Below are 111,306 nucleotides of genomic sequence, written 5' to 3'. Positions count from 1 at the left end.
AGACAGAGTGTAACAAAGGAAGGCCATGTTTACACTGCAGCGTGAATTCGAATTAGCTTCATTCCACCAAACAAAAACCGCCCCTTGCTCTTCCCTGCCCAGCTCCCTGTCATTGTGAATGTGAATCCTCCTGGGCAGCGGCCAGAGCAGCAGCCAATTGTGAAGTTCAAGTTAGGGGATGGCCCACTTGACAGAAAGCTTAATGACCCTGAAATGGCTTGGGTCGGGGTTGTTTATAGTCACCTCACACTGTTTTTTCTCAGCAGTGAGCCTGTTCCCTCGTGACAAACCACTGGGCCTTCGGGCTACTACATCCCCCTGGGAACCGGATTACTGCTGCGAAAAACTGGCCGGCTACTTATTATTTGCCATGCCAACGGCAAGGTGTTGGAAAAGTGAAGGCTGCAATTTCGAAGAACAGGGATAACTGTCTGAGCAGGCTTGGTGGTTTCTGTACTCAGTCCTCTTCTGGCAACCACATCTTCTAAAGTGGATTTTTTTGTATGCTTTGAAGTAAATTAATACCTTGTGTTTGTACAGTATCCTTCGCCACAAAGGGCCCACAAAACGTTTAAAACCTGCACAAAGCCAGAACAGAAAGCAGATGGTTCCTTCCCCAAAGAGCTTACAATCTATGTAAGAGACGAGATGGATCACGACAGACAAAGGGGTACAGGTAACAAAACTGTAGTGGTCTACATGGTAGGTAGTGGTCTCAGCATGCCAGTGGCATAACCATGGCCAAGTTTTTTTGCAGGCCTCACCGCAAAGGAGAGCTTTAAGGTGAGATTTGAAGGAGATAATGTGGTTGCTTTGTGGATGTATATAGGAGCTCCCCCTAAGTGTTGAGAGAGAAAAATGTAAAGGTGTGTGTTGGAAAATTTGGATAGTGGGAGATGGAGGCTGGCATGGGCCAATCAGAGGCAGGAGTGGGCATTTTGATAGTGAATGAAAGATGATAGGTAGGGTGGAGATAGGCAGTGAAAGACCTTAAAAGAGAAGTCAAGTACTTTATATTTGATGTAATAGAGACAGGGAAGCCAGAGGAGAAATGCAAAGAAAGGGGTGACATGGTCAAAGCAATGGCTAAGAAAATATTTGCAGCAACAGTCTGAATGGGTGTGAGCAGGGCAAGAGCACATTTGTCAAAGCCAGAGAAAATGACGTTGCAGTAATTGAGATAGTGATATGAGTGCCTAGATAGGCGTTTAAGCTGTGTGGGTGGGTAGGAAAGGCTGTAGCTTAGAGATGTTATGCAGAAAGAATCTGCAAGATTTAATGTAAAGATCTAGAGATAGGTCTGAGTTGAATATAACACCCATTACAGATCTGCGTGACAGGCAGGATGGTAGTGGTGTTCACGGTGATTGAGAAAGAAGGCAGTAGAGAGGGCTTAGGGAAGGGAGCTTAAGATCTAATGGCTGGACCTCCATGAGGAGATGTCAGAGAGAGACAGGCCAAGATTTTAATATGGACAGACGAAGATAGTTCTGGAGAAGAAAGGTAGATTTGTGAGTCATCAACATAGAGCTGAAGTTGAATTTGTGCTTGCTGATGAGCTTGCCCAGAGATAAGGTGTAGAGGGAAAAGAAGGGGGAAAAGGACAGCGCTCTGTGAGACTGAAAATTGAAAGGGGAATGAGGAGGATCCAAAGGACATGCTGAAAGAGCAGTAAGGGAGGTAGGACGAGAACCAGGAGAGAACAGAGTCACAGAAGCCTAGATAGGAAAAGGTTTCAAGAAGAAAAGTATGGTCAACTGCATCAAAGGTGGCTGACAAAGTAAGTAGTATGAGAATGGAGTATTAGGTCTGAACTTTGGCTAGGAAGAGGTTGTGAGAGACTTTGGCAAGAGCATTGTGAGTTGCACGCAAGGGCAGAAGCCAGATTGGAAGAGTGTCTAGGATGGAACTGGAGAAGAGGAACTCCAGACAGTGGCTGTAAACAACAGCATGTTCAGTGAACTTAGAAACGAAAGGCAGATGGGGCAGTACGTGGAGAGGCCAGTGGAGTAAAGAGGGGTTTTTTTAAAGATGGGCAAATCTAAAGCATCCTTATACTAAGCGGGAAAGAGCCAGGGGAGGGTGAGAGGCTAAGGAGAAAAGTGAGGGAGTGGATGAGAGTGGGTGCAAGGGAGACCTGGAGGTAGGTTGGGATGGGGTCACTCGGGCAAGTGGAAGTGTTATAGAAGAGCAGATGAGAAACTGTCTGCATCTGTGACAGACATTGAAAATCCCCCAGTTTGTTTTGCAGGATAAAGGGTGTTAGCCCAGTGTTTTGGCTGTATTCCATTTGGCATGATAAAATTCTGCCTAATGAAATTCTACCAGTGGTTTAAATTGGATAGTTTTCCACATTGAGTCAAGAAGCATGCTTATGCTTTTCTCCTGTACGGCCCCATATACGTGTAAGGAGCTCCCTATAAACATCCACAAGACCACCTAATTGTCCTCCTTAAAACTCTTCTGCTGTAAACTCTACAAAAAAAGTGACTTAGAAGTCTTGTACAGAAATAGTATGTGATATAATTGAAGACTATATCATAAGAGCACAAGGGGTCCAAATTACGGTTGCATAGGCAACCTTAATTGTGGCATTTCTGAACTTTTGAATGGTTGACTTTGCAATCTTAAGTGTTCTTTTAACATACTTTCTGTGTATAACTTCTTAGGTTTTTAAAAAAGCAAACTGAAAAAAAAAATTCCATCATGTGACATCATATTAATACTCACATGAATCATCAGCAGGGCTGGAGCCTTCGGATCCACCACACAGATCTCTGCTACTAGAGCTATATCAGGTAGCAGTAGTAGGATTGTTATTGGCTACATGGACCAGCGCCAAAGGGGGATGAGATAGAAGAGGAATAGTGAGACTCAGGACTCCTTGGTTCCATTACAGGCTCTTGGTGGGGAGTGTGCTCTAGTAGTTCTTCTGCTCGTTTCCCCCAAGTGTGACCTCTTCTGCTTTGTCCTCTCCAACCTGTCCCTATCCCAGTCCTGGTTCTTCCCCATCTCTAGCTCATCATCTCAGTCCCCATTCTCCTCACCTACCCACTCCCAGTCTCCTTTCCTTAAACTTCTCATCCCAACCCATCTCTCTGTTCACGAGTCCTAGTCTCAGCCCATTGGACGCCCAGTTCCAGTCTCCTTGCCTAGCCAGTCCCAGTTCCCTACCTCTCATCTCCTCAGATCTGTCTCCCTCCCCCATCTTGGCCTCCAGTTGCCCCCTCCCTGACCCATGTTCCCCTTTCCCAATCTCCCTCCCAAGGTTTCCCTGAGATCAGCTGAGCATAAATGTGTTGGAGGTTGAAGGAGGCATGTCCTGGAGTATACTGGGTACTCTAGAACTTACGTTTATACAGCAATATCTTTTAAAATCACATAGACAGTTCTGTCTCTTCTGTGTCCAGTTATGATAAATTTTACTTTAGGAAAAGTCGTACCCTTCAAAAGTCCTTATTTTAATGATAATCACAAGCGTGAATTTAAAATAAAAGATACACGTTCTCTTTAGTGTATCTGAGATAACAAAAGAAATCGATCAGCCAATCAGTTTGATAATAAAAACAAGCTGATTTTTTGAATATCATATTACTTCTCAGAATCAGAAGCATTTCTTTGTAAAAATACTCTGTGATGTTTTTCCCTCTGGAAAGCCAGGGAAAGCCCGACTTCTTGTAAACCTGTTCCCTGCATCAAAATGTTCACTAGGTTTTCAGTGTGAAAGAATGCATTTATGTCAGCCCCCTCACAGTATATTTTCTGCGTTCACATGATCTTCTGCTAAATATATTGTGAAACATTTGCTTCAGAGACCTATGTGTGTTTTCTTCTGTGACGCTCCCCCCTGCAATCTGGGCTGGTGTGTAGCTCTGTCACCCTAATTCCTCACTCCTGGGCCACGACATACCCTGCTTTGCTGTGTGAACCACCCAGTCCTGGGTCAGCCCACGTCCAGCCTCCTGCGAGTAATCAGTCCCTAACCTAGTGAAGGAGTGCTTCTGGCTAGCCACTCATGGGATAGACCCCCAGCAAACACCCCCAGTCCCAGATGCAACCCCGGGAACTGCCGTCTTTCAGGGTTCAGTGCTGTGCACTGCATCCTGCAAGCTCATTTACACTTGTCCATCAATTTATCAAAGAAATTGATATGCACCAGCTCTGTCACTCCAAGTGAAGTCTCTACACACACTCAATCCACACGCACTGTTTTAGATAAACAAAAAAGTTTAATGATTACAGCAGGATTTTAAGTGAATCCAAGTCAGCTTAACATAAATCAAGGAGTTAATCACAATCAACTAAAAGATAACTCGCCTCCTAAACTAAGAATAATATTTCAGTCTCTTTCAATCTATGATGTTAGCTTACCACACAGGCTGGTTGCGATGCATCTTGCAATCAGGTCCCCCCCTCTCCCTGTGGGTAGGTGCCAGTCTTTGATGTTGCTTGGAAGATAGATTCCAGGGGAGTGCTCCAAGACAAAGATGCCTTTTTCTTTTTAACAAGTTTCCTTGACACCCCCTGGGATCAGGCGATTGATATCCGTGTCCAGCAATGGGCATAATTTTTCTCTCTTGAGCCAAAATGATCACAGGGGCTTAGGCCAGTCCATTGTTTCTGTATGCATGCCTCTGCTGGGTATGAAAACACAGCTTTGTGCCTGTCTGCATCCATTCAAGCCATGTGAGATACACATTTGGGGATATGTTATAGCAGGGTTTCATATCTGTACACATGTATGACATTGCAGGAAACATGCTACCACAGCAATAATGTTCAGTATGTCAAGAGCATTCAAAAAAACACCTTACATGGCATACTTTGCATCAGACCATACACATGCTGTAAGGGTGAACATGAATGATACACAAAGCACACCATAAGGGTGTACCTGGGGTACAGCGTGTCACATCTTCCCTCTAGAATCTTGCAAATGAAACAGTGGGTCAGATAGAATGCACAGCAAGATTATTTCTTTGATCACTCAAAATGTAACTGTTTAATAGTAGTGCAGTGCAAAATACATCCTACTTTACTGGATGAACTCTGGAAATCCTCCATACCACTGGCCTCTATACCTGCAATTGTCCTTTGGGAGGGAGCTAACGTGGAGATACCAGATGAACTCATGCTGGAAAGGGCATCATGAAATTTCTGCGAAGGTATCACAGTTCCAGAGGGACAAAGTTTACTTTATCTGCAGAGTCTCCTGCTCCACTGAGTTTCTAGGCTTCACTGCCTGCTCATCCCTCATTGGAGAGCTATACAGTGAGTAAGTTCTGTAGGAGTTCACTGAATAGTTTCTTCTGCATCATTTTCCACAAGAAGGAAACATTGGCAGGCATCTTGCAGAGGTACTATATCATTGGGGTCTAGAAAGTCAGACGAACCCCATGGGTTGAGTTTAGTCAACTCCTTACAGTGACTGGGAAATCAGACTCATTGGATTTCAAGTTTGTTAGCAAAATGCATAGGCTACCTTCAACATATAACATCCTTTAAGTAATTGTAAATTTCTGCAGTGGATTCTTGGGAGCACAGATGGGGAGTGCAAATAGAGCAGAGCAGTTATTCTTGCCATAGTAGATGGGGACATCTGGCAGTGCACAAATTTGTTTGAAGTCACTATATTTTTTATAAAGAAAGGAAAACAACTCTGGATTATTTTGTAAATGAGTGTGTGAGAAAGGAATGAGATAAGCTTCTTTCCCCCAAGTGAGAGGAGGCAGAGAAACCAGTAGTACTAGGTAGCCATTATAGAGAATAAATAAGATTAGGTTGCTTTTTAAGGAATAAAAACAAACAACATAGCAGGGACCAGATAGAGTCCTAGAAACCGAGACTAATGTTGGAAGGGCCTGGAACCCTGATTTTATTGTATAAATAAAGAGGAGCCAACTGTAATATGCACAACTGGGAAAGCTAGAATAAGAAGAGAACTGTGATTCTGAACCAATGCTCATTTAAGTCTGCAGAAGACCTTTCAGTGGCTTTGCAACAGGCCCTCTATGAGTATTTTTTAAAAGACAGTTGTTGAGTGATTAGACAGGTATCCATAATGGGGCTGGAACCAGGGGGGGGGTCAAACTATTCCTAGGATGTGTACATGAGTTATTGGATCATATAGAAATTATTTAACATAAATAGCGTGGTTCAGTAAGAGGACAACAATGCCAACACTGTGTGGGGTGACTTGGAGGAGAGTCTACCTGCTAGAAGCTTTGAGATGCCTATAAGAAGAGTACATGTGTAGGCGTGAACTCCCTGCAAAGGACAATATGGGCCAGAGCGTAGGCATTACAGATGTCAGAGAGCCCAGGAACACTTGCAAATGAGAGTCAGGGACAGAGGAGTTCATCTGCAAAGGGTGACAGAGAGAGCTGCATCAGCACACCCCTATAATAAAAGTGCTGTCAGTTGTATTTTTGAACTCTGATTCCCCTCTACATAGTCTCTTGTTTGCATGATTGTCCTGCTCACGTCTCAGCACAGATCTAGCAGCAGGCATTGATTATTTCAGGGCAGATTTCTGTTTCTTTGACATGCCTTAATTAAACTATGACATTTACTAAGAATAGAACAGAAAAATATTGGAGGGAAAAAAAAAAACCTCTGCACTCTCATTAGATTGCTGTATTTATAAGACTTTGGGTGCTACAAAGAGGAATGATACAAAGGGTGATTTTTAATGAGGTTTAATAGAGGTGCCATTGATTTTAGTTTGACCCTAATTGTTTATCCTTGATTTCTTGAGAATTATTAGCATGTATGTCGTTACACAAATGACAAATCCTAACAGTTTTTCTTTGATCTGAATTACAAATTCTGGGTAAATTCTTATTCAGGGAAAACTTCTACTGGTTCCAATGGGAGTTTTACTTGAGTAAAGCAGGAGTAAGGTCTTCAGGATTTGGCCCAATATCTACAATCAAGTTATGAATAATGAATAAACTATATTCAAATGAAGCCTGCCCTCTGTATCAGGACAGATGAGGTCAAATGCTAAATAGATCAAAGTATATAGTGCTTTGGTACCATGGGAAAGAGTGCTCTGGAAATACATAAGATGTGTGCAGAGGGACTGGGGAATGCTCACTTCCAGGACTCCACAGCCCAGGGTAAATGGTCTCCCCAGAAGGCATCTTTCCTTATCATTATTCTCAAACTCAGGGCAGTTCACTATGTGTCAGCACTGCCTTCCCAGCATTGAAGGCAGCTCAGTCTAGCTGATGCTGGCAACAGGATGCAGTGTTCTTTATTAACTGCCAAAGAGGAGGAAGAGTCCAGTCCTTATCCCAGAAGCATTAAGACTGTGGAACTGGTGCATATCCTGCTGCATAGACTTCTCAGTGATCTACCCATCAAGCCTGCAAAACACCATGGTAGATTCCCTGAGCAGACACTCCCACCAGGAGCACAAGTGGGAACGCAGTGACTTTGTTTGACGCTTCCCAGGAGTACCCAAGGTTGTTGGGCATCTTGCTACCACCTGCCCTTGTCTGCCTGCTGGGCTTTGGAGTGTCTGGTCCCTAGTCCACTGGACACTTGTAGTAGTCACAGATTCACTGCTTTCACAGATTCACTGCTTCCATCTTACCAGTTCCACCTCAGATCACTGCTCTGCTTAACATACAGCACTTAGATATGTGTATAGTGAAATCAAAAATACATTTATATAACCAAGCATAGAAATTAAGGTAGTAGCAAGCAGAAGTCTTGGAAACAAATGGTTACATATAAAATAAATTGATAACACACATTCTAGAGCCTAGATTTAGTTAACAAGATACTCTCATGTCTGGTAGAGTATTGCTCACATACAATTCTTGCAGTGTTTTCCAACCAGGCTGGTTGTGACCCTTCATAAGACGTGCTGTCAGCTTGCCTCCAAGGTAAAGGATCCGCTGCGTTCCTTTGCACACCAAGATAGTCCATTATCTTTATTTATAAACAGGATACCCGCCTGCTGTTTTGTTGGTTTTTTTTCTTCCTGTAGATTTCTTCTCTTGTAGCATTTTGCAATCTCTTAATTAGCACCTGGCTAGCTATGCAAACAGGCATACAGTATGAGGCCCACAATATGCAAATGGCCAGATAGGAAGAAAGGTGTCTGTTACCTTCTGCCTGCAAAGAACATTCCTGAGATATGTTACTTCCTCATGACCTGCCTTAACTCGAAGACCTTAAGAACATAATTTTCAGTACAGATAAATCATTCCTTAACTATTATCCTTACATACATCTTGCAGTGATTATGACAACCAGTGGGCACCTGGCTCTTGGTAGCTCCAGCCTGACCGTGACAAGTGTAGTTCCTGGACCTGCTTTGCCTCTCTTTGAGTGTCTCTCCATCTTCCCATGGCAGCTGATCTCCTGACTCAGAACTCTGAATCATAAGCCATGCTAACCTGGCCTATCTGCATCAGAGTTTCTAGATGGTTCTCATACATAGGATTGGACTGTTCTCCTGAAGTTCAGTCAGTACTCCTGGGCAGTAGGAAACCTGCCATGAGGAAGCCCTACTTTCAAAAGGGGAGACGTTTCCAGGTCTGGTGTGCCCAATGCGCCATACCTCCTTCAGACTCTCTCCTCTCAGATGTTCTTGATTCCCTGCTGGGCTAGAAAACACAGGATTTATCACTGAGCTCAGTCAGGGTTCACTGGACTGTCATTACGGCATTCCAACCTCCTATCTAGGGATGTTCTATTTTGGCTACCCCACCACAATCAGTTCCTTAAACGTCTGTCTAATCTGTTGCTGCAAGTCAAGGAGTGTACCCCTCATAGGGACCTCAGACTGGTTCTCAATGCTTTAAGAAACACGCTGTTTGAACCTATGGCTACCTGGTCATTCCTCCTCTTCTTATTCAAAACTTCCTTCCTGGTAGCCATAACATTAGCCAGAAGGCTGGTTGAGCGCATGGCTGACACCGCCTCTAGACTTCTCTCTACTATGATAACATGAGCCTATGACCTAATCCTTGCTTCCTGCCTAAGGTATCTTCAGAATTTCATGTCAAGCAGGACATTCAGCTTCCAGTGATTTACCTCATTTTTGGGGGGCAGAGGCTAGTCTCCACACTATGGACATAAGGTGAGAATTCTTCTTTTACCTTGACAAAAACTAAGCCTTTCTGGGTTTCTCTCCAACTCTTCATTTCCTTTGCTGAGAATATAAGGGAACTGATCTTGAGAGAGAGAGAGCTTCTAAGTGGGCTTCTGGATGCATTGTAGTTTGCTATAAAGCTTATGAGGCACAGCCTCCTCTGAGAGTGACTGTTCTTTCAACCAGGGCTCAGTCTGCCTCAATAGGCCTTCTCAAGGACATTCCTAGGGGGAGCATCTGTCCACACACTCTCCAAGCACTACACTATCATCCCTGCTTCCAAATCAGACACAGCCTTTGCTGATGCTATCCTCAGTACTGCATGGGATCCAACTCCTCAATACCTGTCTTCACATTGAGCTATTGCTTGGGGGGTGTCTCCTATCGTGGAGCACCCATAGGTACATAGATGCAAAGAAGAACGAGAAGTTACAGTAACTTGAGTTCTTTGAGATGCTTTGTCCCTCTGGATGCTCCACCTCCTGCCCTTCTTCCCCTCTGCTGCAGAGTCTCTTTGGGCTTCATGGTTGAGAAGGAACTGGGTGACACTAGATTCATGTCTCCCTTTACACCCTCGTACCAGAGTATGAGGATGTATAGTGTGCAGGCATGGACCCTGCTAGCTAAAACCTTTGATCATGAGTGCCTGGTCATATGCACCTCCTACGGTAGAGTACCCCATAAGGACAAAACATCTCAGAGACCTCAAGTTACTGTACAGGTAAGTAACTTCTCCTTCTCCCACAATTCATGGGAAAGAATCACGGAACCCCTCAGCATACTGGTCCCCCAGTAATCTTGGTGCCTTACATGGGTGAGTGCAGTACTAGTGTGGACACAGCAACTTGAGTCTGGCTTTGAGTGAGGCTGCTCACACCTGGCCAGGTGCCAATCACCCAGATTAATTCTGCCAATTCACTTAGGGCTGGTCTACATTACAAAGTTAGGTCATCTTAACTACATCGCTCAGGGCTGTGAAAAATTAAGCTGACCTAAGCCCTGGTATAGACATCTCTAAGTTGAGGGAAGTATTCTTTCATCAACCTAGCTACCACCTCTTGGGGAGACAGATTTCCTACAATAATGGAAGAACCCCTTCCCTTGCGGTACTAAGTGTCTATGCTACAGCTGTGCCACTGTAGCATGTCTAGTGTAGACATAGCCTTCGACCACTAATGACTGATCCAATGAACAGTCAACTGATGTCAACAGCTTTTAGTCGTTACTGAACTAGGATGAATTTGAATCAGTGACTTTGGAGTGTATAAAACTTACAAAACTATACCAGTCAATTTCCTGCCTTTTGTGGAGCTAGGGGCAGAAGAGAAAGAAAGAGAGAATGTTAACTTAAACTTTGGTTCTTCCATGGTAACAATTTTACAGAGCTTCAAACCATCTTGTCAATAATGTTCCAACATAGGGAAGATTTGTTACAATTCTTCCATTAGATCTGTGCATGCCATTCATTAGACATGGCTCAATGGCAGACCCCATCCTGATTAGGGTGAGCGTTATATACAGCACATGATATGGAGCAGGTCTGCTACTGATGCCATCATCCTGTTTGTAAGGTATAAACATTTAGAGCACTTAGGAAAGGGATTTAGTTCAGTTGTCTCATAGATGTTTGTTCCTTTTTCCTTAGCTTTGCTCCCTTTTCTTTAGTGGCTCATTACGCTGATTAAATTACACAGGGAATAAATCACTGCCCCATCAAAAGTACATAATCAAATAGATAAGTCTTGCATTTGACCCTTGTCTCTTTCACTCCCACGCATGACTTTGCATGTGAATGTTTAAGACCCATATGCCCTATATTTTTTATCTTGAATACTGCAATTAATCACATTATATAACCAGCCTACCGCTGATTCTAATTAAATAAAACCCCCTGCATTTAAATAACATAAAGGGTCTGTTTTGATATGACAATGCCCGGAAATTCAGAGGGAAGGCTCAGACTGCATCCTCCCTTCAGCTCCCTGTTTTTAAGGCTTGCAGCACATACAGTGTGTTATGTAACGTCGCACAATCATTTCTGATTCACACACACTTCCCTCACAATGGGACATGCTAAAAATACAGGTTCATTCTTAAATGTGCAAAACCTGGCTCTTCTTCAGTTCCAGGCAGACCCTGGATGAGATTTAAAAATATAGCAGTTTTTGTACTTTGTTTCCTCCCAAGAAATAAAAACAAAAAACCCCCTCATACAATTATTTATTTACTTATAATGTTATAGCCTCCGAGATTGTACTAGGTGCATCGAAAGACAGATAAAAAACATGATCCCTTCCCTAGGTGCTTACAGACTAATTTCAAACATGATGCTATGGGAGGAAAAACTAGACAGGAGGAAGGAAAATGGAACAACTGAAAGATATTGAACCAACCCCAGTCTGGGGGGAGAGGAGGATACCCAGCCTAGAGAAGTGACACGGGGAACTGTTCCCTTCGCATGCTACAGACCTTTACTCTGCACCATTTTACAGGTGTGATTTTGCCAACAGCTGGGAGAGGTGTGGTGTATTGGTCAGTGCACCCACCACTACACGGGGATCCACTGGCCAAAAGACTGTGAAACAAAGTGCAGAGGTCATGGATGCTAGTGCAGCTCTGAGGATGGAATCCCTCTGAATCTCAATGGCAGCTGGATCAAGTCCTCAAGCAGCCAACATTCTCTCGGTAGCCTGAACTTGGGTTCCAGCTACTGTCCCAGCCTGATCTCATCTCTGGATCTTTGTGCTGTAAGACCATGGGCCTTCTCCCACCTTCCCTTCTTGAACCCAGTATCCAGGCCTTCTGTCTGCTCTTCCTTCCACCTCATCTGTCCCCTGCTGTTCTTGGCACACATCCAAGACTGCCACCAGAACTACCCTTTGACCCTGAGTTTCTCTCTCCCATGGTTGGTGGAGTTTGCAAGGCTCCTGAATGGTCCTCTGGATGGGGCGCAGCTCCCAGTAGCCTGCTAGTGGGGTTGTGTCTAGCAGAGCACAGGGAGGAAGCAGATAAGTGATATTCCAAACTTCTCTGAGACACAGCATGTCAGTTTGCAAGAAAGAAAGCCACCACCCTCCACAACTGTAGAGAAGTTGAAATTTACATGGGTATTTCTCATCTAGTATTTGTTAATTTCAAATAGTATTTATAACGCATATATGTCCCTCTACACAACATTTGTTATACCAATTTGCCATGTCTCAGGTGAGCCTTGCAATATCTGGTGTGGGTTTTTTTTAAAGCCCTTGTTCTTAGGGTTATGTAATTACTTGACAATCTCAGCTTTCACTTGAAAATAAAGTAAGTTTCTAGCCCTCATGCTTGCTGAGAAAAGATTAAAAATGTGATCTAAGTGCACCCTAAAGTCTCAAAGGCCTATAGACAAATAAAAAGAACCCGCAGTGTATTATTTTTAAGCCGTCTTGTGATTGGGGGTGGTGGGGTCTGACCTATGATGGTATCCCCAGGGATGGTAACAGTGAAACACGGGAGTTCTCCTTTAATCTTTTCTGTCCATAAACCATAGGATGAAGAATCTTTATTCATTCATAAGGTCTACACTTTTCTTTTTGCTGATGTGATCCTAGGCAGGTTATTTAGGAGGAAAAAAATCTGATGGGTTTTGCGAGCTTTGTTTCCAGTTGCATGTTTTTTATGTAATCTAATGACATGTTTTACTATAAATTTCAGTTTAGTTTGATCTTTAGGAAAAAAATAATTGGCAGACAAAATGAACTATTTTTAAACCAAAGTGTTTGCTGCTCCTATTAAGTCAATTAGAACGTGCTCTTTGTAGTAGGTTTATCCTAATGCTATCATTTCTTAATCACAAACCCATGTGCTTCAGGAGATTTGTGACCATTCATTGATCACCGAGCTAAACTCATGGAATGTTTGTGAGGAATTTTAATCAGGTTGACGCTAACATAACCCCTTTTTCTAAGCTATGTAAAGACTTTCCATTTCAAACCAGGTGCACAGACACAAGCAGGGGAAGCTAATTTTGGACGGCTTTTTTATTTCATTATCCACCCCTTGCAACAGCCACAAACCAACCCTCATCTTGCCACTGGGAATACAGAAAACTTTCTTTGAGAAGCGCTGTGTAGTGTCACTCCAGAATAAATTATTTGCAAGGGAGTCATTAGAGCCTTTACTATTATCTGCAAAAACAGGGGTCTGGACAGAACTGTCATGTTACCCTCCATAGGAAAGTCTCCTTCTTGCATGCTCTGATTTTCTCTAGTTGCTTTCAAAGAGACTGGGCAATCCCTATGAGTTTAATGGGGTTGAGGTTTTATGGGTGGAACTGACAGCAGATGTTGGTCCTGGGTCTATCTCTGTGCTGTCTCTTGCAGCTGTTGTCAGATTGCAATCACCTGCTAGAAATGAAGCAGAAAGAAGTGCATGCTGCAGGGGCCAGAGTGCAAATAGGCCTCGCAGGGAATAAGACTTGAATGGAAGGAGAACCCAGGCTGCACTGTTGGGTAGTAGATTGGTCAAGATTCAGTGAGGAAAAAGAATGAAAGAAAAAGAAGACTGGAAAAGGGGATGAGTGAGGGGGAAAAGGGAGAAGGTTCTTTTTAAGAGATACAGAAGAAAGAAAGGTAAGAGAATAAATTAAAGGGAAAAAACAAAAGGTAAACAAAAATGGGTACAGAGGAAGAGAACAAAAGAAAGGAAAGCAAAGTGAAGACATGGAGACGGGGGAAGCAAGTAAAGAGACCCAGCCTCTAGGTTAATGGGTTGCATTTCCATGGTATGAGCCCCACATCTTTGTAAAACTGCAGGGAAGGTTGTGGCAGGATGTGCTGCTTTGGGAGTTTGATGCTTATTACTTCATCCTGTGAATTTGGGATAAGGGGCTCAAATTGATATGCTGCACTGATATGTAATTCTTCCCCCAACAAATTTCAAGTCCTGGTTTGGGGCTTCCAAATAATTTTAAAAGGAATGATGGGACCTCAGAGATGGAAATGGGAGTGGTGGTTGCTGCTGCTGTAGTCTCTCATTTCCTTAGAGATTGCTTCAGCAGTGTGTATGTGTGGGGGGAGTAAGTGGGAGGGAAGACAGCTTCCCTGGCTAGACACCTGCTCAGCAGGCTATGTAGGCTAACCAAGGAAGGCTAACGCTGCAGTGTCCCCATCCTTAGGTACCAATTCTATTACTGTAATTCACAGTGGGCAGATTCTCCAGTCTCAAGAGTTCACTGTGTTGCTTTACAATGCAGTAAAGTGAAATTAGGCCAGCTGGGGATTTCCACAGGAGAATTCCCTCGGGCAGGTAGAATCTTTGTTAGCATAAAACTGGCAGAGGTGGTGTAATGAGCTCCTGCATCATCTGCCACCAACCCCCCTGCTGTAGGGTACTCAAAGTGGAGGAGAGAGCATGTCATGGGTAGGAGGGTGTGTGAGCTCTGCTGGACCTGATCATCCACTTGTCGTGGTGCTTACATAAATGGTGGAAATGAGATTAGAGCCTTTGGTGCTGTCACTTTCACTGGGGCAGGGCAGATGAGGATTAGAGAGTGGCTACCAACTCCATGTGGCAGTCTGCTATCCACTATGGCTGAGCACAGTTTGGTCCTAGTGGAGAACCAGGCCTACTGATTCAGGCTTAATGTGCCAATATTCTGCCACTGTCACTCACAGCTGCTTTTATGTCCTCCTCCATGAGTAGCCCCCCTGAAATCAGCAGAGTTCCTTGTGGAGAAGAGTACTATTCCAAGAGAGTAAGGGCGGCAGAATCCAGCCCAATGGGGCTACTTGTGGAGTCAGGCACTATTCAACATCAGTAAGGGGAATAGAACCTGATCCTTAGTAAGGGGATTCTTCCCAAATACAGGTGCCCCATCTGGTAGGATATTACACCACTATCCATGAGGCCACAGCTTTGGCTCTGAGGCAGAATGCTCCTGTGCTAACAGAGCAGGAGACAGTCCCTGACCTGCAGGGAAAGCCTTTTATTTCTTAATTGTACAGTGGACTCTTTTTCTTATAACGTTTGTCAAAATGCCCTAGGTGTGTTCTGAAGAGCGTGCACTTGTTGAATGGTACACAGGTGTTCCATTTTTCTCCTTGGTAGCTTGCCTCCAGCCAGTACTCACAACTATTGCAGGAAGAGAGAAGCCCAGCCACAGTGACTTACCTCCACAGCAAGCACAGTGCTTGAACTCCTTGTCATCCCCTGACTCTGAGGCATATTCTGCACTTTGTCCTGCACGTGGAACTCCCATTAATATCAATCATGAATCTGCAATGCATGAGTCTGCAATATCAGCCTGCACAGCTCTTTAGGAGATTATGGCTAGAATCAGATGGGCACCAGCAGTGCCATAATGCTCAGTCTTTATGATGCATAAAAACCTGCTGCCATTTTTGTAGTTCTGACAAAAGTTTTCGGAGAACAAAAGCTTCTGCCTGCCTAGCAGTTAATCCAGGATTATGCCATTTAGATGCAGCCCATGTCGGGGCAGTGTGGAGAGCCACTACCCTATAGGGGGAGTTCTGCCACAGGAAGGTAGAGTTCCATCCTTAACCTTTCTGATGAGCAAAGGAAGTGGACCTACTCCGGTACCATTTCATGGGGGACACAGTACCCCACCCCACTGGGAAAAAATCATTTAGCATAACTCCCTAACACATCCCTGGATCTTTATGATGTATAAGAGCTTTATTTCTCCAAGACTTACTCATGTAGCATGGGATGGGTTGTAGCAATGAATCCTCCAGGCGTGAGAAAAAACACATTCCTGGAAATTGCTGAACATCTCACAGGAGATGAGTGCCCTTCCATCCAAATGACTTCACTGGGACCCATCACTTTGCAAGAAGTGCTTAGCTCCTTGCTGGATCAGGTCCTTTGTGTGCATATGGTACATGTACTGAAAACCCTAAAATGATATTATCTAATGAAAACAATAACAAAGGGCTGGCCTGGGGAGGCGCAGGGGATAAATCCTGATTGCTTACTGCAGGAAGCCAAGAATGGCATGTGACTGTAGGACTTTTATGCCTATGGCTGATCGGGACTGGGAACATCAAGGGAATGTGACAACTTCTTCTATTCTCTGGGACTCCATCGTTGTTCAGACAGCAGCTCCTCACATCTGTGGGTTTTATAGTTATGCACAGCTATAAAGAATTATTGGGAGGGGCGGGGGAGTGATACAGCGACAACAAGTCTGTACCAGCAAGCTCTATAATATAGATAGGAAAACGTGGTTGCTAAGAGGTTAACTTGTTGAAGAGGTTGTGTTTGGCTCTGTACCACCCTACTTTGTGCTCTGTGGAGTGGAAGGTTCTGGGATCGTCAGCTGATGTTTTTATTATGTGTAGTTTAGTTAAGCAGTATGATCAGACATCAGTTTCTGGCTGGATAAATAAATCTGTAACATTACTGTGACTAGAGGTCTTGTTATACTAAGAAGGGGGAAAAAAAAGCCGGAGGAGGCCTACACAGTAGAAAAGTGGCAGAAAAAAGCCCAAGAATCCCATTTAGACTGAACCCAAATCTTGACTCTAAGGAAATGAGGAATTCTTGGGAATAAATTCTCTTCTCTGATCAGTGCTATGGCTCTTGGCCACAATGCCACTTGCATAATGCTCACATATTTTACATGCGCACACACACACACACACAGAGTACCCCCCTTGATGTCAGTAGAACAAAACAATACATGCTCCTTGAGTTCAGCACGGTGGAGCAAAGGGGAGGAGTTTGTCCCAGTAGTGTCACATGGAAGATGGAAAGACCATGATCAGGTTCCTCCCCACACCTTTCCCGGCCCCCACACAAATTAAAGAAATGGAAAGGAAATTAACTATGCACGGAGTCTATCACTTCTAGTTTGTTGGGGAAGGTTTCAGTACGCCCACATTCACTCTCACCCTTCAAATAGTGCTCAAAGTGACAGGAGTAGAACCCCTGCTGACTCCTGCAATCTTGCTTCCGGACTTTCCCCTAAGACGTCTCTATCTGAAGAGTTACTACAATACAATACATTTAATCATGCTGTCAGGAATGTGCCTGAATGAACCCATAAAAGATGCACACTTCCAAGTGACAGAGTGGATTCATGGAATCTGATTTAACTCTTGCCCATAGTTAAGATAACTTTACAAAACAAATACCAAGATTTCAAAAGTAGCTGGACTGCTCATATGCATGCAGAAGATGCTTACTATAATGCAGGTCATCCAGGTTGCCTTTTTTACTGAAGGTCTCATTTATCTAACATCTTGTCTGAACACATAGTTAAATCAGGTGGGTACGAAGGTGAATTAAGTCAGTGGAATACTAAAGTCAGTGTGTTTACTCTGGATTTAAAGTGGTATAACTGGGATCAGAATTTGGTCGTAATGGAGTTGGCTGCAGTCAGGAGACTTACCCAGAGAAAATGTAGATGATTGGAATAATGAGATATCAGAATGCTGATTATTAGAGTTAGTTGAAAAATAGGATAAAATTTCCTGAAAAACTTTATCCCATTTTTTTTTCTATCACAATTTGTAATTTGGGGGGGGGGGGGGGGGAAGATGATGATTGCAAATTTGGAAAATTTTCATCTGACCTTACTGATTATATTTACTCAATCACCCCAATATTGAAGATTCTGTATATTTATGAAAGTCTGGGGAAATTGCTTTTAGTTTTCTCATTTTGAGCAACTATTTACATGACAAAGGAAGGTTTCTTCAGGTTTAAACTTTCCTCTTCATCTAATCTAATGTAATTTAATCTATGATATTTTTAGGACAACTATCACCTTGGTATATAAATGCCGAAATGACTAATGTTAAGAATATAAAGTATATATGAAGCTGTAGGAAGGCGCTGTGGCCTTCCCCAGAGTCTGGACCCGAGGAAGGGCTGCAGCGGCCTGGTTGGACTGAAGCAGGCCCAGCAGACAAGTCTGCCCGGCAACCAAAAGGCCAGGCAGTGATAGGACCGTCCGGCCAGCAAATCAGCGACAGTGGGGCGGAGCCCCTAAAGGAAGGGGCAGTATAAAAGGCAGGCCCCAGAGCTCAGTCTGGAGATGCATGCTCCCCTGTCGGCTGAGGCCTAGGCTGGATCGGAGTGGAGTCGATACCAGGGAAGCTCAACTCCTGGAGCAGAGACTCTGACCCGACCCAACCCGGGCCTGGAGACTGGGTAGGGCCTTCACAAAGCTGGACCCAGCCACCTGGCCAGAGGGACTGGACCGAGCCCCCTGAGCAACCCGGGTGGAGGATACCCCCTGAGGCTGGACGGGACCTGGAGGGGCTGCTGGACGCCGAGCCATCCCCCGAGCCCTGTGACCTAGCGGAGCTGCCCCTCGCAGAGGAGCTGCCCGCCTTGCCACCTGTGGACGAGGAGGGACTGGCGGGCCTACCCCGGACCGAGCACCTCAGCAACCCCGAGAACCCTGATGAGCCAGATACTTGGGGATACGGGCAGGAAGTGGCCCATCTCAGCCATAGTCAGTGGCTGAGACAGGGGCAAGCCCCGTCGGCGTGTTGTGGCGGGAGCCCCGCTGACTGAGTGACAACGCCTTTGCCACTAATAGGGCCCTGGGCTGGGACGCAATGGAGACGGGTGGGTCTGCGTCTCCCTCCCTGCTTCCCTAGCCACCCCAGGAGAGCCTCCTCCTCCCTATCACTCCAGAGAGCGGACCCGCTGCTTGCTTGCCCTGCCTGAGGGTCGGGGCGATAGACTGCTTGACAGTCCGCCCTGTCTGAGGGCTGGACTATGATGCAGCCAGAGATGCTATTCCCCCATGTAGGAAAGTGCTGTGGCCTTCCCCAGAGTCTGGACCTGAGGAAGGGCTGCAGCGACCGGGCCGGATCAGACGGCCATCCAACAGAAGCCTAAAAATATGAATAAAATATAATCTGAAACACGAAGTGCAAAGATGAGTTTTCCGGCCTTCTTACTGAATGCTCTAGAGAGTGTGTATGGTTATTTTATGCTTAACATTTCAATCTTTCACATGGAGTCTTCGGACTGTGGTCACACTGCTAAAAAAACTCTGTCCCCCGTGCTCTCTAATTCCGTTGACTTTTGTCCAAGAAGCAAAAAGAGGGATTTTGCATGAGGTGAGGCTTGGGTTTAGATCAGTGATTCCCAACCTTTTTTGGCTCCAGGGCCACAGATATCATTTTTACAACCCTGAAGGGCCACCGGTCTCCATCAGCAGTGCCCCCTCCTCCCTGCACGACCCACACACACACTGCAGCCAGATGGAAGGAGTTCAGCGAGAAAGCTGCCTCCCTCCTCACTGATCTCCCCTCCTCCTGGCTGCAGCAGGAAACCTGCACTCATCCACTCCGCGTGAGTCCCTAGGCAGTGGCTCCCTTCTGCAGCCAGGGGGACAGGAGATCAGCACTCCCCTCCCTCTGGCTCCAGCAGGGACACCAGCGCTTAGGGACCCAGGCAGAGCACTTTGCCATGCTCCCTGCTACAGCCAGGGTTGATCTCCAGTCCCCTTGGCAGCAGCAGAGAGCCTCCATCGGTCTTGTAGCCCCACAACAACGCGCTCTGCCTGGGTCCTTAGGCAGCGGCTCTCTATGCAGTCAGCAGGAGGACGGCAGTGGGCCACTTTGGAAACCGCCATGGGTTGGGAACCACTGGTTTAGATGATCTAAGTTAATTAGCTAGTTTTATTGCATGGAGCAGTTAATGGATGTATCCGAGAGGTTTTTATTTTAGCTAAAGCATGTGTCAGCAGATGGGCCTTGACCTGTTCATGGACTGGGTTATAAGTGGGGTTTGTACCACAGGCATTCCAGCCTTCTACCTTCATTCTTCATGCTAGATGGTTCATTAGAGAACCTAGTAATTTTGTGGTTGCAAAGTGGATAGTGCTACTTTTGGGCTGGTTTCTTGGTGATGTCGGTCAGCAGTTGTTTGTAATGTTACACCATGGCTTTAACATCTTTATTGTTCAATATACTTCAGTTCAATAAAAACGCATATGATGGAAATAATATTGGCAAAGAAAATTTCTCTTTTCCAAAAGGTAAGTTGTATATTTTTTTTAAGGGGAAACTACACACTCCCTACATCATTGGCCTCAGAAAGATGATCTCGCATCTAATTGTCATCGCCATTCAAGCCATGTATCGGGAAGGGAGCTGGCATATGTAATCTGGGTTCAGTCCATGTTTTGGAAGGAAGCTGGTATGTTGTTGTCCTTGATGTCATCTGGTAAGGGTGAAGAACATGAATCAGACTGGATTTCTCCAATGAATTACTAGCCAGAGTCTTCAAATAAATATGTACTTTTGCATCATACCAGCTGTTGCCCTTTCTGCCAGTTCCTAACACTCACTGTTACCGGCTTGGCTTTAATCCATTCTGCCACCCATTATAAACAAATCCCACCCATGTTGTTATGCTTCTGAGATGAAAGCAAAGGTCCGTGCACCAAACATCAAACAGGAACTAGAGGATGTGAGATGCTTGTTGGATAGTGTTGCTTAGCAGTATGTTTAGGGCACAGTAATTGCATATAGAGTCAATCCACACCACATGGAAATTGCACTAGTCACAATCTCTCTCACACACTCCTTAATAGGTGTGTTGCAAAAGAATTACTTGAATATTATTGTTAATTTTGAGCAATTGATGGTTAAAGTCAGATTGAAAAATAGTTTTCTAGCATAACTGTAGAAGAAAATATGTATGATTTCATTTCTTGTTTTCATGGGGAAGGACAACTGTGTCCCCCAAAGGGAAAATTATTCATTTTATTTATATATGTCTGTTCACCTACAAAGGGTAATTACCTTGCCTGAAAAGAAAGGGGTGAAAAAGAGACCCTGATTGTCATGTGACTTGTGTGGCTAACGCCCTAGATGCATGACTGAAATCTTTGTCCCTTGTTAAGAGAGAGAGGTAATTAGTGCTCTGAATAATAGCTGCTCCAAGGAGAGTGACGGGAGTGAAAAGTATAAGACACTGAAAGGTAAGAGAGTTCATAGTAATTCAGGAAGTGTCAGGGTGGCTATAGAACAAATAGCTGAACATTTCTCCTGCTGTCATGAAGAAACTGGGTCAAGGAACTGTGGTGAGAAGGAACTTGGTAGCGATTAATAATGGCCTCTCTTCTCTAGGATCAGCAGTGATGGAAGAGCTCTCTTCTCCAACTACATTTCTGTGGGCTGTTCATATTTTAATGATAGTAAAAGCATATTTGTACAGTCGTGCCTCTCTTCTTCCCCACCTACTCAGTTTTTTCACTTTAATGGACTTTTCAGTGGATTAAGTAAAAAGAGAGGAAATACCTCCAATTGGAATTCCACCTTTAGTATTATGGTGGTGCTAACAACCATATAAATTAACTGTTTGATTTCAGTATGTCTGTCTGCATTGCTCATGAAAATGACTTCACTGGAGACTGAAGTCACTTATTTATTAAGGGTCTGATTCACAAGCCTTTCCTCTTACCAGGAGAGATTCCCCTAGGGTTGGAAGGATTATTTGATCTTTGTGAAAACATCTGCATCTGAGGAAGTGAGCTGAGGCTCACGAAAGCTTATGCCTACTGAAATTAAAATTGTTAGTCTTTAAAGTGCTACAGAACTCAAGTTGTTTTTGCTGTATACAGACTAACACAGCTGCCCCTCTGGAACTTGATCTTTGTGCCCATTCAATCTTTGGCCCATCCGCTGAGACTTCCACTGGCAAAGGTTCCAATAACTGATACTCCTGATAGTATTCTATTTGTGTAGTTGCCTGTTCCCTGGCATCAGGATTGAGAGCATTTCCATTTTAACTCCCTTTCTAAAATGTCTTTGTGTCTGAAACAGAACAATCTTGAAAGTCAGAGAGTATTGCCAGCTTGCCACAACATTTAGTTGCCATGGAGAAACTTATGGTGTCACCAACAGCTGAGGCTGACCTCAGATGAGCAATGTGTAGCAGGAGCAGTGAAATCTTGACATAAAAATGACATGTTCCAGAAAGTGCCCCTAGTAATTAAAAATAAGGGACAAAGAAAAGAAAATATCAAACATACCTCCAAAAAAAGTCCTTAAATACAATTTATTTAAGGACGCTTGCATTTTAGTTCTGATTTTCAGCCCTCTGTGGACTCACCTGTGAGATTCACACTGATACATCTTAATGTTCTATTGACCTAAAGAAAAGCTGTGTTTAAAACTGTGACTGATCCAGAAGTACAATATTACTACTGCAGATTTGACACTTCGACTGCCTGACCAAGCGGTAGAGCCCATGCAGTATAAATCTCTACAGAGGCTGTCCAAATCAAATGAGTGGAAAGCTCAGATGAACCTGAAGACTTGCTCTCTTAAAACTGAGGCTGATACAGAAGTGCAGACTAGCAGCATAAGTATAACGGTTGCAAAATGGCAGGTGTGTGTGTCTGTGTGAGAGAGAGAGACACACACACACACTACAAGCCCATTCAAAGAAGAATAATAGGCTTCTAAAAATGATTTGGACCTTAAACTTTAGTTGTAATCTCTCTCCTAGTTCAACAATAGTTAGCAATAGCCAACGAGTCTGTATTGTTAAATATCGAGATGATTCAACTGGTAGCAGCATTCTCTCTGGGTCAAAAGGTTATGGATTCAAATGCAGGGCATGAGACAGTTATAGATGCTGTCCTTTGGAGAAGACCAGCGACTGGACTCCCTCCTGACCATCCTTTGTGGTTATCTAGATGGCAGCTATAGAACCCATGGAGCTCTGTGAAGGAAGTAGGAGAAACCTTGGTGTGCTGGTCAACATTCCCTTTCTGATCAAAGCTAGTTTTAATATCTGAACTTGTATGAAAGCTATGGCAGACGTGAAATGGCTGCCATGTTAGCCTACGCTATTATTGCGTTCTCTGTATTTAATTGGACTCCTTATCCTAAAGTTCTTGGAGATACCATGGATATGACAGTTACTGTAGGACACCCTTTGGGAAGGGTGGTGTTTAGTAATAATTTTATTATCGCTATGTACAAAATAAGGGTTTTTAAATGGATAGAGATTAACTTTCTTCAGTATTTATTATGGTTTAGCTTGCCCTGTAAGGGAAAACATGGACACTTCAATAAATGGATGATATTCTACACAACCACTCTCTGTTGGAAGTGCCCATTTGTAACTTCATATTGCCAGCACTACCCACTGAACCAAAAAATAATTAATTAATTAAATAAATAATCCATATTCTTTTTAGCAAAAAGCCCGGTTTCTTTACTGATACCTGCCCTTTAAAAGCTGTATCATGAAGTCCTCTTCAGGCAAATATTGTAGGGCCTCACTCTGATGCCAACTGGAGTCTTTCTATTGACATCAGTAGCAATTTCCCCTACTGAAGACAACAAAAAACCTGTAGTATCAGTGAGAGTTCTGACAATGTAATGGGTGCAGGATTAGGTCTAAAGTATAATCCAGAGTAACTCTCATGTCTAGGGCATCCTGTCTCTTTCCTCTCCCTCCAATTCTGATCCTGCAAGCTTCTGAGTGCCTCCAGAAGGGCAGCATGCCATCAACCCCCGTTGATTTCAGTGTAATTAGTACTAGTAGCAATGTATTTTAGAGAAACTAATTATAAGAAATTAAGACAATAATTGTTTAGAGTTTATGTGGAATAGTCTTTGCCTCACCTAAACACAATGTTTTATCTTTCAGAAACATATTTTGAATAGATATGTAATGAAGGAACTGGTTTTGTCATGGAGAGGGAGGATGGTCTAGTGGTTAGAGCACTAGCCTGGCACTCGAGAGCCAGCTTCATCTCTCTGCTCACAAACTTCCTGTGTGACACTGGGAAAGTGGCTTGGTCCCTCTGTGCCTCAGTTCCTCATCTGTAAAATGGGACTATAGCACTTCCCTAATTCCTAGGGGTGTTCTGTGGGGAAAATGAATTAAAAAGACTGTGAAGTGCTTAGATACTGGGGTGATGGGGGCCATTTAATTAGATTAGATATGAGGCCCTACCCTTTGCAGGCTGACTGTCAAAAAATTGTGACTGAGTTGCAAACAAGCCATGGAAAATTGCAGAAAAGTAATAATGTACCTTATTATTTGTGGTAATAAAGTCCATTATTACTTTTCTGAGAGTTTCCACTGTTGGCTGCCTGGGGCTGAGAGCAGGGGCTCCTGCTGTCAAAATTGCGGTGGAAGCCTAATATTGCAGAATCCACAATATCGCAAGTTAAGTAGGGCCTTACTTAGATGATGATGCTTCGCTCTTAGTATTTTTTTTCTTTCATCATTAGATCTCATCTAGGTTAGAGTGAACTCTGGAGCTAAACATGGATGTTCAATGAAGCCCAGACGTGTGTACTGACTGGGTCCTCTAACCAGATGGGAGGAGGGGCAGGGGCATTCAGCACAGACATCATTTAAAAAAAAAAAAATCCCTTCTGGCCCACACAGCTTCACTAAGGACATTACAGAATGTCTGAGGCGGAGACACAATCAATACCCCTAGACGCAGGAAAAATTGGACACCAGTTCTGTCTCCATATCACCACTCGAGCATCTGTTCTGCAGGCTGGGGCATTTCTTGAGGCGAAGGACCAGCCGGTGGATCAACACAGTGATAGATGCACTGAACCCACCCTCACCACTGTATGCCCCTCCCCTGCTGCTCACCCTTGTTATGCAGGGAGTGGTACGCAGATGTGCACTGTGGAAGATCCCCAGAATACCCCCCCCCCCCCCCCCCAGGCAGTCGCATGAGAGGTGAGGTGGGGAGGGGGAATTCTTTTCCAATTTTTGTTAGTTCTGCTTGGCATTGCAAAAGGTTATGTTGTTCAACTATGAGGCAGGCTCTCCACATCACCCAAAAGAGGGTGCAAGAATGATCCTATTATGAAACCTATAGAACTAACGGTACCAATAGTGACACACCGTGGTGCATTCTTGGATCTCTGCAGTCAGCCATTGAGAATTCACAGGCAGGAGGAAGCAGAATTCCAAAAAAGGTCAGTTTAATCTGATCAGCCTGGCTTTGGCACCCATTGCTGGGCTTACTTTTCATTTTGGCAGTTCCCTTGTAACAGAGTCAGAATCACAGAAAGCCCATTAATAAATATGATTGTTTGCGTGCAAATGCATACCCTCCCATGTACTGCTTCTGCTATATAGAATGGATTTAATATCCAAAAGTATTACGTTTTCTCCTATTACTTATTTTTTAACGGACGTTATGATGTACTTTTTTTGCACCTATTGAGATGTGATGTGTCTTACCTTTTTTCTCTCATATGTTTTATATTGTGCTGTCAATAACCTTTTTTTCAGCTATCCTTTCTAAACAGTTAATCTTTGAACAATGTCTGCCACTGATAGGGAGCATGAGCCTTTCAAAGAATCATTGACCTAAATTGCACTTTAATGCACATACCATGCTGTCCACACCACCTACGTGTCTCCAGGAATACTGCTAAACAACAAGCACTAAATGTTTAGTCATTTCCTGCATCACGTTTGCAGGAGTCAGTAGCTTGATGCCATAAGCATATGTAAGTGCATTGCAGTTCAAACAGTTGGTTTTCATAGCAGCAGCTGCGTGGTTTTATCTCCTTTTGGGAAAGTGCCACGGGGAGCATTTCAGTAAACCTCAGATTAATATTTCAGTTTACTTTCCTCAACTAAGGGACGCAGTGACAGTATCACTGAAAAGTCACATCTTGAAAATGTCTCTTTACTGATTCTTTGGGGTTTTTTTAAGCTTGCCGTGGGGAAATCTGACTTTAAAATCTAAGGGACTTTATCTGAAATGTTATAAGAAATATTGTCTACAACAGAACTTCTAATTAGTTTTAATATCTTTTTTTTTTTTTTTAATAAAATGCTGTAAATGTATGGATTGGATAGTAATAGCTGTAGGCAGGAATCATGAAAGCTTCCTCTAATCTATCAACACACCTTAATCCTGAGATTCATTAACCCGTGCTATTACAGTCCTGAGTTTCTATGCCAATCATATAGAACTGTCAGGTAGTTATCTCATATGCACATATGGCAGCCCAGCAGCCTCGTTCTCACTCCTTACCTAAGTTAGGACTTCAATCCCATTCTCTAGAAGTGAATGCGTAGTGCAGAGAACCAGTCTTTGCTTATTTCTCTGTGTATCCATGCCACTGGAGATGTGAACAGGAAGATGTGGAATTCTGCAACCAGTGGGCCATATTCTGCTCCCACTTACATGAGGTTATAAAAAGGGTTTGTAGCAGAAGTGTAAACCAGTAAGTACAGAATTTGGCCAGGTTTCTGTCAGGATACTGACCCCAAAATGGTGGCTGCTTCTTGTTTTACATCTTGGTAATAAATGGCTAGATTTAAGGGGAAATATATAAATTCCATAGGACATTCTTCACAATATAGTTCCGCCCCCTTCCTCCCCTCCTCCTCCCCCCCCCCCCCCAAACAAAACAAAACAAAATAAAAAACTACTGCAGATATAATAAGGGTTATATGAACATGAAGGGTTAGATTCTCCAGTCTGTTAAATCCCCTTTGTACCATGGAGGTGGCACAATGTGGACATTAAGGAGCCAGTAAAGAATGCGCCATGTGCAGTTTGGCCTGAAGGAGGTGGTGAGGAGGAGGAAGGGCAGGGGCAGAGCAGAGCTAGGACAAACCTCCACTGGTGTAATCTATTGCTGTTCCTCTGCAGCTCTAGCTTGCATCTCTGGCCCACATGGCTCAGGATCAGGGAGCACAACTGGCTCTCTACAGTTCTCCCTTTCTGGGCAGAGTGGAAAATCTGCCCTAAAGTATGTTTTATCTGGGGTATATGGGAGAATCTTGATTTTAATATATTTTCAGGACATAGCAAAGGCTTGTTGACTAGTGTGCACCTCCTATGCTCAGGCCTGGTGCAACCACTAGGCAAACTAGGTGGTTGTCTAGAGTGGCAAAATTTGGGTTGGGGCAGCAAAAAACTGAATGAACTATTCATGAAACTACATAAGTAAACAAACAGACTTCAGAAGTGGGAATGAAAGGTCAATGAGAATGTACAATCTGTATCATAATATTCTCCTTTTTCCATGTAAAATCTGTAATTATAAATGCAGAATTTTTATTCATACTAACGCATAATATTCATTTTCTGAAGTTACTTGTGGAGATGCGGAGTGCAAGGTTGAAGGTTTGCCTAGGGTGCCTAATATGCTTTCACCAGCTCTGCCTATGCTGCTCCCCACCATCTTCAATCTCAGTTAAAAGAGGGAAGAAGCTGAAATCTCAGAATTCTAGTAAGAGCATATGTTCTGGGAGACCTTGCTACATTGCACAAGCCTTCCCGTTAAAGGGATCTGGCTCTGTGAGCACAGCACATGACTCAACAGCACAGCTAGACTTCTAATGTGGGAGTCACACCTACTCTTGGCTGCAGAATTATCCAGAGAAACAGAAGGTTAATAGGAACACAATAAAGACTAAGAAACCCTTAAAGGTTAGTTACAGGATTTGATTCAGTTGGCAAGAGGGGGAATTTTTTTTTTTTTTTTTTTTTTAAAAACAGGTCAAGCCAAGCAAGAGAGAAGATGGTAATGAAAAGCTAGGATGTATGCTTCCCTCTGAAAGACAAATGTGTTCAGATCAGTCAAAACCATGATTGATTGAACACCTTTTCTTCCAAATTAGCCAGTTCATGAAAGGGGCATTGACTAGTAAATGAAAAGATCACTTGACTAACGAAAGCATTAAGCCATGTCTACAGGGCCGGATCCAGGGACAGGCAACCCACCCGACTGGTGGTGCTATTTTTGTTGTTTTTGGGGTGCTATTTTGTTGTTGGAGACAAAAGGGAAAATAATATGTTTGAAGTAAAATGTTTCAGGTATTCCATATGTGGATTAATTTTTCACTAACCTCCTAGAATGTTCTAGACCTTTCTAGAATCTCGTAGAACCTTCCAGACCTTCTGGGGACTGCATTTTCTTTGACCCTCCTAGAATGTTGTCACCCAGGCCCTTGCAGGTATATAAGGAGCGGGTCAGTGAGATATAAGAATGAAGTATAGTGAGGTGAGAGTCCAGCTGCAATATTGTGAACCTTGTTTTGTTGTATAATTGTGAAAGTGTGTGTGGGAGTGCTGAGGGGAGGGGGAATGCCATTTGGTGTAGGGCTGGCCCTGTATGTCTACGTCACAGCGGCACAGGTATGGGGCTGCAGCTGTGCCACTGTGGCACTGTAGTGTAGATGCTTCCTACATTAACAGAAGGTGTTTTCCCATCGATGTAATTAATCCTTCTCTCCCAGAGGCGGTAGCTAGGTCAATGGAAGAATTCTTCTGTCAAACTACCTGTGTCTACAATGGGAGCTAGATCAACTTAACTATAGTGCTCAGGGTGCTACATTTTTCACAGCCCTGAGCAACATAGCTAGGTCAAGCTAATTTTTAAGACCAGCACTTACTGGTGCAAGCTTCAGGATATGTGAAAAACAGTAGCTGCATATGAGTACTGTTCTCAAAGACAATCAGTCACTCCAAAAGGATACATATACAGGCAGCCCAGACAGTTGTCCAGGACAGGAGAACAGTAGGGGCAGCAAAACCCTTCATGATTGCTTCTTTGCATCTGTCTTATTTTTAACTTTTTATTTTTAAATTGAAACTTCTTCTCAAAAATAAGCATCAACAATGAGCATATCTATCCCACTACACTCATATCTGAGCTCCTTGCAAGCTTTCACTTAGTGAGCCTTACAACACCCATATGTGGAGGGAAGTGATATTATCCCACTTTACTGCTAAGGAGCCGACGCACTGAGAAGCTAAGTGACTTAACCGAAGTCACATAGAATGTCTATGACTACTCTATGCACTCAGGTCCTGATCCAAAGCTTACTGTAGTCAATTAAGTCTCCTAATGAGCTTTGGGTCAGCCTTGGAGAGCAGGAACATCACACACAGAGAAGGTCATCCTTAGGCTCCTCACTTCATAAAGACACACTCGGTTACGCATTGATACCAACACAAGGAAGGCTAAATCCAACTCCCATTTAGATCAATAGAAGGGCTCCCAGTAGCTATAAGTGGAGTTGGATCAGGTCTCTTAAGAATGTTTTTGCCTTTGAAAAAGAATGAATGCAGGAAGGTAAGTTTAGTTGCTAGGGAGTTATCCTTTCTTACTGAGCAGTCAACAAAGACTCCATATGGTCAAATAGTCTCCCAGTCTTTCTCAGTATGTAAGTTTCCTCTTTACTGTTTATTGCATGCTTGAATTCATGCTTTGGGAGGTTGGAATTATTAACACAGTGGTAAAAACCTTAGTGGGTCATGTTCTGATGAGAGTTGTTAAGAAGGTACCCCACTGGGTTTGACCTGGCTCTTACATCAGTTTTATAAGTACTTTGGCTTCACTGGAGTTACTCTTCATTGACAGTGGTGTAAGAGGAGCATGCCCGTTCTGCTAAGTGTTTGAAGACACAAGATACATTTCATCCTTCACTTTGAATGCTCTTGCACAGAGGAAAGATGGTCTTGTGATCAAGGCAAAGAGCTAGGAGTCAGATCTGGGTTGTAGTAGAACTTAATTCCCCAGTGTTAGTGAGGTATTCGGAGATCCTCAGGCAGAAGGCATTAGAGAAGTGCAAAGACTGTCTTCGGTCACACTCTTAGCATTTGCAGTGTTGCTGTAGCCATATTGGTTCCAGGATATAAGAAAGACAACATGGGTTTATTGGACCAACTTTAGGGTGCTCACCAACAGAAGTTGGGCCAATAAAAGAGATTACCTCGCCCACTTTGTCTCTCTTACACCCTAGCATGTTTTTATACAGTTTTTGTTGAATCAATAAGTTTAGTTAAATAATTTACAGGTGAAAAACTCGTATGCAGTTCTGAGAACTAACATTTAGTTGGAGTATAAAATATGGGTGTTACATTAGGGGTGATAATGCTGCCTTTCTCAATGTGTTCCTGCAGGGTGCTGATGCTAACTAAGTATCATGATGGCAGGATGGAATATGACTGGCTTTGTTTTAAGATTTAAAGAAAAGTATGGTTTTTACCGCTGGTTAACTAACTGCCCTGTGGTTTGGTAAAATTCACATTTTGCTGGTAGGTTTGGAGGTAGAGCTGGTTAGAGAACGGTATGTATGGTTCACAGAAAATAAAAATGTTTCACAAAAAATTGCATTTTGGGGGCAAATTTTCATGGAAAAAGCTTGAAATTTTCCAGTAAAAAAAACCTGATTTGGTTTCTCATTTAAAAAAAAAAAATTGACTGTTCTCGGGTTTTTTTTTTTTTTTTTTTTTAATTTTTGTTCCCTCTGTACTTTCTCTGCCTCCCCCTTCCCTTTCAGTGGCAAAAAGGAAGGAGAAGGCGGGGGGGGGGAGCGATTCAGACTGAAAAAGCATTTCCCATTTTCATTGTTTTAGTTGAAAAATTGAAACATTTGGGGGAAAAAAGCTTTTTGCAGAACACTTTTGGTTTTTAAAGAAAAGGCTATTTTTTAATCAAATAAAAATTCAAGTGGAAAAATTTCAGCCATCTTGACATGTGAGATTTGTGTAGCTGATTGCAACTGGCATACTTTTCCTTCGGTTTTAGGCATAATTTTGTATAGGCCTTTCAATACAGGGTGTTGTAGAGCCTTGTTACAATTATTTTCATTACATTAAGAAATCCTCCTCATTGCTCTGCTGACTTGTAAGTGCAGTCATTGCTTTGTACAGTATTTTTTTGCTTGAGGTCATTCTGCCCATCTGAAATGTACATGGCTGTTAAGCCCCTAGTCTCATGATTTTGATTTTTTTAATTTCAGCCCCATGATTTTCACTGTTTCTAATTCTTTTCCTGAGGAGGGATGGGCAGTTGGTGAGCCACACTGACTTTGTATTGCTATGTTGTTTAGGGTGTTACCGGCCATAATTAAACATCTAACTGATGAACCATTGCAAGCTGGTGAAAAATCAGATTTTATGATTCATGATGGGAAATATAGTCTTTCTAAAAAACCTGTATTTTCAATAAAACTAATAGCTACTTATTGCATTTTTTTTCTTTCTCTCTCGCTCTCTCCAACTACTGAACATCAATCAACAACAGTTCAACAGCAATAAAAATTACGGCATTGTATTCACTTTAGGGCAGTTGTTAAGACATTTTTGGTGGAATGCAAGAATGTACTTGAACAATGACAGGAAAATATTAAACCCTGGGCGATGATGAGCTTTCAGAATTGAAGGGATTACGTTCTCTGTTAATTTTAATATCACTGAGAGGATAATGATATTAAACTTACATTGCGTCTTTCCTCATAAAAACCCCCAGAGCACTTAACCAACTGAAGCCAATGTAAAAACCTAAATACAGGGATGAAACAAGACAGCTGATTGACAGCACCAGGCAATAGGAAATGAAGAAGAATCCCATATCCAATTGAAACATGGGGAGTCATTTAGATGGGCATAGTATAATTACCCAAACTGGAATCTGGCCAAGACATAAGTGCTAATACCCCTCCTCTTCCCACGAGGGATATGGGAACGAGATCTCATCTTTACGTCTCATCTCCGAAGCATACAGATTATGCCGCCCCACTTCTCTGACCTTATAATCACATCGTCCTCTGCCAGTTGACTCCACTTCCCTAATATGCACTTCCTCTCTTTCCCACTCCTTGCAGTTGGGGTGAAAAGTTTGCTCTTTCACTCATCCTGCCCTGATGACCAGGAACTCTCTCCCTCCACCCAAGCCACTGAGTCACTTCCTCTCATTAAACGTCACCTGCTAACCTTCCTCTGTGAGACTCTTGCATGCAGAGTGACTGGCGTTCAGGATAAAAATAGGGATCCTGGGAGCAAGACACTAAAACTGCTGATCACTACTGCTTCCCACAACCTCACCTCCGCCTCTGAGGCAGTAAGGTTTTCTCCCCTTAAAAGACACCTACAATTAACATCAAACAATTGTATGTTGAGAGAGTTTCTGCTGTCCAGACCTGTCTCACAATACTGATTTTTTTTCTCCTCATTTTTCTTTCCTCCCATTTTCACACTTCAAAGACCTGCAGCCAATGGGAGTTAGGGGTGCTCAGCACCACTCAGTATCCGAAGAAAAGCTTCTCAGGAATAGGACACAATAGCTTATAGCACTAACCAGCCATGCCAGTTTACTTCTTTCTAAACACATGGCTGACTGTAAGAATCAAAATATTTTAGAAGTAAGAAAATTAGCAAATGTTAAAATAATTCTGCTCTTCATGGATCTGATTTTGGAGAATGTTGGTAACATAACGGCTTTTTTCATGAGTGGGTTTTAATAATTGTGGTACAAATGTAGCACTAAAACAAATGAGTTTTTTGAATAGCCACTAGTGAATGCCTTAATCCAGAATGACAACTCAGAAATGAGATCATAAATATGTTGGTGTGGATATATGTATTAGCTACCAGGTGCTGCAATGTGACGAAGCGATCAGAAAACCCCATGCAGCAGGTGAAACTTGCTGGCTAGTTCTCAATGTTATCGTGATGCCAATTGCGTACAGCTGACTGAGTCTTATTATCAGGGTCAGTTCTGACAGGCTGAAATCTCTGTGATCAGAGGGGGAGCCCTGGACAGCTAGGGAAGCTGGGTATGGACCATGCCTCATCCATGCTCCACGTGAACAAGAGGTCGCTAGATACAAGATGAGGAGTTTGGGGAAAATCTGTGTGCACCAGTGCAAAGAAGACAAAGTCACTAAGACACCTTTCAAGCCTCCTGGGCTGCTTCAGGATTTTCCCCTGTCCTCAGCTGAGATCATATGATAGAACTGCTACTAAACTCACCCCAAGAGAGTGAACTTTGTTCTGCTTCAGGGCTGGAGCTTAGATGGGACCCATCCTGCCTCCCTTCATTGCTTCTTGCTTTGGGGGTGCAGTTGGAGCCTCAGACTGAGAAGGGCTGCTTCTTCTAGGATTGGGGAGTATTGCGCGTGCATGCGCACATGCTGACCATGGTGGACGGGGCCAAGTTGGGCAAGCAAGGTGCTGTCCCACCATCTGTGAGTTTGGTGACAGAAATGAGATCTAAGATGGAGGGTCCTCTTGCTGTCTGTCAGGCAGATAGGGCAGGAAGGTCTTGGTTAGTGGGGTATGTGCCTCCTTCTCTCTTGTCAAAACAAGTGTTGCTGGAGGGTAGGCGCTTCTCCCACCATCCACAAACCAGGGAATGGCAGAGACTCAGGGAGGAGAGCTTTCATCCTGCCCATTGCCCTGTTAATGGGACAAAAGGCAGCATCAGCATTATCATTCAGGCAATCGATGTAACGTTATTCATTTTAATTGGACAATTATTGGCTGGTCAGCAATAAACACCTGCAAGAGGTCATCACCATCGTCTTGGGTTTAACGTTTGCTGAGGTTATATACAAAGAAGGGGGCAGATTTAATGTCTTAACAGTATAAGTTAGGGACTAGTCCAGCACTTCCATGTATAATAAAGCAGGATGTGCAGCTGCTTTCATGAAACTTCCTCTGACGCTTTTCTCATTAAAACACAAAACAGAAACACAAGCTTCTGCCAGGGAGTTTCCCTCCAAGTTTGAGAACTTTTGAATAGCATGAGTGAAATGTCAGAAGTTCTCATATAAAATCCTATTTTTGCACAGAGAGTTGGGTGTGATTTTTCTTAATGGGTGTGGTAACCTCTGATGCTCTGGAATGTCATACTTGTAGATGTTGCTACATGATGAATAAAATGAAAAGTCAAGATCTTTCTGAGACAGAGGTAAACAAACTATTCAGATGGAAATGCAAATTTTACTTCAAAATCATGTTGCTGCTGTTTTTTTTCACTTTCATTACAAACTAAATAATGAGCCTATTTTTTTTTTTTAATTCCTCTAAGGTATAATGTTTTGAGTGAAATATGGATCCATTCTGGGATGAATATGGTTTTGCATTGAAAACATGCACCGATGTAGTGTTCTGATTGTTCTGAAGGAGGAAATAGCCATGGAGAGTGATTAGATAATAGAGATTTCACATAGAGTAAAATCTTGGATATGTGAAATTGTGCCAAACAGAACAGCATGCATTTTTCACACCAAAAAAGAAATAAAAAAATCTAGAAAACACAAATTTTGAATTTTGCACAAGTCTGCTGAGGCTTTTTTCAACCTCTCTATTTCAGAATAAAGAATCACAATGTAAGAGCAGATGTGACAACAGCAACTAAATAGGAATGAAGAGGTCACTGGGATTGATTGGCCCCATTAGTCGGCAGCCTGACATATGCTGTGACAGTGGTTGTGCTGGAAATCTGGGGGAGGTTTCATGATGGAAGATCAGGCTAAATAAAGGTCTCCCACCTCCATAGTTCCGGCAGCTGAATTTCAACAGTATATCTAGTCACAACGTGACATCCTTATAATAAAAAACTATCCTCAAACCACTCTAATTTTGGTGTTTGATATGGACTGCTGGGTGCCAGCCAAAATGATTAATGGAGTAATCTGTACTGAGGAGAGGTGTACCTGGGATAGTCTGTGGTATATTTCCTTAACAAATATCAATGACGATAATCTGTAGAACAGCCTGTTCTTCGGTTGGTTAGTGCTGCTAAAGTTCATCCTGGAAACTGGACTCCAGGAGTTGCTTTTATTTTTATTCAGCCATGGAAAGAACCACCTTGTCGCAAGGCCATCGCACCACAGAATATCAAGCTCAGCTGTGGTTAGTATCCCCAAAATTGGGTTAGGAAAACTCTCAACAACTCAATCAAACCAGACTCCTGGCAGCGATCGCAAAAATTGTCCCTCTTGAATAACTAATAAAGTCAGTGAATTTTTGTCTTCCCTAATGAAGATTTTAAGTCCCATTCCTTAAAAAGTGAAAGGCATAAACCTAAAATATTTCTGTAGCTAACTGAAATTTTAATAATTTATTATTTATTTGTATTACCATCGTGGCTAGGAACCCTAGTCATGAACCAGGACCCCATTGTGCTAGGTGCTGTATAAACACAACAAAAAGATGGTGCCTGCCCCAAGAGCGAACAATCCAAGTCTAGGACAAGAGACAAAAAGATGGATACAGCCAGATGGAGGAACACAAGAAAACAATCAGACTGTATTGGTCAGCATGATAAGCAGCGATATCAGTGCACCAGTGGCCTACTCCTTGTCCCATTTTTTGTAGGCGTCCGGGCAAAGGAGAGTTTTTTAAGGAGAATAATGAGGTAGCTTTGTGGCTGTTTACTGAGAGCTCCTCCCAGACGTGAGGGTTCAGCATGGGAGAAAGCACAAATGCTCTTGTTTGAACATTAACTAGTAATCAATGGAAACTAGCACCATGGACCTACAGGAGGTGGGAATTGACCTTTTGATACTGAATGAGAGATGATAAATAGGGTGGGGCTAGGCCGTGAAGGCTTTTGAAAGTGAAGACAGGTAGCGTATGTTGGATGTGATATAAAAGGGGGAGCGAGCTGGAAGAGGCAAAGAGCGGGGATGACTTGGTAAAAGCGACGGGCTAGGAAAATGATCTTTACATAGGCCCAAATTTTAAAAAATGACTAATGATTTTAGGGGGTCCTCCTTTTAGGGGGTCCATCATTCTGAATGGATAGGAGCAGCACAAGATTGCATTTGTCAAGGCCAGAGAAAAGGCTGTTGCAGTAATCCAGACGTGAGATGATGAGACTCAGGATGAGAGTTTTAGTTGTGTGGATGAATAGGAAAGGTTATATCTTAGAAATGTTCTGGAGAAAGAATGGGAAAGATTTGGATATAACCTGGATGTGAGGACTTAGAGAGACATCTGATTTGAAGAGGGACGACCATGATATGGGCTTGAGTGGTTGCATTTCAGCAGTGCATGAAACAAAGTGGTGTGAAATACCCTTTGAGATTCTTCTGGATGATGGGCTGAATTTTCAAAATAGGTAGTCCAAAAGTTTTTGGCACCTAAACTGAGGCACTTTATAGGGGCCTGATTTCCAGAAAGTGCTGAGCACCCGCATTTTGACCCCCTCTCAGTTGTCTCAAGATGGATACCCCAAAAAGGAGGACCCCCTAAAATCATTAGTCATTTTTTAAAATTTGGGCCTATGTAAAATAAGCTTTTATTGCTTTTAAAAAAAAGTGGTGGCATATTTTTGCTATAAATGGAAAATAATGGTTCAGACTTCAGTCTTGTGATTGGATTGGCATGGGCACAAGGGTCTGCCATTGTAGATCTGATTTCAGGGTGGTGCCTTTTGTACCACATTGGTGTAGTTTCTCAGTAAATATACATGGCACCAAATAGCTCACAGATCATTTGGAACCAGCTCAAATATTTATATACATTGATCAGAGTCAATCTAATTAAGTGCTGTATCTTGTACCCATTTTACTTAGAAAGTGACCGCAGATAAACGGTTCATTGTGACATGTTTCACTGCAGTATAACATGTAAATTCCTGCTAACATAATTTAGGTCTGGCTGTGAAGGAATAATTTGTTTCTAAACATGTACTGTCTGAATGCTGGATATACACATCCCACCCAGGCCTAAGTCTAATGGGGGGAAATGGAGTGTTTTTAGATGCAAGTGTGCATGTGTGCAAACACCCACATTTGGTAAAGGAAGATTTAGAAAGAATTTAATTTTGTGTTACAGTAGGGAGTACTGGGGAAAAGGAAATATGCTCCAGTTCAATCAGGAGTTCTGATCTGCGTTGTGCAGGAGGTCATACTAGATGATCATCGTGGTCTCTTCTGGCCTTAAACATCTATGAAATGTAAGTAAATAGGAACCTACTTCCACAAGTGAAATCTGAGGGACCCCATGTCTGTGACCATGTATCAAAGGATGTGATTCAGCCGCTCTCTAGAAATACCACAACCTGAAAGAGGCAAAGGAGGAAGTTTTCTTCTGTCTTATTTTATGTGAAGAAATGAGATGACTTTTTTTGGTTCTCTCTTCAGGGAAAACAGAAATTTAGCTAGAAAAGTTAGAAAAAAACCCATAACTCTGCCCCACTGCATCTGTACACACCCTAGCCATGCATTTCCCACGTTACATTAAACTGTTTTCATACAATAAGGTGCTTTTCCTAAAATGCTAGTCACAACTTTGGCTACAGCCAGCCAACTCCAAATCTGTCTCAAAGTAACTTGAAATGGGTAATATTTATACACATAACCTTTAACATTCCTTTACAAAAGTGAGTTAATGCTTATTAATGCAGGAGACAGAGGTGCTCTGTCTATTTATGGAATAGGTGTGAGACAGACACCAGCAATAACAGCTTCTCCCATGCTACCCCAAAACCCTGTCCTGGAGCAAATGTCCATAAGGGTAGGAGGATAACTGAGTCTCTTTGCTCATTCAATGGGTAAGACAACCAACCAGGGTACTAAAGCAGTACAACCTATAGTAGCACTTTTTGGGTGGCTTTTGCAATTCTTGTCAATAGGCGTTTGGGTGCCACAATAATTGGTGTGGTATTAAAAAAAACTACTGTTGATACTGGATCCACACCATTCTTATAGTTCATCGACTTTTATTCATGCTGAATGGTGTCATAGTTGAACTAGTGACTTAGCACTGTAGTCCACCACCAACAAATGCCTCAAGATAGCTATAGTAAGCAGTTCCATCAGAAAGGGAAAATGGATACAATGGCTTTGTTGATCAGGTGTCTATTCTAGAGCTGCCTTGAGAAAAAGGGAGGAAAAAATGGTTTTAGGATTACTTTTAACTGTAAAATATTCTAGGCCTTTAGCACATGCACAGATGAGCAAGTTTACAATCACCAGAATGAAATGCCTGTCATCCATAATGCCTTCTTAAGTAAGTAGTACATGCTCTGCACCCTAATGAGAACCTGTTCCATTTTCTAATTACTCCACTCTTCTGCTCCTTTCCTCCTGGCTTCCTCTTCAATGCTGTTCTTTAGAAAGTTTATCTGACAAAGGGGCTACAGTCTATTGGGGGGGGGAGGAGATGAGTCATGTAGAATGACTTTGGAAACCAGAAGTTTAGCTGTGTTATACTTCTAATTCAGTAATGAGTCTCCAATCACGTCCATGCAGAATGACAAGCCAGCTCCCTCCCAGAAATGTGCTCCCCGAGGGTTTCCAGACACAGCAGTTACATCCTGATGCTCTGCTCATCTGTAGAGATGTTTCATAGGAAATTGCAGCTAGAACATATGCTTTCTGGAAACAGCAGCAAGTAGTATAATGAGAGTCTCCATGCTAACATAAATATGAAACGAAATGCAGATCTCACAGGAGCTTCACTTTTTGCACTTTCTTTCCAGCAGGGGCCAACTCCCTGCACTTCTTCTGAATGCAAAGCAAAGGAAGTTTCTAACTCTCTCTTGAACAAGGAAAAAAATAAATAATGTAAAGATTTGGAACCAAAGTTTGGCCCTCAGCTGTGCTTAGGTGTGCAATCAAAAAGTCCTGTCTGTGACGGGGAGCAACCTTTCTCTCCCTTACCCCGCAACTCCAGAATGAGAGGTTTTACACCCAGCAGAATCTCTGACTCCGGCACTCCTGATCAGGGTTTGGTGCCAGGGGGCATGGTCTATGGGTTTCACTGAATACACCCTCTGAGCCAGCTATCCCGCATCTTCCATTGCCTACTGCAGAGGGGTCATGAATGAGATTGTGTTCAGGGTCACCATCTCAGAGGGGCCTCTGACCACTGAATCTGGGAGGGTGACATTGCGACAGGTCAAACCTGAGTGGCACTGCGACCCCATGTGCCTTCTCCCCCAGTTCCCAGCCATGATGGAGGGGTGGCCAGGCTAAATTTCAGTGAGTGGCATTGACACCTGGTGCATGGGATTCCAGTGCCACTCAGGTTTGGCCTGGGGTAGTGGTTGACTGAGTGATGCTGTAAGGTGGCAATGCCACTTGCTGAAATTTGGGCTATGCTGGATGAGTGTGGGCTTGGTAATAGGAGTGAACAGAGCTGCTGGCGGCCAGGGTCAGAAGGAGCCATGCTAGCTTAGGAAGGAAGCGGAACTCTGAGCCGGGGGGGGGGAGGGCGGCACTGGTTAGTGGCGAAGAAGGTCCTGAGAGCAGTGGATGAGGGGCTAGGAGTGAGTTGGTGGACTATGGGGTGACTGTGGGGTGGAAGGCTGGAGGCAACTGGGGGAGAGTGGGGTTGGGGGCAGGAATGTTGGGGCTGTGGCTGGTGGGGCTGGGTGTTACAGTGAGCGGGATGGATAGCTGGTGTGTGGGGACTGTCAGGATAAGTGGGGGCTAGTGAAGGGTTGTTGGGGTACATGTGGAATGGAACGGACATTCGGGGGACTCTGCATTGCATGGAGTATGTATGGGATTGGGGCACTTTGTTGTGTGGTCCCTGGAAGCATTTAGAGCGAAGCTAGAGCACTGTGCTGTCATGATGGGGAGGGGACTGGGCCAAATTTAAGTGAAGGTGTAGGGAGGACCTAATTTCTATAATGCACAGCACTCCGATGTTCTTTAATCCAGCACTGGAGCCAGATCCTCAACTGATATCCATGAGCCTATTTCCACAGCCCTTAGTGCAGTTATGCCAATTTACACCAGTTGAGGATCTGGCCCAGTTTCTTATTTACCCAGCTTTTGCATTGCAAGAATTTAAGGTCCAAACGGGGGCCTAAAAGAGTGGGGAGCGTCTGACCAGGTATGTGTTCTACACTGCCCACTTCTCCTACCTTATCCCTTGTTCGATGTTGCACTGCCAGAAGTGCAACATAGGGCTCTAACAAAGATGTTCCCTTTTAGCTTGTACCAAATCCAGTGTATTAAGGATGCATGTGTTTGAATAGTATGTGAGCATGTGTTCGTGTTTTAAAAAAAAAAAAAAAAAAAGTGTAATTCATTTAAATAGAAAACCTTTTTCTCAGCTGTAATAATCTTAAGAAGGAGACGACAAACTATGAAGTCACATGTCACTAGAAATGTTTATACTTCTGTTCCAAAAGCTATACTGAAGATATTGGGCCGGAACCTGAACTGGTATAAATTGGCCCTGATTTAGCCCATCTGAAGATCTGGCCTTCTGACAATGTACAACTTCATCTTCACCAATCTGAAAAGAAGCATTGGGGTGACAATTTTTTAGGGGCTCTAAAGGATAGCATCTCCCAGTATTGGTGTTTAGCAAATCTGCCATTTAGTAAAAGCCTGTTCATTCTTAGGTCAAAATAGTTTCTCTTCAGGAGTATTTTGATAGTTCATCTTTGATGAAGATGACTTAGAAGGATGCAGAGGAGAAGGGCGATCTGTCACAGCGATCGTTCCAGCACGTACTGCAACATGCCATGCTCTGCTCCTTTCTTCGAACCTGCCCCACAGTATTAATTCTTCTATTTTTCCCTACTCACTTTGAATTCTGCAAAGAAGTAAGTAAGTATAAATACATAGCTTGGAAAACACAACATAGTGAACTGAGACATACCTTTAAATTTTTTTTTCTTGTTTTAATAAAAGGGGAGGGTCAAAAATACCATGATTAGATTTGAATGATCATAGTAGCAAATTATTTGAGTTCTGCTTGAATTAGCTTCCTAAGGCAGGAAAACAGCTGTCTGCCAACTCTAAAGTTTGGTAGCAGAGTCAGACTAATGTTAATTTCCACCCTCCTGTATCTTATTAAAAGGCCTGTATCTTTTAAATCATGCTACTGTTACATAATTGTAAGTTGGCGACATGCAATACTATCAGTGAAGCTTGGTCCTGTAAGAGGAGCCAGTATTCAGCATTGCAGAAATTGGGTTGGAATGCATTTGCATAGGTTAGAAATTTAGTCTCAAATATTTAAGGCAGTGTTCAAAGCAAAGGGTTCCTAAAGACATATTTTGTCTCCAGAGAGATTTTTCAAAGATAGGAAGCGCAGCTAAGTGTCCAGTTTGCAGCAAGTCAATGGAAGCTGGGTGCTTTGCTTCCATTTTGTGCCTTTGAAAATCTTCCTTCTAATGCAGTGCCCTGATTTGCAGATGTACTGAGCACTCACCGGTCCCATTGATTTAAGAAAGATCAGTGGCTGCTCAAACTCCTATTTGGTCCACCTATGATCACTTAAAGGCACACACCTTTCCCCCTGACACACACACGCTGCATTGGAGATCAGGGAGGAGCTTAGTGTAAGTCTTCTGAGAGCTCTAGCTGACCAGAGAATCTCACTCCAGGGTAGTCCCTGGGAGTGATTTCTGCTTTCTGGTTTAAGGATCCTTTATGCTACCAGAATATACAGGGGCTTAAGCACAATAGAGAATTGGGCCATCTATGCACAGTGCAAAATTATTATATAAATGTAAACATGCTTATTTTCTCCATAAGAGTAAAAGAAAAAGAAGGAACATCAGACCTAGATGCTATGTGATCCCGATTTTATAATGTCTTATATTGTGTTCTCATCAGCTCACAATTAACTTCCAAAGCATGAAAAGCTAGAAAACAAAATCTAAAAGCAGAGTTTAAAAAGAGAGAGAGAGACACACACACACACACACACACACACACACACACACACACAAAAAGTCATCACTAGTCAAAGACTGTATAACTAAGGGACACAGATATAACACCTGGAGATCAATAGGAATAGTACAGTATTTGTTCCAAAACCCTGACAGAGGCTAATTGAAACCCTGGACGCCATATGGCCTCAATTAGTACTTGGTCCTTTGCCATTTCTTAGTAGTTGGTTGTTCACTGTCACAATCTTAAATCAAATGATAATTTTCCTATCTGGGGACCTGAGGCACCTGATACCATCTTTGCTCAATGCTTGTAAAACAAAACATCTGTTCTCCATTTTTGCATTAGGTGAGAATTCATGTGGGGATTTTTGCTCTGTACCTGGCACATCAGTACCAACTGCAGATGCACTCAGATCCATGAAGCAGGGACTGTCCCACCTTGGCTTCCACTCAGAGATGAAAATAATTTAGCTGCTAATATAGGGATGGCCAAACTACTTTAAAACTCCATTACATAAAATGTGAGGGGGCAAACCATGAATCTTTTTCTTAAGGACACTGTGTATTGGGTTTATGTTTTTCTTTATTCCATTTCAACTGGTTGCAGTTTCTACTTAATTATTGATCTCTCCTCCTGTAGTTGCTAGTTAGATTATCTTATTAGGAAACATGACTGCAGGCTTGTAGCTACAGCTGCATCTTAATGCTACAAATGATGATATTGTTTCAGATCTAAGGAATGTGGTCAGCAAAACTGCACATAATCTTGATGATACACAAACCCACCATGAATACTGCATGCTCCATTTCAGTTCCTTTAATGTGTATTCCAAATGAATTTACAGAGACAGTCATAACCTCTCCGCATCATGAGACACATCTGGTTCAGGGTACAAATGGGGCCAGGCTGAAAAGTCAAGGGGCTTCTGATCCAGAGGTTTGGTTTGTCATAGAGAAAATAACCTGGGATATTGTCTACATATGGATCCAAACTACAGTGATGCCATAGTGTTCAGATCCAGGTGTTCTTCTTGTTGGGGTGACCAGGAAACATGATTGTGTGCATAGTTGTCTGACCTGTATATTTGCAGTAAGGAGGCCATGCATTACTAAGCACAGATAGAGAACACAACACACTGCTACACCTTTATCCCCTGCCCTTTTCTTCCTGCAATAGTTATTCTAAGGATCAACATATGCTAAATACCAGCAAATCCTTGTTTCCTCTTCCAGTGCACAGACTGCACATATAAATCAGTCACCCATGTGCACTTTCAGAAATAGTTCCCAGCACATCATAACAATTGCAGCCTTCGTTTATAAACTCTAACTCCTTAACATTGGTGCTGCCTAAGGGACAGACAGCCCAAAAATCCACGTATAGAGAGAACACAGACACCCCCTATACACCTACAAACAGCATGGAATGTTAAACAAGTCCATATAAATAATATGGGCTTGCTCTCCTCTATTATTACCTATTAGAGTTAAGGTCATTCTAGAATTCTGTTCCATCCTCCAGTAACATCTCAAATACCCGTTCTTGCAGAATCCCATATTTTGGTCCAATCAGGTTCATTCACAAATCTGCTTCTCTGTTTACCTTCGTTACAAACCATTACAAACAGCACTTAATGTGTCCTTGGTATTAATATTCACAGCACAGGCAAGTTCCTCTTAACTGATGAGTAGTTATCCCACACTTTGCTCTGGAGGCAGTATCTGAGGTCAAGAGGGCATTAACTGGAAGGCAAACACATTGTACAGCTCTACTTCTTCCCTATTGGGGTGGGGGTGTGTGTGTGTGTGTGTGTGTTTTACACAATTAGCATATATTAAAGGCTTCCCTCAATGATATAACCTAATTAATTGTTACACAAACTGGGTCTGCGGTTGTGCTTACCCGTAATCAAGTGGAAATAATAAACACTCTGAGAGGATGTCCAGGCCTTATGGGGCCTCCATCCTGACGCTAAAGTATAAATACTAAAAATACTGTAGTAAGAAGAAATGAGGTCCTATGTTTATCTATAGATCTCAAAGCACTTTGCCAAGTATCATCATTTCTGTGTTACAGATAGAGAAACAGAGACGTTTAAGTGACTTTGCCTAACATCAAACAGGGAGTTAGTGGTGCAGCCAGAATGTGATCCAGATCTCCTGACTCCCAATATATGGCCTATTCACTGAACCACTCTGTCTCCCAATGGCGAGAGCAACTCCTTCTCTAGAGCAAGACAACATTCATAGCCACACCTGCATAAGATTACTGCTCCTCCCACCTACATCCTTCCCTGCTTGACTACTGAAGAATGACCCAGGTAAGTCTTGTCGTTCCATTGCTTTCTTTGAAATATGACATCACAGAGAGGGTCGTAGAGGGGAGTATGGAGTAGAACTTTAAATCCCCTTGACTCCTGGTGCTTGAGACTATGGCTCTCTGATTCTGGTAATTCCAGCACAGTAAGACAGTGGTGAATGCATGAGAAGTTAGTGTGATGCCAGTTGTTAGAGCTCTGTGTGTGTGTGCACTGGATTTACTTCTCACAAGACAGTACAGATGCTCAGCAAAAAAATGGTTAAACAGCACAAGCTCTGTGGCTCCCCATCCTTCCTTTGCTATATGGATTTGCCTTTTTTTGGCACCAGGCAGGGTATAGTATTTTATTAAACAGAGCCTCAAAGTGGGCAAAAGTCTCTTATGAATTGTAGTGTCCACAAATGTTGCCAATTCCGAATGGTTTCCTCCTATGTCACCTCCCATCAGCACATTCAGTGCTGACAAACATCTTCAGACAAAGAGAAGAACATCTTTCACTTGATTCCAGTTCATGTATGTCTTACTAAATGGTTTCAGCTGCACATCCAGCCAACACATCGCCAGCAGCCTTCTGGGGGAAGGGTCCTGACCTACGACACCAGAGCAGTCACAAATATATACCATTGGATTATTTTTCCACTATTTTGTCAAAGAACCCAAATATCTCAGCAGTAACATCTAGAACAATTTCATTGTATCCAAACCACAAATTAGATTACGACAGTGATCAGTGCCTTAGCAATCCTTATACATAAATGACTCCTAAACGTTTTGGATTAATCTTTTGATGATATATTCTGTCACACCCAGCTGTGCTATTGAGGTGGTGACCACGTAAAAATCTAAAGATGACATATTTGGCTCGGTTAAATCCAAATTTTGTTAAGTACCTGAAGATGTACCAAGCAGAACAAGGTAATGCCAGGTGGATGAAGAACTGTATCCAATGCTCTGTGTAGTTAAACCATGTATTGCAGTCTTTTACATCCATCTTTTAGACTGATGAACGTGGATTCTCATAGACTCATCCATGACGATATTGAGAAATAACATTCCTAGGTCTCGTTTTGAGACACCAACTGAGTCACTGATCTTGAACAATCCTAAAAATGGCATAATGACTGCTACGTTTATCAAGGAGCTTAACTATTGCACACTTTCTTTGGTTTCCAGTAAAGCTGTCAGTACTTGATGAATGATGCTGTGCTGTCTAGCTGACAACTCCCTGTTGCCTCCCTTAGCCCTCTTAACATTCTTCTCACTGCAAAGACTAGAGCTGAGACCTGGGACCTGCCTGCCTTGGGAAAAGAACTGCCCCACCTACTGACTAAAGACCAGCCAAGGAACAAGCCTAGCTTCTGCCACTCTTGTGTAACACACATTGAACTACCTGTTACATTACTTTCTGCAGCAGTAAAGGTTTATATGGGATCTGTTTAATTCTAATGTATGTTAATTATACAGGCACTTAGACTAGGTCCATCATGTGCTGAGAGCTAGCCACTTCCATATCCCTCCTCCTACTCTGGAGACCCTTAGCTTCCAAAGGTCTTTTGGTATTTGACATGGCTGTTCTTTAACCTCCAGTGCCAGTAACCTGAAACTAGACTGCTGGAAATGAGAGAGGGAGAGTCAGTTATTTGATTACAGACCATAGGCACATGCTTGGCCTTCATGAGTATATTAAGTAAGAGACATTTTAAAACAAAACCTCCCTCAGTAACCTTATCACAAGCCTGAATTCACTACCCATCTGTTAACTCTCTGGACTCCCCATTTATTCTTAAATCAGACATCAATGCCAATGATTTGAGGAACTTTCCACCTGAAATTACCATTGCCATAATTATGGGGGGAAATTTCTGGAGTTATAACTCCATTAACTCAATGCTTTTAGCCAGCCCTCTGCATATGTGGGAAAACAAAATGCCAAACCCTTTCCTGCTAACATATCTGTAAATAATTACAAATCCCTGTTGGGCGCAAGCTGTTGTTATCCTATGACATCAAATGCTCTACAACTACTATTGGAAATGCCAGATTCTCCCTTAATGGCACTATAAAATAATGCCTCTTTTTTAACATTTCATTATGGCTTCAATTGGGCATTGTAAAAGAATCTGCTGTGGAGAGATGGCTCTGCAAACAAAATCAAGGTGACAAATTAATGACTGCATCAATCTCAGCCTGTGAAAGCTGTGCCAGGCACCTCAGGAAAGTGTAATTTAATTCTCCCTCAATCTAACTTGATGCCCAAGAATGTAATAACTTCATTTGGACTCTCTTTTTAGGGAGAATACAAAATCCTTGGCAACCACCCTTAAGGTCATCAGTGAAACCTGACATGGAGCATTGTTTGACAAATATACCAATAGTAAAAGGGCTAAATAATGGGGGATTAGCTCTGACCCTGATTTCTAGCTCACCACCTATTGCAGGAATGTGCTAACTGTCTCAAAGAACATGCAAGAGTCAAAAACCAGTAGGCATGAATTTGTCCACATATATTTTGACTTTAAACTTAAAGCAGGTGAAAAGTGTCTGGCTCTGAAACAAAAAGCTAGAATTTGCCACTAGCAATCCCGTATCACACACCCTAATTATTTCTATTGTTAAAATTTGGAGAGGAGAATCAATGAAAGTACACTAGCAGGCTAAAAATTATATAGCTCTATCTGTATGATTTTTAAATGTCCTTACCTGTGGTACCAATAACAACTTAGATCTTTAAAACAAAGGATTTTAAATGCTTAATTTACTTTTCACTGTGTGTGCTATTTGGCTTTACAAATCTCAGTTTTAGCCATTAACAAAAAATTAGTCAGTTTCACTTTTGTAATAGTTATTGAATTTATTATTAAGTGCCACTGGTAGATGACATTAAGAAAGAACTGCTCTGAAGAATTTGCAGTCTAAGGTCCTGATCCTGCAAATGCTTATACACATGCTTAACTTTTGAGGCATATGAATAGTCCCTTTGAAGTCAATAGGACTACTCATATACTTAAATGTGCTTAAATTTGCAGGATCATGGCTTAAGGGTCCAACCCTGCAGATGCTTGAAATCAGTGGATTGATCATGATAGCGAATGCTATGCCTTGTAGAAACTGCAGGGTTGGGCTGTAAAACACAGATGAGATGAGACAATACTTACTGGGAGAATAGTTAGCTTCATTTGTGGTCACTAGCTGTACTCTTATTGTTTAGGCTGTAGACACCACAGGGGAATTTTTTTCTTACAAAACCTACATTTTGGGCCTAAGTTGACCTGACAGAGTTTCGTTAACTGAGTCACCTCCTTGTGTACCAAGTCTACAACTGTAAACCCTGCACTTCTGCAACCACACATGCATTCAAATGATGATGTATCCGGAAATGAGCATGCCACCTTTTCTAACATAAATGCCATCTTCAGGCTCTAGCAAAGTACTTGCTGACCTCCGGCTCCTAGGCACAGTGACTGTCACAGGAGTCTGAGGAGACAGGGAAATCTTTGACAAACTCTGGTTGCTAAAGTTCTGTTATTACCTTATCTAGGTAAATATACCTTCTATCTGGTGATCTGGCCTCTCCTTGTTCAATATGCAACAGAGAAAATGACCACATACCCCCAAAGCAAACTTTTGCTTTGGCAGTTACACCCTCACTATAATCATCCTCAGCATTTGTAGAACCACTGGCAGCCCAGAATCTCAAATGCTTACAAAGATCAAAGAATTAAACCTCCCTGGTCATCTACGTGATAGGTTTGAGTGCCATTATTTCATAGCTGGTCCTAGTTCTCAGTTATTCTGTTTCTGGCTCCCACCTTAAGGCCTTGTCTATATATAAAAGTGTTGCTGTTTTAACTATGCTTATTCTGATTCAGCAAAGTGAAAGCAGCTATACTGGTAAGTGCCTTACAGTGGGCCCATACAAGGGCTTTTATTGGCATAAATAATCAATAAAAATCAGTTGTTAGTAAAACTTTTTTAAAATATAGACTAGGTCTAAATTACAGCAGCCTCAGCCCTCAGCTTGCTGTAACTTATACTCTGCTTCCCTGTTCCCCTCCCCATCCCCTCCCTCTACCTGTTGCCTTAAATCAGCCACGGACCTCAACAACTACACCAGTAGGGCATGCCACTAAATCTGCTTGCTGGCCACTCTGCCTTTGCCCTAAGATCAGCTGCAGTCCCCTCAGCCCACATCATGCCTGAGTGCTACTCTGCTCATGCCACAGTTCATGCAAAGCCCTGCACTTCTACCACTTATTCTCAGTGGCATTGCCAAGCCTTGACATTTGGGCTGGGTATTCCCTCCTGACTGCAGAACTGCACATGGAAGTTACCAAAGACAGTGCCGTTTGTCAGATTCTATGCGGCATTTGATCAAGACATTAGCCAATGGATTTACTAGAAACTAGAGACCCTTTTTTTAAAAACAGCTAAATACACTGACAACAGATGTAGCATGTTCTGTGTCTCTTCCTACTGGAAAGCTGCCATTATTACATAATAGCTCAGCTGCAGTAGCCAGCCTCTTTTAGGGGGTGGCATTTGCCTCCAGTGGCAACCAGGGTCCCTACCCCAGTCATCTCCCTGCTGCTGGCAGGGATTTTCAGTTGAAAGCACTCAGATGCATTTTTGGCACTTCATCTTATGAATGCCTTCCCCCGTTTGATGCCAGTGATTGAACAGGGAGAAGGAGCTAGACACACTGCAGTCAGGTGCACCTGGCATGCTCTGCCTCTGCTGGTTTCCATGAAGGTGGAGCACTGCCCACTCTGCCCTGAAAAATACCCAGCACTGAGCTGCTTCAATGGGCTTGTGTATATACCAACTAATTAATCCAGCCACCCCTGGGCGAGGTAGGCATGGGAGGGTTATCACCGCCATTTTACAGAAGGGGGAAGCTGAGCAGCTAAGTGAGGTGGCCGAGGCCAAGGGCGTAGGGCAAGATAGGGGCAGTGAGTGGTTCCCAGCAGAGCCCAGCCCCACCTCCCTCTTCGAGGAGATCGCAGCAGTGCTGCAGGAGGTGACTGGGGTGGCACCAACCCCCCTTCCCCCCCCCCCCCACGTACACCCCCTCATCCCCGGCGTCTATGATGCCCTCTGGGAGGAACAGTGTCCCCCGGGAGAAGAGACTCCCCCGCCCCCCGGGCCCAGCGAGCTGTGAAATCCCCCGCCGTGGGCTGCTTAGGTCGAGCCGCCCCACGCGTCTGACTCCTCTGCATTTCTGCCGGTGTGACTCCGGCGTGAACCCTGTCAGGCCAGCAGAGACTCGCCTGGGGCGGGGGGGGGGGGGGGGCAGTGGCCCCCCGGAGAGGCGAGGCACGGCCGCAGGGGGATGTGTGTGTGGGGTGTGTGTGACATTCCCACCCCCCACACACACGATTCCGTGGGGCCCGTGCCCGCCCCGCCGGACCGGACCGGACCGACCCCCCACCGCGGCAGGCGGGAGCGCCCCAGCCCCTTCGCCCGCTCCCCGGTGCCAGGGCCGCGCTGGACGGACACACACACACCGCCCCCCCATCGCCCCCCGCGGAGCGCCGGCGGGCCCCGTGCGCTCACACGCGCCAGCTGCTGAGGAGACTAAGAGCCGCCCCCCTCCTCCTCCTCCTCCTCCCGCGGCCGGGCGGAGGTGTCGCCCCGTCACGTTTCGCCTGCGCTGCCGCTGCCGTGCGGCTGCAGGGAGTCGCTGGCAGCCGTGCGGAGCGAGCTGGGGGCGGGGGGAGGCCGGAGCGTTGTCCAACACGTGAGGCTCATGTGATGGCGGGGGGGAGGCAGGGCTCTCCCTCCCCGGCACCGCCAGACGTGCCGGGAGTCACAGGGTAGAACACGTAGCGCCAGCCACCCACTCGCTCCCATTTAACCCAGCCTGCCGCCGCCCGGCGACTCCTCAGCTCCGCTCCAGCTCAGCTCGCGCCCCGCACCGGCCGCGCGGACATGAGCAGCGCGCCCTGAGCAGCCAGCGAGCCGCCGCCGCCCCCGTCCCGACGCCGCCCGCGGCTCTGCTCTGCGGTGCTGTGCGGTGCGAGGAGCTCAGAGAGCGGACCCGCAGCCGACTGATCTCGCTGCCTTCTGCAAAACTTCCATTTCAGCAGAGACCCCCCAGCACCAGCCCGCAAAGACCCCCCCCCCCCAAGCTGCCATGGAAATGATCCCCAGCGCCCAGCCTCCCCCCGCCTGCCTGGGCAAGCTGCCTGCGCTGGAAAGCAACGAGATGCCCGGGTAAGATGCTTCCTCAGGGGTGCCAGGGGCATTTCTTCGGGCCAGTGCTCCCCGTGCCTTCCCCCACCAAACCCCTGGGCGCAATCTGACCGCCGGGGTTCGGCTGGAACTTCAGAGCCTTCACCTGCGCCTGCAAGGTGCATTTCTCGCGTGTCTCTCGCAGCGTGTTGTAGGACATGATAATGATTCATCGCATTGTTGTTTAATCTGTGCAGGCTGGCCTTCTCTCACATCTACCAAGTGTACAAGCCCAGGAGAGGGTTGAAAAGAACTGAAGACAACAAGGTAAATGGAGGGATGGCTGTATCTTTGCATTCTTTTTTCCCATCTGTCCATTTAAAAAAAAAAGTTGTATGAGTTTGTGTCTGTTTTTTTTTTTTAATCTTTTGCATAAAGCTCAACTAAGATTTAACCTTTATCAAATTAGCTGTAGGATTTTGGAGGGGTTATTGTAACATCAGACAGTTTGAATCAAAGTTGTTGGGTTTTGTTTTGTTTTTTTTTGCTTTGAGATTGTTGCACATGTGCCTCTTGTCTCTCAGGTACCTAAATTTGGAGCTCGGCAAGTGTGGAGCGGAATATATTTTTACATTAGTTTAATAACTCTTATGACAGAAAATCATTCAGTTAGTAGCTGCTACACATCATACTTTTGGGTAACCAAAACCTAGAGATCTAGTTTTATTTCTAGATCACTTTTACCTGTGTGTCTAACATGGTGCTAGGAAGTCCTCTTGTGTCTTGGCTGATTTGCTCCTTTCCTTTGGCTTCCAGGAGACCTATAAATTGCCCCACAGACTGATAGAGAAGAAGAGACGTGATAGGATTAATGAATGCATTGCCCAGCTGAAAGATCTCTTACCAGAACATCTCAAACTTACAGTAAGTGAAAATCTGGCTAATATCCAAACACCTCTTCCTTTTGGGGGTGTATGTTGGCTAATGGATTTCTGTGCACTTAGATATGCCATCTAGAGGCTTCCTCTGAGCACTGCAGATCAAAGTGGAAAAGGCTGCATTTGTGCAGGTTTGCCACTTTGATCAGTCTATAACTATTGGATTTCCTTGTAGATACTGTGAATTTCTAAACAATTTGTATCTGTGGTGGTAGGGTGATTATGAATGGAGCTGCTGCAATGTTTAAATAAAACCTCATGTAAAAGTGATTATCGTGAGCTGATTTGAATGTGAGGGATTTGGGTTTTCCCCTTTGAGCCACTGAAAATGTTCCATGTTGCTTTTTGTGAAGTTTTCCTGGATGCCATTTATAAGTTGATCCCAGCCTACCTGAGAGTCAGGTCCTTTAGAGTTTGTTTCCACGCTACGTGTTTTTGATATTGGAAAGGATTCCCCGTGTTCTTGTTTTGCGACAAATGTTAAGGACGGCAACTTCTGTAGTGTGTGCGAGGCGCCTTATTTTAAAAAGAATAAAGGCTTGGGTGCCTGATTAAAATTAAAAGAAAAAAATCCCTGCAGAAGTTTATGGGGAAAGCCATATTGGCTGACATCCTGCAGGACTCCCCTCTCCTGTCATGGTTCAAAAGAAACCCTTTGACTGGATTCCCCTGTGTTAAGGTCAGGATACCAGCAGGGGCAGCAGAACAGATAAATAAAATCCTTGTCTGAGAGCTATGCAGTTGCTCCTAAAATACCCATAGGATGTAACTGTATCCTTCTCTGCAACCTTCCTTTAATTTTTTTTTTCTGTACTTTACATAATATGTGGATCAGACTCTAAATAGTAAGCTTTTTACTCAAGATAAATCAGATTTCATTGAATAAAGATATCATTTTTAACCTGTCCCCTAAATTGCAACTGTTTTTCTTTTTTAATTTCACAAGGTATTCAAAACCTTTTAGGATTCGTTGAAGCATGGCCGACTCTAGGATAAGTACTAACTTGCCTATTTGTTTCCAGACTTTAGGACACTTGGAGAAGGCGGTGGTTCTTGAACTTACCTTGAAGCATGTGAAAGCACTAACTAATCTCATTGAGCAGCAGCAACAGAAAATAATTGCTCTACAGAATGGTTTACAAGCTGGTGAGTATTCAAGTCATGCTTGTATCATGTGAGAACCCTCGGATGTCTCATGATCTTACTTTCAACATCTTTGAAATATTGGCTACTTATGACACTTAGTTTGGGAGGTGGGAGGAGTAAGCTTTTTCTTTTTTTCTTTTTAATTAGCGCACACATCCCGTGCAAGTCTATTTACGAAAAAGATGCCTTTTATTCCTTTAGTCAGTTAATTTATAAATAGCTGTTAATTTAATATATTTTTTAATTTAACCTGATTCTTATTTTATAGTACAGTTTTGCTATGAGAGCCCGATCCAAAGTCTGTGGGAATCTTTCCATTGACTTCAGTGAGGTTTGGATCAGGCCTTGATTTCCCTGTCCCCCTCCCTCCCCCCTCAAAAATATGAAAACACCCTTTCTGGTTTCTCCATAAGCTGGTTAGACCACTCTTTGCAGCCCAGGTGGGGACCAGTCTAAGGGTCCACAATATTTTGCATCTATTTCCTCCTCCCTTTCGCTGTGTGACACTTACTTGTGTTTGGCAGGATAAAACCAGCTTTTCTAAAAAGGCTGCTACTACTTTAATAGCCACTAGTATGCAGTAGAATTACACAGCCAAACCCAATCTCACTTCCCAAAGTTTAGACCAAATCCTCCCTGGTGTATGCAGTTGATGAGTGATAAATTGGGCCCCTTGTGCCCAATTTTCACTAGCTGCAGAGGAGCCAGATTTGCAAGATGACTTTGGAACTGATGTCTTTCAGAGGAAATATCAGGGTTGATTTGCTCTGCTGTCTTTCACTGTTTTCCCCTCAAACTCTAGTGTCTGTTCTAGTTGCCACATATACTGAGTTTAGGATAAAAAATGTGCTTAAAGACTCACTGTTAGAAAGAGGTTGTAAAAATGGGTGTTTAAAGTGACTGTATTGTACGGTAGAATTCACTTGTCTAGCTGTTTTGTAACAGATACTTAATATGGAGATAAAGTTTCTTCCTCTCTCCAGTGCACCTTAGTTTCATTAATAGCATTATTTAGCTCTCTGTTAATTTTTAATTTCTTTCTGTTAATGTTCCCTCAGGTGACCTGTCATCAAGAAACCCTGACACCAGCCAGGAAATGTTTCGATCTGGTTTCCAGATGTGCATCAAGGAAGTGCTACAATACCTGGGAAAGCATGAAAACACCAGGGATCTGAAATCTTCCCAGCTGGTCAGTCATCTTCACCGAATGGCCTCTGAGGTCCTCCAGGGCGGAGCCAGTCGAAAATCTGGAGATGCACCCCCCAAAATGGTGGACTTGAAGGAGAAGCCTGGCTCTTTGCCCAAAACTGCTGAGGGTTATGGCAAGAACTGTGTGCCTGTGATACAGAGGACATTTGCACACTCCAGTGGAGAGCAAAGCGGCAGTGACACGGACACAGACAGTGGGTATGGAGGAGAGCTGGAGAAAAGTGACTCAAACTCCGTTCAACAATATTTTCAAAAGGATACGGGACTCAACTATACCATGCAAGAGAGAATAAGCTCTATTAAGCAAGAGACTGAGGACCCACCAGCCAAAAGGACCAGGATGGAAACTTCAGAAGATGAAGACCATTTTAGCAGTGATATGATTGGCTCTCCAAGTAACTTTTTGGGTCCTCACCCTCATCAGCCTCCTCTGTGCCTGCCTTTCTATTTGATCCCACCATCCGCAACTGCCTATCTGCCTATGTTGGAGAAGTATTGGTACCCGGCTTCCATGCCTGTCTTGTACCCAAGTCTCCCAGCCTCTGCTGCAGCACTTTCAGGGTTAATGAGCCCAGATAAAATCTCTCCCTCTCTGCTATTGCCTCAGAGACTTCCTTCTCCACTACCAGCCCATTCCCCTATCGACTCCTCAGCTCTGCTTCAAGCTTTGAAGCAGATTCCTCCTTTGAACTTGGAAACCAAAGACTAAGCACAGTGTGACACTTTTATTTTTTTTAAAGTTTGAAACCCTTTCAGTTTTATATATTGGCTGGACTGTGGTGTAGGGATGAAGTTCACTGAGTGTAGGAAGCAAAATCCACTTTCCTCTGACTTGTTAGATAGCGTGGGAAAGGATGAAGGAAGCATCCAGGTTAGTCATTGGGAGGAGTTTAAAAGACAGGGGAAAAAAAAGGTTTTCTTTATGCTTTATTCTCTCCATCTACAGAGCAACAGCTGACTTAGTCAGTGAGGATTATATTTGAAAGCTGTGAAAAATATTCCATTAGGTGGATTTAGGTTTTAGGGTCTGTGAATATAAAAATATGGTACTTCTTATGAGGGCTTTTCAAAGCAATGGCCCACCGCCAATAGCTTGAGCTGAACCAATTTGTTGCCCCACCCAGTTGCCAGTATTTGAAATGATGCATGCATAGCAGTTTAAGCATTGGAGTTAGTTCCACTAAAAAGATTCAGAGTAGCAATCACTGGTTGGTAATGCACAGTCAGTGGATCTGGGAGATTGAAGACAGGTTTCTCACCACACTTCTGCTGAATGTTTAAAAAACAAAATGAAATGAATAAAATGTAGATGCTGCTTAGAAGCTTTACATGATGTGTTTCTAATTAATAAATTAACATGCATCCCTTCCTACAACTCAAGCTGCTGGTTGGGGGAGGAGAAGAGAAAATATCCCCATGGATCTCTTTGCTTGTTGCACCTAACTCTAGACCTCTCTTTTACTGCTGCTGTACAGGTGTCTCTGGGTCTAGTGTATCTGAAAGCAAAATGATTAAAGAGCCACATTACTGGTGGAATAACCCGCAACTGGCTGTTTCACTCCAAATCCAGAGCTCTTGCAACGGGGTGCGATTCAGTTGGAGTCAATAGAGTTACACCCATTGAATTGGCCCTCTAGAGAGCCTTTGAAAAATTAAAACGGATTTGCAAAGAAGCCTAATTCCAGTGGGATCTAGGTGCCCAAATCTCTTAGGATCCTCTGAAAACCCTGGTTCAAATTGCTATTTTAAATAGAGAGTTAGAATTGTAAAATTTTCCCTGTTAACAAATCTTAGAACTGTGCAGGCATGTGCACCACAGATTCAGTAGTTTCTTCAGTGATGAACACTGTGTCCGATTAGGCTTTAAAAGAAACCAACTGCAAAAAGCAGTGATTTTTTTTTTCTTTTCGTTTTGAGAAATTGTTTCCAGAGTAAATGTCTTATAGATTCTCATTTCATTCTACCTTTACACCAGTTGTTAAGATGCACTGTGCTTGATTGCAGATTGTGTTCTAACATTTATTTTTTATTGTTGGTTATTTTGGTATACAGTTGTTGCCTTTATTTGTAAAATCCTGTTATAAATATATATGTATATATAAAATATATATATTATATAAATATATTAAAAAGTTAAAATGTTTCAGATGTCTATCATTTGTATAACTACTTGAGCATAAAGAAGTGAGAAATATGAATGTATTCCTGATTTGTTTTTTTGAAGAGGTTTTGTTTTGTTCTCTAGGGAGAGATACAGTGTTTATATTTTGGAGCCTTCTCAAAGGTGGGGTATTGTAAATATTTTTATCTTGAGTAAATGTTAAGTAGTTGTTTTAAAATACTTAATAAAATAATTATTTTCCTGTGGAAGATAAGGCTTTGCCTCTTGTGGTTTGAAATATTTGATCAATGTCGTTCCATGTGACCTGATTCAGCAATCAAAATGGGGCGCCTTGTGGGTTTAGCAGTGTGCTTGTGTGGAAGAAGTTGCAGAATCAGGGTCTTAGTTATTCCTGGTATAGCCTTGCTGGAATCAATGCCCAAAGACAGCCAAGGGAAAAATGTGGTGCATTATTATTGTACTGTGGGATTTTTATTTTTATTTAATTTTTACCTGCTGACCTTGTCACCTTTAAAGAGTGACCCTAAGGGAGACCACCTTGGGTTTGTACCTTTACTTCATGTAGTTAGTTTTGTTTCTTTTGTGATGTATCTAGAAAATCTGAAAAGCTTTGGGTTTTATATACTTAAAAAAAAAAAAAAAAAAAAAAGTGAGGGAAGAAAAGAGGGTATCTGGGCTTGTTTTTCCGTTAGAAATTCAGGTCTTGTCTACTCTAGCAAGATTCTATGGCAGCTAGAGAGCTTTTGCAATCGCAAAAGGCAGAGTGTGAAACCTGAGCAATTGAGAAGGGTTATTTAATCAGACTGCTTAAAACACTTTGTTAATCTTTTCTCAATATCTGTTTAACTCCAGTGCTAAGGGCTACATCATCCCCGCAGATCCTGGCAGATAGGGGATCTTCTATGTTTGAATCATCTCCCCCTTCCATCGGAAACACGCCCTCAGTCTGGGGCTTTGTTTTCTATCCTTCCAGGATCCCAGGAATAGCTGTGGCCAGTGGGGCAGCCAGTGGAGCTACATGACCAGGGAATTACTGGTGAGGGGACCTACTGGGGGGATGGGCTAAAGTCACTGGAGAGGCATTAGGCCTCCATGCAGATGGCTCTAGGCCTCTGCAGATTCCTGGGGAATTAATCAGGTTTTGGGACTGACCTTGTGGTCTTTTCTACAGGAGGCAAACCCCAGCTTCTCAGTGGGCTGATGCAGGGCAGAATCTCTGCAAGGGGATCCTCAAGAAGATTTCTCTCCCCAAGTCCCCTCACATGGGGTTTTTCTGCCAGAAAGGGGTGCTCTAGGCCTTAACGACCACATGAGAGAAGGATGTCCCTATTAAAGATTCGAACTCCCCCCCCACTTCAATTAATTTGTTGGATCTAAGACACCACCGAAGTGCTCCAGCAAAACCGGGGCAGGGCAGATTCGACATTTGTGATATTTCTAAGGTAAATAAGAAAGGAAACCCACCGTTCCTTAGGCCTTTATCCATTGTGAAGAAGCCAAAAAAAGGCCATAGCCCCAACTTTAAACAACTCCTTTGTAGCGAACCTTACGCCTCTTAGAATACAGCAAGACACTAAGTTTTCCTTTCTGATCAGAACTAGCTTTAGCCCTGTGCTTGGACCACCATGAAGAAAATAACCATACTGCTGTGCTCACAGCCTGCCCCATGAGAGGAAGGAGAGACACACTCTGGCATTTGCACTTCACAAGGAGTTCTGTTGTAGGGATTTCCCATGCTGGCAGGCTAATGCTGCGTGGGACCCTGAACGTTAAAAACCAAAGTGCTCCTCAGTATTGGTGTGAGCCACTATAGCGTTAGTGTCTGAGCTATTCATGTAGCATATATGGCAGGCAGCTGCTCTTTTCAGTAAGTGCTAGTTGCTCACTTAGGAACTGATCCTGCTGCTGCTGGAAGTCAGTGGCAAAACTCCCTTTGACTTAAATGGGAGTAGGGTTGGTGCCTTGGTCATGCTAAGGGCAGCATACACATGAGCTGGCTTGGGAGCCATTTTCCATGCGCCTCCCTCATGCTGTGGTGCATGCCCCAGCATGTTAGCTGGGTGTATCTGCCGGTATGCTATGGAGGGCTTCTGGCTGGCTGCTCAAATCTCACCCAAGGCTGCCTACGCTTGGTTTGTGGCTGCTACACCCATAACCTCTGGCCCACCTTTGCCTAGGGCCAGGCTGGATCTGATAGGATTCTTCCCTATTCCTTCCTGATAGGAGGAAACACCCACTTAATTCTACCAAGAGTTTAGTTGTTGTTTGAACTAACTTTGTAGTTCACACTGAAAAATAGGACGAGTATTTTCTGATACCAGCACGTTAGACTTGGCAGTTGAATTTATTTATTTAAAAATGCACCTTTTATTTACATCTCATGGCACATAAGCTGCAGGTAATAATGTACAATTTTTGCCATTTTTGCAAAATGAAGATGATATCAAACCTTTCCCCAAAGGCAAACAGTTGAAGAAAGCAGCTGGGCTTTGCACTAAAGGTTTGTTCTAGTGGCAGTGGCTGAAAGGAGATAGGTACATTTGCTAATGTAGATTATGAGACCCTGGGTTAGAGCATTTATTGTCTGTCCTTTATTGCTTTGTGAACATTGGAAACAGTGGGCTAGCCCATCAGCTAGCATAATCAACGGCACTATGTCAATTTACCCTGGCTGATGAGCTGACCCAATGTCTCTAATGGGCTCGTGGTATGCCATGCCATTCATTGGTACAGGAAACCTTTAATAATTTACTCTGAAATGAATGGTGAACTGGCACATTGACATTCATGCCTGAATAACCGTTGTTGTGTTGTCTTTTTAAGGTACTTACCATGCAGGAGGCCCAGGAAGGCTGGTTAGAAGGAGGCTTTGTGTGTAACAACCCTAACTCGCAGCATCCCCAGCTGGGCTCTGAACAGTTCAGGCCCCAAAGGTGAAAAGTCAAGTATATTAGTCTAAAATATGGGGGTGCCTCTTTAGCTATCTGGGGAATTCAGTTTCCACCATTTTTATTTATTTTAATTAGATCCAAATCCTGTTCCTATTAAAGTCACTGGCAAAATTCCCACTGATTTCAATGGGGCCAAGGTTTGACTTTCCATGTACTAAATTCTCAACACTTCAACTTGTTGGTAGATTTAGTTTTCTGGGCTATCACTTTGAGCTTATCCTTTTCCACCTTCTTTACCCTCTGCTGATAGCAGGACACGCAGAACTTTTGTCTGCAGCAAACTGGGACAAAATGAGTATAAACGCAGGTGCAAGATATGCGCTTTGCATAGCAATCACATGGCTATTGTGGGGAAGTTTTCCTCGTGATTCAGATCAAAGCCAAAAAGAGTAAAACTGAAGGGGGTGACTTTCCATTGATGGTGAAAGGTGCAAGAATGTGACCTGGTGGACAGTCCTTATAAACTGTAAGCACATCAGGGCAGGGACCATGTCTGCCTCTGTGCAGGTAAACCATCTAGTACAATAGGGCCATGGTCCTGATCTGGGCCTCTGGGCACTACTCTAATATAATAACAACGGTGACTTAGCGTTTGGTCTCGTTTCAGCTCCTGTCTCTGCCAGTGACTTTCTATATGACCTTGGGCAAGTCACTTCAGCTGTGCCTGTTTTCTCTGTCTGTAAAATGGAGGTGATAATACTCACCTCCCACAGAAGAGTGGCGTTAGGCTTGGCTGATGCTTATTAAGTGCTTGGAGACCCTGTGGCTGTGAAAGCATTATGTAACTTACAATGCAAATGTATAAGCTAGGTTGCCTCGCAGCTCCTGTCTGTGCTGCGTCCTTCACTTTGCTGCAGCATTCTTCCAAGATGCCCCGAGGATAGGAGCAGACATTTCATGGCGTTCCATTTCCATTTAAAGAACCCCAAACCCTACAACACTACATTTTAAGGGAAGAAAATCCTAGAGCAATCAAGGGAATACTGCAGCTGAGGCTAGCAGACTGTGACGGGGTGCTTTGCTCAAGTCTCTGCACTCACACTGTTCAGACAGGGTGTGTTGAGTTCCCCTGACTTGTTTTCATGGTCTCACCCAGCTCTGACCTGCCTCAAATGTTGACACAATGTCACGTTTCCGACTGCAGTCTTTCATGTGCAGCCTGAGGCTAAATATGGCTGCTGGTTCCTGGAAACAGACGTGCCTGGCACCCTTTCAGTAGAAACCCGATCCTCATGCAGGCTTGGCACAGCAGCTGAATAACACTGCAATAACTCTTTCAGCAGCATTTCAACCCATAAATAGGGCTTCCCAAGCAAACTCCTCAAAGTGCAGCAAGACATGAACAACCATGTAAAAAATAAACTAAAATCCGAGCATATGAAAAGTGAATGCAGGGAAGAAGCCAGGATTAAAAGTGTTAGAAGGAGACTGCAGAGATACAGAACCTGGTGTGATAAATATAATTGTAGAATTATTTCTTTGATGTTAAAAAGGAAGCAAATGGTCTTGAATTTTATAATGGCCTCGTAACATTTTGTCCTAACACTTGTGAAAAGGTAAACCAGTAATCTTCCTGAAAAGGAGACGTAGTCCAATCCAGAGCAGGCTGGGGGTAATTGAGAGACACTCATAATTTTAGCTTTTCACCACCTGTTTGGAAAGCTACTATAACTGAATGCTAGGGGACTGGCTGGTTTTTACAGGCATGTATTCTGGGAATTGCTTATATTTTACGTTGTGCATGGGCCACAGCCTGAAATAATTTGCAACAATGCATCTTTCTTTGGCTGCGATTTCTCAGAATTCGGAAGGGGGTTTAAACATGCTGTGACTTTTCAGGACTATGCAGACAGGATAGGAAACAAGCCCCTTGGCCCCGAAGTCCCCAGAATCAGTATCTCTCTGTCTATGACATGGGAGGGATTTCTCTTTCCCTACAGCAGGCTGTGGGCTGTAGCGTGGACGCTGCAGGGAGAAGTGCCCTTCTGCTTTGTCCTCTCTTTCGAAGTGTGTAGCTGCAAGTGTTTACAAATGCAGGCATTGCAAGATCCCTTGAACTGTGCCCTAGTACAAAAGAGGCATTGAAACAAGAAGCACGTTGTCATGGCATGTTCCAGGCCAGCAGGACCAGACTGAACCAGATAATTGCTGTTTCTGCTTTAGCTGTTTCATTGCGGAAAGAATGGTAGGTCTTGCGTCAAGCTATTCTCACCTTAGTCTTTTGATGTGATATTCTAACTTAAACAGTCTGGGGGGAGAGGAATGCCCAGGAAATAGGTAATGAATGCGTGTAAAACCTTTTATTACAGAACACCAGTTGAAATCTAACCCTGATCAGTCGTGACAGAAAACTGTCACATCTCTTGACTATCGAGTGACATGTGAAATTAGTTTGTTGGTCTCAGGCCATGTACCAGTAGTTGTCGGAGCCCCAGCCATGTGACGCAGGATATTAACTTTTTGCAGCCTTGATTTATGTCATGAGACTGGAGCCAAGAAATCCCTCTCTTGCCAGCCCACCTGTGTTTCACACCTTTATTGCAGGCCAGATTTAACTGTCTAATCTCACTCTGTAGTTGTTTCAATCACACTTATTACCATCTTGCCTGAGTAATTCTCAGTGGCAAGCAACTGCCTGAGTAAAACCACCAAAGACTGAATGAACAACCCGCTCACCCTTAGAGAGCCGAGTTGGCGCACATTGGTTAGAGCAGAGAGAGGAAGCGTGTACTGCCGCTGTCTACCCGGTACCTGTTCTGTGGATTAAGTCAGCCCTTCAGTTTTTATGGCTGTCAAGCCAGTACTTTTCAGGGGCACTAAATTCCTGTTCACCTTTTCAGAAAACAAAAAGTAACATTCCTTTTTGCTTTTGTTTCTTTATAGGCCTCTGTTTTTCTTGGGTACATTTTGCTTCCTGTAAGTCACTCCACAAAGCCAGTTATTACGAGTAGACACACTAAGTTTGGAAAGTCTGACACATAACAGGGTGTTTGGAAAGTGCTTGCAGATATCTGCTTTATTAAAAAAGGAATTGCAAAAGGAGGCAAGCTAGTAAGGACCTAATAGCACAGGCTTGGATGATGGATAAGCAAGGCTTTTGTGGCTGGTTTGCCATTAGCAACTGCAAGTGTTTTTCTAATAAAGATACTGCAGCTTTTTGAATTTATAACCAAGGCAGCATAACCTTTAATCAGCTTGGTGAACGAACATTCTCTCTAGGCTGCCGAGAGTCTTACGTTATGGCCTTGTTAAAGTTAGATCTGGTCTGTCTATCTTTTCCTCAAGAAACTACTGAACTTGTGGGATCATTTGGATCAGTCTGAGGATTCTCCACTGCCCTGGACTTTTTGAAATCACATACACCTCTGCAAAAAGGGTGTAGCAGGCCACCACATCCGAATCCACTCACTGTGCACTGATGAAAATGACTGCCTATGGTGCAGAACATTGGAGAATCAGGTCATAAATGTTGCGGAATTTGGGTTGCTGGGAAAGGTTTAATACCATGAATATTGACCATCACTTTCAATTTTATTAGTCAGTAAATGATAAATAACCTGCTGTTTTATCATTTTCCAAACAATGGCTCAGTGCAAAAATGGTGACAAAAAGAATGCCTAGTATTCATGGCCTTTGACCTCTTAGCCACTACAGTGGATAAATATGATTCCCTGTGTGATGAAATTTTGCCTTTCTTCTGGGAATGGGCCTCAGCATATGACATTGTTGAAAATCTTGCAACCATCTATTTTACTAAGTTCAGGGGTTTTAACTTAATTATAATTGGTTTTGGTAGAGTGCCAAATATAGACAAAGAAAGATTTGTTCTAATTTGAAAGTGACTGATGTGTTGACTGATACGTTAATGGTGAGAGCTGAAATATTACATATCCTTGTCACGGAGAATTCAGATGTGCTTAGGTTACATTTTCATATCAGTGACTGCTATTTGCACTTTGGTCTGAGGATGTACACGATGCTAACATGTATCTGAGAAGCTTTTAGAAGATTTAGCTCTTCTAATCCTTTATAAGGTTGTGCTTATGTTAAAGATCTTTTCCAATGTTTTCAAATTGATACATCTAGTGTTTAGAAACCTGACAGTCTACTTTTACTTTAGATATTGATTTATAGTACTATAAACGGTCCACAATGACACTACAATCATAGGTGATTATTGTACAAAATGTATAAGTAATTGTGAAATTAGTATAATTTGGTATTAAATGTGACCCACAAGCATATGTAACAGCACTCTGACAGATTCTAGATGCATAAATAAGTGGGCAGATTTCCAAAAGTGCTGAGCATCCACCCAGCAAGACCCACTGATTTTAACACATTTGAAATCCAAGTCACTTATTCAAGATCCTAAATCTAAATTTAGGAGCCTAATTTGAGGTGCCTAGTGTTGAAAATCTTGGCCAGGATTCAGTCTTAGAGAGTCTTCTGGGGAGTGGGGGGTGGAGGAGGAGATTTGTAATTTTCCTAAAGTGGGGTCGAATTTCACCCCTAATCAAACAAGCATTCAAACCAAAATCCACATAGAATGATTTCAGACTCGCCTTGCAAATCTCAATGCGTGGAGTATTTAGTACACAGGAGGCTGCTGGAAAAGTCACTTCTAGCCCAAACTGGCTGGATTCTTCCTTTCATATTAATGGGATCTCTTAACGTACCTCAGAAGGACAGCTCTCATTGTTTGTCTCCAGGGCCTTGACTGTAACCCCTCATCTGTATGAAGCCAGGATGACTCAAGGAGTCCTTTCAGGAAGTCTGGTGAAGAGAGAAGGGGGTGATCCCTCTGGGTTCTATTCGGGAACTGAAACAATCTATCATGGAAAAAATGGTTTGTGTTAATTCAAATGGAAACTTACCAAGATGACAGTTTCCAAGATTTCCCCTTGAATCACTTGACTCCTAAGAGTAGTTTTCTAAGATAACGCCCTTGGAGAACTTTTACTGGCCTCAGCTATGCCACTGTGTCCCCCTTTCTGCTATACAACAAGTCTGATTCTCCTATCACATAAATATGATAAGAGAAAACTTCATTTACTTCAGTGGAGTTATTCCTGATTTTCACTGGTGCATGCAATGAGCAGAATCAGACCCAGGGATGCTGTGATCGCTGAAGGCCTGATTCTCTGTTACCTTGTACCAGATTCTTTGGCCTCACAAATAAAAGGGCTAGAAATTTTCCCAGAAGGGGTAAGGAGAATCTCTACTGGCGTAAAGCTGGCAGAGGTGGCGCCTTTGCCTCCTAGACCTCCTCCTGCAGCAGAACTGTACTGCCTGATGTCAAAGGATGAAACACAGGCACCAGACAGAACAACCTACTGCGACCACTGATCCAACCTCCCCGTGGGCCCTTATATTAGGGCCAGGCAGCTGAGACTCAAAGAGCAGTGATTGGCGCACACTCTCTCACACACACATACATACACACACACACACACACACACACACTGCACCTGAGCTCAGGCACAGTGGAGGATCTAGCCTCTTGTATAAAACTGCAGAATGTTGTTTCATTAGGACAAGAGAAGAAGTGACTATTGGGCATTGGTACAGGAGCACTGAAAAGAGTTTAACAGTGTCAGGGGAGGGTTGGTGGTAATCTGAGCAAGATGCCCTGTCAGAGAGTATAGCATTACACTGTTCCTGTCCCTAGGGAGCCGAGAGCACTCTTGAAATGCAGCTCTGAGAAAGAGTGCATCATGCTCTGCTCAGAGAGGTGAGGGAATTCCACCACATGTATCAGTTACTGAGACTGTGATTCCCCTTGCAAACCCTTTCAAACAAATGCAGCTCCTGGGTATTCGGCCTCCCTGTGATGAAGTGTTTCATAACCAATGTAACTGCTAGTGCTTCCAAGAGCCTGGGTTTTTGCTGCCTTGCACTTCATATTCTTACCCGCACACTGTGCTACCAGATCAGAATGGTAGCATTTCACACCCACTTTGTGCAGGCATAAATGTCCACACCAGTTGGAAGGCAGTAGAGAATCATCAGGCCAGGGCTACACTACAGACCGATATCGGTATAACCAGGTCACTCGCGTGTGAAAAATCCACACCGCTAAGCAATGCCATTAGACCCACCTAATGCTCCATGTAAACAGCGCTATGTTGACGGGAGAGCTTCTCCCACTGACACAGCTACCGCCTCTCAGGGAGGAGGATTAACTACGCTCATGGGAGCAGCTCTCCCGTTGGCGTAAGAGCGTCTTCACGAAAGCGCTACAGCTGCAGTGGTGCAGCTGTGCCGCGTTAACGCTATTCGTGAAGATATGCCCTAAGGCTCCCGGTCACAACCCCTGGATTGTGTGTCCCACTTGTGTGAGGTCAAAACTATCAGAGCATTTCCACACTGAGTCAATGAGAGCGGCAGGAGCGCAGCACAGCAGAAAATCACACCTCAATCTGGGTATCCAGAAAACAGCCACCCAATATGAGCCACTCAGTTACCATGGTGACAAGCACCATGGGAAGCCCTAGAAGGAAGTGAAATAAACAAATGCATTTATTTATCTAAACGCAGTGGCTCACAAACAAACTGAAGCCCCACAATTATCACCCTTTTCCAGATCAGGAGGCTGAGGCCAATCTTTTCAGAAGCGGTCACTCAGACTGGGTGGCCCCATTTTTTGGATGCCCAGTTTGAGGAATGATTTTCTGATGGGCTGTGAGCACCTGCCACTCTCATGGACTCAGAGTTGAATTGCAGGTACTCAGCAGCTCTGAAAATCAGGCCAAAGATGGTCTCATTTTAGGCATCCCAAAAATAAACACACCCAGGCTTAGTGATGACTTTTTAAAATGTAGGCCTAAGTGGTCCTAAAGGATGTCTGGCAGAGCCAAAACCCATCCCGTCTGATTCCTAGCCCTATACTTTAGTTGCAGGGCCAGCCCCAGATCTCAGAAATCTAGAGCAGCTGAGCAATGACAATCATTGTGCTTGCTGAGAGACACACCTGATTGCATTTATATCTTTGGAGAGCTCCACAAATTTTCTAAATGTTATATGAAGGAGAACAGTGACTATGAGGTAACTTTCCCTCCTCCACAAAAAACCCACAGAAAGGGGGTAGGTGCAATACAAAGTGCACCAGCCTGATGGCATGGGATCTGCATTGTGTCCCATTTCCTCACCTAGAGTGACCAGACAACGAATGTGAAAAATTGGGCCGGGGGGTGATAGGTGCCTATATAAGACAAGGCCCCGAATATCAGGACTGTCCCTATAAAATCAGGACATCTGGTCATCCTATCCTCACCCTTTATGGAAGGGATTGACATTGGTCTAGAAAGAGCAGAGGGTTAGGCCAGGTCCAACTGCATGGAGCCCAACGATCCATGGGAAATGTACCCCAAACCTGTGCATCAGAGTGCTTCTGTGGGGAAACCCAGCCTAGTCTTGTGACAGCACGGCTAGTTCACTGCAGTCCTGCTATCAGCTTCCCCATCAGGTCAGTGCTTTGCTTCCCTCTCTGAGGGTGCAGAAAGCCATCGAGTGAGTGAGTTAATGCTACAGCGAGCAGTGTTAACTTAAGCAGAAGTTTGTTAAGGGTTATGAATAGCTGCTGTGCCGACTGACTGCTCCCTACCACCACCCACATGCTAATGGGGGTGTGGCTGGCAGGGAGAAACAGATGGCAGCTGTGCTGCAGGACCCTGGCTTCTTTCTCCTTCCTGCACACGGTGCTCTGCCCTGCCATATGTGACGCAAGCTGGAGTCCTCGGGCCTGCATCTTCATTCACTCTAGTGTAAATCACAGAACAAGAGCTCCAGTGAAGTCAATAGAGCTATACTGAGGTATACCAGCTGAGGATTGCTCGCTGACGTAAGTGAGGGGAGAATCAGGTCCCTAGTTTCTTGTTTCTGGCCAGAGAGTGCTATGTGGACTCAGTACACTCAGTCCCTGAAGAGGAGGTGGAGGAGAAGGAGGAGGGAGTGCCTAATGTTGCTCAACAAAGAGGCCCCAAAGGGCATCTTGCCTATTCCTCCCCAGCTAGAGGGATGTCTACAACATGGGCCTCACCGAGTGAACAGAGTTAATCACAGGAAGGGGAAGGGCTGACTGCCTTGGTGGGTGGGGGGGACAAAACAGCAGGCTTGGAATTGCAAAAGGTCTTTTAGTGGTGAGCAGCGCATCTGTTCAGACTGAACCCAAGACTGCTTTGCATGTGACAATGACAAGCCAGGACTGTTATGTGCTCCTGGTGAGGCATTAACCACCGAGGCGTTTTCCAGCTAGAGCAATGCTCTAGAAAACAACCAACCACATGTGATGAGAAAGTATGAGCAGTACACAAAGAAACTGAACCTGGGACTGCCTGAGTTCAAAGGTGTTTTAAAAGATGGGAGGGTGAGTTGAATCTTTTTGCAGATTCAGAAGTAGGTTAGAAGGAATAAGACTTTATAAATTCCTAGGATTACTAGAGCCAGTAGCCAACAGGCAATTTCAACCAGCCTATAATCAGCAAAATCATCTGGCTGCAGATACCACTTGCAGTTGAATGCAGCGCATGGGGAAATTTTTAATTGAAAAATATTTTACTGATTTAGCTATATAGAGACACACAGAGAGATTTTTTTTTCCTCCATGCAAACCAACCTGAAGGATGGGTTCAGGATTACTTGAAATATTATAAAAAGGCCAAAAGAATATCCAGAAATAAAAAAGATCAAACCTACTGTAAGTTAAAAAGCTGCATAATAGCAGCATGGTAAAACCGGTGTATTCTGTATTTAGAAAAGGGCACAATGAGTCTTTGTTAAAAGTTCCGAAGTCTAGTGGCGTTTAACTACAGTTAGTTTCTTCCCTGCGCCCAGGGAATGCTTCACCCCAGCGGACTACAAGTGATGTTGCTGATACCATCCTTTTTCAGGGTTTTGCACCCAGGGGAACAGCTTCAGTTTCTGTCTGAGTCCTGTCTGTAGCATCTGCATTGGCAGAGACTGGTGAGAACATGCTCTGAATTAGCACATTGCCTGGACATCCCCCTTTCCAAGATAGCACTATTTATTTTTAGGGCAGCACTGGTCCCCCATGTCCTGTGAGAGAGGGGAAGTTATGGTTGCCTTGTGCTACTTCAACCTCCTCCACAGTCAGTGGGCTTTTCCATCTGTGAAACCTTTTGCTTAGGATTATGCCACTGGAAGTCAGCCTAAACCAAGGCCTAATCCTGCCACAAACTTCTATTTCTGATCTAAGAGGCCATTTTCATTGTGTTCGCTGAAGTCCGTCATGTGATGATGCACCACGTCATGCTGAGGGATCATTTTTGTGTAATGAGCTTCTTAGCCACTTTTCTCCAGCAGTCAGAATTGAGTGAAAACTGCGTAAAAAGCCAGCAAAGGCCAGTAAGACACAGGCCCTGGCTGGAGGCTGTTTGGAGCTGCACAGGCAAGGTGTACACATTACACCATCCTTGGAAGGGTGTCGCCTGTGTCTACCCTATTGTCAGCCTGTTCCGGAGTGGGAAGCACAGCCATCATCGAGACCACCTGTGCCTGCTTCCTCTTCTTCACGAGCATACTACGAAGACAGGGCAGGATTTCCCCTTGTGTGGTTCCCCAGCAGGCCCAGGAAGAATGACTATAGAGTTGGGATCAGACCCAAGGATTTTTTTCACTCGCTGTCCTCTGCTCTGACCACTAAACCACATCCTTGTCTCCTAACAGTTTGAGATCGGAGCAATGAAACCAAAACTAGGTCACGGCTTCTCAGCCTTTATCCACACACCCCTGGATCCTTTGTGCCGAATGGTGGCAATGCAGCGGAGGTGCGGTGGGTCCCTCGGCACTTCCAAGGAGAATCTACAGGAACAGGCACAATGGTTTATGGGATACTCTTGGCATCTAAGTAAGGTCAGCTGCAAGTGACTGAGGCTATGTTTACACTGGCGGTGGAGATCGATCTTTCATGTGAGACCCACTCAGTCAATTAGTAAGTCCACCTCCTCAACTAGCGTAGCGCTGAGCCGACGGGAACGCTTTTTCCGTCGGCTCAGCGCAATGTGAACAGCGCACAGAAGCAGTCGATGGGAGTTACGTGAACTACTCTGCGTAGTTTGCGTAACTCCCATCGACTGCCGCCGAATTTCCAGGTAAGTGTGAACAAGCCCTGAGCAAATGCACCTCAGCAGAAGACTAGAAAGAGGAACCGAGGGCACGGCCATGGCATCTTGCACATCCATAACTAATTAACTGCTTTGGGGGCCACCACCCACTGGGTTGTGATCTGATTCAGATGTTGCTGAGTGTGGTTGGAAGAACAGAGATGTTCAGTCTTCTTACCCCAAACCACAGAGCTCCCAAGGCTTCCGTCAAAGGATGACAGGCCATTGGTGAATAAGTGACACCTCCACTGGAAATTCTGGTAACTAATTGACATGTGCTAAGCACAACATCAGTGCTTAGTAAATAAAAGTAAGAATAAATAGTGCCTGCATGGCAACTCATGCTGCCGGTGTGGAGTTAGAAACAAACTGGGAAGTGTGATTGCTTAGTTCTCTCTCTACCAAAATAAGTCACCAAGCACTTAACAGTGTGACTGTGATCTGAAAATCAGAAAGGAAATATTCAACAGTCAGTCCCAGATATGGACAGGAGCAGTGGCTGGAAGCATGACCCCTCTCCATTCTTAGCAGCTGGAGACAGCTTGCAGCAGTTGTGCTCGTCATACAGGAAGGTTCTCACGTTTAAGGATGAGGCAGCAGCCTTATTGTTTTATTTTGCAAACCAAAGTGATCAGGGAGTTTCTGGAGTGTCTGCCATTCCCACACAAAGTTGGTTAGTCATGCCTTGTGAGTATGCATGTGAGACAGGGTGAAAGAGAGGGAGGGAGTCTTTAGGACTTTGCAAAGATTAAAGATTTCTGCTGACCCCGGAATCTAACCCAAACCTACTAATCTGTCCCTGCTCCTATTTTACATGCAGGGTGGATCCATTTCACTTTCCTTTACAGGGCTCCTGACTCATTCTCTACGCCCATTCCAGACAAGCCCGGTGGGAATGGAGAAGGCTAACAAGCTTCTTGGTTGGGTGTGCATTTGCGCTCTGGACCTGCCTTGGGTGCAGCCCATAAGGGAAGCCAGTGCGGATAAGATATGGGTGAGCTGAATGCTTGGAAACCACTCCCAGCATAAGCTGCAGTGGTTTGAAATCAAGGTGGAGTGACATACACAGGGCTGAGTGCTTGGCAGCTACGCCCAGAATGAAGAAAGGGATATAAATTCAAGGTGGTGCTGCTGCAGGCAGAGCTTCAAGCATAATACTTTGGAAGCATATAGGTCACTGGTTTGCCAATTCTTTTATCCTGTGGATCACTTCTGAAGAGAAAACCAAACTGGAATTACCCAATCTCCAAATCCCCCACCTTCTGCACAGCATTTTCTCTCTGTCCTGTGGTTCACAAGATAGACCACTGGTGGTCCTAGAACCTTCTGCTGAGAAGCCCACATCACTAGTTCTACTCCGTCTTCTTGGTCTGAAGAAACCCCCTACTCCACTCACATCCCATCTGTGACCACCCTGACATTTTCTTGATAGCAGGTGGGGTTTTTTTAAAACATGGAAAATAAAGAGCTTAGGAAAACCATAAAATGACAGCTCTGGAGCCAGAATTCATCTGCTCTACCCCAGAACTAATTCCCCTCTACACAGCAGGAGCAGAGGCAGGTGCTTCATCAACCGACTCCTCAGCAACGTGCCTCAGACTTGTTCTGGAGGGACCTCTTAGAATGAGAGGGAAGTTCAAGTCCTCATGCCAGTTCAGACATTGGCCTGTCTAGAACGGATAGCGTCGGTGCCAATTGCACAAGCAGCTTTGATCACATAGACACCTGTTCACTGGGAACTGAGCTGAGGCCACTTGCTGGGTGCATACAGGCCATTGAACAGGCAAACATATTCAGTCACTGTGGACCTGAGCCACATCTGAACTAGTGGAAGGCTCAGCGATCCTATTTCAGGTATCCGATCCCTGGCAGTTTCAATTCCTGCTGCTAGCACACAGATATGCAGTGTTGTTGTAGCCGTGTTGGTCCCAGGATATTAGAAATACATGGTGAGTGCTGTAATATCTTTTATTGGACCAACTTCTGTTGGTGAGAGAAACAAGCTTTAGAGTTTGCACAGAGCTCTTCTTCTTCCCTCCAGACCTGCAGAAGAGCTCTGTGTAAGTTCAGAAGCCTGTCTCTCTGACCAGCAGTAGTTGGTCCAATAAAAGAAGTTACCTCACCAACCTTGTGTCTCTAATACACTAATATGTAAATATAGCAATTGCAGAGCAATGCACTTTCCTCCAATGCCTCACTGAAACTGCCTATCAGAAGGGAGCTAAAAACTGTGAAGTATTGTTAGAAACACCCATCTGCAACAGTGAAAGAGACATCTTGTCTTATTTTCAGTTTAAAATTGAAGTTCCTCTTAGTAAGGCCAGGGTTTACAGGAAAAGCGTGGGTCATTTATTGCTCTTTTTCTCTTCACATGTCTGTCTGTCTGTCTTTCCTTCCTTCCTCCTGATGAATAGTATGCAGAACATGGTTACTCCGGTCTGCAATATTTGTTAACAGTAAAGCTAGGCTTGTTTAGATTCCATCAAACAGCCTTATTATGCCTTAGGTAACAAAAGACACTAGTCTCTCTACTCATGCCAATTACTCTTGATTTCTAGTTGCTACATGCTCTGAAAGGAAGATGCTTATCTCATGCAAATTAAATGCTGTCTTAACAATGACTCTTGACTCTTACTTCCTTTCTCTTTCATCAGACTGCTAAGCTGCCCCCCCTCTCCCCCCCCCCGCTGTACTGGGGTGAAGGGTGGGTCAGGCCAGAGACTCCCACTGAAGAAACCATAAGAATGGTTTTGATCTGCCTAATCCCTCCACCCCTCCACCTTGTAGCCAATGTAGCATTGATAGGGTGGACTGAGCGGACATGTATTCGATTGTAGCAGGTCAGCCAAATGACCCTTTCTAACTAGAAAAGCTAAGTATTAATTAGTCTGTTGCTTAATATGTTTATGCAGGTGCCAGGCTGTATGTTCCTCCTGTAACATAGGGTCACTACAGCTTGTGGAAGGACAGTTATAGAGACGAATTCTGACAGGTGCCTAAAAACTCACGCCTCACCACTCCCCAAAAGGAAGGGATAATTGTAGGTTGTCAAGGGGGAAAGCAGGAACTGCTTGTGGGAGTTGCTAGCTGAGGCACTGGAAAGAGGCTCTGGTATAGGCATTAGGCTTGCTGTTTATATGAGGTATACTAAGGGAACATGCAGTTTTACCAGTACCTTTATGTTAAAGACTAATAAAGTAGGATTTGTCTGGTGGAAAAGTGTGGTGGTGTTTTAAGGTGTATGGGTCATATGCCTGGTGATCAGCTGATGTGTGGTTGAGTGGGAGGAAGAAGTGCTGCTGCTTTGGTTGATTTTTACTTTGTATAGCCTATGTCTTTGTGGTTTAAAATGCACGTTGAGGGCGTTCAGTGCTCTGGATGGGCCCCTTTATGGCTGGAGTTTGTGTAAGACCACAGTCTAAATAAATAAATATCTAACAAAATACCCAGGTGTTTTCAGAACCATCATGCTACTTTGCATGCCACATCTCAGTAGCTACACATGCAAGCAACCAACTCAGTGAATAACTAGCCAATGGAGTGTGCCAATACTACAACTGCATGTGCCACCACAGTAATTAGATAGTAACTGTGCACCCATGTTAGGTATACACAAGTGTACATACCTTGCAGCATGTGATAACAAGGAATAATGGGCCAAACTATGCTCTCGTTTACAACCCCATTATTTTAACCCAATTGATTCCAATGCACAAGTTCAAATCCCACTTCTCTTACAGGCTTCCTCTGTGACCTTGTTTAAGTACTTTATCTACCCTGTTCCTTAGCTGTAAAATGGATATTGCATTTTCCTGTCTCACAGTAGCCTGGGGAAGAATGAAAACCAGTAATGAGTGAGAGGTGCTCAGATACTATGGCGATTAGGGCCATATAGATACCTTGGTGGATAGATTTTTTTGAGGAAAGTTGATGTGGCATGGTACAAAGCAGGTACACGCTATGTTGTCGCATAGAGACTTTACTTTTGTTCTTTCTTTTGTTGTTTCCATTAATCTAGAATAAAAATTAATCAGACTGAAAGCATATAGCCCCTCTTTGTGCATGTAAGTACACAGCAAGATCCGATGTCACTGTGCTGTTGTATACATGGCAGGAAGAACCAGAATGGCAGTGAGATGGCCTCTGTTTTTGGTTGATTTAGCCAAGAAGAAAAGAGTTGTGTAAATGGATGAATAATAATTTGCCATGAAAGCAGATTTTAGCTTTAAGGTGCATTTCTTCACCAAAAAATGAATTGTTCAAAATGGTGTGGAGGGACTTCTGGCTTTTCTGAGGAGACATGCTATAAAAGAAGAACTAGGAACACAAAGGTATTGAGAACTTGCTGCTGGGATATATACCATGAAGAATCAGAAAATAGAGACTCCTTCCTAAAGATGGTTCTCCAGAGGGAATGGTTTCATGTGCAGCACCAGATATTAGGCACGTTCCTCTAGGAACGCTGTTAACGTGCTCAGTATGGGGTTCAAGTTGGGTTTGAGACAGTGGGCCAGGTCTTTGACTGGTGCATATTAGTGTAACTCCATTGCTTTCACTACCATGACTGCAGTGGAGCTAGGCAGATTTACACAGCTGAGGCTGTGGCCCTAATGTTCATATTTGTAAATGTATGCTGTGGTACAATGCGTGGTTGTGTGTGTGTGGGGGTGGGGGGAGGAGCATCACGGAGCTGGTCATTGACCCTATCCTCAGTTGTAGCAGCCTAAGGGACCTTACCTCAGGGAAGGATTGATGGAGTACAACTCAACTCTATCACCCCCTCCTTATGTGCAATGGTGGATGGTGCAGCAACTGCCTCTGCTTGGTTTATGCCAACAGAGAGTTCATCTCCATAAGGCGAATTATCTGCTGGACATGTATGTCTAGAATCCAGACCCTTTGTGCATCATCACAGTGGAGAATCTGGCCCAGGGATGGATTAATTAGTCCATTGTCTACTTTTAATAGTCCCATGTGCTTTTCCCTTGAGAAGCTAGTCCAGAAAGTAATAGATCTCATGGTCAGGACGTTTTCCCTGATGATCAGCTTAAATTTCCCCCTTACTGGTTTCATTCTCAAACTCTGGACAGGCGGGATCACCTGAGACTTGAGCCTCACACCCGAAGCAAGGCTCATATCTCTAATAAACAGTTTATTTTTATTGCAAAGGGTTATAGGCCAACAATCCACCTTTGGCTTTGCATGAGAAGACATTATAAATACCTCGACAGACGGACAGACCTTTCCTCTGTGACAGCTGAGCAATGAGTGATATTTCCTTGCATTCCAAGTTATGTAACACCTAATCTTCTGGCCTAGTGGATAGCGCAAGGGCCTATGACTCAGAAGAGCTGCTCTGCTACCTGCCGGCTGAGTGACCTCGGGCAAGCCTGTGTACTTCATTTTCCTCATCTGTAAAATGAAGATAATGAAACTTACCTCCTTTGTAAAGCATTTTGATGTTACCGATAAAAAGCGCTGTATAAGAGCTTAATGTAAACCATAAATCTAGCGGTGTGTGGAGTAAATGTCCCTCTGTGTCTTTCCCTTGTATCAAAGCAACAATAATTTTCTGCCGTTACCTCCCCATCTGTATGTACACCACCTTTAAAAAAAAAAAAACGTTCACACTGAGGCTGACACGTAGACAGAATGTCACCATTGTATTAATCCCTCATTTGTTACCAACTCATTGTAGATCAGATCACTGGCTTTGCATTTATTATATGCATTAAAAGATAAGATTTGCTCAAGCACATGCTGGCACAGTCTCATGGTGGCAGCAGTGCACGGCCCTGGTCGCCCAGGAGACCCAGTGTCACGAGTGAGCCACGTTTCCGGATAAGGATGAGGTGTTTTGTTTATAAACTGGGGAGGGAGGAGGGAAGCGGGGGAAGGTGGACAAGTGTAATGGGGCTGCAGCCCCCTCTGCTGTAGGACCGATGCAGAAACAGAAAACCACTTCAGTAAGTAACAGAGTAATTAGCCAAAGAAAAGAAAGTGGGAAAGGAGTAAAGATGTAAGGAGAACAAAACCAAACCAGTTCCCTCTAATCTACAGGAAAATGTTAATACTGGAGAGAGCCCTGTAAACATCAGCCCCCGTGAAAATAATCTTATTCCAATGCACAGTTTATATATTATATAGTCTCTTTCCCCAATTGATTAGTGAACTCAACCTTAAATACTGTCAAAGGGTGAGCTGGCTCTTTAAGGGAGCTGGGACTCAGCCTCACCTGTGCCAGACTTACTTCTGTCCAGGTGGAAGGAATGAATACAATGGTCATGGGACAGGAGTCAGCTGACTAAGACCCAGGCCCGCTGAGAGATAAAAGGGCAGCCTGTGCCCCCTGAGGAAAGCCTAGAGAGGTAGATTCCCAGCCATAGTCTACTATGAGAAGATGCTCTAGAATGACTTAGATTGGTGGCTGTTTGGAACAATGGTTCTTCTCCCCACCCCCTTTTTTTCTGGATGTGCTCTGTGTTTGTAAGTGCCCAACATAATGAGGTCCTGGTATGTGACAGGGGCTTCTAGGTCCTAGGGTAAGACTAATAAGAAGTCAGGGCAGTTTGAGGTATGGGATAAACAGCCTGACTGTTCCAGGGCAGGGAGTTTACAGTAGGCAGCAAGTGGGATGGTATACAAACATCCCTGTCTATAGGGGGGAAACAAGAACTGATGGGAGCACAGGAAAGTTAGAAGCTGAATCAAAGAAAAGGATGCTTTCCTGCTGCAGAGGAGAGCAAATCCTGAGTGAAAAAGTCCTGGTGAGAATCTGGGCTAGAAGAAGGGGTTTGTTTCCTTTTGGATTCTAATTTAAACTCTGGAAGGTGTGGGATTTTTGAGCTTTAGGTGTAGGGCTAAGGTATCTTGGACTTAATAGTTCTCCAGTTCTGCTGGATGAGTGGAAGACGGTGGCTTTTCATCTGAGAAGGAAAATGGAGGTAAGGGATGGGCCTGAAGCTGGATTGGGTGTGTCCCTACTCCAAGTACTAGTGAAGGAGATGAACTGGCAAAGGCCCTGATCCTGTAATAAATCTGCAAGCCAGGGCCCTTGCCTCTCTTGAGCCCTACACAGGTGCAGTGGTTTAGGCTAGTGAAGCCAGTTCAGGTTTGGGGAGAAAGTGTTTTTATTTATGCTAGTGAAGAGCATCTTTTCTTAATCTTTTTATCTGCTCTGCTGATTTATGTTCCTACCACCTTGCCTTAGGAAGAAAGCAGCAGTGTTTCTGGGGGCCTGTGGGACACTTATCTATATCCAGTCACACGAAAAATGCCTGCGGAAGGTCTCCTGAACCAAATGCTAAAGAGTTTTTACTGATTTGTATTCCCACTGTCCGGGGTAGCTGATCTTATATCTTGCCAGTTCTGAACAGCCAAATAGCAAAACCTGTTAGCTGACTAGGATGTGAAGGACATGCCCTGTATTCCAGAAAAAGTAATTTCATCTAGAGAAGGTCTAGTGTAGAGATCATAGTGTGGTGATTCCCAAATGGGCTCTTATGGGAGAGAGCACTAGTTTCTTTCCAAGATTAGGGGAAACCCACAGTGCCTGCCCTCTTTGCCAGCCTCTCATCTAGATATGTATACAGACAGTAATATCTTCTCCTGGATCTCAGGAATCCGTGTGTGAATCCCATCTCCAGCTTAGGAAAGCACCTGTCTATGTGCAATCTCCTCTGAGAGGAGAACAGGCTTGGTACAAACTCATAGGAAGATGGGGTCCCTGCCCTGAGCTATGCTGAGGAAAAGCAGGGTGTTACTGGCCATGTTAATTTCAAGTGCTGTCCTACTAGTGCTTCCTCCCTGTCCACCACTCCAAGTATCTAAACTTGGATATTTTCTTTGGTGAGGGGAGGTGGTGTGGAAAGAACAACAAACTCTTGGCTTTTCCCAGCTAAAGGCAGGAGAACAAAACCTGGCTTGGGTATAGGCCTGAAGAGTGAGGAGGGGAAGGTACGTGGTTTACTATGTTTCACCTTTCACTTCCAGTGGTTATCAGAGTGAGGCCCCTGGGAGAATCATGACATCTTAGGAAGAAAAAGATTTGGAAACCTACATTTGGGGCCCGGAAGTAGTTAACTAAGGATGGCTTGGCAGGAGTTGTAAGTGCGCCAGTGATTTGCCTGGTCTGTTGGGCTCAGATTGGTGCTATGACCTAGGGGCTAGGCAGTGGTGAACATCAGACCTTCCCATCACCTTTTCAGTACCCGGGTGGCAGTTATAAACTTTATTAGAAAATGTAGTACAGGAGTTATCTAGTATAAGCTACTCTTATCAAAAGGAAAAAGAGAGCTCTTTGAATTGAAATTGCAAACTTGGGTAGGGACACCACCTGCTGGCCAGGAGAAGTAACCTCCCTCATCTAGGGACAAATTGCATGCAAATATAATTGCATCAAAGGTGTAGACACTTATCTGATGGAGAAGGCTGGTGGTCCCAAAGACGGCTCGGCCCACATCCTGAGTACCCTGGTTTTTAATACAGCACCATAATTTACCTGACACATCACAAATTTAGGACCCTGTCAAAGCAGGATTGGAGTAACAAATAGGACACATTCCCTGCCACCCAGAAGAGTATAGTTTAAATAAGAAGTGGCTCTTGGAGTAATTTTGATGTCCTTATGCAGTGTTAGAAGAAAGTGACTGTATGATTGTCACATGGCAGATTTTAATGAATAACTAAGTCAATTAGTTTCTTTGTCTCTGCATCAGCTAGTGGCAAGAGGCTTTAGCCAATGACAAAGCAAAGAACAGTCCAGTGAGAAGATATTCTGTTTTGAGAAGGACTGTTTCCTTGCCAGAACCAAGCGGTCAGAAATCAGATGTGAAGTTTAGAGTGATATTAGGGCTAATTGGTACCAGTCACTTCAGCCTTTTTGATATGGCTAATGTTGGGTATGAAATTTTCTGAGTTAATGAACCATAAAATGGATTAAGACTTCCTAAATGGCAAGCCCTGAGTTCATATTAGAGATGAGCTGAAGGGAGGATGTTAGCTTTATATACTGATATGCAGAGAAGCCATCTTCTGAGATTAAAAATATGTATAGACCCATCCTCTCCACTGCTGGGGAGTCATAAAAACTTTAATTCCACTACTACCTGGGAGTGTCATTTCATAGCAGGTGCCTTCCATAATTCATGCCTTGCCATGCCATGCTGTAACTCAGCTCACTGTGAATGCTGCAGGTGGAATCAGGTATTTTTCCTACATGTAACACCTATAAGCCCCTGTGTGTGGAAGGAAACCAATTAATTCAGAACTCTTAGCAAGATCAGTGGGATAGATCTGGATTAGCTGTCCCAGCCATACCGGCAATCATGCTGGATAGTGCTTTCATACTTGTTTGACACCAGTATAATTTCCTGCTTCTTCACTCCTAATTTACACTAATTTGTGAGAGTAGAATTGGGCCCACTGTTTATATCTGCAGAATCAGAAAGGCAGCATTGGATGTGTTCAGATTTAAAAGAATTTATGTACAATTGTAAGGGCTAGTAACCCACGCACTGATTTTGTGCGCTGTCTCTCTCAGGGGACATAGCTCAAGCTCCACTGCTTAGTAGGGAGGATTTGCATCTCCCAGATTCTGGGCCCAGGGCTCTAAGGCTGCTCTAAATTATGGTGGATTTGAACAACTCCCTGTGGTCCATTCTGCTAACCCAGAATAGCTGGAATGCAGAGAGTGCTGGTTATATTCCCTCCCTCCTCTGGGACTATGCAGAGGGGGGATGGTGGCACTGAATGGCCATTGCTACCCAGACTTATGCTGCCTGGAGAACCCAGCATAAAGTGGGCTGTTTTGGCAAGATGATTGAGCAGGCTTTGTGGTCCATTTATGTTGGCTAAGCCTCCACAAAGCAATGCAGAAGTGGGGCTGGTAATTTTAAAAATGAAAGCCTAGACTAACACCAGAGAAGTGTTGTTAGTATGAGGTACTACTCGGTGGGCTGGCTAGAGTCCTGGTGTAAAACCACTGCAGATCTTGTTCTAAATGATTAGTGCAACCATCTGCATTGGCCTTAATAAGGACTTTCTACTGTCTCCAAATGCTGTGAACTTGTATGTTCCAGCTGAGACTATTAGAGTAATACCCTGTGCCATATTATTACTGGGATGTGGCAACACAATCATTAAACCAAATTATTTAAGTATTCTAAACATATTTAGTAGTGTTGTGTTAGTTTTGGGATTCTCAACTTGCATTTTGTGACCTCCAAGAAATTTTCAGCCAATGCCTGGGGATGAAGGGTAATGACTGTACTCTCATTCCTTCTTTCCTAACTCCTTCTAATGCAGCTGTGGTAAGCCACCAGGAAACAGGTCCTTCTCAAATGCCAGAAGCATCCTGTAAACCACTGCGCCATTACCACCTCTGCAGTGCCATGGTAATGTTTCTGTTGAGAGCTGATTGCAAAGGTCTGAAGATGGGGTCAAGGTCCAAGAAGCTAAGAACCACCATGTTAGTCTATTGAAAAGTCAATTAAATTGTTTGTCAAGATTATTGCCCAGATTTTCCTTTCCTACTGCAATCATGAGACTTTTTGGATACACTATAAACTGAGAGCAATGCCACTCATGTACTGTTAAGGTGATATAATGAGCTTTAATATTCATTTGAGTTAAATCACTGTGGCCAATCCTGCTATGTTGCCCATCAGACAGAGCTTTCCAACAGGATTTTATGAAGAGAAATATTCACAATGTTCAAACACAGATATTGGAGAAGCTGTAAAAGTTTGAGGTACAGTGCTAAGCTTGAGAGAGAAGTCGTATCGTCCTCACTCAGTCTACTGACACTTGAAGCAACTTGTAGTCCGTTCCCAAGCCTATTGCCTGGAAATCATGGAACAGAGCATTTCTTATCCACGTGGAAATTCTCTGTGAAGCTTTTATAATTCCAAGACAGATGAGAGAAATTTTGTGTTCTTCCAAGTATTAATATGGTTATTTTCCAGTACAAAATGCCCTGTACCTTTGGCACTTTTTTGTTCTAGTCGTTCAATTACCAAATTTTACTTGCTCCCAGAAACAAAATGTCCATGTATTTCATTTCTTCATAAATCTGGGCAGTGGTGCATATTCTTGTCCATTTTCAGCTTGTATAAGGGTATATATCTTAGGAAGTTGTTTATCAATCCAATAATGATCTATAGCAATAGAGACAAATGACCACTGCTATCAACTCCCCCATGTCATAAAACGTGAGTTTCTGCATGCACATGCTGTACTATTACTTTTGGCTCTTGTGAAATCTTGTTCAGTGTTCATACACAAACCACAAAGGTATATTCTTCTGAGATCCAGGACAGAATGCCAACCAATAAACAATTTAGTTGCTATGTTGTTTGCTTCAAGAACCTTGAATGAAGCATACAGTATAAGAACATTAAGCATCATTAATCCTGAGAGGTGCTGAGCATCACCTATTCACATTGACTTCAGTGAGAGCTGGAGGCGCTCAGTGCTTAAGATCAGACCTATTAATTATGATAATGGTTATATTAGGAATATGTGAACTATATTTATTACATGATTTTATTTATTCTATTATGTATCTCTATTAAATCTGTAAAGTGTCTTGTGATACACAGGTCTGAAAATGCTCTATCAAGGATTGCTATGGTATTTAGTTTGCAATGCAGGAGTGACAGAAGCCCAAACAAAAGGCTGAAAGACTGCAAACCTTGGAGAAAGATTTACAGAAATTGGAGGCCAGAGAATGGATGTGTCTTCAAAGGAATTGAGTGTGTCTGAAATACGTGATATTTCCATTCAAGGTCAACTTGTGTTGTTTAGGCCTGGGTAAGGGCAGTGGGGAATGTGTGGAGCTGCTCTGCCACATGGAAAGCTCAGGAGGGTGATGGTGTACAATAGCTTGCACCTCACAATACAACAATCACAGAGCCTCTAACTTTGTGACTTCATCTGTGCAATGGGTATATAGCCTGGCTGACAGCAGTGTTACTGAATTAAGGACCTGCATGTGGCTGGCTTAGGACACAACAGACAGAAAAGGTACAGAAACCTTCCTCTTGCAGGGGAAGCCCCTGCATAGGGACCTGCCCCAATCTGGTCAGGAGCACTCCTGCTGAAGTCCCCATTGATTTTGATGGGAGCAGGGTCAGGAACTAAGCTAGGAAAACTGGTAGCTTCCCCATAAAGGGTGGGAACGCATGGAGTGAACACAGGGCTATGGGCCTGTTCTAGTCCACACACAGCTGACCCAATGCAGTAGGGAATGCATGCTTCATTCTTTCAAAGGATGCCAGAGCTCCTGTTTCTGTGGCCGCCCCTGAGGAATTCTGGCTGAATTTGTTCATCGTGTTTCATCCCCACTGTGACGGGTTCCCTTTGGAAATCTGACTATCTTCTTTCAGTTCCACTCCTCATACTAGGTTCAGGCTCCTAATATTTATAAAGTGGTTGTGGGACCCTTGCAGACAAGGATAAGTACAAAATATTAATTCTTTGCAAACCAAGGGATTGCATATAACTGACAAGAATTGTTTAATATCCCAGGCTTAATACCAAGAAAGATCTGTTACTCTATAATTGAGGTGATTGATTTGAACTAAATTAGAGTCATGAAAGTTTTCCTACAGCGCTAAATGAAATCCTGGAGAAAAAAATTATAGTTCATAGGAAGAATGAAAAATGGACATTTTCCTTGGGCATCTGTTTCTCTAGGCAGTTTTTTTTTTTTTTTTTAAAGCTACATCCTCAATTGTTCAAGTTGTGCCACATTTTATCTCTGTGAAAGCTTCAGAATATGATTATTACTTAAACCCCAGTCCTTCAATTACACTTATGTGGACAGATCCCTGGGATTCACCTGTGTGGAAGTAGTTGTGGAATTGATGCTTACCTTGTGAAAAATCATAGATTTTTAAAAAGAACCAATGTTACAACTACCCTGTGAAATACAATGAATCCTAATGCCAGGAAGGACTCTTTTTGTTTGAGACTTTGTCACAGTCTCGAATAAAAAAGTAGATTCATCAAACGTTTTGGTTGTACCTGGGTCAGTTTATGGTTTTGTGTTGAAATCATGCAAAATGTCACTTACTAAAACAGGGACATAAAACCAGGGGACAGCCCTTTCAAATGCATTTTGCTTTGAGATTTGGAGATAGTTCAAACGTGAAACAAAGGAACAAAAAGCTTGGGTGAGGAGGGAATCCATATTCATTATTCATATTTCTATTCATGATCTAGCACTCTAGATAATTTTGACGTAAATTACAAAAAGCAAATCAGCTGGAACTAGCACCTACCAGCCCCCAACAACACTTGACCTATCCGAGAACTACAAAATTCTCCATACAAACCTCAGCCCATTTCAAGCCCTTTTCTTTCCCCCTCTACTCCCAAGGCCCAAATAAATAAATAGATACGCCTCTGTACCTTGAAGGTCAACAGATGGGCTATTTTGGATTAATAGGAGGTGGGGGGAGCAGGTTCTGAAGCTGAAGGGTCCTCTTGGAAAACATTTTGCTTCCAACCCCCTGTTCTTGTCACATCTATTAAAATTCTGCGACTCAAACGGTGGATCTTTGCTCAGCCCTATATACTCAACCCAACCTAACTTTAAACAGTCAATTTACTTTTCCCCATTGATGCTATTTGCTTACTTTATGTACTTCGCTCATTTTGGACAGGGAAACCAGGTTGATCAATTTCACTTTTTCATTCTCCTATACTACTATACAGTGTTCCAAGGATAAGTATGAAAGTAATAAGCAACCTGTTTCCAAGGGGTGGAGTTAGCAGGGGTAATGGTGGGGGTGTTGCAGCAGGTGGGGCGTTGTTAGATGGGGTGGGGGGAAGTGGGCAGATATAGGAGCTAGCATCAGAGGGTTCACTGTGTGAATGGGGGTTTAATACAGAGCAGTGGGATGGGAGAAGGGAAAGTGGAGCTATAGGGAGCAATGTGGGGGAGCAGTAGGGTTGGGAGCAATGGAGGTATTGGGAAGAGTGTGGGGCAGTGGAGGTTTTAGGGGCAGCGCGTGGGTAATGGTGCAGCAGGTTTAAGAGGGGGCATCACAGGGCAGTGGCGTTAGCAGTGAAGGTGTCAGGGTAGCAGTGGATAGTAAACAGGGGCAGTGAAGGACATCGGAAAGTAATGGGGGTATCCATGGCAGTGTGGGGGTAAGTAGTATAGGGGATTGGGTGGGTAGCAGTGTGGTGTAGCAAGTGATGGCCAGTGTTGCCAACTCCCATGATGTATCATAAATCTTGTGATATTTTAGGTTTAAAGCCTTGACCCTGGGAGGCAAGTGACTGTGAAAATCTTAGCGTTCCTTTTGGAAAAAAAAGTAACCCTAATGATTCTGGAGAAAAGCTGGAAAATGTGACCCAAGTGCACCCTAGCGGCACTGAAAGCAGAAGGCAAATAAAAATAATCCACAAATTATATTTTATTTTTTCAAAATCTCATGATTTTTAAGACAGTTACATAATTTTGGGGTGCCTGACTCCAAGTTTTTGAACATTTCGAGTAAGCTGGAGAATTCAATTTTTATATTTTTAGAGTTTTGACGGCTAATATTGATGTTTATTTTAAAGCATTTTAAATTTTTGTAATTGATTTAAATTTTCACAGTTGTGGGAAATTATGGGACAGGTGTCATAATGGGGGGGGGGGGGGAAGGGAGATGTGTCAGACAATAATTATTTAATGACCGCAGACAGTGATAGTCTAAAAGTTAAAGCTTTATTGCCATTAAAACACGAATAGTTGAAAACTCAAAATGAATATCCCTAAACCAACGCTAGTAAGTTCTCAAGCAGCATTTTTCTTACTTGCCTATCTGTAAAGCTCCATTATTATCTACGGAAATACTTGTGTGTACAGTGACATCAACATCGACCAATAAAAATCGAATCCTTCCAAGCCTAAATATGAGGTATGAGGGAGTGGGATGGGGGCAGTGGAGCTATTAGAGGGTGAGTCCTGTCAGTGCTTTGGTGGGATAGCAGAGTGAGGGTAGAAGGGGTACGGGGTGGCAATGGGGCACAGAAAGGGTTAAGGTTAGGCCCACCCTGCACTTGCCCCAGCCCCTATCCCCATATCCCTGTGCCAGCCCCTATCTTTGCGCCAGCCCCTATCCCAGCCCCTATCCCCATATCCCTGTGCCAGCCCCTATCTTTGCGCCAGCCCCTATCCCCATATCCCTGTGCCAGCCCCTATCTTTGCGCCAGCCCCTATCCCAGCCCCTATCCCCAGATCCCTGTGCCAGTCCATATCCCTGCCCCAGTCCCTATTCCCATATCTCTGCACCAGCCCCAGTCTTTATCCCTGCCCCAGCCTGGCCCCAGTCACTAATCCTCTATGCTTGCCCCAGCCAGCCCCAGCCCCAGTCCCTATCCCCATATCCCTGCCCCTATCCTTGGCTTTGCCCCAGTCCCAGCACTTAACCCAGCCCCTAACCCAGAGCCCTTCAGGGGGCCGCTGGGCGGCGCTGGCCGGGCACGCGAGAGGGAATCCTCCCCGGGTGCAGCGCGGGCACCTGGCCGGCAGAGGGCGCCGTAGGCTGGGCTTGAGGCTGCTGCCGCCAGCCGGGCCGCTCTTGTTCCCCCGGCCGCTGTGTGGGTCAGATCCGACCCGAGCCGTCATATGACCGCGGCGCGGCGAGCAGGGCAGCGTTGGCCTTGGTCGTCGGAGCCGCAGCCGCTGTCCGCGTGAGTCGAGCCCGTGCCGGAGGGGCCGCCCGCCGCCGCCAGTCCCCGAGGGGCCGGAGCCAGCGCTCGTGCCAGTGCCAGTGCCAGTGCCGGAGGGTGCCCGGCCCGGTTCGCCGCTGCGATGCTGGCGCTGCTGTCCCGGCTGCTGGACTGGTTCCGCTCGCTCTTCTGGAAGGAGGAGATGGAGCTCACCCTGGTGGGGCTGCAGTACTCGGGCAAGACCACCTTCGTCAACGTCATCGCGGTGAGCGCGGGCCGGCGCGCGCCCCCTCCCGCGCGGGGGTCTGCCCCTTGGGTGGGGCTGGGGGAGAGTAGAGCGTCCAAGTCCCTTGGTCTGTCTTCTTGCGGGCTGGGGGGGTGGGGTGGGGTGGGGGGGGGGAAGGGTAGAGAATCTAAGTCCCTTGGTCTGTCTCCCATTGGACCCCGGGGGGGGGAGGGGTTCTCTGGGCCGTGCGGAGGTACTGGGGGGAGAGAGAGTATAGGAGAGAGTCCAAGTCCCTTGGCCTGTCCCCTAGTGGGTGGGGAGGGGGAGGGTGTCAGCAGGCCTGGCTCTGTGGGTGGCTGTTCGGGGTGGGGGATCGGGACAGGCTGCTGTTCTCGCCTAGCTTTAGGTGGGGTTGAGGGTGGCTGGAGGGTGGCAGGGAGCTGGCTGGCAGTGGGGTGGGGGGTGGCTGATTCTTTGCTCTGTGTATAGGAATGGGGGGGGGGGGTTGTGGGAGGGGCTCTGCAGACTGTCTTTTTGAGCAACCTAAGGGCGGCGGGTCTGAAGACCCAGCTCTTAAAAGAGGGGGAAGCAGCAATTCACTGATGCCAGTGGAAATCTCCACTCTGGCTGGTAGGGAGAGCCCTGCTTCCTATCTGCTACTCCTACAGGCCTTGCAGCAGCTCCATTACTCAGTAATGGAAGGCTGATCACTATCTCTGAGCAGGGTTTGGTACTCACTTGTCTGAGCTTTAATTGGCTTTATAATTAGCCATAATCTACTGCTCTCTCAAATCTCTGTAATATACAGATCTTTTTGCATTTTGCAGATCCTGGCACAGAATCCTATATAACATTCATGCAATGTACAGATGACTAGAATAAAATGGACATTCTGTGTGTTGTGGTTTGTGAGATAAAATACTGGCTGTATTAATTCTCTCTATATAGCTGATGATCCATCATGCACTTTCCTTAAAATTAAGGCTGCTGGGTGGAGGAGGCCTCATTAGAACAGTAGCTACAGAATGGTGCTATGTATACTAACTAATGTAGCATAGTTTGCTTGACATGCATACAGAAAGTCTCTACTGACAGCCATATTATTGACTATAGCATAGCTTAACGAAATGGTTTTACGACATCTTTCCACGTCATGTTATCTAGACAAACTGTGCTAACAACCACATAATGTGAAGAGTGCCTTCAACCACTTTCTTCCATTTTATTTCTGGTAGTCTGCCAATAAACTGCTTAAAGCTGCTTTCTTTTCCCCCTGTCATGAAGGTCCTGCTCCTGATTCTGTACTCCCCTCCTATTTCTCCACTCTGCTGCTTATTCCCATCCGCTAAAAATATTTGGATTCCAACAATCCATACCTTCTTCTGCTAACAGAGTGTTTTAGGGCATACACCTATTTTTCTGATTAGTCAAAGAAAATCAATACATGGGTCATTGTTGTTGTCAGAGGAATTCACAGAACCAATTATCCTTCTGAGGCCTCCTGTGTGAAGTTTCTTGTGAATGTCACTGAACAGGAGACGAATGACTTGCCTGAACTACTAAATTGCATATGTTTCCTTTGGCTCTGCTCTTGGTACTCCCTACTGCAGTTGAGGAAGGCTTTGTATGACTTGGTGTTTTCCCTCACATGCAATAAAGGACATAACTGATAGTCAAAGGCTATCGTTATACAGGGAAACTGAGGCAAGAAACCAATTTGGGGTGTTTTGGGTGGACATGACAGTCACTTGATACACTCAAGAATTCAGTGCAAGTTGGATAAGAATCTTATTTTGGTAGAGATGCAAGCTAACGTTTTGGCTGCATAAGAGTGGGAACAATTTGATTCTTGTACAGCCACACAGATTTATTTGCCCACATTTATTTTACCTTTTGTATGTTCTGTTAATCCTGGATAGTCCTCACTTCTTAAGAAACTACTTACATCGCACTTCTGCCAAAAAGCCTTTTCATTGATTCAGTACTATCCTGTAGCTGTTTTTTAATATATTAGGACTTTCAGATAGCATATTCATCAGGTCCAGTAGACCAGACTGTCCCTGAATGTGTGTAAGGCTTAATGCAACTGTTGGGCACTTTGACGATCTTGATGCGTTTCAGATCTTATGTTCACAATTTACTGGTTGTGAAATCTAAGATCTGCTTAGATAAGTGTTTATATTTTACTCTTTGTGCGTGTGAATGCATGTGTGCCGCCCCAATCAAAGTTTTGTTTTGACTTACGTGTTGGAAAGGAAACTTGATTTACCAAGTTTTCAACTTGCAGATGTTAATGAAGAATTTAGATCTTGCTCAGTAAATATAACTGACTTTCTCATATTCTGACAGTTATATTGCCTAATCAAGAATGTCAGCTCTATCTTGATGTCCTGCTAATACTCTATAACAAGGACACTCTAGTCATTGGCTAACACTTCCTGTATAAATTCAGCCTCTACTGCCTTGCTTTCTAAGCAGATCTGCAGGACTAAGCTGTTAGTGTTTGGGGGAGAGGCATTTTTTTAGTAGAGAAAGTGGTGGCCCTCACAGTTGCACTGGTTGTCTGGTTCAGCCATCTGAAAGCAGAGGTTTTAAATGATTGAACAAACTTAAGACAGGCCTTGCAATGCTAGTCTCTCCTGTGCGTCAGGACGCTATCAGTAAATGGCCAGTGCAACAGGTTTAACTTTGGGAGATGTCTGGCCTACTAGGAAGTACCTTCAGTTCTGTTCATTCTTAACCAGCACTAGTGGTCTTGGGCTGCCTCTAGGCTGTTACATCCAAACTTGCTCTAGTGGTGAAGGGGGGAAGCCATGGGATGACAGCAACAAGGAGATGAAAGAACAAACAGCATGTAACTGGCTGAAGTGGTAGAAGTACCACTTACTGGGAGAAGAAACGTTAAGTAAATACTTTCCACCTACCAGGGCAAAAAGGTCTACCCTGTGTCTGTTTGAAGATCAGAAGAATGTAAATCTTACTAACAATTGCCTAGTCTTTGGCTTTAAAGTACTGAAGCCTATCTGGGTGAACACTGTTATTAAATATATATACTTGCAGAACTGTTTGAGTGAAAATAAAACAGTTTTTGTTAGAACCAGTGTGTTCAAAGTCTCTCGTGTGTTGTCACTCTTGCTATATAGTAGTAACAGCTGCTTTTAGAAGCTCATTATCATGCAGCACTGGCTACTTTTACCACTTCTAAAGCACTATAAAAATAGATAATTGTTTAACTTCTTCTTTGAGATTTTAATGACTAAAGGGAGATGTACACATTCTAAATAAAATCATATTGTAGAAGAAGAATAGAAGTGAGAGTCAGTAACAGTTGACCCATGCCAGAACTGCAGCACGTTTCCATCTTTATCTGACAGAATAGTATGCAGCTTGTTCTATTTTCCAGCAGTGCCATATGTGTAAAAGTTTTGAGATAGGTCAGCAATAGATTGTTTTGAAGCATTTGGACAGGTCTTTTGACTACTTTGGGTTGCTAAGGTAAAGCCACTGCCTAAAATACAAGCAGAATCTTGCAGTCTGACTTCAGTTTTGTAGAGTAAATTTCAAGGTTTTAGCATTGATTACATGTCCAAGAATTTTGTATGGTTTGGGAAAAGTGTCATAACCATGTCCCTGGCAGCTCTTTGTAATGTAGACAGAGCATGAAGGTTTCTTGTACCAAGCAGATTCCTGTAATTACTTGTATCTGATTTCATCAGGTAACATGTTTAGTGCTAGTTACTCACCAGTTTGAGCTGATTGCTAATGACACTTAAAATGGAAAGTGAACCAAATAAAATAAGTCCTGTTCCAGTGTGATATAATGGAAACATCCCTCCTTTTCCTGTAGTTAATAGCATCTTTCTGTGATACATGGTCTTTAACTACCATGGCTCATAGACCTTCCTTGTTAGGTATGTACATTGGGATTTAACCAGTTTGTAGTAAAGTCTGATTATAAACTCTTGTAATGAAATTTTTTTCAGCTTCCACTTGTCAAATAGCACGTGAGGCTGAAAATGTAGCAAAGCAGCCACCTTCTTTGAAGATTCCACTTTAGTCACTGTCCCTTTAATTAGATGCTAACCTAATGAATATAGTTTTCCATGTGCATGAGTAAACCTGCTCACAAGGGAGAGCATCGTTCCATTATGGGCCATACTTTCCAGAATGTGAAGAGGCCTATGGATTTTAGATTTAAGGCCTTTTGCTGCAATGTAAGCAGTTGCAATCTGACTGAATTTTACCTTGAATTTTAATTGAGGACTTCTAGTGTTCTCTGTTCACTAGGCTCTGAAGCCTCTTCTGTACTGTCTTAGTAACTCCTGCTGACTCCATCTCTGCAGCAAGTGTCTGTTAACTGTCTTTCGTCAGGCTTACTGTCAGAAAGCTGCAAGTCATACTCTTACTATAGCTGAGTGGGTAAGACGACCAATCTTCTTAATCATGTGACAGTTGAAACACACAGAGGATGTGAGCGAATAGATCTTGTACAAAGCTTGAAAGTCTTGAACCAATTTTGGCAAATATAGTTTCTACCTTTGAACTTCAGCTTCCAAAAGCTACTTCATGCATTATATTCGACGGACTTTTATTGTAAAACTCCTATCTGAAACTTGACTGCCTGATATATGATCCAAGTTGTTAATTCACATACTTGCCAAATGTTCTGGTTCCTGCTGACTAGTAACTGGCTGTTAATGAAAGCATGTAATCCTCTAAAATCCAAGGTTTAGTGTTCTCTTACTATACCTTTAAACTAAGCTGCTAACAAGACATTAAAAACAAAACTTTCACTTATGCTGTTTCTACTGTGTCTAAGCTGAATGAAGAGCATTAAACACTGACCCATTCCTCCTCCTTTGGTGTTGCATCCAAAATACATCAGCATTATGGAGAAGTTTTTTAAACTGAACTTTAAAAGACTAAACCTATAAGAGATTAAAACCTTCTTACAAATGTAAATGTTGGTGTTAAATGATCTGACAGTGTTCCTTTAATGAGAGAGAATTTTGTGGCTTCAGTTTCTGGACACTTGGTAACTTAAACTTTTTGGATTCAGCCTCTGGCTATGAAAGGGGTCTCGGTCCATGTGAGTTAGTCAGGCCAGAAGAGGACACCACATCATCTAGTCTGACCACCTGTATATCACAGGCCGCCAATTCCACTAAGCATCTGCACATGAAGCCCCCAGACTGAAATTAGATTGAAGTATTACAGCCCACAGGAGATAAGACTATGTGCCACAGGCAGAGAATAGGAGGGACCAAGATGCACCAGTGCTTATGGCCCCCCACAATGACAGGGAAATTAAGTGAAGAATACCCAGATAATCCTTGCAAGTGACCTACATCTACACATTCCAGAGAGAGAGGTGAAAATCCCCAAAAGTCATTGCCAATGACATGGGGAAAATTCCTTCTTTACCCCACATGTGGTGATAAATTTGACCCAGAGCATTTGATCAAGAACCAGCCAGCCAAGTACCAGAGAGAGAGAGAGAGAGAATGGTTAATACCACCTCAGAGCCATGCCCTGCCTTATCCAGTGCTCCATCTCCAGTCATGGCCATCCCTGATTGTGTCTGAGAAAGGAGATGAAACAAACTACCTGAATATATTTGCATGGGGAGAATCCCTTCCTGACCCCTGCAGATGGCCATCTGAAATCCTGAAGCATGAGCTTTTAGAAACGTAAGACATAAATGAGAAGTGATCCTCAGGACTACTGAACCCTGCCCTTTACCATCATAAGCAACCCTGTCATACAATCACACTCATAAATTTTTCCATCTCTGAACTGATCCCCTATGGCAGCAGTTCCCAACCTTCTCAAGTGTGCAGACTCATTTTCAACCTCCAAACATGTCACGGACCACCACATGCTACTAGTTTTATTTGAAATTGTACATTTCCTTGGTGAGGATGTTTTTCTTTTCTGCAGACCCCCTGTAGTAGCCTCTGGGTCTGTGGACCATAGGTTGGGAACCACTGCCCTATGGCGATTTTTCCTTTTTGATTTCAGCTAGGTGAGGGGGTGCTTAGTATTGATGAAAATCAGGTCTTGTGTGACCTTGGGCAGGGCCACATATCAGGATTGGCAGGATTGAATTATTCTTGTGCTATTTTCTAAGCCACTAGTTCCCAAGCTTTTTGTTGAGACAGTGCACCAACTGCACTTTGTCTCTTCTTGCATTCTCCCTCCTTCCCCCACCCTCCGCATCCAGAGTCTGTGTAACTATGGATGATGAAACTTGTGGGAAGGTTGGTAGAGGAAAAGTTAGGAAATATGGTCAGATAAGGTTGTTGAGAATTAAAGTGCAGTTAGTTTGCCTAGCCCACAAAGCAAATTATAAAATGCTGAAACTCAAGCTAGAAATGAATCACCTGCACTGATACTTGTGACTTGCCTAAACAAGTCCTATCCTTTAAAACAAATTTGTACCCTAGTTCTGGTTTAGAGACTCCTACACTAGTGACGTAATGTAGAGTAGTTGCTTTGGAAATGTCATCTGAGGCAAGCATCTGCCGCATGTGTACACTTACCTATACGGTGCTGTACAAATGAGTCATTATCTGAAAGAGCCTCCAACCTAAAGGCACAAGTAGAAGTTGAAGAGTGTAGTGTAATACCTGAAATGCTTAATGGCATAGGAGTGTCTTTAGAGCATCTTGGATGAGAGGGAGACTAACCATAACTTTCCAAGCATAGAAGGCAGCATGGAATAACGCAGAGTGCAAAAGATTAAGGGAGCAGTCATGAGAAGGTTGGGTGGCGTTTAAGGAGTCTAGGAGTTGAGGTATGGGAGTGGGTTGAGTTGTGCAGAGCTTTGAATGCAAGGATAAAAAGTTTTCAGCTGAATAGAGAATTGTTGACGCTCTTGATTATTGGAGGGGATCTATCTCCTCTCTTAGTCAAAGTGCAGAGTTGGCAGCAACTTGATTTTGAGGGGAATTTGTCCTTTCTCACCTCAGCAAATACTCATAGGTACTGGTTTCCCATCCTAATATCTGTCACTACAGCCATCAGAGTATCACCTACACTTGATTGTGCTAAAATGATTGGCAGTGAAACTGTAAACATTGTTCAGTTGTTAAATATAACATCATTTTTATGAGCTGTTGTCTTACCTACCTATAGACTTGGGCAAATATTTTCAGTTTTGGATTGGTTTCATGTTTTGAAGCCTTCTTTTGAAATGTAATATCTTTAGGCCTTTTTAAAATGAAACCAAAAGGGCAGTTATGCACCAAGTTACAAGGCCACATAATTCTGCAAAATATGGGACCCTGCACATAATGTACTGGATGATTTCAGAACTTGATCATTTGATTAACTTGGCTAGTTCTACAGAAGTAAGCCATATTAAGGAGACATGGCCACCTGTGTTCTGGGTGAGAGCAAGTTTCAGATGTAAAGGGCAGCATGGAGGAAGGCACAGATGACCTAAAGAGAGCTGTGAAAAAAAGAGTTGAGCAAAGTTGAAGGAGACAAGTGATGAAGATCAAGGTTGGAACCTTGTGCATTGTAGCAAGCAGTGTGGTCTTGTGACCTTCAGAGAAGACAGACATCCATTGCAGTTTCAGGCATCTTTTACCTGCCAGACAGAATATTGCTGCTTATCAATTTGCTGCACCAGATGTACTGTCAAAGAACAGCTTTTTACAAATATATTGAGGCTGTTTTTGCTTGCATTGCTTAAAGAATCCCACCACATTTTGAATATACTTAACAAATGAGGTCTGAGTTGTATTTCAGAGTTGTTCATTATTAGCTTCTTGCTGTCTGAGCCAGTAGAGTACACGTTTCATCTGATGATTAGGGCTGATTCCTTCCTGCGTGGATAGTGCTACTAGAGAGAGAGACTCTTTAGTATGTAGGAAGTAGGGTAAATGGGTCTCTAGGGAGAAGTGAAACAGAGTGCACAGTGTGTGTGTCGGGGAGGGGGCTAATCATAAAATGTAGAAGGAAGAGGAAAAGAACTTAACCAGAAGACTACATACACAAAAAGGCCAACCACAGACCCCACCCTTTCCTATATAGGACTAACAAAGCAAGTAACAGCTTTAAAAATATCAAGATGATGTTACAGTATAGAGCTGTTTCATTATTGAAGGAACTCTGGGATGTGGTTTTGGCACAATGTGGCTTTGGGGGTGCCAGGTGTTCAACTGAGTGGCTTGAATAAATGTCTGAAGCCCTGGCCAGCATCTTCAAAAATAGGTAGTAGTCTCTGGGTGCTCAACTGAGAGGCCTTAGGAGACTGACTTTCACAAAATGTTGAGCACTCTGTCATGCAGAATGGCTAGTAAGATTTTGATGTGTTGCAAAATAAGTACCAAATACCCTGTTGGGTGAGAAGCAGCTGGAATGATGAGGTTGAATTTCACTGACCTGCTCGTACAGCACCTCAAAACTATAAGACAATTCTCACTAGTAACCTTGTTTCTAAGTAACTGACACAACAAAAGTAGTTTCAGAGTGAATGAAAACATGAACCATCAATGGCTTGAAAAATCAGCAACTTAAGCCTCCACTGACAGGGCATCTTACAGGCAAAATTTTTTTAGACTCACTTTTAATTGCCAGTCTCAACAACCTTCCAATTATATAGTAAAAATAGCTTCAGAATTATGCTATAAAAATGTCATTGACTTTTCTGGCCGTAACTCACCTCTCAGGAGACCTCATGCAGTATAAATAGAATCTGTAAATTTACTCCAGTTCATTACCCAAGTTGCCCACTCATTCATCTGTCACTTAAACTGTATTTTGCTTTAGAGGTTGGTCTCTTCCTCTGCATTTCAAAGTTCAATAGTAGAGTCAACATACAACAATTTTGTAACTGCAGAGCTCATTCTATATGAAAGGAGGAATCTCGTGATTCCTGGTCTTGAGGTCTTTCTACAGGAAAGACCTCAAAATCAGTCAGATGAGCAAAGGTGAGTTTGCAATAATCTTTGTTTAAAAATCAACATAAGTAACGATGTGTTTTTTGTGTTTTCTGTCTGTGAATCTGAATTTGAGGCTTCTGGTTGCCTTCGTTCATTGGTTCAATAATGGGTAAATGCAGTGCTGGAGGAAGGGACCACTGAAGTGTAGAAGGAGTGTAACTCTGTAACTGGAGAACAGAAGGATACAAGGACTGGTGTTACAAGTTGATCATTATCTTGGGACGTTACCTTGTGAACCATGTTTTAAAGCAGTTCTAATTCAGATGCTTTATGGAGCTGTCCTAAGTAAGATTACAAGACAGTTGAGCTACTTAGTGAGTCAGATTATGGAAAAATGTGTGCAACTATTTTGAGGCAAAATGCTACTGATGAGATTGGATAGCTTAGAGTAATGAGAAAACGTCACATCTGAGACTGATCCCAAGTGTCACTGATTTGGTCTGGTTGTAGTGGACGCTGACACATTTCACAAACTTACCATAGCCAATACTTTAGCAGGGACTTCCAGTCTGGACGAAATCATTTTACTTCTGCAGAGGTAAACTCCTAGTTAAAGTTGAGGCAGAATAGTCTGGGAGATAATCTGCACTATTGCCACCTATATCTTTTTTTTTTTTTTTTGGATAAAGGCCTCATTTCTAGTATCATGTAATTTAAAGAGCCGCTCTGGTAACATAAGCTAACACTACTGATAAAAGTAGGAGTTACTTCCTTTAATAGTAATGATATACTATTTTATACATGAACATCAGGTTTCTTGTAAGACAATGATCTGTAACTGATTTTTAATATTAAACAGCAATGCACAATACCATGAAGATTCTCTCAAACCTTTAGTCACACTGAAATCCTCACTTGCTGTCTGCAGATCTTGACACACCCCACTCCCATTTTTGAGTACTACTGAAACTGCAATTTGAGATCCAGTTTTGTTTCCCATGAGGCTAAGAAGTCTGTGCAAGTTCTTCCAGTTGCCATCCTGTTTCCCCAGGGAGTTGAAGACGTGTGCGCGCATGCGCGTGTGCTGAAAGCCAGTCCCACTGGAGTTGACGCCCTCTGTACGTGTTGCCCAATTGAGTGCTTTACGCATCTTAGGAAAAAACCTTTGGCACTAATATTCCAGAGTGATGCAGTGAGGTTCCCACAGCACACAGAATACTAAGCTCCATCACGAAAAAGTGCTTTCGTGCTTTTTCTTGCAGGACTCTGTATAACCGATGCATTGAGTTACTTCACATGGCTTAACATAAGCCAAGCATTTTTCCTCTGATTTAGCTTCACACATGATACTTGCTCACTACACAGTCATTCTTTTGACTTTGAATGAAACATTTCCGAATAGGCCTGAGGGAATGAGTGAGTGTGAAATCATGGTTGGAAATGAGAATCATTAGGCCTTCATACAAAAATTAGTTGTATCACCTATTTTCTCTGGTATTGCATCTATAAAATTCTCTCCTTATCCGAGGACAGAAGTAAGGTTTTTAGAACCATGGACTCTAAACAATGCCAACAGTCACTGCATATATGTGATTCTGTCTTTAAACATTCTCTCCTTATTCTGACAAGATCTAATACAAACTCTCTTCTATTCAGTCAGGTCAATTCAGTGAAGACATGATTCCTACAGTGGGCTTCAACATGAGGAAAGTTACTAAGGGTAATGTGACGATAAAGGTATGTCAAGAACATTCTGCTCTTGTGGGGGCAAAAGCGTTAAATAGCTTTTAAAAGGATGCTCTCAGATTAGCTTTCTCTCTGAAATGAACCCTTAGACTGACTTGAGAAATTGACCTTTCACCAGTCCAGCTTTGTTTTGTTTTACCATCAGTTAGGCCAAAAAAATACCAGACAAGCCTGTTTTGCTTGTTGGTTCTTAGTCACCAGTATAATGCTGCTGTGCCTGAGTTGCAAACACTGCAGGGAAATTTCTAATTAAATTTTTGCTCCTGAGGCATTTAAAAATGCATAGAAGGATCAAACTAGAACCTTCTGTTAAACTTCTTCTTCAGGCTTAAGAGCCCTTCTATATTCAAGTGGAATGTACAACTGTCATGGTCTATTATGACTATATTCAACTATTTTCCAGTGGATCAGTAGGAATAACTCATACCTAATGTTCTTGCATGAATAACAAAAATGTAAATGCTCGCTTCTCTCCATGCAGCATTCAACTCTGTATTAAATCAAAAATATGCCAGAAATGTACAGGCTAAGCAATGGAACCACTTAATTCTCTGGAAAAGAAATTTTGAAACAGGACCTAAATAATCTTGTGTCTAATAGGAATCTAATATCAGTTTACTCACTTCTGAGACCGGAATTTGGAATGATGTGGGGATAGGGGAAAGGTGTTAGCTCCTCAACGGGGCAAAAGGAGGGAGAAGAGACCTCTCAAAAATAATTTTCACATTTGAGAGCCCATCATGCTACTGTTCCCAAGCTAGCAGAAAATGGGTGAAAAATCATATCACCGATAAATTACATTCAGAATGCTCCATATGACTGAATGGTCTAGATCTCCCGTCTCCCCATGCGTAGTTACATGATGACTGCCCCACTATGCTGCTGTTATACTTCTGTTGTCTTGCATCTGGACTGTTATGGCATATGTGGCCTTGTGTGACTCATCTTTTTAAGATGTTATCCGCACTCCTGAAGGATGCTTCTATATAAATAAAGGTGTTCACATTAGGTTTTGCTTGGTTACCATCTAGAACTGACAATTCTAATCTGTCCTAGTCCTTTCATTTATAGATAACAGCATCAAAATATTTATTCTGAAAAGTTATAGTTATATCAAAAGCTGTACACTCCAGAGAACATATGGGCCATACATGTTTATATATTAAGTTACTTCTCTGCTTATGAGTACTGTCAATGAGACTTCTCAAACTTACTAAATAAATGTTTGTCTATAAATGGGGCAACCTTTCCCGCTTCCTTTATCCATCCCACTGCTATGGTACTCAGAGTAAACCTGTAACTATTAAAATGACTTGCTCTTCCAGTCTTGGGCAAGTAAGTTTATTTTACATAATTAACAAATTGTAAAACCTTCTGTCCATCTACAGCACTGTAAAGGAAACACATTCTCAACTAATTAGAAGCTATGAAAATACCTTGTAGTAAGTGTGATGTAAACTCTGCTAGCAGAGCAGGAATCCATGGATACTAGACTCACTTGGACAAACATGGCACCCAGTTTTCAGAGGGTTGGGGCTTCTGACAGCCTCTTGATATGGTGTCCTCTCATACTCGCTCAGTCTCCCAAAACACCAAGAGTGTAGCAAACAGATTAAATATTTTTTGTCCATAACACTGCATGGCTTATGAAATTTTACATGTGTACACAGCTTATTGTGGGGGAAAAAAACATAGTACTCACAAAGGTATTCTAGCTAGTGTGTTGTTTATCCAAAACTGTCAAGTGACTAATTGCACTTAATACACCCTGACTTACAATCCTGACCAAGCCTTCCACTCTCTTTCTTGGCGCTTTGATTTCTCCCTGTTCTCCTATTTCTTGAGAAACCTGCAAGCTTCAGACCAGGTGGTTTCAATTGCAACTAATTCTTCAAATGGCCCACAACCTTATACCCCAAGTTATGGTGGCTGCTTATACTGTAAGAAGTAAACTTAAAAGGTCTATATTCTCAAATTGATACGTTACCATGACATCTTAAAACTCAATTGGGAAATGCAAGACAACCTTAAATCACAACACTCTACTGCAGAGCCCACTTTTACCCTCAAATCTATGTGATCATCATTGTACAGGTTCATGGATGAAGTGACCCCTATTTGAAAGCATACATGGTATAGAAAACAACACTGATTTGAAATGTGGATGACTTAAAGTTCTTCAACTTTTTGTATTGATTTTAAACCTCTAAAATTATTAAATTTACTGGCTCTTGCCCTAAGCGGCTAGCACATAAATACTGCTGCACTCTGCTTAATCAAACGCTCAACTATGGAAACTTTCTGTGAAAGAACACCACAAAACTATTGTTACCTCAGTTTTGTCAGTCTGCATTATTCAAGGGTCCAGTAAATAGTTAACTTTTAACTGAGAAACATCATTCTGTGAAACTCTTGTAAATTGGTCTGTAGACTTATAAAGCTCAATCACGTGAGTGTGAATTTAAGTGTAAGACTTTTTCTCATACATATTCTGCTGTAAAGAAACTTTATTTCAGGAGGTGCAACTCAGGAGTAACTTTTCCTTTGCATATGCCAGAATTCTTTTTGTCAATTCTCAGTGAGACACTCACTCATGCAAATAGCTGACTTGAGTATGTATGCTAACTGCACAGTTGCATACTCTTGCACATGGTTCAAAAATATGAAGACAGTGCATCTTCCTGTTCTGTTGTGCTGGACAATATACAAGTTTTGTGACTTCTGTGAATTTTTTTCAGGTATCAAGCTTTGAGATATAAACATCTGTGTTTTTACTTAGTGTTTTAAAGTAGGGGAGACTGTGGATAGGTGACCTTGTTGACTATATATAGGACTTTCAATGCCATTACAGTGGAAATAGCCTTCATATGAAAGTTACTGAGAAGATGTAAGGATCACATACTTTCAAGCACTTCATTTCACCTGTTTTTAATAGTTATTTTATACTGTGCTTCATGACATGTTTAAATTTTGACTGAACATAGTACCTGGCTAAACTTGCTTTTCCTTTTCTAAGATCTGGGATATAGGAGGTCAGCCACGATTCCGAAGCATGTGGGAGCGATATTGCAGAGGCGTGAATGCTATTGTGTAAGTGTAGACTTTGTCAGGCTGCTCTCATCATCTGTAGATGTTCTTCCTCTTTGCAGCTGAGAAATAAGTTTTTGGGTTGCACTTCAGTTTGCAAATTAGTGTTCTGTTTTATCTTAAAGTTCTGTTGTAGCCACTCTGAACTAGCTTTTGAATGGTGTTGGGAATTAAGGCCAGATTGAAATCATCTGCACGATCTTACAGACAGTGTGTCTCAAAGCTGGTATGCTTTAAATGTGAGAGGTTATCGGTCTCTACTTGGCTAACCAGTAGCTGACCAGTATTTGGGGCAATTGCCCCCTCTGTAAGACCTGTGTATTTGTTCGAACAGATTATCCTGAAACTTAATAAATGTACCAGTATCTTAGTTTCTGAAGCTTATTAAACCTGCTTGAGTTACTGAATAACTAAATTTCCAATATCTTTTTAAAGATATATGGTAGATGCTGCAGATCGTGAGAAGATAGAAGCCTCTCGAAATGAGCTGCACAACCTTCTAGACAAACCGCAGTTACAAGGAATCCCTGTAAGTAGTATATTCTGGCTTTAACATTGGATACTCTGAATGAGAGAGAAAAGATAGGTGAGGTAATCTTTTATTGGACCAACTTCTGTTGGTGGAAGATACAAACTTTTGAGCTACACTGAACTCTTCAGGTCTGGGGAAGGAAGCAAAGTATCTGAGGTAAATACAAGTTGGGACAGATTAAGTAGAAACAGTAATATAGTTGTTGTTGGGGCATTTTATGCAATGGATGAGGTACACCACATGTGAATGGCCATGTGTAGGACCCAGGAATTTTGAAAGGTGTGTTGGGGGTACTGATCATCATAGCAGGGGAGAGAAGTCTGCAGGTTTTGCATCTATTCTGGCAAGATCTGATGCCACTTTGAGTTGGTGTGTCCTGGTCTGTGGGAAGCTTGCTTCTGATGATGAATTTGGCAGGATTGGGGGGAGGGAGAGGTTGTTTGAAGGCCAGAAGAGGGGGTTTAGGAAAGATTTCTGTCACGCTGTGGTCCCCATCACATATTGCCTGTAATTGTTTGATACTGTGATGCTGGCTGACCAGGTGCCAGCTCATGCCGAGGCCCCTATGCCTCACTGAACACTGACAAATGCACAGCTGGAGACCAGTCTGGTTCACCTGGGTTAGCATTGTTAAAACAGATAAGTTGGTAAGAATGTGTTTAGTGTTTACACTTGAAGAAATGCTTGTAGGATGCTGCATGTGTTGATCTCAATTATAATATCTGTAGCCTATGGTATAAAATTACAGCACGTGCATTGTAAACCTCTGTAATCGGGTAAATCAGGAAACCGGAAAGAAGCATTAATTAATGCAAAGTGCTAATCCTTCACAGAAGAAGGCCTGCTGAAACCAAGGGGACTTCTGTGACTCCATGTTAAGGTTGTTGTAGTGCTTGAGGAGTTCACACTTGATACTTGGTTGGTGAAATCTAGATATAGAACACACAACCAGTTGGGAGTTTGTACCCTGTTTCTTAATAGTCTGACCTGAGGTTGGCACTTATGGTCATGAGCCTCTCCAGGCAGTTTGACAGAACTTGATATGGGTTCCAGTGTGGACTGTTAGGTAACAACTAGGGGTATGTTGTCTGAGGGTTTTTTCTTTATTGAAGCAGGTTCCTGGGGTATTTGAATGGCTCTTTCCATGATGTGATCTACTTTTCTGAAGTGTCCTTTGTTTTGATGAAGGTGGTTTTAAGTGTGTATCCCAGACTTTCTCCTTGGGAGTATTTTGTGGTATGTGAGTGCCTGGCTGTAGATAAGACTTCTGGGCGTGTTTGGAGTGGTTGCTGGATCTAGGAAGGTAAGTGTGGTGATTGGTGGGTTTCTTGGGTTTACAGCTGTTTGTAGAGTTCGATTGTTTGAGCTACTTGTGGTGTCCAGGAAGTTCATGTTGGTGTTGGAGTATTCTGGAGAGTTTCATGGATGCCTGGTGGTGGTTGAAGTTGTGGTGGAAAGCTGAGGAAATTTAGGTGTTCTGTCCAGAGGATGAAAATACAATTGATGAAATCTCAGGTACATCATTGACTTCATGGTGCAGTTTTCCAGATGTTCTTCAAGGTGGCCCATAAAGAGGCTGGTATATTGGGGATCCATCCTAATACCCGTGGCTGCTCCCATGATTTGGACAAAGTGTTTGTTGTTAAATGTGCAGTTGTAGGTAAGAATGAAATGGATGAGCTTGGTGATGTTTTGGGTGGATTTCTGAGTGTACATTATCTTGTGTGTATAAGGCAGACAGTGATGCCATGGTATTGAGGGATGTTGGTGTACAGGAAGGTGAACACCTTTCTTGCCACCATGGATGTCTCAGCAAGGTTGTTCATGTTGTGGAGTTTCTGGAGGAAGTTGGCAGTGCTGTAGAGGAAGCAGGCTCTTTGTGTGGTGAGTGGCCTAAAGATGGTTTCTATGAGTCCTGATATTCTTTCAGTAAGAGTGCCATGGCCAGATATGATGAGTCTGCTGGGATTCCTTTGTTAGTGGATCTTGAGAAGCATGTAGAAGGACTCTGGGTTGGTTTGTGGGGGATGGGGAGGTATGAGGTAAAGATTTCGGGAGGAGGATTTGATATCTGTGAGTTCTTGTGTGAACACATCCTATGGTGTGATGTCTTTACATTCTTTATAGATGGTCTCAGTTGTCTTTTGGCCGTGTTGACCTAGTTATCATGATGTAAGTACTACAATAGTGCCCCTTTGTCTGCCGGCTTGATCACTCTCTGCTGGTTGGATTTCAGGGACCTTGCAAAACCTGCAGGCATATCTCCACTGCTACAATGATCAGTACCTTCCAGGATTGATGGGTCCTACACATGCCTATCACAACATGTGGTATGCCTCATCCAGTGCATTAAATGCCCCCAATCATGACTATGTGGGTGAAACCAGACAATCACTATGCTTCTGAATGAACTTGCACAGAAAAATAAGACACACATTGGTATCACCTGTGGATGAGCACTTTTTCACAAAGCGATCACTCTAGATCTGATTTTTTTCAATATTTATCCTCAAAGGAAACCTGCACAACATGCTCAAAAGGCAAGCTTGGGAACTTAACTTTATAAGTCGGCTAGACACCAAAAAAAAATGGACTTAACCGGGAGTGTGTGTGTGTGTGTGTGTGTGTGTGTGTGTGTGTGTGTGTGTGTGTGTGTGTGTGTGTGTGTGGGGCTCATTACAACAATTTGTAACACACCACACTGCCTGCTGCCCTTAATTGCTCTCTTCATTTTAAGTGATTGCTTCCAATGTGTGTGAAACCTTCTGCTTAACAATCTGTCCCAACTTGTATTTACCTCAGACATGCTTCTTTTCCCTGGACCTGGAGAAGAGCTCTGTGTAGCTCGAAAGCTTATACCCTCTGCTAACAGGAATTGGTTCAATTAAAAATATTACTGCACGCACCTACCTTGTGTGTGTGTCATCCTGGGACCAACACAGCTACAACACTGCAAACATACTCAGTTTCATGCAGATTTCTATGCAACTTTAGTAACTTCAAACCAAATGTAAGTTACGCAAATTTGTAGATTAAATCTTAGAACCATTAAGCAGATAAAGTTGGTTCTTCCTGGTAAAGTTACTTTAACAAACACTAATCTCCTACAATGCCTGTTCTAGCATTTTACTTTGCATTTTTATAAGGCACCTATCCCATGCGTTAGGCACATCTTCCTCAGTGATGTCTGAATTGTTTTTCTTCAGCACCTACTACAAGTATACCTTTTAGGGCAGGGACATATTTACCGTGTACAGTGCCTAATGCAATGGGGGCTTTGATCTGGCTCGGACCTCTAGATGTTACCATAACACAATAATAGTCAATAAATTACAAACGTGGTGCAAAGAATAATCCACAATTTAAATTTAAACACAAGCAGAGGTCTGGGAAAACTGGTACAAAGGCAAACCCAGTAACCGGATAAGCAAGCCATTAGAAGAATCCACTCCTCTAATCCAATAATGGAGGGCATGGTGTGGGGGGGATTGCAGACATCCAAGAAAGAGGAGCCCTAAAGCACAAGAAACTGAAACAGGACAATCGGCAGGTCCTAAAGACAGCCAGTAAGCACTTGAGTGGACCTCTGGAAGGGGCTTTCCTAATCTTGTCTTGAGGATTCTCTTTTGAATTTAGTATTCTAACAGCTGAGATGTTGATAAAATAGATGGAGGGAAGGGGCAAACACTGGAATACAATTTATTAAAAGATCTCTTGAAAGTGACACAGACCAATGTTTTGTCTCCCTGTGTTCAAAGTGAAGCATACATCCCTACTTGAGGGTTGCCTGTGGTTGTGCTGTAATGCTTATCACTGTTTGTTTTAGGTTCTAGTACTTGGAAACAAGAGAGACCTTTCTAATGCTCTGGATGAGAAGCAGCTAATTGAAAAGATGTAAGTCAAAGAAAATGTGATTAAGGGAGAGTCTCCTGTAATTTTAACTTACTGAATTAAATTCATATGGATGTCTGTTTTATGCCATAGAAAATAATTGGCAAATTTCAGCTTATTGCTCTGGTGTCTTATTTACAGTTGATGGCTTGAAACATGGTAGAGAAACAAGCTCGAATATAGTAGGTTAAATGGTAGTGTCCAGGAAATCTCAAAATGACTAATGTAAAATGAGATCCCACTTTATTTATCATCAAATGTTACTACGTATCTTTTTTCTTTCAGGAATCTGGCTGCTATTCAGGACAGAGAAATTTGCTGCTATTCAGTTTCTTGCAAAGAAAAGGATAATATAGGTAATATTTAATCCAGAAATGTCAGTTTAAGCGAAAAATACCTTTTGTTAAACTGGAAGTAGGCACACTCTCTACCTCTTATCGGTGTTAGACATAGGCAAAAGTCTGTGAAGTATAAATTAATTATAGTAACTTTCCTCAGTGTCATTTTAATATAAATAATTTTGTCACTTTGGAGGAGTTAAGAAGCACTGAAATTGAAGCATTTACAATATTTGTTTCCAGTCACTGAAATGAAGTTTATTGCAGTACTCCAGCTAGTCTCTAGTTACAAGCTGCAAACTAGAAATAGCAAATTTATCTAGAATACTCCTGAGTGAAATCTTAAACTAATCTTTCAGATATGAAATTTATCACCAGAACTGTAGCTAAGTACTAGTGCTCAGGAAACTGGTTTTATGCACACTTATCCAGATTTTATCAGAGGAAATAAAGCTTGAATGCGTAAAGGCTCAAATTCCTTATTGCATAACATCATTTATTTGGTGCAATAGTGGGTGGTGGTTCTTTTGTTTGGGCTAGATGCATCAGAGGGAATATGGAGGGAGAAGTGTGCAATCTGCTTTGCTAGTAATAGAATGTTAGGTGTTCCACTCACTCTACAGGTATATGAAGGTCAGCTGGTTAAGGCTGTAGGCTGTTACATGATCTTAAATGACTAGTGCTGCAAGTCATACAGGGCTGTTGCATTGTCAAGATCTGGGGGAAGCTAGAATGTCATGGTGACTTGACCATACCTATTATCTCACTAACCATTCTGGGTAACTGATAACCAGTACATAAAAAGATGTTTTTATGCTTAGAGAGCAACTTCTTTATCATTGCCTTTTTATAATATTAAATTAACTTCAAGTGGATGTAACTAACTAACCTTTATCTTCAAACCACATTTTCTGGCATCGGCCGTTCCAAACCAGGATTCAGACATAAGGATGTTAATGTAGATTACCTGCAAGGTGTCACACCAATAAATTTGGTGTCCTGCCTTTGTATTTCTGGCTGCTGATGTCCATGTATCTTCTGTGCTTCAATCAGTCTTGTGATACTCAGAGAGTTGACATGGATAAGAATCCCTTTGGATTTTCATTACACTCCCTGCTTACAGCATTGGAACAGGGACAGCACATAGGCCTATAATGTCAGCTGTCTAAATAATCAAAAAGGGTAAACTTCAGAATACAGATGGGTAAACTGAGAATACTGGCTCAGTCACAGTTAATTAGGTGTATAAGAGTAGGATGCTCATCTGATTCCCAGCGTTGTGTGCTTGAGGCTTGTGTAACTGACTAAAGATGGTCTTGTACAACTGATAAAAATCCAATGTGTGTGTGGAATAAAATAAGCCTCTGGCTTCAGTTCTGTTCTGTTACCTTTATTTTTTTTAATTTACAGAGTTTGTTTTGGGGATTGCTTAATGCTAGGGTCCCAGATGTACCCAGGCACTTTTTTTTCCCCACTGGCTTCTTCATATTAGGTGCTGTTAAAACTTGCTGATTTATGTGGCACTTTGGGGGTATAGGAGGGGGCAGCAGGACCAGGTACCAGTGAGTCTCCTGTAACAGAAGTCTCATGTTGGTGAATGTGAGCAAGCTGCCACTCCTCTCTTCTGAGTTACAACCTCCCACAAAACGAGAACAATTGAGTTAAGCTTGCTCAGCTAGCAGCAGGTTCCTATAGTACACTTTACTTTGTTACGTAAACTGCTCCCTTTTGCCTTCCTGTGCCTTGTATCTTAGAACAAGATGACAAGCACCTGCCTGAAGTGTACAAGTTTCATGTCTTTCACCAACCTTTACTGACCTCTCCAGGCTAAATGCTTCTGATTGGCTCAGGAGGCTAAGGTCCAGAGAGGAAAACAGGATTGATGAGGGCTTTTGTGCTAGATTAGCAAACGCTGTAGTCAGGGTGGGTGTTTCTTGTTTTCTAACCTTCTAATGCATCTGGCTTGCTCTGATTACGACAGCATGTTAGCCAGTTGACTTAATTCTCTCCATGATATCTCTTGTCTTTCTGGAGGCTTCAGAGTCTCTTTGTAGTTGACCAACTGGCCTGGAATATACCCTCAGATTGCTTTCCCCATGTTATAAATTGTCCAGTGTGGAACTTCTCCAAGCAGTTGCATGAGATCATGGTGAAAACGGGCACTTCTTCCAAATTTGAATGCTAAAATGTGCTTTCTCCCTTCAAGGGAAGACAGCACATTTTAATTTCCCATACAGACTCCCTCTGGGGGAGGGAATGCATCAAACCTGTGTCCATATTGAAGGTTCCTTTCACCTGTGTACTGAGAATAGGATCCTAGAAAAGCTTTCTTTTTGATATGTTATAGATGGTTTTCAGTGCAACTTAAATGTTTAGTTGTATATGAAAAATCTTACACCAGTGAATCTTTTGTTTTCCCTTTAGATATCACGCTTCAGTGGCTTATTCAACATTCAAAATCTAGAAGAAGCTGAAGTCTTCCTGGAATCTCCCAGTTGGCTATAATCTCAGAATTGTCCACTCCCTCCATGATGAATTACTACCCAAAAGTCCTCTTGTATCCAAGAAATGGCCTTTTTCAGTTCATTTCTCATGTGCACTGCTGAAGACACATTCCTATTCCTGTCACAAAGAATCAACTAGAGTTGTCATGATGAAGTCAGCACAAAAAGGTTTATTTTACAGCCATCTAAAGGGGGAGGGAGCTCTTTTAAAAAAAATTCTGTACCATATTAAATCAAAGTACTTTTTCGTTCTGGTCTTTCTGGGCCAGGTTTTTATATTTGATTTCCAGAAAATGTTAAAATGTATTTCTAGTGCTTAGTGGCTTGAAGATGCTGACCCTGGACAGCAGTAAGATTCTAGCGCCATGTAAGGCATTTAGAAAACCTTTAAGCATCACATGTGGGATGCTCACTTATTTTTATCTCTCAAAGGCATGTGAGTGAGGTGTGTATTGTAAGAATTAGAAATGGAAACTGTCTGCATAGGTGAGCACTAGGTCAACATCACTAATTCTTCTACAGTCGAGACTTTCGGTAGGTACTTTTAGACAGCACCTTTCTGATTCATTAGAAAAGCCAAATTTTGTATTTGTGCAGATGATTACTTGTGTCTTCCTTTTTGTTTAACATTTTATAGGAATGGAAATGGAATATTTTACTAAAAGCTTTCAATGGTTGGAGCATTCTAGCAGACAAAACAAATTGTGAAGAATATCACTTTGTTCAGAAATGCATTATTCTATCTCCAGATGCTTAAATTATCTTTATCTGAAACACCAGAACAAATCTGAGCTGCTGCATGATACTCAAATTACTTTATTCTAGTAACCCAGTCATACTGTTGACTTTCAGCACCGTACCTGTGTAACTTTCTAGTCTGTCTCTTGTTCATGGAATAGCTGGGCACAGTTTCATCTGGTGCAATGGAATATCTAGCTATTGTGACAACTCTAGACCTGCCTGCTTTCTCAATGTAATCATGTGCAAAGTCTACAGGTTGTAAGTTGAAATTTTAGTGTGTCTCAAAGCACAAGAGAGCCAATGAATTCAGCCTGTTTCTTGATTAGCTTCTACAGTATAGAGAAATATGTATAAACTAAAGATTGTTACATGTCTTTGTAGCTATACTTTCTCAGTGACTTCAGTATATTTAAAGGGACAGACTCATCAAGACTGGTTTGTTCGTATAGTAATGTTAATGTAGCCCACTGTAGTGTATACAAATACGATACACCTGCTTGTGTTGCCTCACACTGTGTGTGATTCTTTTAAGCAGCACCTAAACATAGATTCAGATGGTGCACTTTCAGAGCCTTCATTTGTAAACACTTTCATCCATCACGTAATTAAGACAAACCAGTTTTAAGTTAGATTGCTATGGCCTTACTGTTCTGTACCAACTACTGCACTGTGCACACACTACATGTTGCCTCCATTCACAAACCTAGCTTGCATTTTAGTTTTTGTCGTTTCATTCTCTGAAGCATGGTTTCAATTAATCCCATACTAGTGTTGGTGCTGTAGAGAAGGGTATATTAACTTGCTACTGTAGGCACTAGTTCACCGTGAACTGCTACAGTTACTTTATTTAGCAACTTTGCTTGTGCCTAAAATAAGGAAACTGAACTAGAATGTGTGAATCTTTCTGTGGGGACCAGGTCACTGTTTAGTTAACTGGCCTATAGCTGAACTTAATGTGTTTGGTGTATATCTACTTGACTGCTTTTAGAATTTATGGCATCCAAACACTACTACCAACTGTTAACCTGTGCATTAATCTCTGCATGTGAACAACTTATATAATAACTGAACTTTGTAAATAAGTGAATTTTTTTATTTCGGTGGATGCATATTGTTGGTTTATTGCTCTTCAGCTTTATTCAATAAACTTACATTTTGAGGGTTGTATTGACACTTAACTTACTGACTCATCAGTTATAGTCTGTCTTAATGTCTTTCTATGGGCAAATACTAATTGTATTTTGACCTCTAAAATTAAACAGGAAGTCAAAATACAATAATGATGGACAACATGCAGTGGTGCATGGCGGGAATGGGTGGTCAGTCTGAAACTTGCCCTGCTCAGCTCTTCCTTGTACCTAGAACTCATAACTGCATACTTGGATCTCTTTTCAGACCAAGTTCCACAATGTCAGATTTCTAAACCTGTAACAGTTTGCTGAACTATGCCCTATTAAAGGGCAGTTTCTGCTGAAATAGGACTTGTCAGTTCACTCCGGGGGAGGGGGAATGAGAAAACAAGCTTCTGACCATAGATCTGTCTGCTGCAGAACTTAAAAGTAGCCAATCTAAGGCAAAATAATTCTGTGTCCTGGTAATGCACTTCGACTTTGTGAAGAGGGTATTTTCCTTCACTATTCAATCCTAAAATAGAATAGCTGGTTGCTGTTCTAGGTGAATTATGCAGTAGGTAGGCTGGTACAGCAAACAATGTAGAATGATACAAAATTTAATATGGCACACATCTTAAAACTGCCTGGCTAAAATACGTCTCAAAATGTAAGGAGCAAATCATACAGGTGAGTGTGTTTCTTGTGAGGGTCCCCCACAGACTTTTTCATCCAAATGTCATGCAGTACCAAGTCAAATGCCTTATGGAACTCTAAGTATATTACGTCAACGCTATTACCTGTATCAGCTAAAGGTGCAATCTTATCAAAAACATCAGGTTAGTTTGTCATGATCTGTTTTTCCATAAACCTATGTTGATTGGCATTATTGATATTACCCTCCGTTACTAATCCAGTCCTATGTCAAGCTCCATTATCTTGTTCAGGATCATTGTCAGACAGACAGGTCTATAATTATCCAGATCATCCTGTTGACCCTTTTTAAACATTGGCACAGCCTTAGCTTTCTTCTGGAGCTTCCATGGTATTCCAAGACTTAATTGAAAATCAACGTAATGATTCAGCAGGCTCCTCAACCCTTTTAAAATTCAGTGCAAGTTACCTCGACCTGCTGATTTTAAAAATGTGTCTTCAATAGTTGCTGTTTAACATCCTCCTGAGGTACTAGTAGAATGGAACCAGTGTCGTCCTACAATATGATTGCCTCCTATCTTTTTCCAGTTACAAAACAAATATTAAATACTTCTGCCTTTTCTGCATTACTAATTCTATCATTTCCATCTAGTAATAGAGTAATTCCATTGTTAGGATTATTTTTGTTCCTAATATATTCTTTATTGTCCATAACTTTGCAGGTCATACATTTTTTCCTTGTGTCCCTTTTGCTTTCTTTAATAATTTTCTACGGGCATCTAGTAAAGTGTTCTTTAAACAATTCCCAATTATCTTTCAGATTATCTTTCAGATTTTTCTGATTAGATTCTTCCTCACAGCTGATTTGTTCATAATTGTTCTCTAATTTGTGAAATGAGCCATTTTAAAGCACCAAGTATATGTATCACTTCATTCTGTGTGCACATTATAAATGTGATCAAGTCATGGTCACTTGTATCTAAGCTACCATTAATGTTTAGTTTTGTGATCAGTTCCTCTTTGTGTCAAGACAAGGTCGAATGCAGAATTCCCTGATGTTGGATGCAACACTGTTTGAGTTAGGTAGCTGTCATCTATAATATTTACAAATTCCAAGGATGTTTCAGTACTGGTGGCCTGACGCCTCCAGTGTATGTCACTCAAATTGAAGTCCATCTCCCTCCCCCCCCCCAGTAGTCTCAGGCTTTTTCGCTTACATATTATAAATAGGTGTGGAAGGAAGTGGTCATCCTGTTCCCTTGTGTGGCTTGGTCTGTAGCGGATATGAACTAAAATCCCTTCTTTTGCTTTGTCTGTTAGGATGTTGTTGATCCATAAGCATTCAAGATCATTTTATTCTAAGTTATCAGTGACTCAAACAGCTGATGCCATTTTTTATGTAGCATGCCACTGCCACTCTCCCTCCCCTCTTGCCAAGTCAATTATTCCTGATCATTGATTTTGATGATTATTTTAACATTACAATCATGAGCATCATCCTACAATTTTTCAATAATACCAATTTATATCAAATTTATGCTCATAAATGAACAGTTCCAATTCTTCATTTTGTTACCCAGGCTCCTAGCATTGGTGTATAGGCAGTTAAGTAATTCCTTGTCTTCATGTCCTTTGGTTTCTTTCTCAACATCTTTATTCTAGGGGGCATAGTCAGATCCTCCCCTTTTCACCCTCCCCTTAATGATTAGTTTAACACCCTCCTGATTACTCTAGCCAGCCTGGCCCCAAGAAGCTTGCTTCCCCTTCTGCTGAGGTGGAGGCCATTTATACTACATAGTTTCCACTCCTCACAGTAGGTGGACAAATGTTCCACAGAATCAAAACCATACATCACTTACCTAGCCAGCAGTTCACTTTTAGAATCTTTTGCCTTCTCTCTCCCTGTGGCTGTGGGACAGGAACGATCGGTGCCCAAGCGATCTCTGAGCATGTTTCTGAGTTCTGACATCTATTATCTGAGAAACACGCACTGGCAGTGTCATTAGTGCTAATATGAACCACCACCCATGGATCCTTGCCTGTCGACTTCAAAAGCTATCTCATGTAGTGACATCTCATGTCTGTCATGTACTCACTGCCCCATATTTCTACCTATGTTCTGTCTCCATGTACCTCCACGAGCTCCCCGATTCAAACCTAGCACTGCAAAGGTCACTTTGAGCAGGCCTACCACTCAACCAGCCTAAAAATATAAAGTGATAGAATTTTGGTACACATGTCAACTGCTTCTGGCTTGAGGTGTTCTATCAAATTCTGGCCTTGTACACTTCTTGCCCTTCTTGTTTATAAGCTTCTTCAGCGAGAGAAGTTATAATTCCCTTTCCATGATCCCCGTCGATGAAAGTGATGGGCTACACTTACCACCAAATACTCCTATGTACGTGCATCCCTACCAAGTGATTGAAGGCTAAATTGTTAACTTCAGTGGGAGTCTAGCCCCCAAGTAAGACTGCATTATGCCACCTTATTCCTGCTTGCTCCAACTCAGTTACGGCAAATGGGGTGCTCAGGCCTCTTTGACGTACAATATAGATCCAGAGAAGTAAACTTCTGATATAACTGTATCTAATTAATTAATGTGGGATATCAATCATGCTTTCATTATTTCCTGGTGACTTTTTAGGGTTTGTATGGTATCCTGAGAATTTAGAACTGATGGATATTAGAGTCTTTTTAAGTATAATTCGTAAGAAATCTTCTAGCCTGGCATTAGACGATTCATCACTGGATGTTACTGATCATAGAGCAGGGGGTCTGTAGACTGTGGTCTAGGGAGAAATGTTTGCATGTGCACACACCCAGAGAACTTGGCTGTGTGAAATTTTCATAAAGGTGAGAGGTGTGAATCTCCCATGCCAGTTGGCTTCAGAAACTTTTATCTAGGTTGATAGCTCCTCTGAATAAAATTAAAAGTGCTATTAGTTCCCACTGTCAGCCTTCATAAATTGGGGACTATATCCTAGTAGATACACATAGCAACTCTCCCTACAAATTTAATGATTGTACATATGCATGTGCACACACACTATAATACTCTCTGATATCTGGCTGAAGAAGAATATGTTGTATCATACTAAGAGCTACAATATTTGACATAAGACTTTTTCCTTAACAAAGTTGATAACACACCAACCCTCGGGTTGTTAAATCACTAACTTCTAATATTTTGGCCATGTGCTGTAGTTGCCCAATGTTACACTGTACTATTTGATTTTTAGCCGATTTCTTTTTTGTGCTCCTGTTACTAATTAGTATAAGAATACCATTTCTTCACAGGTGGCATGCCTCAACTCTGCTCCCTACTGGCTCTATTTTACTTTGCACTCAGCCCAAGCTTCTTAAAAGATAATAATAGAAATATAAAGGTAGGTGGTAAGGGAGATTAGAATAGTTTCTTAAGGAGGCAATTTTAACTAACTGGCTTCTTAAAACTATGCA

At 43.0% G+C, this 111,306-nt stretch overlaps 2 protein-coding genes and 1 long non-coding RNA gene across 3 annotated transcripts; all 3 read left to right on the top strand.

The window, feature by feature from the left end:
* Positions 1–13,539: 13,539 nt before the first annotated feature.
* LOC137150528 (uncharacterized) lies at positions 13,540–45,193 on the top strand. The gene is made up of 3 exons (XR_010919002.1): positions 13,540–13,716; positions 43,556–43,799; positions 44,972–45,193. It is a non-coding gene; the product is annotated as an uncharacterized lncRNA (long non-coding RNA).
* Positions 45,194–49,560: 4,367 nt separating this feature from the next.
* BHLHE40 (basic helix-loop-helix family member e40) lies at positions 49,561–55,643 on the top strand. Its single transcript, XM_067544402.1, has 5 exons — positions 49,561–50,011; positions 50,227–50,296; positions 50,786–50,893; positions 51,930–52,053; positions 53,112–55,643. Exons 1-5 carry the CDS (start codon positions 49,932–49,934, stop codon positions 53,969–53,971), a joined length of 1,242 nt encoding a protein of 413 aa, XP_067400503.1. The 5' UTR covers positions 49,561–49,931; the 3' UTR covers positions 53,972–55,643.
* A 28,460-nt stretch (positions 55,644–84,103) lies between these two features.
* On the top strand, positions 84,104–107,262 carry ARL8B (ADP ribosylation factor like GTPase 8B). The gene is made up of 7 exons (XM_067544401.1): positions 84,104–84,393; positions 94,902–94,982; positions 98,008–98,081; positions 98,514–98,607; positions 102,437–102,504; positions 102,787–102,857; positions 105,264–107,262. Exons 1-7 carry the CDS (start codon positions 84,271–84,273, stop codon positions 105,311–105,313), a joined length of 561 nt encoding a protein of 186 aa, XP_067400502.1. The 5' UTR covers positions 84,104–84,270; the 3' UTR covers positions 105,314–107,262.
* The last annotated feature ends 4,044 nt before the right edge of the window (positions 107,263–111,306 follow it).

Source organism: Emydura macquarii, unplaced genomic scaffold, assembly GCF_026122565.2.
Source record: "Emydura macquarii macquarii isolate MOO-44397 ecotype Brisbane River unplaced genomic scaffold, CSIRO-AGI_Emac_v2 contig_968, whole genome shotgun sequence".
NCBI lineage: Eukaryota > Metazoa > Chordata > Testudines > Chelidae > Emydura > Emydura macquarii.
Note: the sequence above shows the minus strand (reverse complement) of the source record. Positions and strands in the feature narration are given on the sequence as shown.

Excerpts from the sequence above, each read along its gene's own strand:
- BHLHE40 (XM_067544402.1), top strand. The coding sequence starts at position 49,932 with ATGGAAATGATCCCCAGCGCCCAGCCTCCCCCCGCCTGCCTGGGCAAG. Across the intron at positions 50,012-50,226 it reads GAAAGCAACGAGATGCCCGG|GCTGGCCTTCTCTCACATCT; the intron begins GTAAGATGCTTC and ends TAATCTGTGCAG. Across the intron at positions 50,894-51,929 it reads CAGAACATCTCAAACTTACA|ACTTTAGGACACTTGGAGAA; the intron begins GTAAGTGAAAAT and ends ATTTGTTTCCAG.
- ARL8B (XM_067544401.1), top strand. The coding sequence starts at position 84,271 with ATGCTGGCGCTGCTGTCCCGGCTGCTGGACTGGTTCCGCTCGCTCTTC. Across the intron at positions 94,983-98,007 it reads AGGGTAATGTGACGATAAAG|ATCTGGGATATAGGAGGTCA; the intron begins GTATGTCAAGAA and ends TCCTTTTCTAAG. Across the intron at positions 102,858-105,263 it reads CAAAGAAAAGGATAATATAG|ATATCACGCTTCAGTGGCTT; the intron begins GTAATATTTAAT and ends TTTTCCCTTTAG.